This window comes from Coenobita brevimanus, chromosome 13 (assembly GCF_032717465.1).
Source record: "Coenobita brevimanus isolate Jiangsu-jjx chromosome 13, ASM3271746v2, whole genome shotgun sequence".
NCBI classification, from domain to species: Eukaryota; Metazoa; Arthropoda; class Malacostraca; order Decapoda; family Coenobitidae; genus Coenobita; species Coenobita brevimanus.
In genome coordinates, this window is record NC_136966.1 from 48,572,008 (window position 1) to 48,687,007 (window position 115,000).

The 115,000-nt window shown below is 41.2% G+C and overlaps 1 protein-coding gene across 1 annotated transcript; it reads left to right on the forward strand.

The window, feature by feature from the left end:
• Window positions 1-27,614: 27,614 nt before the first annotated feature.
• Window positions 27,615-107,970, forward strand: LOC145415668 (uncharacterized). Its single transcript, XM_080284887.1, has 13 exons — window positions 27,615-28,121; window positions 30,399-30,452; window positions 34,871-34,924; window positions 35,367-35,423; window positions 37,983-38,027; window positions 44,117-44,173; window positions 45,523-45,576; window positions 46,403-46,456; window positions 48,033-48,101; window positions 50,593-50,640; window positions 52,022-52,078; window positions 60,451-60,504; window positions 107,797-107,970. The coding sequence occupies exons 1-13, from the start codon at window positions 27,615-27,617 to the stop codon at window positions 107,968-107,970; spliced, it is 1,284 nt and encodes a 427-aa protein (XP_080141013.1).
• The last annotated feature ends 7,030 nt before the right edge of the window (window positions 107,971-115,000 follow it).

Consider the following 115,000-nt stretch of genomic DNA (forward strand, 5'->3'; position numbering starts at 1 on the left):
TAATTTTTGATATTTCCCGAAATTATGTTCAGCTTAGCGTAGATTTTCCAAAATGGCAGAATTAGACATTGCCATCAATAACCCTTCACTATCAGGGGGCTCTCCAGAATTGAACCATATTGGTAGCAGCACAAAACTACAACAAAGATCTCATCATACTGTACGGTTGATGACCAAGATGGCGGGACTGAGTAATAGCGACACAACACATCCATTTCATTCATTTATTTTGTTAAGCCTTTTCTCCCCCCTCCCCTTATTTTTACGGAACCCGGATTCACAAATGTACAATTAAATCAGGGCCCTACTGTACGATTTTTCAGTGTCCTCGAAAATTGATTGGTTTTAATTTATGTACGCGAGGTTCCGAGTTGTTTCCTGGGAATTTGAAAAGGTCACGACTCACGATTGAATGCTGTTGTGATAAGAGGTTGGAATTGCCGTACTTACACTCACTTGGGGCTTTGAGATGAGGTTAGAGACGGTGAGATGATTATGATATGTTTTATTGCTTTCAGTCATTTGATACTTTGAAATTGGGTGAGATAATATTAGGTGAGATGAAAAGTCTTTTACTTGATGCATTTTACTGACACTGAGATGAGGTGACGTGAGATGAAATTATGTGAAATGGAGTAAGATGAGTTGAGATAAAGTGAGATAAAAGATGAAAGGGTGGGGTAAGGTGAGATGACACAGGGTGAGATGAGATGAGATGAGATGTGGTCAGGTGTGGTATGCTGTTTTTGTGTGTGTGTGTGTGTGTGTGTGTGTGTGTGTGTGTGTGTGTGTGTGTGTGTGTGTGTGTGTGTGTGTGTGTGTGTGTGTGTGTGTGTGTAAGGAAGAAGGAACTTAAGGCCAGGAGCCCGCAAACCGTTCCTTCCAAGAAAAAACTAAAACAATACAAAAGAGAGCCAAATACAAGATCCGTTCGTTTCGAGATGCCTGGACACAGCGTTTGAAAGACCGGAGATCATAGAAAGTAGGAAATACAGACAGAGGGAGATAGTTCCAGAGTTGACCTGTTGCATGAATGAAGGACTGGGAGTAACGGTTAACTCTTTCATTAGAGAGTTGGACAGAAAAGGGATGAGAGTTTGTTGCTAGGCGTACTTTGAGGTGGAGGGATGCAAGCAGACAATTCAGAGAAGTGACCACTGAAGTAGCTAGAAAAGAGGTAAAGATGCAACAGTGCGACGAAGAGACGGAGGTTGAAGGGAGCCGGTAAGGGGAGGAGATTAATGAGGCGAAAAGCCTTTGACTCCACCCTATTGAGAAGAGCTGTATGTGGGGAGCCTCCCCATACATGAGAGTTGTCCCTTTTCTGACTTAACACTTTGAGGTATGGGTAATATGGGATGATTTTTTACATGGGCTCACTGGCGTACTGAACTCGCGATTGTGAATGATACGAGAAATGACGTATACAGTGACATCACAGTGAGTGAAAAATATTCGATTTCGTCGACTGCCAAGTTAATGTGGGGATGCTACCGTTGTCATGTGCATGCATATCCACATATACTCGTAATTTATCCATACATGTGTATCATTAAATAAAATGAATAAATGTAACGAAGCAGACGAGTTGAAATTTTCTGTTAAATTTTTTGCTTCCTCAGTTGCATTTCTCACTTACGTTCACTTGTCATAAACAACGAAGAAAAAAAATCACGAGGAAGTCGGAGAGAGTAGCCACAGACAAACTGCCTCCATTTCACCCAGCCCTCTACCATCAGACTACTCTCGTCCAATTCACATTACCCTCATTCATTTACCTCACCACACAGTCTCTCTGTCCTATCCTCGATCGTCCCCTCCCTGTCTGCCCTTCCACTTCACACAAGATCAAGTGTAACGGTGCTATTGTCAGTCTGCCGGACACACCACACCACACAACACCGTCACCTTCACTCAGTCACCCTGATTATGGGATGAACTGGTAATCCGGCTGCTGGCTACTCCACTCTGGCGTCACCGCCACCACTTCCGTCTCTCTCAACCACGCCACTACTCCTTCTGCCTCCCTTAGCCACCCCTCTCCAGTCTCATCTAAAACATTCCTGCCTCTGTCACCCATGCTTGCAGGTTAAGATAATATATAAGTTTTCCACACAACCTTTCCTTAAAATTTTCAGTGAAGGTTTTTATTATTAACATGTAATAGGCGCCCACACTGTAAGTGTGGAACGTGTTTGAGCGAGCAAGTCCGGCAGTGTTGAACATTGTCTCATGTGGCTCCTCCTCCTCCTCTAATTTCCTGACCTGAAAATACTAAAAAGAACTCATTAGATTACACCAAAACTATTCCCTCACACTTCCTAAAATCAATACACCACTTGTATTAATTTTATGTCTAGGGCTTGGAACCTAGAAGGTTAATAATGACTGCATTTTGCTTACTAAACCATTTAATATTTGCAGATGGCATTGTCCTAATCTCAGAAACAGCAGAGACACTGCAGGAAATGTTAAATGACTTTAACTGAGAAAGTATCAAAATAGGGCTAAAGATGAACCGGAGTAAAACTAATATTTAATTCAGATGCAACAAAGAGCATCATCAGAATAAGCGAAGAAATTCTTCAAGAAGTCGAGGAGTACAATCACTAAAACCAACGAAAGACCATGATAACGAAATAAAAAGACGCATTATAATTGGATGAAAAACTTTCAATAAACATAGAGACATCATGAAAAATAGCTTGTCAGTATGTATGAAAGGAAAAGTATACAATGAATGCTTAATCCCAGCTATGACCTACGGTTGTGAGACCTGGAAACTGACAAAATCTATGTCAGATCAACTAATCCGTTCTCAAAGAACGATGGAAAGATCAATGTTGGGAATGTCTTTATGAGACAGGAAAAGATCAACTTGGGTGAGAGAAAATTAGTACTAAAGTCAAAGACATTATAGAAGTTATAAGAACAGAAATGGAGGTGGGCAGGTCTTGTAGGGATAACCAATGGAGCAAGACGCTGACTGACTGGACTGCAAGAGATTGTAAGCGGAGCAGAAAAAGGCCAGACAGGAGATGGAGAGATGAGATAAAGAAGTTTGGAGGCAACGTGGCAGATATGGCTCAGCCAAGGAATTCGCGGAAATGGCTGGGGGAGGCCTTATTTAAGCAGTGGCCTTATAGTGGCTGCTGTTGCTGCTGCTGCTGATGATATATATATATATATATATATATATATATATATATATATATATATATATATATATGAAGATTTTTACAAACACATGATTAAGTGTGTATGTTGGTGATTTTATATACGTTAATACTGTTTATATATGTATATGCAAGCGTCATCTTTATAGGGAAAACCTTGTACAAAAAGGGACATTGCATGCTGTCAGGTTACACTCTGTGATCGCCACATGTCAAACACCAGCTTCCAACGCGGGACTCACGTTTCTCAGATTTCATTTTTTCCTCGACTGCTGCCCCACACGTCACCACATTTCCCTCATGCACTGTCACAACACAGTTCTTCACTGCAGCTTCTGCAGATCATAGAGCCGTAGATAACGACCGTCTTTTATATGGGTCATTTTCTCATTTAGCATCATGTTAATGTAAGCTAAGGAAAACAGTAAGGAAATTCTTGAAAAGATGACTTTCTTGTAGCTTAAGATGTCGTCATTTTAGAACAGGTTGCACATGGTTGACAAATTATTAGCTGTGGCTGTCATAACAATAATGTATACAGAATGTATGTATGAACGCATTGACATGATCGCACTGCACATTAAATTTTACTGGTTGTAGGTGATAGTATTTACCCATTGAATCCGAGTGACATCGTCTGTAGTTTATTCCTGTTGCTGTCAGATGGTTGCAGTCAACATATAGGAAAGGCCTTAAGTATTGTACGGTTCTGTTATGACTACATCTAACCCCATCAATTCGAATAGTTCATACTAAACTGATAAATGTCATTAGGAGACGACAAGAATAATATAAGAGACGCCTCCTGCCCCAGTAGGTTTATGGTGTTTGTAACTGTACCAGATGTGTAGGTTTGTTGTACTGTACAAGTATGAGTAATTCTGTGGGTAATATTAAGTATTTTAACCGCTTTCCTCTGGTGACATATTTCTTCATCCAGTATTGCTACATCGGAAGAGCTTATTTAGGTTTGGAGAGACTGTTCGAACTGGAGGAGTTAGATATAGCCTTCATTAATTCCCTTCACAAATAAGGCGCCGTCCAGCGGCAGCAAGAACGTATAGAGTACGTCCTCGGGATGAGGAATATAATAATGACGCATTGTGCCTCCACGAAAAGTGAATGTAGGAAATAGATAAAAAGAACGGCACAGTATAATTTTTTCCAGTACTGTGGGTTTGCCAAACCGGATTATATTATTTAAAAACGGTAAACATACCAAATGTAGAGAATTAAAACTTTACCAGTGACAGTATTTGCATGAATGCAAGGAACTATGAGCATTGACATACCAGTTTGTCTCATTCTTTGACCGTATGAGTCTCTCTCTCTCTCTCTCTCTCTCTCTCTCTCTCTCTCTTTTAACAGGGGTACACTTAAACCCATTTTGCACACACACACACACACACACACACACACACACACACACACACACACACACACACACACACACACACACACACACACACACACAGCCCATCTCTAAGGCTGAGGAACACACTGCCCATCTGTTAATGATAAACACAGTTCTTTATTTTAGGTAGCGAGTATCCCATTTTTAGGTGAGATATGCAGACTGTGATGATGATGATGATGATGATGATTGTGATGACGTACAGCGGCTTTCTGTGTCTTAAAGCTACCTTCTCGACCTCCGTAGCTTTCCTTCCGAGTGGCAACAAGAAGGCGGGGTAGGTAGGGTGAGGGTCGGGCAGGGTGGCAGGTTACAGCACAGGGGCACGTAATGTTCAGGAATATCCAGCGTGGGAGGGAAACACTTTTACCTGACGCTTGCCGGGTTTACGCGACCACCACCACCAGCTGGCGCAGACGCCTGGCGGGGTAACCTACCAACCAGCATGCCCAGGTTTAGTGCATGACTGAATGTGCATGTCATTGGTATATTTAGACTATACATGTGTTATCCACCACTGCCGCACGAGTGTGTATATACTGTATGTATATATATATATATATATATATATATATATATATATATATATATATATATATATATATATATATCATCATAGTGAGAGAGAGAGAGAGAGAGAGAGAGAGAGAGAGAGAGAGAGAGAGAGAAGATCTGTGTATCTATTACCGTATGATTGACTGGGTGATTATTTTATGTCACTGGTATATTTAGACTATATGTTATCTGTTGCTGGTGCTTGACGTCCATGCATCCTTAACATCATTGAGTTCCATTGCATACATAATAGCATGAATGCGTTCATGCAGTTATACATGCATATATATATGAACCCATAATACATGAGTTATTGTCGGAAGTGGAATAAGAGGTGGAATGGTCGTCAAATTTCATAGTATTAGCTAAGTCAAGAAGATGAAGTTGCTCTTCCAAGTTGCTTGTCGTTTTACTCTCATGTTTTTTACGCAAAATGCTAAGCTGTAGATTTTACATTTTCACTACATCGGCTTTCCAACAGTATAAGAAAATTTCTTAGAGATTAAATCAACTTGTGCAGTAGTTAGTGTGTAGTTAGTGAAGTTCTTAGTCATGGTTCATCTTCAGAGGAATATGAGAATGAACGAATGTGGAACAGAGGAGTCAGTGAGGGGCTGGCAAGATGACAAACGAAGGATGGAATTATTAGGAAGAACGAAAATTAACGAGTGCTTATGTATGAGGGAAATATGTAGTGAACACATATGGTCCTGCCCTTGCCAGGTGCTGTGGTGGTAGAGGCAACAGGTGTGGTGATCAAAGAGCTTGTCACCACACACACCCCTGTATTCTCGTCCACTTACCTGCCTTTCTACCAAGCTTTTCATTTCTTATCGGCTTATGTTTTCACACTTCACATTATTATGCTCCTGTATATTAAATTTATGTTTAAAATATCGGCATTGCTTTCGTACATAAAATAAAGGAGAATATTGCGGTGCCACGTGCAGAATTAAACTGGTAAAGAAGAGGTGGTAGAAAGCTTCCTAAGCAAACGAGGATACGGGAGAGAGATTTAAAGTAGAACTAAAACTAAAATTAAGCGCATTGTTCCCTAACTAGTTCTGTCGTGTCAGGAGAGTCGGCAAGAGCTTGATGTTGACTCTGTGTGAATGTAAAGTTTTCAGTGTATGCAACGGCTAGAAAAGATCGGATATGTACAGTATGTTTACTCTATTTTTCGTTGTTTAACCTTTAACAAGTGTGCTTATTTAATGAGTTCCTTTCACAATATGAATATAGTTTTTTTGGTGGGTGGGGGGGGTGGGGGAAGAAGATCAGTTGTAAAAATATTCTGGCTCCGACGGGGTGTTGTGTAAGGACAGTCGCTCTGGACCACTACTGTCACATTTTTTTTTTTTTTTTTTTTTAAGGGACGGGCAAGGGTAGGGGTGAGAGAGGGAAGAGCGACACAGGAGTGCGGATGGCGATGGGAAGTAACATGGCAGCATTAGGAACAGCTTCAGTTACAGACGCCTGGCCTTTGGGTCCTTCTTACTTGCAAAAGAAAAGAAAAAAAAAGAAAAGAAAGACACGCTTTCTTTGGCCATGTTATATATATATTTATTTTTGGTGTATCCAGATGAGTTCATTTTACCTAAGAGGGGCGCTTTGAGCTATAGGAAATTGATATTACCTTCATTTAACCCTTGATAATGAACGGTTTAGGAAATCATTCTAGCGAAAAAGTTTATTCTTTCATTTCAGTGTTATTTTTGCTTCTACCACATGATTTTATTCAGTTTAAGAGAGTTTCCTGCAAGTGAGGGAATTAATGAGGGCTGTATCAAAGCCCTTTAGTTTGAAAAGTCTTACTCAGGCTAAGTAAAATATTTGCTGGTAGCAAGAATAGAATGAAAAAAATTACGCGCACTAGTAGTCTCCCCAAGTTGAAGTAGTAAGATTATATTAAAATAGGCGTCATTGTTGTGAAGTGCATTGTTGTGGTGCATTGTTGAGATCCTATATATATAGAGGTAGAGACACAAGTACAGTATCTTCTCAAAGTTAGACGAATACATAGCGAAAAATCGAAGCATCTGAAACACTCCTTAGTACAGATAGATCTTTCCATAGTTTTTCGCCAGCTGTAAATATTCTGCAGAAGGAACTGGGAAGGTGGTTGTTTCTTTGACTTTAGTGTTACTCCACTCTCACGTCGAATAATTTGAAACTTTTACCTAGTGTTCAGAAAACTTGGCTAGAATCCGAAGATGGCATCACTGAGTTTCCAAAGTTACTGCTCACTGTCTCATTCTGTATCGTGATGGAATGCATTGAGTTTCGAAAGTTACTGCTCACTGTCTCATTATGTTTCGTGATGAAATGTATCGATATTTATGTCCGCTTCTGTACATATAATAAATTCGACTATATTGATGACTCTATAACAGTGGCCATCTACATTTGTACGACCAGAAAGGAAGCTAGAGGACTGATGGCTGCTCTCTCGCTCAGTCTGTTTAATAAGCGTTATGAAGTCTGTCCATACACATGCTTGAAGAAATACACACGTCAAATTCGAATCAGTAAAGATGATGGCTTCCCTCCTGCCCAGCCGCCCACACTGAGGGCGTGAGGCCAGAGACGAGACAAGGTTGCTGCTAAAAGTATCCAGGGGTGCTTGAACTGCTTGGAATGTGCTGCTTGTTGCTTCCTTGCACCCACCACCCTAATTCGTATCTCCGGAATGTCCCACCACTAACAATACTTTCTTGGAGGCGCGGATTTAGGATACGGGAGTGTTTGTCACCTTTCCCCGGAGGCGTGAGTGACGTGCGAGATTGTGTGCTCCGTTTCGTTGTGCATACTGTTGCAAGTTGTCATATTCTGTTTCCGTGCCTCTGGAAGAAAAAAAAAAAAAGTGATGATGGTGATGATGATGATGATGGCTGATTGATTGAGTGATTAATTATTTTTTAACATTTATGGCAATGATAGGAGAGCGTTGGCGTGGAGCCGCGAAAAAAACTGGCCTTGATGATGTTGATGATGATGACGATGATTATGATGATGATGATGATGATGATGAGGAGGAGGAGGACGGTGATGATGATGATGACGACGATGATAATGATGGTCGACATTTTGCCTTTTAAGTCAGCGAGTGGAAGATTTGGCTAGGCAGGCCCTGTCCCTTGACGCCAAAACTGAGTCTCACAGCAACAAGCATCCAGGCAGGGTAGACGCGGTGGCCATTTATGTCAGTTTGGGAGTTACTGGCGAGTATTTATATGGCCAAGGAGGGTGTGGGAGTAGACTGAGGAGAGGGGGGAAAGAGGGGAAAGGGGAAAAAGAGGAGAAGAAGAGAGGGGAGGGGAAACAGGAGGGATAGAGGAGGAAGAGGATGAAATTTCCAAGGTCAGGAAATGTGATGGTATAGTCTGAGAGAGAAAGAGAGAGAGAGAGAGAGAGAGAGAGAGAGAGAGAGAGAGAGAGAGAGATGAAATGAAAGGAGGAGCGTAGGGTAGACGAGAGGTAGAGAGAATGGGAGGCAAAAGAAGGGGAGAGAGAGAGGGGAGTCAAATGAAACGGAGTGAGAGGAGAGGCACGGCAACGGGAGAGAAGTTCAAGGCTTGGAAGAGGAAAAGGAAGTAGAGGAGGTCGAGTAGTTCCTGTATAGGGAATGGAATGAGAGAAAGGAGAGAGAGATATGCAGGGAGACTGAAGAAAGAGGAGTCGGAGGAGAAAAACGAAGAGAGTGATGTGCTAAAAAAGGAGAGACAGAGATCCATGAAGAAAGGCAGAGAAAAAGAGTGGTGTGTGAGGATGAATAAAAAACCAGGTTTGGAGAAACAAGATACTGAGAGAGAGAGAGAGAGAGAGAGAGAGACTGGCAGAGAGAGAGGTGAGAGAAGACAACACAGAGTACTGGGAGAGAAGAGAAGAGAGAAAGGCGAAAGAACTCTGGCAGTGTTTGTCAAGTAAATTAGATAAAGTAGTCTTGTAGCATTGACTTTATAATGGTCTTGTTTTCCTGTCACAAAGCCCCCTAGAGTGCATATCAGCATTAGACACTGCCAACAGAGCCATTGCAGGTGTTGCACAGACTCGGACTATTTACAGTAATATTGATTTAAGCAGAAACAACATAGCTAGTAAATTTACACCAATAAGATTGGATACTTTAGGGTCAGGAGAAACGAATATAAGAATAGCATCTCCATGGGTTGGAGAAGATCCTGTGTTTACGTACTACTGTTCGAATCCAAGAGGTGGCCAGATGTTTTTCAATCTTATAAATGTTGCCAGGGATCATTGGGTGTTCTCGTACAGCTTAATTGATCTGGACTGCGAGAGACAAGCACCAGACTCTGCTGTGCCCAGGGTCCTGCTGTGTTTCAAAGGAGATATATAATAAGGATTGTCTGGTACCTTCTTGTTTTGACAGGAAAGATAAAGAGAAGGATGAAGAAGAACTGCTTAGGGAGGGTGGCGTTTAACTGGTGGGAGGGTATGAAATTTAACCCTCTCAGTCTGATGAGATATTTTTCATTTTTGCTATATTCAGACCATTTTCTTTTACCTATACTGACACTTTTCGAACTAGAGAGGTTAGATATGGCCATCACTAACTCCTTCAGTATCAAGGGCTATTAAGTTGAATACAATAATCCGGAAGTAGGAAGAACTAAAAAAAAGTACATCGCTGGACAGAGGTGGTTAAAAGTGTCAGAAGTGCTTAAGAGGCACCCTGGTCTGCCCAACTAAACTTATGTAATCGGAAATGCACTGACTCGACTCCTCCTCAGTGATGCCGCCAGATGGTCAGCCTTCATTAGCAGTCTCACGCTCCTGTGGGTCACTCTGTGTTGAATAAAATCATCAGACGTTAGCTTGAATAGAATAGCAGAGTTGTCCAGAGCATAAAAGGGTTAACGGTGACTGTAACAACACTCAGTCTCCTATAGTCACAGCTGAATAAAATCGTCTGCCGTTACCCGGGATAGAATAGCTACTAGAGTTATTCCGATTATGAAAGGGTTAACTGTGGCAGTAATGACATTCAGTTTCTTGTGCTCGCTTTTAGCTGAATAAAATCGTCTTGCATTAAACTGGAATAGAACAAGTTGTCTTGGCCATGTGAGTGTTCATAAGGCACGTGATGTAACCCACTTCCCGCTCAACCAAGCTCCTGTTTTTGGAATCGCACCATCACAGTCAGTTGGTCATGCTTAGCTGACAGGTTCACCACTGCCGCTGCTGTTGCTGCTGCTGCTGCCGAATTATTTTACTTAGCTTAGGAAAGTCCTAGTCGTAGTGAAAGAGTTACTGAAAGATATATCCAACTTTTCAATTCGAAAAACCTCCTTTATGCAGAATGAAACTGTTTGGATGTGGCAAGAACTAAATAAGTAACACGTCATTGCAGTGAAGGGGGTTTAATCCTCACATATCCTGGTGTTTCATTTCCTGCTGATTACTCAAGTCTGCGTTTGTACGTACAACTGAAGTGGGAACTTGGTTTGTACATTCGACGGTTGCGTGTCTAATGCCCTTATTCTCGTCGGTTAAGGAAACTCCCTAACACCTCATCCTTTGTGATTTATTTTTGGATGTAATCATTTAATATCATTTTATATGTTATGTATGCAGAGTTTGGGGATAATAGAAGTAACGGTATTTATGTAACACAGAAGCGAGCAGTCAGGTTTAATAAACAAAGTAAATCACTCAGGATAAGGTGTTAGGAGCTTTTCCAACCAGCGAGAATTCGGGCCTTAGTTTGGAGGCAAATTCTTAGCAGGAATTAAGTATCTTCCTGAATGACTTTCGTGTAGTCGATAGGCATTAATTTAAATCTTCTCCCTAGCGCCCGTTCCTTACCGATTTATTTTGTATACTACACATATTTTCCCATACTTTATTTATATCTTTTCAGTATCGATATAAATTGCACTGCTCACACACAGGAAAATAATAACACGCCAAATGCAGAAGGAAACTGGTAAGAAATAAATGCTGTATAAATATATATTTTTTCACGACCTAAATTTACCATATCGCCATCTTGAATGCTGAGTCGTAACTATATTAACATCAGAAATTGATATTAACCACGAAGAAATGCTATGGGAAGGATGTAGGGTCGAAGTATTGTCATTTTCTGCCATTGAACCACGTGAAATAAGCTGCAAGAGAACGATCATCTCCGACTAGCAAAAAATGAATGATTTATAGTAACCAAGGAGGCTCGTTCCAACCTCATGACAAAGGCTCATCAAATATTATGCAGCCATGATTTAGTGTCCAGTTTATCAGATTCTCCCAGTTCCGTCAGATAAAAGCAAACCGACCATAATAAGCCTCCTAAATTATGTGGAATACGAGGCTGGGACCGCACCAACTCATCCCCTCTTCAGTGTTGGCATTGGTGTTGTCATTTGGTCACGCTAAATTGACAGGCCCACTCTGACGTCTGTGAGCACCTAAGTAAGATGTCTTGGTGAACCTGTGTGAATGTGCGTCCCCTCATGCAGCGCCGTATTGACTCCATTATCATCAAAGGCCCACGTGGTTGCCGCTTTGTCAGATGATCCTTCGCTTGTGTTGATTCCCCCCTCCCCCACTTCCCTCTCTCTCTCCTCACACACACACACACACACACACACACACACACACACACACACACACACACACACACACACACACACACACACACACACACACACACACACACACACACACACACACACACACACACAAAGTCCCTGCGTGTAGGCAGAGATCAAAGTGCTTAGAGAGTTTGTGAGGATACAGTTTTTAGGGTGAAGATCCACCCACCTCTCTCTACATGTTATATATATATATATATATATATATATATATATATATATATATATATATATATATATATATATATATATATATATATATATATATTTTATTTGTGATACGCCACTGTCCAGCTAGAGCTAAAAAGCATAATTATTGCACTGTATTGCAGGTTTCTGTCATTCTTAATTCTCCCTTACACGAGTCTCCATCAGCAACAGCAGCAACAACCACAAAGTTAATTGACGAGATAATTAAGATGCGGAGGTGAAAATGTGAGAGGATGAGCGGGGAGAAACTTGAGTGGAGCTTGAGGAGGGAGGGAGGGGAAAGGACAGGGCAGAAAGTGGGTGTTGGTGGCGATAATTCCCTTCCAGACACTTTAAACTCTAGCTCTTAGTTTGTTGTTCGCCACCTGCTGTCAAATACAGCTGATTTAGTGCGCCACCTGCTTTGAAAATTTAACAATTCTTAGTTCTCATATTTTGAATTATAACTTAAGTTCGAGTTTTTGAAATATAACTAGTTCCTTTCTCGACTCCTGTCTCGAAATATTGTGACAAGATCGTCAATCGTTTCTTTGAGAGTTTGAATATTTGTTCGTTGTGCGCCACCTATGTTGAAATATAACATCTTTCCGTCGTCAGAAATATATCCAATTCGCCGCTCTTCTCTCGCAACTCTCTTCATTTGAAATACAGGGTGGCCACAAAGTCTTGGCGAGGTAACATATATTCAGTAAATATAAGCACGCTGGCATACTGATATTCTTTTCCTCGTATAAAACTGGAAAAAAAAGTTTATATGGAAGAGTGAAACTTGCATCTCGTTATGTTAAAACATTTACACGCAATACTGTTTTGTAAACCATGCAGGAATTCGTAGGTACCCTGTAGATTATGTAACATAGGTTCGAAGTCTGTGCCTGCCGTCTTGACTTCCGTGTTGCTGCCGTTTATCAAAATATTGTGACAGACTCTTTCCTTGCCGTCTCATGATGGCGACGGGTGGAGGCAGAGGTTGACGAGGTGTCTCATCACTCATGGTTGGGGGGGATGGACTTTGGTGAGAGAGAGAGAGAGAGAGATTCATTAAACAACTTCCATAGCCTACAGCAGCCCCAGTGTAGAGATAGCTTGTTGAATAATTAAAAGGGTGAAAAGGGAGACTCTTATAAACTCTACAAATTAAAAAGAGAAAAGAAGAGGCCATCATATAGTTTACACGTGAATCCAGTGCGGCAGTGAAAGCAACTAACACATGAAAGTCACAGTACAATACGCCTCGGTGAAAATGTGAGCTTACATTGAAGGGATTGATGTCACCCTTTATACTCGCTTTCCTAGGTCTGTTTACGTTTTGCCTGTGTGTGTGTGTGTGTGTGTGTGTGTGTGTGTGTGTGAGAGAGAGAGAGAGAGAGAGAGAGAGAGAGAGAGAGAGAGACAGACAGACAGACAGACAGAGACAGACACGAGACAGAGATAGACAGACAGACAGACAAACAGAGAGAGAGAATGTGGTGAGCCATTATGTTTCGGATGTGGCATCTCATTACTATTTCTTTCGTCCCAGATTTTCAAAAGAAAATGGTCTTATTGATTGTGAAGGCATTTAACTTTTGAAGTTATTTTGCAGGATTGCCTAATGTCAGGCGAGATTATCTTATCAGTATAAAATACATGTTGTAACTTAGGGTAAAAGTAAAGTGCTGAGGAAGGGGTGCCAGGGAAAAAGAATATTAATTCCCTGAATCAGGTGTCTGCCCTCATCTCTTCTTACTTCTCCCATTCCTTCCTCTCACTTTATTACTATTCGTTGCACTTCAGGTGGCTCTGCACTGAGTGACAAGCTTAATGGTTTCCTCTAACCTCGGAAACCATTTACAACTCTAGGGGTATCCATATAACTAATGTAACGGGTGACGTGGAGCCTGCTATGGTGCCCCCGTTAACTTGGCGAAGAAACTCAAATACGGCGTCCATCCAGAGACCAAACCTCCACACTGTTCCCAAGGAACATCGGTTCACTGCACGGGACAACCTTGCAGGGGCGGCTGCTTGCCTGAGTTTGATGGGTCTACTCGGCCAGACAGACTGGAATTGATCAACAACAACATGGTTACATTCACTGCAGCATCTCTCACACAGGTTATAGTGTGTCCTGTAATTAACTCGCTAAGCCTGCAGAAACCTCGGCGCTCAACGATCCTTCATAGTCAGTCATAAATTTGAACGATCTTTGCAGTTTTCCTGCCATCTTCACCAATACTTTCAAACCCACATCACTAACGCATCATTCTGTCCTCATTCTGTTCTTGTACGGCAACCCCATTCCCTACCTTTATTTATTAACTTCATTCACAAACATTACCCATTACACAGGACTCAACACTGTACTCTACATTAACAAATGCTTGTGGTGCAGATTAAGCATTATTTCTAGACAAGTTTGGGTTAGATTTGGGTGGTTAGGGTAGACTGACTCTGTTATCAGTTTACAGAATAAATGAAAACCCTTTGCATGATTTTCTGCTGAAGAAAATAATATTGACAAGCGCCAATCAAATTTTGTATTTGCTGATTTGTATAGATAAGTGACGGATTCAGCACAAGTATAGTATTAACACAAGTTCCTGTGATTCATCTGAAGTGAATAAAAATCGTCAGGTGTTACCAAAGTCAGTACTGGAGATGACATAACCATATGAGGATTAATAGGCAATACTGATACATTCTGGCTCATATAACCTCCTAAAACTGAATAAAATCATCCAAAATCATTCAGTAATAACATGATAAATACACTTGGGCCCTAATTCTGGTCAACTTCCTTACCGTCTTTCAGCATATGGCACTTCAATAATCATGCCTATTATTCTGTATTGCTTATTCTCATTATGTCTAGGCGAGAAATATACAACATCCTACGAGAGACCATGCGATATAAATAACTAGAGAGGAGGTGTTAGATATGAGGAATATAAACGCAGCATACGGAAGAGCACACGATATAACTAGGGAGGAAGAGTTAGAGAGTTTCAAGACTGCGGCTGTTAAAGCAGTGCGAGAGTAGGTCAGGGTGGGTACAAAGGTTATACAGTATAAAAGCCTCCTTTGGCAACCCCTGCAGTAGTAAGGTAGACAATAAATGGCAGGTGCCCGGGAAGTGTACGTCTGTGTTGTGTACCCAAACGCAGTAGTACCGAATCAGACGTCACCTACAGGAATAGTTTGAATCGAAAGGGAGGGGTCTGAGCAAACACAGTTGAGATAGCCTAGTGTTTATCTTTTCGATATCGACAGAGACTGCATAATTAACACTTGAATATTAAACATGCGATTTGTCCTTCACTTGCAAAATTAGACTTAATCGAAAGAAAGGGGTCTAAGGAAAGAAAGCTGAGATAATATTTTTGGACACAGGCAGTAGTAGCAAGCGTCACACACAAAAATAGTTGAAAGTAAAGGCGGGAGACCTGAGTAAAGAAAGTTAAGTTTGTGTTTATGTACACAGAAGCATTAGTATCAAACATTACATTGTGGAAATAGTTTGAAATGAAGACAAGGGACCTCACAAAAGAAAGTTGGGATTATATTTGTCTACAGAGAAGCAGTAGTATCAGACTTCATCCACAGAAACAGATGAAATTACAAGGCGAGAGGCCTCGGAAAAGATTGTTGAGATAATAATTGTTTTTCTCAATGGCAGTTGTATCAAACACAGTAAAAAATAAGAAAATACAAATAAATAAACAAAAAATTGAAGCCGAAGGGTCAAAGCAAAGAAAGTGTTCCCTAAGTTAATGATTTTAAACGTTGCCTAAAAAATAAAAAATGCAGTAAAGGCAACGGTTTTTAAATGGAGAGAAAGTCAAGATACTGCTGTTTAATAACCACACAGGTATTTTAAGTATGTTCTAAAAATCAATAGGTCAGTCGCTTGCTGAACCCAAACCCTTCCACCAAATTTGTCCCAAATCGGATCGAAACAGTTTTAGGTATATTTTGTCTACACATAGACACATGAATCGAACTTAATTAAGACTTCGTGACCCTGGCCTTTGAATATTTGAAAAAAAAGGACCACTTGGTTGACCCTCAACACTTCCTTCAAGTTTGTGTTGCAATGGATAAAAACTGTTCAAGTTATTTGTTCACACATACAGACATACACACGCGCACACGCCGCGAGCAGAACAGAACACCAACATAGCTACTGTGAGTGCGGGTATTAAAAAAGAATAGTCCTAATGAAGAAGTAATGTAACACTTCTTGATCGTCACTGCATCAGAAGTTGTTTCAAATATCATACTGTATAATCATCGTTGTACAAGCCGTACTGACCATGTAACATGTTCAGTACGGTTTGTACGTATAACAGCCTATTTTGTAATCATTATAGTGTGTACAAGAATCTCATGCCATAGCCCCTGTCATTCTCGTACTGAAGCCATAATAATGTAAACTGAGAATATAAAGCATTAACGAGAAAACTTAATGTATGAGAAAATTATTCGTTTAGCAGTATGAATATTCTTGCAGATGGTATAGAGCATAACTTGTAGAGTATGTATAATCTTGATAGCCAAGTATTTGCATAAAGTGCAAATAAATTTTACTTTAAATCTGGTGCAACAAATATGTTTTGTTGCATTGTGGGTTATTTGTCAGTTAGACCTATTTGTGGTTTTAAATCTGACTGATGAAATCATGCATTATCGGGGTTCATGTGACGGTCCACGACACTCAGATCCACCTCAAACCTGCACATGAGGCCCTTGTTTAGGAGCCTCGGCGTGGCATGTGAGAGGTTTAAGCCTTGTTTTAGCATATGTTTTTGCCGGGTTCGTTTAAAGTCCAGCTTAAGTCCCAAGTCCTGCCCAAGCCTCCTTATTGCATTTTGACATTCTTTCTTTGCGTATTTCCTTGACCTTAACCCCATGTATCCGAGGACTTTTTTTTTTTTTTTTTTTAAGCTACTTGCTGACTCCAGGATATTGCATTCAACGTACAGTACGAAAGACTTCTCGCACTAAAGATAGGAAAATCCGTATTGTCTCCCCCAGTTCCAACTGTCCCTAAAAGAAATAGAAAATACGTCATGAGATTGAAGGGGTTAAGAGGCTTTGTACCACCTCTTCCTCGGCGATTACCTTGCAGATAACACCTTATTATTTATGTCTTATTTATGTTCTTCTGTTAATCCATCAATACCACAAAGCAACGTGCCATAAGGCATAACTATTGTGCTGAGAGAGAGATGCTAGAGAACATGCTAAGCTGGCGAGATATGGTCTCATGTCTGCGGGTATAAATCTACTATTTCAGTACACTTCTCCGGCTTAAGCAGTCTGTTTTCCTGTATAATATTAGTGCTATTTCCCAAGACGCAGAAAGTATACTTCATTCTTTAGCATACACTAATTAAATCTGAATCTGCGAAGCGCCGAACAAGGAATGGATAAGTCTGACGTTAAAGTGGAGATTAAATGCTGGAAATGATACAGGAAGTTAATTTTCGTGTTGTTGCCGGCTAAGATTTTCGCTCTGCACAGTTAACATGAAGGGTATTACTATTTCATACAAGTTCCTCGAGTTTTCAGAAGGTATTTGCGACATCCAATATTTCGACTAGTGTTACGGCTGTGCGGATTACTGATGTAAGTATTGTAGAGATAATCTGTAGAAAGTGTGTACCTACTGCGTGAATACAGTATCATTGACGCGGCCTTGGTGGAGAATCTCACAAAGCAACGGTAGTGAAGTTCTAAATTTGCGCATATTAAATCCATTTTGCCAGTGCTTACGTGAATGTTTGCTGCTTCTTGATAACTCTCTAACCAACTCCTAGATCAGATTATATATATATATATATATATATATATATATATATATATATATATATATATATATATATATATATATACCGGTATATGCATACATACATACAATCATATATATGCATTTTTCTGTGTCTGTTAATTTTCGTGTGTTCTACAGCTATATTTGATTGTGGTTGGTACATCTTTTCTTAAAAAAAAAAAAAAAAAAAAACGCAGGAAGGCTCAAGATCAGAAGAGCCGGTTCAGATTTAAATATTAAATAAGGTATAAATGATTTTTTTTTTTCACTGTCCTCGAACACCCGATTTTTTTTTATGAAGAGATAGTATGAAGTTCCAGCTTTACTCTGTTTACAGTCAAAGAACAGTCTGCTGTAAGGAGTACTATAGTATCTGATAGTCTCTCTCTCTCTCTCTCTCTAACAACCCAAAATCGTTCTTCACCACTCTCCTTACTAACGATTCACACAAAAATTACCCGCATGCTCCTTTCTATCCCATTTATCTTCACAGTATGACGATGATGATGATGATGATGATATGCAAAGAACTAATAGCCCTCCCTCCCTTAAGAATGGCAACAGCGCACGGTTTCGTATTTCTGCGCATTCTTTTCCCGGATTCTTTCGTATTTACAGGCTCGTTTCAGATCGCTGCACTTGGTCTCCCCTCTTCTCTAAAATTCAGCGCTCTCTCTCTCTCTCTCTATCTATCTCTCTCTCAAGATTCTATGCCTTCTCTGTCAAATTTCTGTGCTTCTCTCTTTTTCTCCCTCCTCTCTCTAGCTTCCAAGTATTCACACCATTTTTACTTCCTCTTAAGTTCCAGTTCCTCCTGTTTCTTCTCTTTGAAATTTCTGTACCTTGTAATTTCAACTTTTTTCCTGTCCTTGTTTCCAACCTTACGTGTCTACCCTGTTCTTTTTTATATATATTTTCTGTCTGCTATCCCCTCCCATCGAATTATCTCTGCCTCTTCCGCCTCTCAACCTTATCAGTCGAAGAAAATCGTTTAGCATTAACAGAAATATAACAAATAAAACATGTTTGAGCTGAAGGGGTCCTAGGAGTCTGTCGAAAGTTGCATAGTATCATCTGGCATTATTATAAAAGTAAATAAGAAAACAGATAGATAAGTAAATAAATAAAATATATCCTTAGACTGAATAAGTTGTCTCCCACTCCTCATAATTGAACCTGTACTCATTCCATTGTCATACAGAATACTATATAGATGCAGTATCTGATTTCATTTCTATTATATATATATATATATATATATATATATATATATATATATTTGTCCGCTTGGTCTTTTCTGGTCACCTCTTTTTTCCCACTCCCCCTCCCCCTCTAATCTCACGTGTCCCCTTCCCGGGCATTTCCCCTCGAAGGCTCACCGTGCAGGAGGGGTGTTCTTCGTAGAGCTCCTCTTGGCCCGCCACCAAACGCGTTCCGGGAGTGCCGCAAATACCTTACTCCTTCCCTACACTTCCGATTTACTGCATATTGGTTACGGCATAACAACCTTGGCCCTTGTTTATTGTAGCCTTGTATTGTGGCGACTTGAGGCCATTTGGCTTTTTTTTTTTTTTTCTGGCTATCTTACTGTATCTATGTATTGCATGAGGTCATGTGTTTTAGATTGTTTTGTTGTACCCTTGTATTACGTTTTTGCCGATTAGCTTATGATATCCCTGTATTGCATATTTGCAGGTTAGTTTATGGTATCCTTGGATTGAGTTGCAATAGGTTATCTTAGGTACTGCAACGAGAGGACTCACATTTTCTGGCAAGGCTTTATTTCTCTGCCATCATTGCGTCTTTGTATCCTCCTATTCCTTCCACAGGTTAGTTTAGGGTGTCTTTGTATAATGCGGCGACATGGGAGGGGGGGGGGGGAGTTATATGATGCCTATGTGAATAAGGTCGTCTGATATAAACTAGAGTCTAATGCTAGAGTTGCCCCTGCCACGACAGAGTTACTGGTGACATCGTTAAAACCAAGGCTTCTACGCTTTTTGCCAAATCAGTTGTCTTTATCAAGCTGGGAGAGTTGTTTAGAGTTGTCACGATCATGAGGCTAAAGTTTGAAGAGTCATGCAGCTTGTGTCAAATTCCTGGACATGGGAGTCTAACACATAAAACTGACGGATCACTGTGAGATTGTTGAGCCCGACTGTTTTATTCACCATTATAATTGATAAATAAATGACAACACTGTATACCGGTAACCTAATTCTGAAATCCTGGCGTTATTTTGATGTTACAGTCATGAACACAATCCTCCCATGGTTTTTTGGAAAATACATTTAAATATTTCGCTATTTTTTTTAATGAATATTATTATCCATGACGTTTAAAAAAATATTTCTTTGGGTTATTTTTCTTTGAAAGGTGCTATTCGCTACGTTTTAAGTATAATCTAACCTATGATCTTTTCTTTACATAAATGACGGAGTCCCATTTAAGCTTGCCTTCACCCACCATCACTTATTATTACGATATAATATAAATAATTATGCTAAAATGCCCATGAGTTACCACGAGGCATGATGGGCAACTACGAGTAATGGTAATGCTGACAGGGAAAAGACCCCCAGGCATAAACACCTCGGTATAGACTAAACCAAGGGGCCTGGTTCGTTGCATTAGCATCCTGATTCTTAAAACTGATTTGCACTGGGAAAGGCAAAACTCTCTCTTCCTGATTATTGTTTGTGAGACACAGTGTTAAGGGTGAAAGGTGCGTGGCTACCCTGCTGTAGGCAGTTTGTTCATAATTATAGGAACTGGATCTCTCTCTCAACCTGAATGCTATATCGTGGTGGCATCAGAATCGATAAGCGTTAGTTATGAGGTAGGAATGAGTCTTCTTGGTTATTAGTCAGTTGTACCCTCAGATTTGACCACACTTGGCCGTCATCACCATGCTGGATGGAGTTTGGGATCCTTGCCAGGTAAAAGTTAATGCGCTATAGTCTTCAGCAGTGCTCACCAAACAATAGGTTAGTGCATTGTCTACGATTGGCCGTGCTCAAACCTCAGAGGTAATTTCTCTGTGAATCTGTGCTTTCCCACAACCATGGACCTTTGATATATCTTTAGTTAGTCGATATACATCACACCGACTTTAATTCTCTCTGACAGGGATTCTCAGTCTGCGTCTACCCACAACCCTCTCAGTCGGAGGTACTGTACGTTTTTCCCCCGCGGCCCTTCATGGCTTTACGATATATTTAAACTATGTCCACAGTTCGTCTTTCTCAAATACTTGCTCAGCTGGAACCCATTATCATGTAAAAATCAAATATTCCTGTGTACCCATTGCAAAGCTATTTATCGTCGTTTTTAAAACCGAATGAGTAAAAAACAATCAGCTTTACGAAGTTACGACTAATTTATGTTATTCTCTCTCTCTCTCTCTCTCTCTCTCTCTCTCTCTCTCTCTCTCTCTCTCTCTCTCTCTCTCTCTCTCTCTCTCTCAAAAAAAAAAAAAAAAAAAAAAAAAAAAAAAAGGATTTTTCCGGAATACACTCATTACAAGTCTAATAATTGCCGGTTATTAACGCGTTAAAAGGATTGATTATGTTTCAGAGTCTGAAAATGTAAATTAACAGTCTTCTTAAACTTACAAGCTTAATATTTGCGAAACAGGACTCTCCTCCATTCCTTGTCCTACAGACAAGCCTCTAGGGGTTCTTAGTTTTCACTCCAGTTGTTTATGGGATTACTTGTTAAGGCCACTGTATAGACAGAATTTTTGTTGAGCAAAGGATTCTTGACTCTCGCTGTACCCTCGTGCTGGGTACAGTACACTGGCTTATTACTATCGTCTAATCTCTGTGTTGCCAGACCTCTAATCCCAGAGTTAATCAAGGGTGGCAGCGACCAAAGTGTCTCTAAGTTCCCGTATCACCGTTCATCTCCATCCCCTTCTCATAAAGCAAGTTTCCCACGCGTATTCTTTCACTTCCTTACATCTACTTGGTCTTCCTCTGCCCGTTGTTACACTCGCATTTGCCTATGATTCACTCATGACAGAATACTATCGTCTGCCGTGAGCTGAAATAAAACATCAGAGTTGTCCCAACTGTAAGAGGGTAAATGACACCAGTACATACACTCAGGTTCCTATAACTCACTCTCAAAAGAATATAATCATCTGGCATTACCTCGAGTAATGCACTAGAGCTGTCGCGACCACAAGAAGGTAAAAATGCTAAGTGTTTGTCTAATCCATTTCAGCTTCGGTATAAAGCTACACTTCTCTTATCTTCCTAGTCATCATTCGCACCGTCTACTTGCAAAGGCTGTGTGTGGCATGATGGAAATATAAAAAGGAGCTCGTTACAGGTGAAGAAATGGATGTGACACAGAACTTTAATTTTTTCCTTCTTGTGGTGCTAAGCTCATGGTTCTCATTAAGGAGGAGAGGCAGGTGTGTGTGTGTGTGTGTGTGTGTGTGTGTGAGAGAGAGAGAGAGAGAGAGAGAGAGAGAGAAAGGAGGGGTAGGTGGAGCAAGGGGCGAGCGAGGTAGCGAGAAAGGAGCAAGTTGCCGGTAAGGAGAGAGAGAGAAAGAGAGAGAGGGTGGGGGTTAAAGACCAGGACTGGCGAGAAGAGGAAAGGGGGGAGAAAGAGACGTAGATGAAACAAAGAGGAAGAGAGAAAAAATGCAACAAAGTTGATTGGAGAGAGGGAGAAAGAAAGATTACTGGAAGAAAGGAGGGAGATGCAGGGTTGGAGGAAAGGAGGGAAGAAGAAGCGTTGGTGGTAAGGGGGGAGAGAGGAACACGGTTAAAGGAAAGAACAGGGGGAAGGAGGAGTAGGGTAGTAAGTAAAAAGGGAGGGGGAGGAAGAGGGAGGAACTTGTTAAATGAAATGAGTTAGTGAGGAAAAAGTGGAGGTTAAAAGGAACGAATAGAGGGGAAAAAACAGAGCTAAGGAATGAAGGGAGGTGGGAGGATCAGGGTTAGAGGAAAGAACGATATGTGTGGGTTGGAGGAAAGGAATGAGGGAGGGGGGAAGAGTTACAGAAAAGGGAGGGGGGGGAGGGAGAGGGAATTAAGAATGAGTTGGTAGGAGAGGGAGGATGAGAGCAAAAGAAATATCCCAGCAGAAGCAAGCGCTGGCAAGAGGGGGGCCCTTCGGCGTTAACGCATCTCTATAAATACCGTACATGAAACACGATCATTATCACCGTTGACTCAGGTTGTGCCAAACGATCCCATCTGACACCGTGTGGGCGAGAGGTAAAGTGTGGTTGAAGTATGGCCTGGGATGGGAGGCAGAGGGAGGCATGGTAGGAGGGAAATGGGTTGTGATAGAGGTGGAATGAGGTGAGGTATGCAAGGGAAGGGAGGTATGATATGGAGATGGGCAAGGCAGGGTTTGTAGCTGGAGGGGAGGTGGGACGGCATGATGATGGCGTATTCTGGGATGGAAGGGAGGTGGGAGTACATTAAGGGAAGGTGGCAGGAGTTAAGTGTGGTAGGAGTGTGTTGGAGTGGAAGGCGGGGTGAGTTGCAGTAAGAAGGTGGGGAATAGTATGATAGGGGAGTAGGGTGGCATGCAAGCGGTGTAGTAGGAGTGTAGTGAGGTGAATGGCTGATTACAGGTTTAGGAAAGTAATATAGTAGTGGAATGGTGGTAGCAGAAGTGAGGTGGCAGTAACATGATGGGGTGCAACATAGTAGGCAGTGCGAGACAATTATATTTTGCTGGGAAATGTTAGTGTTGCGTGAGCAGCTAACGACGCGCTCAAGTTGCTAGTAAGACACGGGTGATGTTGTGGTGCACTGGAGATGGCTCGTATCCAAACCTACAAAAAGGTAAAGTACGGAAGTCACTCTGTCAAGATCAGTTAGCATCACCGCAGCAGGTTCACTGCTCTTTGAGATGCCCAGAAAAAGGAACTACTACTACTACGTCTTTTATTATGAAAAATTCAAACTGTTTTATTCTATTCTAGTTCCCACCCGATTATCTTATTCAGGAGACGAAAGCATCACAACTATGGCCCCGTCCTAAAACTGTTTAACAACTAATATATTAAATTTATACCTTAATGTAGTGTTCTTAGTTTTTAGGCTATAATTATGTCAGGACGTACTGTACCTTATACTTGAATAGTTTATTTGTTAAAAGTAAAACTGTATATTTCTTTAATGAATCCTATGGTCATAATGAATAGATGGAAAAACAAAGAATATATATATCTGCTTGAAGGTATGTTGGGTTAGAGAGAGAAACTCGGAACTCGGTTGCATTGGGACCTATTGCCACAGCTTCTTCGAATGAGAAAAGCCATGTGCTGGGTCAGGGAATAAACTGGGTTGCATGAAGACGTTAATGGCTACTGCCGCACAGATATTTTATTTTACCGAAGTGATCCCACCTTAAAACGTATAGAAAACTTATCCTCTAGTTACAGAAGCAAGAGTAAAAGACAGTCATACAGAAAGCTTTTCCCAACGGCTTCAGAAATGCCGAGCAGGAACAACAGTGTGAAGCAGTGCCTTGTAGGATTACTCAAATTGCCCGTGCAATGAAAGGCGAGACCTGGCGTCTGGCAACAAATGTAGAGGTATATGGAGTGCAGTTAAATTCACCGAAACATTCTCGTATGCCTGGGAGGTTTCATAGTCGCTCAGCGATTTATTTTGCACATTACGCTCTAATTATATTCATATATGAACGTTATTTATGGTTTTTTTAAAGTAGACAGATTACATAAATAACATGCGAGATTTTATTAACGTGCCACATTATAAATGCTGACAAACTGTCAAGGAAAAAGTACTGAAAGCCTCCGTATCCGACGCTAAAACGGGCCTTTGTCATGGCCACTCAAGATGGACAACAAATATGGTATCAGGAGTAATATGAATGACAGAGGCAGATTTTCTTGGAAGCTTTTATCATGGTCGCTCCGGAAGGGCAGACTGGTGTGGTGTCAGGGATAAACAAGAAGATAAATGGGAAGAATATTGTGGAAAGTTTTGTCGCTGCCTGTAAGGATGGGCATAGTTTAATTATGGCTTCAGAGAGTGATACCGGTAGCTCTGGATAGATGCAGATTCAGGGAGACAGAGTTTCGTGGAGGTTTTTGCTAAGGCCACTCTGGATGAGGAAAGTGTTATGGCATGGAGAATGAAGTAACAAATAACTAGAGAAGAGCATAGCTTTGTGGAAGCATTTGCCACAGCCACCCAGACGAAAAAAGTTGTTTGTGTCGGGAATAGATCATTGATAGATATAGAGATATGGAGTTTAGTGGAAATCTTTATCACAAACATTTCAGTGGGCAGAATAATGACGTCAAGAAAAAATACACAGACAGAAAGATGGACCGAAATCTGTGGGAGCCTCTTTCATAGTCTTTTTAGGTGAGCAAAGTGATGTGTCGTCGGGAACAGACAGAGGGACAGAAAGAGGCGTAGTTGTGTGGAGGCATTTGCCACTGCCACGCGGAAAAACAAAGTAATGTAGTGTCTGTATTAGGCCGATCGGCTTAGTGAGCGACGGAGTGTTTTGTGGAAATCATCGTCACGGACACCCAGGAGGAACAAAATGATAATACCGTTGGACACAGATCAACAGATGTCGGCAGAGTAGCCTGTCCAAAGCCTTGTGATGTCGAATATAGACAGACAGAAAAACAGTGGGTTTCATGGAAGCCTTGGTTACGGCAACTGTACTGACAGTTATAGGAAGTGCAGGATACACACACACACACACACACACACACACACACACACACACACACACACACACACACACACACACACACACACACATCGAAAATTTAGGATACTTTTCTGGGACTAAGTTTGTGTAAAAATTATATATCAGCGTGGGTCCAGTTGTCACTCGTTACGGACCTACAATTACCTTATTGGAGAAAATAATCACCCTCATAACTAACAAAGTTCATCAGCATTTGTAGCTCTGTAACGGTTGAGAATGGAACCCATGATTATATGGTGTTTTTGTCTTAGAATAACCTCGTGAAGTTTCTCAAATGTCTCTCGGGACATCCTATAATTATATACTGACACCTGTGGTCCTCGCCATTACTCTTCCCACACCACAACCTCCAGCCAGCGCTTCACATGTCAGCACTTCCTAACATTCCCTCCTTAGGCCTAATTAGTTTTTATTTTCGCCTTGGTCTTTTCGCGGAGGTCGTTAATGCTGTTGTTGTTGGGGTGTTTTTGCCTGACCTTGAGAGGAGTTGGGGGTCAGCAAACTTGTTGCTAACTCGGGCGGGCCGTGTGCCAGGTGGTTAGGCAGGCCCTTGCCACACCTGCTTCACTCATGTCATGCACACTCATATCACTCTTTGCCCCTGCCTCACTCATGTCATGCACACCCACATCACTCCTTTACCTCTCATTCACTTATCATGCACATATCTTCCATCATGCGCACCTCCTTCATTGATGTCGTACATACTCACTGCTGTTTTAATCCAGCTTTTTTCATGTCATGCACACCGACTGTACTGTTTTATCCCTAATTCATTCATGTCATACACTCTGTTTACTCTTGTCATGCGCACTCATTCTACGGTACTCATTTCACCTAGCATCATTCTTGTCATGAACACACTCCACGGTCTAATGGTCTAACCCCTGCTTCAAGTGGTAGGTGGTGGTGACCATCATCCAGTCACTTGATTTAGTGCTGCCTACTTCATCTTTAACCTTCTATCACTCTATTTCTGTGTCTCCCCTCGGCTATCCCTACGTCTCCCTTTCCTTCCCGTCACTTGTTATTAATCTTCCTTCCGGGTCATGTGGCTTTACACTGAGTGACAGGCCTAATGGTTTCCAGTAACCCAGGAAATCATTTACAACTGTGGGTGGTAACCAGATAACCAGATAACCCGGTAATGTGGAGCCCACTATAGTGTCCTTGTTAACTGGATGGAGAGTTGCAAATGCAGCGTTGCGGGGTCCATCCAGGAACCAAACCTCCTTACCTTTCCCTGTGAGCCTCAGTGGAACGTCGATTCACTGCATGGGACAGCCCTGCAGGAGCGGTTGCTCACCTGCGGTTGATGGGTCTGCTCGGCAAGACAGGCCGGGTTTGTCTAACAGCAACCCCCCGTTCACCTATGTTATGCGCAGTTACTTCACTCATGTTACGGACACTTACTCCACTCCTCAACTTCACTTGTTATGCACTCTGTGCACCCACTTCACTTACGGACATTCACCGAATTTCCATACCCCTACTTCACAAACTTCAGTCACTCACTTTATTAGTGTCATGCACATTCATTCAGTTCTTTTGCCTTTGCTTTACTTATTTCACGCACTCATTTTACTCATGTCATGCACACTCACTCTGCTCATTTACCTAGTTTTACTCATTTCACACCTACTGTTCACCCTTTACATTCACGTCATGCACAGTAATTCCACACCTTTACTCGTATTTTAATCGTGTATACAAACTTATTCCACTCACTCCACTCAGTGACCAATACGTTACTTATTCCTCATGGAACTCTGTACAGCCTGTCTCGTTAATTTCCTCTCTCTCTCTCTCTCTCTCTCTCTCTCTCTCTCTGCCTGTGATGGAATGAATTCTATTCTTACTACTTCCTGGTATATTTCTTATTATACGCGAGAAAGGACTGTTGTTAGCATTTCAGACTAAAGATAAGCTCTTCTCGTCTTCGAAACTGTTATTTGAATGAGGTACCCATTCTACCTTTCACTGTACTGTACTTTTAAATGGAATATATGTAGCTTTATAGGTTAAGACTCAGTAAACTTTGAATTAAGATGTGTTGTTGTGTTGCATTGCAGGTGGTGTGATGGGGTAGCGGCGCCGCTGCAGCCATGTCACAACGGGGAACAAGGCCCCGATCCTGGTGCCCGCGGGGTGACTCCCCGCTGCGGCTGCCAGATGGGTCGCCTAACCTGCCCTCCCCAGTGGCGGCCCCAGGGGTACAGGGGCTCCCACCAGCAGTTGCTTCGCCCCGCTCCACTCCTACGCCCTTCAAACTGCGGCGCTTCAGCATGGGTGGTGAGCGGGCGGGATCTCCGTGTACCTCCTCGCCCTCACCTGCCACCGTGCTGCCCGCCCTGCACAAGGCCGCCGCGCAGTTGGAACAGCAGCAACAGCGACAGGCAGCACAGCAAGCGGTGGCTCAGGCGGCACAGCAGGCCGCCTCACAAGCTGCCACACAGATTGAACAGATTACGACACAACTCTCACAACAGTCAACAACGCAGATGATGCACCAGCAACAAACGATGACTCACAAGACCCAGGAAATGACGCAGCAGTCGGGTGTGTTCTACCCAGTTCCACAACACCCCGGCTCACCACCGCCCGGCATGCAGGTCAGTCACTTACATTACATGTCACCCTCCTTTCCTGGTTTGTACAGTATAAATATATTTTATACTATCCTATGATCCGTGATAATCAAAGCAGTATTAACCTGCTGGTGTCTTTTTTTTTTCTTACTTGCATGTGAAAAATCCCCCTTTTAAACCGGCTTCACAAAGCTTCATCCTGAACGTTTCATGGATACGTCATTGCGTGCATCACATTATACACCAATACAACTCAAGTTACCACACAGAATGAAACCTGCGTTTATCACACAAGGCAAGAGAGGGGGTGGGTTATAATCTTTATATTTATTCCGGGAAACTGGGTAATATTCTCGGTTTATATTTATTTTTTCTTTTCTTACATTGACAAGGTAAGTTATAAGTTCCTTTTCCGCCCCCTTTTTGATAAGTTTTTATTTTCTCTCTGTTTAAAGTTACATATATGCATACATATATACATTACGTGTGCGTGTATATACATATACAGTACAGTATATATACATATACATGCGTATATATATATATATATATATATATATATATATATATATATATATATATATATATATATATATATATAAACAGACATTAGCTTCTTCCTACTGATTATAATGTACTCGTATGTTTATTCTCAACTCTGCTTCATTAAATTGGACTGGTGTCATTACAGTCATCCACAGATACATCCAACTTGCACATCACTAACTAAAATAACATTTTGTTATTCCTGAATCTAGGGAAGCCTAACACCAAGAGTTTTAAGCAGTTTTGCTGTAAGTTTTTGTATTTTGGTGATAAATATATTTTATGTAGCTAAAATTTTAAGCACTGATAGCCTTGCATTAAACCTTTTTTTTACTGTAAATTTCGTTTAGATTCTTAGCACAGTATGTCGTCTCTATAACGGATCTCTGAATAAGGGAGTTGCTAGTTACGTAAAGGAAAGAATATTTTCTGTTAATACTAATCGATAGGAGGAGAAAGGTTTCCTGTAATTTTTCTAATTTGATTTTATACATGGATATGACTAACAGCATTGGAGGAAAATTACAGAACCCGGATTCTTAATCAGATCTACTCCTCTTTTCTTTCTGCATAAGCAAATAATAGTTACGGCAGAGGATTGTCGTAAGTTTGCTTGTGAATCTGACCCTTGAAGTGCAATTTTTTCTGATGCAGAGAGAAAAATGTGCAATTGAAAACAGACCTGGATTAACTCTTTCACCTTCTGTGAACACGTGAAGTAATCTTAATAGATAATTGCGAGACAACTTTGTTCAGCTGAGAAAAATTCTTGTAGTCATATAATTGAAACTATATTAACCCTCGGGCCACTGGAAATTCCCTCAGCTGAATCAAATGGTCTGGAATCAGTGTCGATTTCAGTAAGGCATAGGAAGTTTCGTAGCATTTTCCCCCCCTCCCTTTTTTTTTTCATGTTTCAGCACCCCATAAAATTCTTTTATATTATTAACAGTATTTCATCTGCGGCGAAGCCGACAGGTCTATAAGTGGTACACCTGGGGATCTTTGTTTTTTTCACTCCTTCAATGTAGGTTCGAATATCTGCTCTTGGAGAGCTCTGAGCGATTTTCATATGAAATACAAAGGTGCTTAGCTCGAAATTTTGAGTTGATTTAACATGTCAGCTGTGGCGTCATCAACTATTAGGCGATCTTCAATTTCTCCCATAAGGAGGCATTTTAGCGTCTCTTCTGAAACACAAAGTTGCCCAGCTTGAAAGTTTGGGGTGATCTGGCATGTCAGCTGCTGCATCAGTTGATACATCAGCTGATTATTTAGCAATTTTCAAATTTGGCCATAAGGAGGCATTTTAGAGACTTACTTATGAAATACAAAGCTGCTCTGATTGAAATTTTGAGTTGATTCGAGATATTATAAAACAATTTCACATATTTTCAGGGTTTCAAAGAGAGAAACTTTTAAAAATTGGCCGCAGTAATTCGCCGTTTGTCTGTGAAGATTATCTCTTCTTGTTAATATTGGTATTGGTTGTATCAGTGACGTACAAGAGGGTGATGAGGTTACATTGTTCACAATATTTTGCTAAGGAGATGGTGTTACGAAATCTGCAAGCTACTTAGAATATGACCCTTGTCCCGAATATAATGCCCAAGTGCATCGAAAGAGTTAGTCTAAACTTTCATAAATGGTAGGAGAGTGTACCCATTGTTCCGTTATAGAGTGGATGTACTGTTATAATGCTATCAGCTGCAGTGCCTTGCTAACCACATGTATATTGCCTCACTGCCTTGACAGGACATGTATCGCCCATATCGCCATTCACCTTTACTGCTCCACAACATGCAAGGGGTAAGTGTCAACACCAACCCTCTCTCCAAGTCCTCTCTCCAGACGTATACTGTGTCTGCTTTAACTTAACTTCAGCTCCCTTTCCCAGTCCTCTCCTCTGTGTGTACAGTAACTTGGCGCAAAAATATCACCTCACCATCTTGGGTGAGGGATGAATGGGTTGAGGGTTTGATCCCACCAAAGGCCGCTGGTTGACGTCAGAAATGGCATCCTGTTGCAGAATAATACTCGCTTCAGTAAAAGTCCTCTAAATAGGGGCAAAGTCTTAGTCTCTTGCTAAGAGGAGAGTGCATGACGTAAAAACTGCATCGCTACATCTTAACAGCTGTCCCCAGCGTATAAATTTCGCATAGTGCACCTTGGTATTCTCTTGTGTGTTATGTATATCTTTTGTTATATCGATACAGTTTGCATTGGTGATATAATTAGATGTCAAAATGTACCTTGTAGAGTAATCAACTAAGGAAGAAGTGTTAGTAGGCCCAACTAGAAAACCGGCCATATTATTAAAACTAAACGGGCGAAATGCCAGGAAACTTAACATTAGCAGTTATTTATGGAATTTCTGTAATTGTTATTTGTGATTAGCCTGTATTCCACCTTACATAATGTAATTAGCAATGACATAGAAAGGTTAGCCATGTTCCATCATTACTTGCGTCAGAAATTGTCGTAAAAATCTGTGGCTTATTCACACATTTGCACTCATTTACATTATTGCGATCCTACGCCTTGGGTTTCATTGTGCTCATTGTTATGGTTGTTTGTTTTAGGCTTGTAATGTGCACTCATTATCCTTAACTGTTTTGTTGAACAGAACACTTCTGTAAGTATTAGCAGTATCAAACGTAAAATATGAGAGTAGTGTCTGTTTCTTTTTTTTTTTTTTTATTTATTTATTTATTTATTTATCTATTTATTTAGAAACTTTTTTTTCTTTCGGAAGGTGTGTGTTCCTGAGTTGTATAAAATAATCTGTAGTCAGCCAGTACGAATCGCAAAGCCCGTAACTAGCATCTTAAACCCTACACATTCTTTAACACTTTTGCAGCGAAGAGTTTTACTGAGTCAAATATTATCCTCTGGGACAGTAACAATATCAAAACGTCCATACATTACAGGAAAAATAATTACATCTTGCCACTGCCAACACTGCCCACGTTACAACACCCATCTTCACAGGATCTGCTCCCCTCCAGCCTCTTTCTACCATCCCTTCCCACTCACAGTCCTCCTACATCACCCACCACTATTCCAGTCCCCTCTCCGAGCCATACCGCACCTCCCTAACCCACCCTCCCATCCCTGCCTCACCTCCATCCCAACCACTCCCTCACCCCTACCTCACCACCATCCCAACTACTCCCTCATCCCTGCCTCATCTCCGTCCAAACTCATATGTCACCTCTGCCTCGCCACCATCCCAACCCCCCCCCCCACCACCACCACCCATCATCATACAACCTACTCCCCTGCCCTTCTCCCACCACCCCACTAAGTGACTGGTGGCTGGTACGGAGTTTATTCTAATTACAAAAAAATACCGTTTTTGGAAGTGTTCCTTCGTGTCCACGACTTCTAAATCCATTTGGAGATTGTAATGTGCACTACTCAAGTAATATTCAGAACTGTAATCTGTGCAACAATACTATAATTGCTAGCCTGATATGAGGCAAGATAAGTTCATTACTCGCATAATTTGACTGATCGATTGTGAGGGCTTGAAGGATTCATGGCTTTGTTTATGTTTCGTCCTGTGATGATTAATGTGGGCTCCTGTTCAGAAAGAGAATCAATCCTCACCTCAGGATCATCCTAGGTGGTCTGGCTATGGTGGTTTCTGATTACTAGAGATGTGTATATTTATTTTTAACCTTATTACGGTGACGCGTTTAATATATAATTCTTAGTAACAGATATGCTGTTGTTGTCAGATATGTCATTCACTTTAGGAGTTTCTCCCAGTAGTGAGGGGTCAAACAGAAGCTGCTCTTCAGAGATTGTCATTATTTCTCGATCATTAGCAGCAATATATCTACTTAAGCCACCTTCCTTTGATGGCCCCTCTTCTACCGCGCTCTGAACTCTCGGAAATATTTATGAGAGTACTATGCCTGTCTCATAAATCTGAGATCTGCATAAATTATACTGAACTGTTTGACGATATATAGGCGCATAAAGATGTTAGCACTATCACGCTAGCAAAAATATCTTCATGTTCGCTAATTTACCCATTTTCTTGTGGGTAAGGGAACACTGAAATATGTTTGCTTCGTAATAATTACTGTAGTCTCACGCATGGGTTCCTACAGTTTGTGAATTTTTGTGATAAAACATTATTTTAGACAGCTCAGTTAAACACTTTTCGTGCATTACATATACACATGTTAAATTTTATAACTATAGTATTAAGGTTAAGATTACCCTGGAAGCTAGTAGAGATATTCCTTTGGTAAGATCACCAGCAGAAAAACCACAGAAAATAATGTGGTAGCAGCAAGAATAAAATACGAATGACATCTTCGTACTGAAAGGCTAAATCCGTGTAGGTCGATGACCTCTTTTGTATTTAGTTTCTGCACTGTCCAGTTGATTTTGTTGAACTTAAGAGAGATCTGTAGTAAGGACGGGTTAGTGAAGGCTATAGCAGATACCTCCAGTTTGAAAATCTCTCCAAAGCTCAGCAAAAATCATTTGAAGACAGCAAGAATTAAGATATGAAATACGTCAACTTAGTGAAAGGGTGAAATTGAGAAAAAAAAAAAAAAAAAGAAGGAAAGAAAGAAAAAGAACAATGCGGAATTGTTATAGTTACTATACTGCATATCAACTAATCGTTTAATGGCAGGAAGAATAAGTTATAAAATACGCTATCCTAGTCAAGACGACAAATACAAAGAAACCATAATGTGGAATATGCCATCATAAAATTACTCCATGTACCGCAGCTGCTGGCAACTCATACTGCCGCCTCGCTTATCTGTCTTAGGGTAAAAAAGTAGTGGAGTAAAAAAAGTTACCATCTCTTCACGGCGTTATGAATGAGCTCGTTTATTTCCCTGCCAAGTTAGTGGGTCGCGGAAGTGCATGACTCCACCAGACCCTGTGTGTGTGTATCATGACATTGGAGTACCCTAGCCATCTCTAACAGGCTTGATTGTGAGGCGCTACACTGGCTGACTCAGGTATAATATATATTTATAAAGTTAAGGAGACAGGATGGTGCTTTTTTTTTTTTTTACTCCTCTCTCTCTCTCTCTCTCTCTCTCTCTCTCTCTCTCTCTCTCTCTCTCTCTCTCTGTCCTACTTACGGTGCTCAGTGTCTTTCATATTAGAGCAATATCTATTCCAGCATTACTTCTTTGTTATATTTATTGGCTTTCCATGTGTCTTGGGTATGGGAGAAGTATTTCCTGTGCATTCCCTGTATATCGTATTGACATAAGGATAAAACAAACTCAGCGTCATCACTTGTGTTGTTAGCAGTCTTGTGCCTCCTGCAGACGACGGATAGAAGTTACGCTCTTGATTCTTGGCCCCAAAGAGTCTTGCTGAAGGCCTTCCAACCCCGTGTGAACGTGGAAAAGTTGGTTGGGATAATGATACTAATGATGACGCTTCATACAGCCGTTTGGTTGCGAAGTACGAAATTTTTATTAATTTATTTATTTTTTATTCCGACGAATGTCAGACAGTTTTATTATGATCAGAGGAACCCAGAGGCGCAAAATTGTTAAGTTGGGTGCTGGTAGTGATGGAACCTTGAAATAAATAGTTTTTGTGTAAACTATGGACTTCATAATGAGAGCAAAATAAAATGATATTATGTTCTCCCCTACACTACTTTCCCTCCTGCCTATTTGTTTTCCTAAAGTCTTCTTCATTACTGATCAATGTTCTTCCGGTCCTTCTCTTGAATTAACCAACCTCTTTTTTCGCTTCTCTCAGCATCAGATATACAATATAGGATACGATTTGTCATAGGAATAAATAAATGCTCAGATAATCTTGTTTTCCAGCTGTTATTTTTCGTATGTTTGTATATACAGTCGATATATATGTACCCAGACCCCTGTTAATTGTAATTTAGTATAGCAAGAGTGAGGTGTGGTAGCAAGACTGAAGTATGGTGGAACAGACTTAGGTGTGGTAGATCAGAGTGAGGTGTGGTAGAGTTAGATGTGACAAAATAAAATGACGAATGATAAAATGAAGTGTGGCGGAATAGAATGACGTGCGATGCTGAAGAGTGAGGTGTGGTAAAGTAACGAGTGGTAGAACTGAGTTTGGTGGAGCAGAATGAGATGCGGTGGAGAAGAGTGAGGTGTAGTAATGTAAGGTATATAGAATGAGGTGCAGTAGAGCAGAGTGAGGTGTTGCCGGACAAATAACTAACCTCATTCTGTATTGTTTTTCAGGAAACTCGCTCACCTCCTGCATCTCGGCCCTCTTCAGTCGTCTTCAAGGACAGGGTCAGTATTGCTGTTTGTGTTGATGTGTGTTTGTACCAATACACACACACACACACACACACACACACACACACACACACACACACACACACACACACACACACACACACGTGTGATTGTGTTTTTGTAACAGTATCTATGCTCTCTCCAAGTATGTATGATGTTTGTTTTAGTATATATACTAGTATGTGCCGGTATATACTGCATGAATATGTTTGTACCAATTTGTATGAAGGTGTGCGTTTGTTCCTCGTGGTATTCATGTGTTTGTGTTTGTCTTAAAATTCATGTTTGTGTATTAGCGGGTAAGGATGTGTCTGTAGTAGTTTATATGCCTACGCCTGAATGAGTTTTTATCAGAATTTATACTTGTGAGAGTATGCACAATAAAAATAATAATGAGACTAAAGTTAACTTGCTCTTCCTTTCTTATGCACTACAGGATACTTGGTCCCCCGCCTCTGGTTCCCGAGCCCCCTCAGTGGTGCCTCGCGACCAGGTGAGTCTGCTTACTTGTTGATATGCTCTCCCTAGTGCTTTCTTATTCTCTCTCTCTCTCTCTCTCTCTCTCTCTCTCTCTCTCTCTCTCTCTCTCTCTCTCTCTCTCTCTCTCTGCTAATGGAGAGTGCTTGTGCCGCTCTGTTCCAGGATTTTTTTTATATGCCAAAAAAAGGTATAATGATCAAATACCAGATAATTATGCACTATAAACCAAATTATTACTATATATTCACTCATTGGTTTAATGAAATAGGACCTGGCAAATATTTGGCCCAAATGTTTCTGCAAGTTCTGTTAATCGGTATACGCAAATAATTAATATACCTCTCAATACAGAGTTTCGAAACTCGTTGTTCTGTGTTTAATGTAGAGGACAGCAAGGGTAGTAATATATATATATATATATATATATATATATATATATATATATATATATATATATATATATATATATATATATATATATATATATATATTAATAAGTTATATATGTACTGTACATTGTTGAGATGCTAATAACTCAAGATGTATGAAGTGTTGCGATGGTTATATTTATCATCATTTAAGCTTTCATTGCTATTCTCCTAGCTTGGTCGTTTTTCAGTGTTATACAAGCATATAATATGACCTGACTGTCGACTGTCTAGTTTGTCAGTGTCTGGGTGTCAGACAATTTATTGCCAAGTAATGACCCTGTCGACAGGGAGAAGATATTGGCACGTGAGCTGCAACTGTGTTGACTGATGTTCACACACTATTTTTTTTATGTTCGATTCTAAGCATAGCTATAAATAATCCGTTTCCTGAGGCCTAATAGTCCTCCCACCTGTCACATATCTTTACATATCTCCACTTCGACGCAAATACCCACTGTCCGTATTGAATCCATGCTAAAACTGCCTCTTTCATGACTGATGTGATAATATTAGCAGAGGTGTTTGTATGACATTTCGGTGAGTCTTGGGTAAGATCAGTAAAATCTTTTAACCAAACTCAAATAATCAGATTTCTCCCCACAGCCTGGGACTGAACTCGCGCCCGTTCAGGCAGAAGATCACTTATTTCACTACAATGAACTAAGATGTACATATAAACTTTGGGCCAATTGGCTTTCATTTCTTAACCAAGATTTATTTTTTTCCTGAAGAACAAAGGACCCTGAAAGTTTCTGCACTTGCAATGCATTGTACTCTCTGAGAAAAGCACATGATACCTTTTCTCTTGGGAACATTTTTTTTTTTTTTTCGGAAAGAACAAGAGTGAAATCTACATTGTGCATGTCTTTCCTGTTAAAATAAGGTTAGGAGACACCGTTGATCGTTAGGCTGCTACATACTACCAATGAATATCATTGGTTAAAAGAGAGTGGTACGTGACGAAAGCCCAAACGTGCAGTCCGCCAGCTCCCAGTATCCGGCTGTTTTGTGACTGACCCTGGCTGTAAGACTCAACATTTCAGACATTACTGATTTTCTCATTCACACTTAAATGGTTCCCCAACTAATAAAGGGAAGGAGCTCCTCTAGACAAAAATAAGTTATGACAGAAAGAAATGTATAGATCTCCATGTGGGCATTCACACTGTAGCCTCATCAGCCAGACAACGATTTCTTTATTATTATCTTGTAGCCACCATACAAAAATTCAGCTTAAGAATGACTTCTCAGATATCTGCAAGCTCTCAGTCTAGAGTTCTTCTTTGTTGCATAAAGAATTTTGCCTTCGTTAAGCCCTTACAGTACGAGATTTCTTGGCTGATTCAAACCACTAGGAGACAAGATGTCCTAATGACGGGGCTAGCTGCAGTGAATGGAAGAAATTTTTTCATGCAAGGAAAAAAAAAAAAGAGCAAAACAGTAGACTGAAGCCGTTATCATTCTGTTCGACCTTGAGAGACATGGACATACTGTTTGAAAAATTGGAGTATGTCGACAAGAATACGAAAAGTCTATGGGAAACATACAAGTTTGGTCTATAGCTTATATTAAGGATTAAAAGTACCCATTAAACCATGGTGAACAGAAGAAGGAAAGTAGTGTGTAGACAGTTGGCCGCTAATGCTTTCCTTAGAGAGAAACATACTTTGAAAAATCGATTTCGACGAAGAATGAAAAATTACTGATAGGAATACGGTTGATGAGAAGAAACAACTTTTGATTCTGTTTTGTTATAACATATTCCTAAATGGCTATATTCACTAAATGGCTTGAGAAATCACCATTCTGTCTTGACGTATGGAACTGCTAAGAGAGGTTGCAGGTACTGTTTAACGCGCTATTAACATTTTATTTTGTAATTTTAGTTGGTGAAGCGAACCACTGAGCGTACTTCTGTGTCAGTGTTAACGACTGAAAACAGACTAACCCATATTGGCCAGCATTTACGACTGGAGATGAAGCACAGTGCTTTGCACATAGGATGTATACTAGGCCAAATGTATCAGTAAAAATACATCCAAGACCCACATTATACCGCCTCTTGGCAGAATTACTTGAACTTTAAAAAACTTTCGTGGCATATAACAAGGGATAACTACAACAACTATTTTTTATTGTAGAGTCGCAGGTCCTCCACACCCTCATCCTTCCCACTGCGTGAGCGGGTGAGTACCTCGATAAATTCATTGTTGGTCCTTTGCCGCACCCTACCACCAGGGACGCTGTTGTCTTATGCTTTCACTCATCACTAACACTGCCATAACACCTTGCTTACAGCTCATTTATTTTCTCATGTCTAAAATTCAGGGAACATTTAATAAAATATCGGTGATGATATGCTTTGCATTCTTTTTAAAAAAAGAGATAAAGCTCAGCAGCTAACTTAATGATTAACTGCTTACTTGCTGTGTCTCGATCCTTTTTGTCCCTGACAGTAATGCGTGTTGCTTTAGTGTACCTGCTTCTTGCTGTCACTGTGCTTCTCATTTTACTAGTACTTCTTTGTCACTGCCACTTTCTGTTCAGTTGTGGTCTTGTACCTCTGTGGTGACAGCTTGTCATATACATGGGTGTTGTGTACCATAGTGGGGGCTGCTTGCCTTTCACCCGAAGTTATTTTGCAAGTGTTAATTCCTCATCTTGGTCTGTGGCACTCAGAGCGAGGCTGTAACCACATTACGTGGCGTGTGTCTGTACAGTGTAGATGTTTCAGTGCAACTCTATCGTCGTCAATAACTGGTAACGTGAAAGTGTTTGGTTAAAACACATGATAAATACAGAAGACCGAACACCGGAACATCTGTATTCATTGGGTATATGTAAAGCGATTGCCCATCAAACATAGTGAACAGAACACACCCACACACATCATAACCACTTCTTGCAGGCGAGCACATTCACACTTGCAAACTGTTGTTAACAACCTCATGGTGCTGGTAAGCAATGTTTTCGCGTGGTAACGCTGGTTATACAAATGTTCTTCAACTTTCCATCCTTCGAAAGGAGGAAAGTGCACTATTGGAGTTCACTGGGTTCACATCCGGATGAGCCTGGGACTACAACAGCTGCAGCCTTAACTGCTTAACGCACCGTCCCCACCAAGATTGGTTTATTTTCTTTTTTTTTTTTCTTTTTTTACCACTTGTGTATTTGCATACTGTGGCCTAGTTATAGTCGGTCTTGGCGAAAGAAACGGAGAGAAAATGTGAATATATCCGAACTATAAAGAATTACCTCCAGCCCAATGACGTCTTTTTTTTTTTTTTTTCAGGGTGACCCCAGATGAATATACAGTATTCAGTTTAGATAAGATCTCCACGGGCTTTAAGGTTAGAAACAATCTTAGTACAAGGACGCTTTTTTTTTTTTTTCTTACTATGGCTCAGTTTTACTAAGTCTGCAAGGTTTCAGTGGTACCCTGAAGCCCTAGAGCTCCAGGGCAAAATGCGTAGTTGGTAGACTGCAGCCTCAATTGCCCAAGCACGCAGACACTACGGCGGCACCTGCAGATACGCGGAAATAAGGACAGGCGGTCTGGCAATGCGGGAGGCACTGGTATCAGGGGTGGGGTGCGGCGGGGGCAGCGACCCGCATCAGGGACGCGGTATGTAGGCCACTGAAACACGTCTGGGGCCGCAAAACAGGGCACACACCTCCTAACCCACCGCAGCGTGTTACCCACCACACATCCTGCCGTCGACTCGCTTTAGTTTAACAGCTTTTATCCTGTTTATTTATATATTTTTAACTTCCGAGGCCTACTTTCTAGTCTGTTACGCCTGGCTCGTTTACTTTAATTATTCGTTTAAATATCGCCAATTATTTTTATTTATTTATTGCTTTCCTTCTGCAGACTTTCGACCACTTGCTTTAACTATTTGTTAATTCATATTTGCCATTTTTATGTGATGTTTAATTGCCATCTTATTCAGTTACTCAGTATAGTTATTTTATTATTATTATTATTATGTTGTTGTTGTTTTCTTCATATATATATATATATATATATATATATATATATATATATATATATATATATATATATATATATATATATATATACAGTATATATATACAGTATATATATATTGCTCACTTCTGTTCCACGGCCCGGATATTTGGTCGGGATATGAAGTTTTTGCCTGGTGCGACGGGAAGTGGGTCAGACAGTGCGTATAAAGGGAGACGGCACGGTTGTCTCGGAGGAAAGGGATATTCACATTATTATTTACAGACGCATCTCAAATCGTCTATAAAACACACACACACACACACACACACACACACACACACACACACACACACACACACACACACACACACACACACACACACACACTCCCTCCTTTCCCCTTCCCCCACACACGACATGTATAAATCCGGTACTCCAGAACGACAAATAAAAGACAATCGGATGGGCATGCACATGCATAAAAATCCTCTTCCCTAACACACACACACACACACACACACACACACACACACACACACACACACACACACTCTGGTGCAGTGGTAACGTTCTCGCTTGCCAACTGGTGGACGGGAGTTCGCGCCTCGCTCAGGTTGCGAAAAGTTTCACTGACGAAGTGGGTGGTTACTGTCCCCCTTGAGCAAGGGGACGGGGGGGTGCGTGTGTGAAGGTCACAGCCTTGCCCTTAGATCGGACTATATGAGCTTTCAGCTCCCTTCCGGGAGGGTAAAAGCTGACGATCACGACCATCAAGTGATCCTGACCGACCCGGTGAATTACACACACACACACACACACACACACACACACACACACACACACACACACAACACACACACAATTTTTATTTCTCTCCGACCATAAAACCTTGGAGGTTTGCTTTCATCTGCCTACGGATTTTTAACCCCTTCCCTGCTATGGTGTATTTTGTATTTAATTTTTGCTGCCTCCTGACGATTTCATTCAGTTTAGGAAAGACCCCTCATAATGACAAGGTTAATGAGGGATATATATAATTCCCATGTTTCGAAAAATCCATCCTAAGTACATGCGTATTTAGATGGAAAAATAAATAGTTCACCATCGTAGTGGGGGGTTCAGGTAGCGTGGAAATTTGTCGGCGTCAGTGGCTCATGACGTTAACTCTCTTCATGTTGGTGAAAGAGTCGGTTAGAATGATAGTTATTGTTCAGCGGGACGTAGAGTATTGTGGTCCCTTCCCTCAGGCTCAAACGTCCTCACACACCATCAACACGCGTTGGAAATTAGGTATATATTAAAATTCATTAGGTATTTTTTGAGTAACATTGGTAATTTTGTAGAGGCATATTTCGGCTTGTTTAAGTAGAATTTTAAATCGGTTCGGACTGTCTACCACTCAGAAAACTCAAGCAACTCTTATGATATACCAGAGCAATGGTTTTCAACCTGGGGTCTGCGACAAGAGATCCACAAAAAGTTGAACGGTTTTAAAGACTGGAAATAATACTTTGAAAACAAAACGACTCAGTAAATGAGTAATATGCCAGTAACCATTACCACTGGATAATTCCAGTGGCAATACCAACCCCAATTAGCAGTGGGAGCAAGAAACTTGGGTTTTCTAAGCCTGACTCAGGCGCCATTGTATGGAAGGGGTTAGATAATTGTTTAGCTTAACTCTGTATCCAGGGTAGCGTGAACGAGTAAGTTATACTGTAAATCTCCCATCCCCATTAGTCCATTTTAATCTCGCAAACAACTGTAGCTCGCAATACAGCCACCCAACAGAAATAGCGGATTTGCATTCATCTACCACATGCAGCCTGATAATGCACAGCTTCCAAGAAATGGCCGATTAATATTCTAGGAAGAGTGTAGTGAGGCGTGAAAGGCGATGGAGAGCAGACAGGTTTTTGCCCTGTTGTAAAGGCGTGTCGCGTGTCTGGGGCTCCCGCTGTCGCCTTCAGTGCCCCCAACCCTTACCGAGCAGTTACTTTTATGTATTTCATCCTGTCTGTCTTTCATGTTATAGTCATTCTCTTCTTCTTCCTCCTTTTCTCCCATTCCATATGCTATACATGTATTGTGTAATATATTTAGTACAATAATTTACGATGTCTGTCTGTTCGTTTGTCCGCTATGCATGGCCACTGTTTTCAAGCTGCAGTGTGAATATTTGTATGGGTATAGGTATGCCATAGAAGAAAGTAACGAGCACCATATGGACAGCTAGTGAACCGCTACCAAAAAATTATCCACCCTTTTAAAAGATGAAATAACGAAGTTTTGTGTGGCAATAAACAAAGGCAAACGTAATTAACTGGTACCCCAGAAACTATGCTTGGAGGTTCGTGGGAGGAGGCAAAGTTCCAGATCCCCAGTCTTAACCCAACTAGAAAAATCCAGCTTTCAAGATAAAGAATGGGATTGTGTTTGGGTATACTTGTAGGCTCCATATGGTTGTAGGCAGCACAGGAATGCACTTGAATGTTCGGGGGAAGGGGCCGCAACCCAAATTCTCGACCCCTTAGCATAATATCCACACTCTTCGGGATAAAAGAATGACATTTTATATGTGAATAATATATATACAGACCCAAATTTGGCATGGGCACCGTAGGATCTAAATGTGAATGTTGGTGAGGGGGCACAGTCCCCGACCCAAACACTCTTCCCCCACCCAAGAAAATGTGCATTGAGTTTTCAAAGATGAATGGGTGTATCAGTAGATGTTATGTATATGTGGGTGTAAGCTCTGGGTATTAATATGGTGCAGTGAGTGGATGAGCATGGCGAGATCCTGATTGGTACATGGTCCATCCAAGAAATGATCCAGTTTTAGATTTCAAAATTTTAAAGATGCATATTTAACATTTTGAAGATATGGTTATCAGACATTATTTATCGTATAAATGTGTTGTCCATGGTGTTCTGATTACGCCACTTGTCAACAGCATACTTAAAATTTCCATAACTTTTTTTTTTTTTCCTGCATGGTGGTCCGTCCATTTTTCCTACTAGCTTCGGCTAGAAAAAGGGTGGGTGGGTGAGTACGGGTAACCTTCTTGCACTGCTATCCTCATCTTTGATTCACAGAATAGATATGTAATATTTATGCTGTGTTTCCAAGCTACTTGTGGACGAATGAACCAGTAGTAAACGTCTCTGACAGATGATGTACAAAGTCTTTGCAATTTCCTTAGTTTGTAAGTTTGTAATTTATGAGCTTATAATTTGACCTGTCCAGTGCGATGGCGCCTTTTTCGTCTTTTGCTACCGCCAGACGATTTTATTCAGGTTGGTGAGGCCTCGGTCAGTGAAGGGAATATAAACATCCATTAACCTAGTGACTGATGTAACCCCTTCACAGAACATAGTAAAAATCGTCTGGAAGTAGCAAAAATAAAGTGAAAAAGACGTCATAGCTTTAAAAGGTTAGAATTCTTACCTACAATTATATGTAGGCAGCCTCTGTTTTAGGCATACTTAACCCCTTGAATCCGATGACGTACTCTTTATTTTACTCATGCCTACTCCAAACGATTTTATTCAACGTAGGATGGACTTGTGGAACTGGAAGGGATAGCTACTTCTTACATTAACCCTCTTCGGTACCAATTTGCTCTTTTAAGTCGAGAAAAATCGTCTGGCAGCAGCAAAAACTAAAAAAAAAAAAAAATAATAATGACTTCGTCAGGGTGAAAGGGCTAAGGCAGGCTTTGCAGGAAGTGACGTAATTCTCTTTGGCACAGGAGACTTCTCAGCACCTCTTCCTTAGCGATTTATGCATCTAACCCGTTAACCCATTCATTCCGAGGACACCATTTATAATTTAATTTGTTCTTCCCATCTCCTGACACTTTTATTCATTTCCAGACTGAAGAGATTAGATGTCTGCTTCATTAACCTCTTCACCACTAGAGGTTTTCCTTAGTATATTTAAATCGTTTGATGGTAGCATGGTTGGAAGAGGTAACCGTAAATATCGACGTAGTTTAAATTAGTGACATCCAGAAGGCTGTTATAATGTTCAGGGCAAAATAAATCGCTGAGAAAGAGATGATACGTAATATAAGCCAACAAGAAAACAGCCGGGTATCATAGTGCCGGAAATTGTTCAGAGGGAATAATGATACCCACACCTAGAAAGTGTATACGTGTGTGTGTGTGTGTGTGTGTGTGTGTGTGTGTGTGTGTGTGTGTGTGTGTGTGTGCACAACCTTCCCATATGTGGGTGTAATTCTTCCCATTCGTTGTGTTCCCTATCTCATATGACAATTGTTTCCCTTGACTTTGTAGGACCCACGATCGCCGTCTTCAGTCAAACAGCCTTTGCCACTACTGCAGTCCGAGAGGGTAAGTACACGACAGAAAGTAAACAGCAACACAAGTAAAGGAAATCAAACTTCTCTTAAGTAGGGGAATGTGCATAAAATTGTTTAGACCCTTCGTCTTCAATATATTTATGAGAATTTACTAGTGTAGATTTTCTCTTTACTTATATATAGCGTGATAATAAGTATACCATAGTTTAGACTTTTCACTCTTAGGTATGAGAGTGAGTACGAAATAGACCTGACTTTTTCTTCTTTAGGTATTTATAGGAAACAGCACAAAATAGACCAAACTTTGTATTTTCCTTAAGTATGTTTAGGAAGCAGCACAAAATAGACCAGACCTTTCTTTCTTAAGTATAGGAAGAAACATAAACTAGACTTTACCTTATGTTACCCAACTGTGAAAATAAGTAAAGTACTGTATAATTTAAGCTTTTCATCCTTAAGTATGAGAATGAACATAATTTGCTTGAGACTTTTCTTCCATGTGAACCATTCCCGTGAGAGGCCTTTTTTTTTTTTTTTTTTCCCCACGGAGAAGACGATTTCATACAGATTATGGAAGACCTTTTATAGTGAAGGGGAAATGAGAGCAATATTTACCTCTCCAATATGAGGTTCTGAGCTGAGTAAAATCGTCCGGAGATACCAAGAATATAATAAATAATTCCTCATGGAACTGCGAGGGTTAAGTATGGGAATATAAAACAATCATTTTTTGTTCCTAATATATGAAAAGGAATCATTAAGTTTGTACTGTAAAACTGCATAATGTGAAAACTTCCCATTTAAAACAGTCTTATTCTTGCTTCTACTAGGCGATTTTACTCAATTAAGGAGAGCCTCCTGATAGTGAAGGGATTAATGGAGACTTTATTTGACCACTCAGCATTCGAAAACATCTCCCATTAAGTTAATAGAAATCCGTGGTTGTTGCGAGAATTGAAATATACGCCATGTTAGTGAAGCGGTTTGCCCCTTGAATGAAATGACGTATTTTTAGTTTCGTTCTTGCCACCTTCAGACAATTTTATGAAGCATAGAAAAATCAAGTTGTGAAGGGATGATTGGAGACTGTTTCGAGCCCTGCAACTACAAATGGTTTATCAAAAATTTAGCAAAATCTCTTGGAGTAATTTGGAATAGAGGCAAAAATACGTCATCCATTGGAAGGGGTTACCATATCCGTAGAAGATAGCCTCCCTAGGGTTTTGAGAGGGTAGTGAGGATTTACCTGCGCAACTCCTTCAGTATGATCACGTCTTCTTTATTGTTACTGTTCTTAGATGATGTTATTCAGCCAAGAAGAGTCCCTAGTAATGAGGGGGTTGGGAAGAGTTGTTATCATTCTTTTTTCTTTTTTTCCAGGACTTTCGATCTCCAACACCCTCCAGACCTTTCCCGTTCAGACAGAAGGAGCGGGTAAGTAGTGTTCTGGGAGTCACCTTGGTCCCTGCAATAGGTGATACAGGAGACAACGTAACGCCTCGTCCTTAGCAATTTATTTTATATATTACACCTCAGCGTTCTGTTGTTTGCTAGATACGGGGTGATCCATATATAGCGCTTCTCTTCCACACCGCGGACGATTTCTTGTGTGTTGCGGGACAGGCCCAGTCAGCGTCGTCGAAATCTATCCTGCATCCTTTATTTCTTACTCCCACTGCCACACCCACGCCTACACCAGCAGACTGAGCCGTCCCTGCAACACACAATATACCTCTAGTGTAGCGCTGTTTACGGATCATCCTGTATATCGTTTAAATATTGACACAGTTTGCATCAGAGGGTGCGGAGGTGTAATGTGTAGAATAAATCGCTAAGGAATAGGTGTTGCGAAATCTTTAGAGCCAGTTAGTATACGACCCTCTGAATAACTGGGCCAGGACACCACGTTAGCATGATCTCTCCCATTTTCATATGTTATCCGTTTATGCCAAAGATGGTGCAGGGTTTTACTAGTGATGAATACCACTCCACATATTTTTCATACCTGTGCATCTAGACACATTGTAGCTCGATATATATGTACTTTCTTTAGTATTAGCTCATCCTTTTTGTACCTTTGCACTTGGTATTACACTAAGAAACAGTATAGAATGAAGTTTGAACCTGATGTTAGTAGTGATGAATACCACCCCATGCATTTATACACCTCTGTTAGCACTGCATCTTGACACATTTTAGCTGGAAATGTGAACCTTTTGTCTTGAACCTTCTGTCATAAACCTTAATTTTTCTGTTATAGGACAGTAGCTCACCCCACGTTTCTCGCGTCCATCCCCTCGCTCAGAGACAGAGGGTAAGTTAATGTCACAGAATCCCTTAAAAACTCTCTAAACAAACCGTTCTAAAATACTTAAAAGTCATGGATCCCCTCCCCATATCCCTTCCCATAGTGACGACGGCATATAGTACAAAATGAATATATTTTAATTTTCTTTAAGGGTGTGGCAAGCTCAAAGAACCCATGTCGTTTGCTTGTCGACCATTCCCTCCGCTTAAAATTGAGTGTAAAATGCTGCCCTTAGACTGGTGTTTGTGAATGCAGATAAGCCATGATCTCACTCTGTAATGATGACCTTGGTATCAGAATTTTATCCCCTTGGATGCATACACTTGTAGAGGCGTGTCGTCGTGTAGAGACAGCACCACATAGGAAAAAAGTAATAACTAAAACCTTGGTCTGCACACATAATCGAGATATATCGTGAACACAAAACACATTCTGAGTATTTTCGTGTTGTAATATGATGACGAAAGACAGCGGTCGAGTTTAGTCATTTTTAATTAGCATAGCAAGCAATAAAAAAAAAAAAAATGCTTTTGTCAGTATGTTATTTTGTCACAGTTTTGATTCACTGCTTAATAGTTCAATCCTTTTTTATGTTTTCGCTTCAACATTTCGGAGCGAACTGTTATTGTATAAATGTTTGATGATCAGACAGTGACACGAGAGCGACTCACTGACGACTTGCACCATCTCAGTATGCTCATCCTTGGCCTCTGTATAGACCCTTTTAGGACGTAAGAAACGTTAATTCATATTGAGGCCAACCCCAAACGATTTTATTCAGCTTAGGAATGCCATCGTATTCAGAGGGTTAAAAGTCTCCAACAGCTAAATTATTCTGGTCAGCTCCAAGCGATTTTATTCTGCTTTGGGGTTGCTTTACGTCCTAAAAGAATTGACATCATTACTTCTGTTACTTAATTTTTACCTCATTCTTACCACCAAACGGGTTGATTCAGCATCGGGAAGACCTTATGTAGTGAAGGGATGAATGGAGTGTGTTTTTATCCCTTTCACTACATCACTTCTCTCCTAATCAGAGTATTATCGTTTGGTTGGTAGGGAGGAGAAAATAAAATACATCATCTGGTTGAAGGTGGTAAGAAGACTCACAGTTACAGGTGGCAGTAAGAGACAGGAAGAGCTTGATGGTAAAGACAGGTGACTGGCTAACTGGTGGGAGGGAGTGTTGTAGAGACTCTTGGGCCAGTGTTCTATTTGGGAGGCTTACAAGCACCTCTTCCTTACCGGCATGTTTCTCCATTTGACATGTTTATATTCTTGTTTTTTAACATTTAAACAAAGTCTGCATTAAAGCAGATAAAGGTAACATACCGTACATAGCAACAACCTAGGTGGAGTATGGAGGTCGAGAGGTATCTTAATTATAAAATGATATAAATAATATGATATATGCCGAAGCGAAATATTGAAAATAATAACGAAGGTATTAAAGTATTAAAAAGACCTAAGATGAAAAGACATTCCAAGGTGCAGTAGGGAAGAGACATTAGAAAGCCTCCTAAGCTAACGAGAATGCAGCTCTTGAGAACGCTAACCCTGAATCTAGCTTCGCCTCCCATAGAGTTCAGCGTCGCCAGCCTCGAAAGAGTCCAGGCCCAGACCCAGGTCACTCCATCTGCCGGGCACGAGAGTGAGTCCCTCATTTAAGTCAACTCACCCATTACTCTGCCCACTCACCAACCACTCACAGTTTACTCACAGCTCTTACGCCTCATTTGCTCATCACTCACTTACAACTGAACTTGTTCACCATGTATGCGCCTCATTTACTCCACTCACTCACAGCCTTATTCGCTCACCACTCACAGTTGAACTTTCTCAACACTCAAGCACAATGGGACTGACCATCACACATGCATAACTACATTCGCTCTCCACATACACACACTTGCACTCACACTCGTACACCACTCACCTCTCCCACAGTGTTGCACTACTCATCAGCCTTGGCACGTCCACCCAAGCCAAGCCATTCACTTTTCTGACAGCCTCATTACCAGACACTCACACTGATAACTGACCGACACTGACAGTCACTTCAAGGGTATACAAGACTCTTAGCGTTGTTGTGTCGTAGCCATAATATGGTAAAGTTTGTTTAACAGCAGTTATTCTTAGTTCATACGATAGGTGGTCTGTTGTTGAGTCGGATAATGTCACTTAATTGTTTATAGCAGAGGTGAGTCTGATATGTGGGACCTGAGACTTCTTTATGTATTGTATGGTTACACGACTTGAACGTGTACATTAGAAATGCCTGCTAATGCTAGGCGTGTGCAAGCCGGCCGTTACAGTACATACATACATATTCCGTTGGTTGCTGGTTCTTTGTGTGGCCTTCCTATAGATGACTTGATTTACACACATGAGGTTGACGACTGCATACCTTAGAACCAAAGAAGATATAGAGAACTTGGTTTGAATACAGACTTGACATAGTCGCCCTGACCCGCTCTATGACGCGGCACTCTCGGCCCGTAGTGTGATAGACGGCCGCAATAAGGGTCTCGTCACGCTGTTATGGGGGTCGGACATCGGACCATAATCAAGGTGACAGAGGTGGCTTGGTAGCACTTCTTGTAATTTCTTACTGTAACATATGTTCTCGCTATCGTTAAAGAGCTACATAGCATTATTAACATACAAAAGAATATTGAATAATGAGCAAATTCAATCACAAATGAAGAGGTGTTACGAAATCATAGCCTCCTAGAATACGAGCCTTCTGTATATCTGCTTCCGAGCTCAGTAAGACGAGACCCTTACTCTGAAACGTGTTTGAAGTGAAAATTATTTTAAAATATTTTACTGACAATAGCACTAACGTGTTGAATGAAGTAAACAAAAAGCCCTAACAGAAACAGTTATTTATAGAAGGTATTGTACGAAATAGCTTAGCACATTCGTCACTTGATGGTGTTCTGGTGTTCTTATTACAAAGATGTGTGTTCCTGACTAAATTCATTAATTCTTTAAGCTCATCTTAAGGCATGAAGAGAGATTATGTAACCTTACCTCTCTGACGATTGAGTTCCGAGAAGCTTATAGAGTAGATAAGCCGGGGAGTGAAAAGTGGTACGCCATGGAATCAAGACTTATCCCTTAATCAATTTGTATTTACATCAAGATTATCTCGGGCCTCATCAGTATAAAGTGCTGAACTACTAGAAAACATCAGCCGAGAATGATTAAAACGACAACTTTAGTCCTCTTCACATTAGAGGTGATTTAAACTGTTTTATGGTGCAGTATACGAGGCAAATGAGACAGGTTGTTAGGTGTGTACCAGAAAAAGCTACGAGTGTGGAGTTAACTCTCCTCGCCCCCTCCTCACTCCACCCACTCTCCTCCCTCACCCCACCATTTAATAATAACCTTTGACTAAACCGTATAATATGTGAATAATTGCCTGATTTTACTTATTGCTGATTATAGAATATTTTTAATTGTTAATAAAGCTAGCAGCACAAGAGAGTAATGTTGATGCTGAAAGACGTCGGCTTTTCACTCAATTAGCTAGAGTATGTTAAAATCTGATGTACTTTATGTTCACACTTTATAGGAAAAGATCTTTTTTTTTTTAATGTCCGACGATATTTGCCTTTCACAATAACCAGTACTAGATCGCCCATTTGCACTTTATTTTTTAATATTACTTCATAACTGGTTTTCTCTTTCCCTTCCACCCTGCTGTGGCCCCTCAACATCCTTTACCTTTCCTTGCCCTGTCGCACTCTCCTCCCTCTACCTGACTCGTACTTTCTGCGTCATCTCTATTTTTTTTTTTTCCCCTATATTTCCTTGTTCTGGCTACGCATCGTTTCATTTTTGTTGTTCACTTTTTTATGCTTTGCTCTGTCCTACCTTGATATATCCCGATTTTCCCTGCGTGACTGTTTCCTGCCCTGCTCTGCCTTGCCCTGTCCCGCCGTGGTCTGCTGTGCCTTGTCCTGCCCTGCATTGCTATGGCGTTGCCCTGCCCTGCCCTGTCGTGATTTTATCGTGCCGTGCCTGCCATGGTCTACCGTGCCGTGCCCTGCCCTATCGTGCCCTGCTCCACTCTTCCCTGGTTTGATGGGCCCTACCCTGCCCTGCCCTGGATCACCGTGTTGTCTTCTTAGGAACCATGGTCACCGACACGTCCGTCTCCACTTGCCCAGAGAGACAGGGTAAGTCTGCATCTTGTTCTTATCTACACCGGCACCTATTGTCATATTTCTCATTCATATTCCTCATTATATCCATCAGTTTTATAGTTCTCGATGTTATGGTTCTCATCATGTTTCCCAGTTTCATAGTTTTCATTACCATAGCTTTCATCATTTTTACTAATTAGTAAGAAGGACGATTTGCTTATTCACTGAGATCAACATTTAGGATCCCCATCCGTTTATATCAGTCATCTGCTTGGTACAGCACAGTAAGTCCTCATCTTATGCCACCTTGCTGATATTAATTTTTGCCATTACGTCCACATTTAATTACAGAAACTTGCATATTTAAGTGTCATTGCTACCTGTAAGGCTTATTTAGCAGTTTCTTCAAAAATAAAATATCAGTTGTATGTAGAAAGTTGCTATACCTAAAAAAAATCTTACTTATAATGAGGAGTTTGTCCATAACCTAGGTAACGTAATCCCCTGCCCCACCTAGGTCTGTCCTCCACCTTTCACCTACAGCAACTGAGGCCCGTATTGTAAGCAGCATTGGAGACTTCGTAGCATCTCATCCATAACGAATTATTTTGCCTATTACACCTCATTTATGCAGTTTAGACCAATATAATATCGACACACTTTACATCACTAATATTCAAGAAGATGCTGCTGTGTAATGTGCAGATAAAGTCGCTGAGGAAGAATTGTTACGAAATATCCGAAGCCTCTTAGAATGCGAGCCATAATGTGGGCTGTGGTGGCGTGGTAGGAGTAGAGGGGGAATCTTTTACATTGGTGCCCCCCCCCTCCCTCCCCTGTCTTTAGTGGCACAGCTCTTTCAAGCCGATGACGTCTTTTAAATTTAATACTGCTGCTGCCTGATATTACTGTTTATTATGTTTAGGAGGTATTTTTCAATTTGCAGGGGTTAGAGGCAGCCTTCATTAACCCTCCCTATACAAACAGCCTTTCATAAGGTTAATAAAATCATTTCGAAGTAGCATGACTATTAAAGTAAGGCACATGATTCAAGGCATTAATTTCTTAGGTTTGTTTTTCGAAAGGCTAATCCGGAGTCGTATATAATCTTCCGGAGATAGCGAGAATATAAAAGACGTCACCGGATTCAAAGAGTTAATTAAAAGATACTGACAAGAAGAAGCCATAACAGTGCTGTAGTATACGTTTTTTAGTAAATAATACAAGGGTCAAATTGTCCTCTTCTTATAGTACGGAAATCTTTGGCAGTGTAGACCAAAGCTTACTTTAAATAAATTCTTTTGGCAACCATGTAATTTTAATTCTCTCTCTCTCTCTCTCTCTCTCTCTCTCTCTCTCTCTCTCTCTCTCTCTCTCTCTTTCTTTCTTTCTTTCTTTCTTTCTTTCTTTTCAGGACCCGCTGTCACCGCCTGTCGCCCGGCCCTCGCCCCTGGCACAGCAGAGAGACCGAGTAAGTACCCCGTCCCCCAGGCACCCTGTTGCCGGGAAGGACACGTACATACATACCAGAACATACAGAGATGCATACATTCATATACATACATACACACATGCCTGTATATATATGTAGCCTATATGCGCATATATACTGTATACATATATTCTATATATAGATAGATATAGATGTAAATATATGTATAGCCTATACACACGAATACGCACTCTGTCTCTTACACACACACACACACACACTTTTTTTCCTCAACTGTTTGGCACTCATTTCAGAGATTTTTCAGCCATTTTGATATAAATGAGCAGACTAAGTAAATTTAACCAAAATAAAAATTCACCCCGTTGTTTCTGAAGAGCGTGCCATTGCCAAAACTGAGTTTAATCTGTGGCTAGCTTATATATGTATTTTCTGTGTATATGTAAGACAGATTTTTGTGTTGATTATGTACACCTAGAGGGACACATACTGTACATAAATAATTCATTCTTATCGTGTTTATTCCTTTTTTTAATCTTTAAAGGCAGGGACTGTTATCAGTTAAATAAATCCGTATTGCAGTAGGACAAATAGAAATAACTCAGTGGAGTTTTTGCCCTGTTTAAGTTAGAAATTCTTTATTCTGAATTTGATGGAAGTGCGTCACTGCTAAAGCAATGAAACTATACGCCGCGCCAGCCACTTTGGTAACAGATCTAAACCCCCCTTGCTACAGTCGCCTTGAATTGACTAAGGTCGTTTTTGTCCTATGGCGCTGGGTTCATATTTACCAGTATATTTCACACTGACCTTCCCTGAGTCTCGGATGGTGACAGAGGGCGTGGCTTTACTGCCCAGTTGGTTGGCGCGGAGTGTTGTAGTATACAGTATAATACAGAAGACATTTGGAGCTATATTCTCGAGAGGCTTGGAGGCTTTCTTGCACCTGTTTCCTGACGAATTACTTGACATGATACGTCTCTTATGTGTTACTTTTCGTTTTAATATCGACACACTATGCATCAAGGCCATGCAGAAAACTAGCATCCATCCCCATACAAAAATATGCAAATAATTAAGAGGTGCGCGGGAGCCCCCTTATTGGACAAGAACACGGTCGTTGATCCTGGCCTACTCTTGCACACTCAAAGAACTGCATTTTCGTTGGCTTAGATTTTGTAACACCCCATCCGATTTGTTTTGCTTATACCATTGAGTGTCCCTTGTATAAGATTAATACAAGCCTTTTTGCTGCTAACTCCGATCCGATGTCAATTTCTGTTTCATTCTTGCTATCCCCAGACGATTTCACCCAATTTAGGATAGACTTTTCGACCTGGAGGAGTTCAGTATAGCCTTCATTAACCCTATCACTTCTAGAGTTCTCTGTAGTTAAATAATATCGTATGTTTGAAGGAAGAATAAACAAAAAAAAAAGTCATACTGAAGGGGTTATAAATTACAGAAATAGCACACAAGAAAATTTGGTTGTTATATGCAAGAGAAGCAGTTAAGGAAGAGGCGTTATGCAGGCCAATATACCAGTGAAAATACGATCCAGGACTCGAATTCACAAACAAACTAGATATTAATTGCCTGTTTCATTTGTTGTAATAAGAGAGACAGGGAAGTGAGGCTGCTGAACCTTTCCATATCTCTTGTTTTTTCTAGCAAAAAAGAAAAGAAAAATTGAGCTAAATTTTTTGCGTAACTAAGACAAGTTATTTCCAGGAAGGGCAATGAAAGGAGGATGCATAGTTTCTTATTACAACAAGTAAAGAAATCTGAGTTACGAGAGGGAATGGGTTATAAGTTTGTGAGTCCGGGCCCAGTATGTCTTCCTTGCTAATATCACCCTGTGGTTATTCAGTTTACCGTTCTTTTTTTCTTCATACCATATCTGATCGCCTCGGAGAAGCCGTTTTTCTTATTTCCTAAACGCTAGAACTGTTTGTACATCTATGCATTTTCGAAGACATTGTATACTTTTTTCACGCGTTCTGAAGTATGCCTCTTTATTATTTGGTTGAAAGTTTGCCAGTTATTGCAGTATGGTTTGATGTGTGCATATTATTAGTACAAACGGTAACATCCAGTCCCATAAATACTTCCTTCAGGGCATCCGACACGGTATTACTGTAGTCTAGTACATGTAAAATTACTTCCCTGGCAACATTTTACATGGTAGATAAAACTCCACTCACCTCTAGGATTCGATGTTTTCCACGTAAGGCGCGATCGTCTCCGACCCTGTAGTACTCTGCCACTAAAGAATCAGGCATTGTAGTAAATTCTTCGTCTAATAAAGTAATATTCAACACCATAGATCGGGGGGAGTTTTTCGGTAACCAAGTAATTTTAACTTCTCTGCATGCGGAGATATTGTGCGTTTAAATTATCAGGATTTGTTAGGTTTATTTCTTTACCCAGATTATTATTATTATTATTATTATTATTATATTTCAACTGCTACAACAACAACAACAACAACAACATCAACTACTACTACTACTACTACTACTACTATACTACTTCTGCTACAACTACTACTACTACTACAACCATTACCACTACTACTGCTACTACTACAACTAATGTTGTTATGCACTGCGAATTACCGTTACCCCACTTGGACTGTAAGAGCCTTAGATGATCTCTTGATAAATCCATGAAAATCCTCAGACCTGACAAAAAGAACAGATTTGGGTCTTCATCTAAGCTAGTGTTGATGTGACGCTTTCACACTCGTACGTTTGACGACCTGTGTAGCCACGACCATAAAGCATAATACTTTGATGCAGAAAAGCCGCCGCGTCCCCCAACCACTTTATGCCACGCTACAAATCATGCAGCTGTACAGAAGAGATTTGTGTTGCACCATTTTATTTCTCCCCCACATCTTCTAAATCCTGTGATATCGAGGCATAAAGATATTTCAAGTTTAGTCTTTGTTCTTCTAAAAAAATAATAATTACTTCTGTACCGTGTATTGAGTTTATACCAGCTACAGTGAACAGGCTTATTTTACATACGAGTACAAGAATAGTGCAGATAACTATTCCTGTGCCTTCAGAAGAAAAGAGAACCTGTTATACATGACTTACTTGAGAGATTAGGTTGTGTCACATAATGCCTAATAATTATGTTGCCGTCAGTGCCTTAACTTTTCGACCCATGATAAAGCAGCAGTACTTGTCAGGCCCTCCACCTCTTCCCATCCATCATATAATTTTATTCATGGGATTCTTTAAACTGTCTTGTGTAAAAGGCTGCGCTATGCCCCAAATTAAGCATGTAACTGATGTTCCGTCTCCACTAGGACCCATGCTCGCCAACGCCTGCACACTTGTTTTTGCAACGGGTAAGTGTGAGGAACCGGCCCGCCTCTCTGTCTGGCGGAGCGCTGCGTCTGTTTCTTTCTTGTGATGGTTGGGATGTTGCATGTTGACGCCTTCATGCACCTAGTCTGAACCACCTTCCACGCGTCTCTCTTCACGTGTCTCTTATATATAGTTTCACTGTGCTCAGCGTCTGTCTGTTCTTGTGCTGGTGGGGATGCTGCATGTTGATACCTTTATGCACTGACTCTGAGCCCTTCCTCACGTGTCTCTCTTATCTCTCCTCGCGTATGTTTTATGTATCCTTTCATGGTTTCGCTTGCTCAGCTGTGGTAGAGGTGTTGCATGTTGACGCTTACATGCACCGAGTCTGAGCCATTCCGCACGTGTCTTTTACGTATCTGTCTTCACGTGTCTTTCCTATCTGTTTTCGCGTGTCTCCTCTCTCTTCACGTTTTGTCTCCCCAGCGTCTGCCTCCCGTTGTTCTGGTAGGACTGTTCCATGTTGACACCTTTATGCTCCGATTCTGAGCCTCTCCGGACGTGTCTGTTCTGCCCATCTTCACGTGTCTCTTTCTTCAAGTGCCTTGACTATCTCTCTTCACGTATCTCTTATGCGTCTCTTCACGGTGTCGCATGCTTAGTTATTCTTTGAGTAAAGGGTTAGGAATACTGTACCTCTCACACACGGTTTCGACTTAGTATGAGGTTTATGACTTATATCTCTGATAATTACACCCACCTTTCACGTTTCCTTAGGTGAAGCAACAACATTATACAAGATGCGATTGTGTAGCATAATTTATTGTATATCCTTGAACTGTACATAAAATCTGGCTATGTCCATTCACCAGCATCTCCCCGGAAATCTTATGCGGATTGCGGCAAATGCATTTTAGCTTCCTCACTACGATGACATATCTTTGCATTATACAGTATTCTTGCTACCACCAGACGATTTTATTAAGTAGGATTTTTTTTTTTAATACATTAATAAAGGCTACCTCAAATATCTCGTGTCTGAAGTCCCTCTAAATCTATATAAATTCTTCCAGAGGTAGTATGGATAAATAAAAAAAATACGTCATCCGAGTGTAAGGTTTGATCGTAAGACGAGTAAATGCACCATGGTCTTAGGATTTGCACCTCCCTGTGAATAAGGTTATTAAAGCGTCCTCAAGTTTTTTCAGCGAGGTTAACTGCTGAGCTGTGCATGTTGTTCATTTACTTGCTGAGGTGTGTATGCCCTTTAGTTATTGTTCTTGCATGTATCAGTTAGCATTTTTTATGTAACTAAAGATAGTGAACCGATGTCATATTAAACAAGTAGAAAATAAAAGTTATCTAATATCGTCATGCACTGAAGCTGGCTGCACATTAAGAAGGCTTACTGGACAAATGTGAATAAAGATACAAAGAGTAAAATGAAAAGAGATTAATGGAAAGAGATACTGTTCAGAATTATAATTTATACATTGTTGCTGGCAGTCATCTTCCCTTACATCAGAGGTGTTAACCAGTGGGCCGAGGGCTTGGTGAAGCTCTCCAGCTGTCTCTGTCTTCCCTCTTTCATAACTTAAGTGAATTAAGTTTACTTCATTTCGTTTTGTTTTGTAGACATTGGTGTCCTAATCTTAGCCAGCAATATTAGGTGATTTGCGTCAATTTATAATAACAGTAATATAATACTGCCGTGTTTAACCTTTGTTGTTCATTTTGTTGCATGAGCTGTGCTGCTGTTTTGTGTAGAAGGTTTGCATGTTTTTCTTTCTGTTTGAATTTACGCTCCGGAACTTATGATCTTTCATAAAACCGCTTTGTAATTATATATTTTATTTCGTTTGCTTTGAACATTTTATGATAGTGAATAATTATGCTTTAATTATGCTTTTTCAGATGTACAGCAGTATCTGACTAGTGTGGTTGATAGAGCATTTTTCATTTGCCTTTTTCTTGTAACTAGAAGACTTAGACCATCTAGGTAGACCTCATCCACTAGCACCTTTAAAAAGCTGCAATCACACACACGTCAGGGCGCAGTTTGCTTAGTGCGTCCCCTTGACAGCATCAGTATTTCCTTAACATTCCTTCAGGCACTGCATAAAGTTCAAGTGAGACACATGATTCCATTGTTAAGGTTCAGGAAGGTTGAGGTCTCGCGCAGGTAATCAGTATTTGAGGAACGTGAATGACACACTGACACGCTGAGGCGTGCGCTCGTAAGACATATATTCAGTACGTAAAAGATTAACAGTATAGTATATTGTTTGCATTTTATGTAGTTCAATAGTATACATAACTGTCTTCCACACAGAAATACTTTGAAAATATCATCAGTGTCATATGACTATTTCCATTTGAATAACAACATTATAATATATAACTGAAGGTGAATGTAGGGAAGAGTAAAGTGATGGTCTTTGAGAGAGGTGAAGTCAGTGAATGTACAGCGAGGTTGGATGGTGAGGAATTGGAAAATGTGAGTACGTTTAAGTACTTGGGTAGTGTGATGAGTAAGGATGGAGGTTTGGAGGGTGAAGTGCTTGAAAGGGTACAGCAGGGAAGAAAGGTTGCTGGTTCTTTGAAAGCAGTGATAAGAAACAGGGAAGTGAGCATGGAAGTGAAAAAGTTACTACATGACAGTATTGTGATACCAACTCTAACGTACGGAAGTGAAGCTTGGACGTTGTTGGAAGGACACAAGTCAAGAGTGAGAGCAGTGGAAATGAGTTATTTAAGAGGAGCCTGTGGAGTCACATGGAGAGATAGGCTGACGAATGAGGATATAAAGGAACGTTGTGGTGTTGATGTGGATGTGATAGGAAGCGTTATGAGGAACACACTGAGGTGGTTTGGCCATGTGGAGAGGATGGAGGGTGAAAGACTGACGAAGAGAGTGTATGTGAGTGAGGTGGAGGGGGGAAGAGGAAGGGGGAGGCCGAGGATGAGATGGAGGGATAGGGTGGAGAGGTATATGAGAGAGGGGGGTGTGAGTTGGGAGCAGGGCAGTGAAATGGCGGGGGACAGGGCGACTTGGAGGCGATTTGTTTGTGGCCACCCCAAACGGGATTGAGGCGTCTGGCAATAGATAGATAGATAATTTATAACAGCAGTAGGGTACCTGTGGACGTCATACTATGGCTAGATTAGATTAACAGTTTGTTTTTATCTTTTATTTGTGTGAATATAAGCAGGCACATAACTAACAAAACTTGAAAGTAGCTCTGTAACATGCAAAAGTAGTTACCACACAACCTAATAATAACCTAGGTCATGACAAGGTCTGATGCGTGATAGCATACAGAACCATACACCTCGCTGGTCTCAGAGTCTGTAAACAGGCTTGGTATAAACATGCTGGCTTCCTTGGTCTCTTGTAGGACGTTCGCTCTCCCTGCAACGTGAGGCCGTCCCAGGTTCTGAGGCTAGAGCGCGGGGTGAGTGGGGGCCTGACCAGAACCCGCAGAAGGGGCTGCAGAAGTGGTTTTGTGCATGATGCACTCCTTACACCTTGATTTATCCCTTCAGCACCAGGACCATTTTGTACTTTAATCATACTACCTCCAGACTATTTAATTTAGTTTTCAAAAGGCAAGTTCATTATTATTATTATTATTATTATTATTATTATTATTATTATTGTTATTGATGTTGTTGTTATTATTACTTGAAGACGTTTTTATTATTTAGCTCAGAAAATGTATCCGGTGCAGAAAGGGTTAAACGTAATCGGCGGCAACCCTTTCAGTGCGATGATATCTTATTGTTAGATTAATTTTGCAACATTCAGACGGTGACACTAGCTCAGAAAAGGTCTCTCGTGCTGAAGGGGTACATAATTAACTGTCACGATGTTTACAGCGAATGGTTGTTCATCAGATATCCTCCTTGTTGACTGCATTTTTTTAGTGCTCGCATTTATTGCAGTTATTCATAACCTCATTATTGTTTTTCCATACATCCCTCTTGTCATTTGATGTTCTTGATTCTTGAGCTGGCATTTCTCCCTATCGTAAATTGCTGCCACATCGAGAAAGTTTGTTGTGTTCCCTTCCTGTGCATTGGTTTGTTGTCCTTCCCTCAGAGTGCATCCTTTTCTCTTGGCGCCGTTGTTATAATATTTTAGGACATTTGTAAAGTCAGTCCCCCACCGACATATTTCCACCTTACACCTTAATGCCGGCATGTCTGTTACTGATGCAAATCATGTTGGTATAAATCTTATACAAGAGCAGCAAAACGATTCACTTAGGAAATGGTGCTCCTAAGCCTTGTGCCAACGAGATTTCGTCTCGTATCCTCAGGAGACTTTTCAGTGCAGCGTTCTAGGTTGTACTTTGTATTTTCGTAGAATCCGTTTTTCCGTGTTATGTCCAAATTTCTTTTGACATTCAATGGTTAAAGGCTGACTGATACAGAGTACTTGCTGAAAAACATCAACATAATTGACTTGGGATATATCACAGAGGCACTGTACTCAATGATGTTCATATTTAATTTTCTTCTTTGTTTTATGGTCCTTAAATAACTATTTTTTTCAAGGTTTCCATGTACAGAATTACAGATTCTCCACGTTTTTGTAAATTGTTTTTGCTTTTTGCATTGGTAATGGCTAGAACTCTCCATACCTTCCTTCGAGTTTTTTTTTATGTTTTGCACCGCCCCAGAATATTTTGTTTTGTTTTTTATATGGTGTATTTCATACAGCATCCACTATGAACCTCACCTCTTGCATTATGATTGCACTTTTGACAAGTAAAATTATGTTTCCCAGTAATTTTTCTAAGCTGCTTTTCTCGTATCTGAAATGTGCTTGAGTATGCGTGTACCCACAGTAGTTTGACATTTTATCTTCTAGAGTTCTGTAATGTTCTCAATATCTCTGCCTCATATCCTTCAATGTATGGACTGTATATAAGCCACAGTGTTCCCCTTGCTGTATGTATTAGCTTCCTTGTACTAGAGCTGTGAAGTCTCTGAGTGACCCTGCTCTCTGTTTCTTTCCCTTTCTCTGTCTCTCTGCCCCTGCCGTGTGCCTCACCTCGCCTACAGCAGGACCCTCGCTCGCCGCCTTCGTCTCGGCCCACGTCTCTCATCCTCACTGGCAAGGTAGGTGGTCACGGCCTTTTATTTTCCCTTGCTGCTTCCGATACTCTTGTTCCTTTTCCCATTGTCCAATCATCACCTCCCTTCTCCTTTCCCGTTCCTTGTACTTCTTTCGGTTCCTTTTTCCCATCCTCCATTTTCATCACCTTCTCTCTCCTTTTCCATTCCATGTGCTCTTTTCCGATCCTTTTTCCATTCCTTACGTCATTCCTACCTCTTTCCTTTCCTTACGTCGTCTCCCCACTTCTTTTCTTTATCTAATCCCCCCCGCTCTTTTCTTGTTCGTTATCCTCCGTCGTTGGTCCTATCCTTCCTCGCTCTCCACCCCGCACCCACCACAGACTCACATTAACCATCTCCCTCTTTCCATTTCGTGCATCATCCCTCCCTCTCCTTTCCAGCTTGTTCCCTCCCATTCCTGGTGTCTCCTCCTGCCCTCTGTCTGCGTAACCACCGGCCTCCTATCCCAGCAGAAACAAATTCAGGCAACCCGACCTTTCTACTCCATGCATTATCCGCCCTTCTCTCCATGTTCATTCTGTTTCATAGCTGGTCCCTTCCCTTCCTCGCACTCAGTCCCTCTCCTCTCCTTGTTCGTTTCCTTCCATCTGTGGTTCCTTCCCATCTCGCTATCCCCTTCCCCCCCTGAACCTACTCACAAACACTCTCAGCCAGCTCTTTCCTGCCCAACTTCACGCTTACAGCGAGAAGTGGCAAGACTTGGGTGAGTGTATCTAAGCTTTATATAGGTGTTAAAGTCCCAGAGTGACCTACGGATGTGGCATCATGATATGACCTAAGACCGAGACGTCGGAATGGGCACCAATTGTCTGTATGGTAGGATGTGTTGTTCTGTAAATAGACACAGTATTATAGGGACGTATTAGTCCATTTCACTGGACATTCTGTTGATAATTCTCCCCCTTTCGTGCTTTGCCATTCCCCATCCGTAGGTGGATTAAAAGGTCAGGGTGGATGATGATGATGATGATGATGACCCCCTACATTTTTTGTAATCCAGGTATTCCCTTGTTTGCTTTTTCGCTTTGCAGCTGCACGAAACTCTTGAGCTTTACCTTTCGTCTGATATACCTGTAGTTAACTGTAAATTTAGATTATGGAATGCTTGTAAAGGGTCTGGGTACTCTGTGAATACTAGTCTTCATGATAAATTGAGTTGTTATATTAAATTCAGTGTATGTTGAAGGCTTATAAACTTCAAAGGGAAATGGACATTTTGTTACTCGGAAACTTCTGCAAAAGTATCTCCTTCATTATATTAAATCTTATTTTTCGTAATTCATTGGGTAACTGGACAGTCCATTTAATTATCAAATTTCCATTTAGCGATAGATTTTTCATTTTAGAGCCACTGAAATGTAATAAATAAGACTGAATAATGCATGTGTTTTAATGGTAAAGCCACTGGCCCTGAATGCCTGGAGTATATGAACTTAGTACGAGTAACTGGCATATAATTGATTTTTATTTTTATTTTTTTTTTTTGCCAGCCTTGTGATTTTTAAAAAGTAGTTTTTTAAGGAGTGCTAGTCAGGAATGAATCTTAATTACACTGTCATGCCCACATTGAGTCCTGAGACACTGTGATCTGCCCATTAGTGTTGTGATAGTGTTTGTGATAGTGGTAGTGGTTGCTGCTTTAAGTAACTGGAAAAAGAGACGTCGATGCACCACTGGAGAAAGAGTTCAGTAATTCATAATGTTAATAAATTTATCTGTCATCAACTGAATTGTGCACAGAAGAAAGATGATAAGGCTTACGGCTACACGCAATAAACCCCCATTTAAAAGCTCTGGTAGAAGGGCAACTTATAAGCTGAGTGTATAGCACTCTACGTATATATGTAAATGTGTTATTATTACTGAAGTAACGAACAAATATATCCCTAATAGATATACCGACCAATACCAAATTTTTTACTTTTCACAATATTCATAAGCAGGGACACATCGTAAAAGAAGCAGAGTTGCTGTTAGCCTATATGGAGATGGGCATTGATTCTGAATACTCATTACTAAAATCATTGCATTATTGTTATCATTTCTACATTCTCCAGAACTGAACCTGTCAGTAAGTGGTTGTCATGTGACCAGGACAAGGTATCGACGTACTAGTTTCATTTTCCATTACCCTTGAACTGGGCACTGCTTGCGGCACCATCCACCGCTTGAACCAGAACTTGTGCTTGGCTTCTAACGCTTGTGTGTTTCTCCCTCTCAACAGCAGGGCGCCCAGTCACCCAAGTCACCCATGTCGCCCAGAACCATCATACGAGGGGTGAGTACTATGCATCCTGCTTCTCTCTTACAAATACTCGCTCGTACTGCATCTTGAGCTTAGACCTTTTATCCTCTTCAATCAGTTATCGTCTTTAGTTTGTTCTTGATGTTTCCTGATTATTTTATTCAGTATAGAAGCTTCTTGAACTGAAGCGGTAAACTAAGGCCACAGGTAACTTCGCCCGTTTCTCAAGTTGAGTAAAAGCATTTGAGGGTTGTGAGAAATTAAGACGTCATCGGAGTGAAGTGGTAAACCTATTCAACCCGAGGATGTCTTGTTTGTTTTATTCTTGCTGTTTCCAGACAATTCTGTTCAGTCTTGGAGATTTCTGAATCAGACGGGTCAGATAAAGCCTTCATTGCCCTCAGTACTAGCCTTTCAGGGGACTCCTAAGCTGATATCAGTGTGGGAACAGCAAGAATAATCGACAAAAAGACGTCATTGTAGTGAAGAGATTAAGTTGGTTATTTCCTCTGTCTGATAATGTCTGAAATGATGCCTAGCTGCTTAACTGGTGACCTTTACATTGTATCAGTGATTTTGTTCTTGTTCATACTTTTGCTTTTTTTCCTTAATGTTTGTTTGGGCAACTGTTGTTCTTGTTTATTCCATATCTGGGGTAGAAAGCAAAACCAATTAGTGTCAGTATTTAGGCATAGTAAGCTGAACACATAAACCTCACATAAAGGGCAGTTCATCCTTTCACCCAGAGAATATCATTTCTATTTTGTCCTTGCAACTATCAGACGATTTAATTAAGCTTAGCTAGTAAGAGGCTAATGTCAGCTGTATCAACTCAACCTGTTCAGTTCAAAGCGTCTCTTCTGAGCCAAATATAATCATCCAGAGATGGCAAGAATTATTTTTAAAAGACGTCATCATAGTTAAGGTGTTAAAGCCTCGAGATAGGTAGCTACTGACAAAACACGATCCCGCTCATTAACTCCAGTTGAAATTTTGAGGTATAAGAGTCTGGCAAAAAAAAAAAAAAAAAAGCTCATGTTGACTTTATACTTTCACTCTGTATATTATTCTGATCACTATACATCCTGTGAGTATTATCCTCTATTCCCGAGTTTGGCTTCAGACCTCGTGACCGTTTGTATCGAGCTAGATCTAATAAGCTACAGTACATGGTGGAGCCTCATGCCTTACAGAGGAGAAGGTAAGAGTTAGAAGCCTGTCTATGGGAACTGTTCGGTATTGAATCAGTACCTGTTCAAGCTTTTACCTGGCAAATAGACAAGAGCTGTGCGTGCATAATTTCTTCCGCTTGTTATTCTGATTATTCTTCAGTTCGAGGTTTCAGACTTACCTAGCTGAAAAATGCATTTATTAAATTGGCATACGTTAAATACTTCCACAGGCAGTTTCAGAAATATCTGGGGGGAAAAACACAAAATTATACTGCGTTTGATCTATGACTGGTTTGTCGTACACCTCCACTTATGCCTTTTATAATGACCATGAGGGTGCGTGCATCTATGGAAGTCACCTTTTATCGAGACATACACCACTTTAGGACCGTGTGTGTGTGTGTGTGTGTGTGTGTGTGTGTGTGTGTGTGTGTGTGTGTGTGTGTGTGTGTGTGTGTTTGCCCAATGACAGTGAAGTTTCATTTATCCCATTCAGTACGATGACATCCTTTTTTTCACTTTATTCTTACTACAGCTAAACATTTTCATTCGACTCAACCTCTTGAAATGGAAGAGTTGATAAAGACTGCTTCCAGCGCCTTTATAAAGGAACGGTCACTTTTAAACCGAATAAAGTTGTTTGGAATAAGCAGAATGAGAAAATACAAGAGACGTAATCGTTCAGAAGGTTTTAATAATTTCATTGATAACTTTTCCTCATAGTTAAAAGCAAATTATTAGGCCAAAAATTACCCCAAAATTATATATGAACCATGTACTTCAAGTATTAGAAAGCATTATTTTAGTACTGAGTTCCCCGGATTAAAATTATTGCCATCATTTCAAGGAGTCACTTTCATGACCCACTCTTATTTAGACACAGAGATCGCCTAATGTGGTAGAGCTCCCGTTGTTTGAGTCTGGTGAGCGTGTGGTAAGGATTCGACTTTCCTATAGTGGAGAGTTGGGGTCCTCTTCTCTTCAGTGTGATGTTAACTCGTGATTAAGTATGGCAATCCCTTCCTCAGTGATGCCTCGTTCATCCAAATACGGTAATAGCACTTTTGTTATGTAGAAAGTTATGAAGAATACAGTAACTCGAAAATCACAAGTTGGGTTAAGCACAACTGTACTATATAGGCTAACCAGGCGCCCCAGTTCATCTCTCTCTCTCTCTCTCTCTCTCTCTCTCTCTCTCACACACACACACACACACACACACACACACACACACACACACACACACACACACACACACACACACCTGAACACTGTCCCTCCTACGCCAGCCGTCCTCAAAGCTAGCACCTTCATTCACCTCCACCCACACCTACCCACTCCCATCGCAAACACACTTATTTCACATCCAAAGCTCGTCTGAAGCCATAAACCAGGACCCACTGCCACTCCCTCCCACCTGTTAATAACCCCCCTCGTCCCTAACCTTCCCACACTTCCTGATTCTGGCGGGTTTTCCTCGTACCTTGCCTGTACCCTTTTTGGCAGTCACCTTTATTCCGTTTGCTTGCTTTGTATTTCTCTCTCTCTCTCTCTCTTTCTCTCTCTCTCTCTCTCTCTCTCTCTCTCTCTCTCTCTCTCTCTCGTTCTCATCATGTTTGTTGCTTTTCACACAGGATTATGCATTACCTTCTAGTGCTTTTCAATTGTACCTTCATCTTCACTATCATCATTCTCCTTTTTCCAGTAATTCATTCTTTTTTTCATTAGTTTTCAAGATACTCTTTTTCTCGTTTTTCCCAACGTCCTTCTTTCTAAATAGTCTCCCCTGGCTTTCAGCACCTTAAGTGTTCTCTTAATTGCCGAACCCTTTCAAGAGTCGGCCTATAAACGCCAGTATCTCTGAGTTACCTACTGCCATACTTACTGCGGAACCTATTTAAAACTAACACTTTACATCCCCGTAGAGCCTTCAGGACAGTTACAATTGCCGTTCTAGGATCCTGTAGGTCTTCCCCAGCAGCAGCCATGTTAAGAGTCCTTAGCGGGCCACTTTTTTTTTTTTTTTTTTATTTTTTATTTTATTTTAAAACCAAGAGCCCCATGAGACGTAGGCAACTTTCTCGCAGTTTCATTATAAGTTTTGCTCCCATGAGTTGTCTTTTTGGTTAATTTAGGCTTTAGTCAGTCTTTAGTTGGAGGGTCCGGCAGCAGATAGCCCAGCTTTACTGTTGTTAATACATATTTCTCGTTTTTGTTAATACTTATTTCTCTTTTCTCAGTTTCTGTTCACTTTTGACAGTTGCAGTATCATGGCGTATCTTTCATTTTATTCTTATTGTTTACAGACATATTTATTCTGCTTCGGAGAGACCTTACAAAATTGTTGTGGTTAGATTCAGCCTTCATTAATGTCTTCACTGCGAGAAGCCCTTTATGAGCAGAATGAAGTCGTCTAATGGCGGCAAAAAAAGTTAAAATATGATAACAGAGAAGACATCGAACCAATAGGCTAAATTCTTCCCCTTTATAGATCGTCCCGTGATATCAGTGACGTGAATTGTCCAAAAGTAAGAAAGAAACCCACACGTGAGATAAGTTGCTGTTGTTCCAGGCTTATGTGAAACGTGAACCCGGTGGACTGCAGGATTAAGCTGCTCTTTCTTCTGCTGTCCAGAATCCACCTTTCGGGGATGAGGAAGTAGTCGAAGGAATTTGTATAACGACGCAGTGAAAACGCCTGGTTATATGAGTGCCACCACACGAAGGCGTCCCTTCCCAGAACTTAAGTTGTTTATTCAGAAGATACAAAAGTTTCAGCCCCGATTCACTCTTCCGTATGTGGGCGGCAGTATTCCATCTCTTCACTTCTCTGTGTTCACACCCACTCGTCTCTCCTCACGTCCCACGCTCCCTCTCTTCCCACCCTCCGCCTCCCTCGGTAAGCGTTTGCATCATCACCTTAAACACGCGCGGAAGAGCTCGGCTTGGTTAAAGGATACATGTAAAAAGGAATATCTATATTCAGTGGTGTAGTTCGTTGACCCCTTCCCCGAGCTGGGAGAAAGTCACAGGTGAGGACCAGTACTCAAGATGCAAGTACTTGCCGACGGGACGGGTTGCTTAGGATTCGTGAGGATAAACAAATGTTCATGAACTAAATCAGAGCTTTAAATATACATATATATATATATATATATATATATATATATATATATATATATACATATATATATATATATATATATATATATATATATATATATATATATATCATCATCATCATTCAGTCCCACGATGCCCCATGAGGAGCGTAGGAGCCCGGGGCTAGGCAAGTTAGTCCTGGCATTTAAAATGAGAGTGACCAGCCTCACTCATCCCTGAGTGGCATTATATGAGCAATAAACCCCAGTCACCCCTTGGATATAAACCTACACAGGCTTAATCCGATTGGAGCGCCGTAATTACCCACTAAACTACCAGGCGCTAAAATTTGGTAATATGGTTACCACCCAGCGTAGTAAATGGTTTCCCGGTATACAGGAAACCATTTGGATTGTCACTCAGTGTAGAGTCACCCGCAGGCAGAAGGAAGAGGAAAGAATGAAGGAAAAAAGACAGAAGAGGGAGTGTAAAGTCACCCGTAGGCAGAAGGAAGAGGAAAGAATTAAGGAAAGAAAGACAGAAGAGGATGGATGGAAAGACTGATGGAGGAGAGGAAAGGGCAGACACCCGATAGCCGCGCCACATCGGATGAGTGGATGGTGAGCGCCCCCACCCACCATATATATATATATATATATATATATATATATATATATATATATATATATATATATATATATATATATATATATATATATATATATATATATATATATATATATATATATATATATATATATATATATATATATATATATATATATATATACCTACGTGTCGAGTGGGGTTGGTGGAGGATTAGTGCCCCTCCCTGTAAAACAATTAACTCTAAGCCCTTGGTCACCCCGTTTGGGATACATGGCGTCTGGCAATGAATGAATGAATGAATGAATATATATATAAAACCATTACATACGACACAGGCTGTCGTAGATTTAGCCTGTGGATAAAAATTAATTCGGAAACAGTTCTGGGCAGAGATTTTTTTTTTTTTTGTCATGAAATATGTTGCAGGCTAAAAATTGTAGCTACACTTAGAAACGGATCAAACTCTGTGTGTGTGTGTGTGTGTGTGTGTGTGTGTGTGTGTGTGTGTGTGTGTGTGTGTGTATTATTTACCAAGCATGTGCCATTATCGAGGTTTGACAGTAACTTGGCACGGACCCCTGACTAATGACGTCAAAGCTCACGTGACACTGGTGAAAATATATCCGCCAGGAAATCACCAGATACCTAAGCGTGGTGACCTCGGTTGTTCATCCCATAATGTCCCTATATACTCGGTGCACTACTGCCTTGATGGCCTCTCGCAAGTTTATTGATGTTAGGGTGGGGGGGGAGAGGGGGTAGTGAGGAGGTAGATGCTGTAGGGTTGGGTGGGCGGGAGAGGGTGTTTTGTGGTTTGGTGGTTGTGAGGTTGTGAGGGTGGGAAGTTGGGTGCCATGGGATTGGGCCAGTGTGGGGACGGGGTGCCGTGGGATTGGGCCAGTGTGGGGACGGGGTGCCGTGGGGTTGGGCCGGTGTGGGGACGGGGTGAAGTGGGGTTGGGCCAGTGTGGGAAGGGGGTGCCGTGGGGTTGGGCCAGTGTGGGGAGGGGGTGCCGTGGAGTTGGGCCAGTGTGGGGAGGGGGTGCTGTGGGATTGGGCCAGTGTGGGGAGGGGGTGCCGTGGGGTTGGGCCAGTGTGGGAAGGGGGTGCTGTGGGGTTAGGCCAGTGTGGAGAGGGGATGCTGTGGGGTTGGGTCAGTGTGGGGAGGGGGTGCCGTGGGGTTAGGCCAGTGTGGAGAGGGGATGCTATGGGGTTGGGTCAATGTGGGGAGGGGGTGCCGTGGGGTTAGGCCAGTGTGGAGAGGGGATGCCGTGGGGTTGGGCCAGTGTGGGGAGGGGGTGCCATGGGGTTGGGCCAGTGTGGGGAGGGGGTGCCAGTGGGTTTGGCAGTGTGGGGAGGGGATGCCGTGGGGTTGGGCCAGTGTGAGGAGGGGGTTCTGTGGGGTTGGGCCAGTGTGGGAAGGGAGTGCCGTGGGGTTGGGTCAGTGTGGGGAGGGGGTGCCATGGGGTTTGGCAGTGAGAGGAGGGGGTGCTGTGGGGTTGGGCCAGTGTGGGGAGGGGGTGCTGTGGGGTTGGGCCAGTGTGGGGAGTGGGTGCTGTGGTGTTGGGTCAGTGTGGGGAGGGGGTGCCGTGGGGGGCCAATATGGGGAGGGGGTGCTGTGGGGTTGGGCCAGTGTGGGGAGAGGGTGCTGTGTGGTTGGGTCAGTGTGGGGAGGGGGTGCCGTGGTATTGGGCCAGTGTGGGGAGGGGGTGCCGTGGGGTTGATAGTGTGGTGAGAGGGGTGCTGTGGGGTTGGGTGGGTGGAGAGAGGGGATACTGTGGAATTGGATGGGTAGGGGAGGGGGTTGTGGGGTTAAGTGACAGGAGGAGGAGAGACTGTGAGGTTGGGGAGAGAGATTGGTGTGGCGTTGTGTGGCGTGGGGGGACGGGTGGTGTTGAGGGGAAGGGTGGGTGGTGGGGGAGGGGTGGTGTGGGGTTGAGCGGTGGCCAAGGTAAGCTGGTGTGTAGAGACACGCCGTCTGACGCTTCTCACTGTCGGCCTTTTAAGAGTTTCTCTCTTAGAGTTCTTCCTAAGTTAAATAAAATCGTCCATACTCTTTCTGCTTTAATAACTTGGCCTAACACTTCCTAAGTTGAATGCGATCACTCTGTCCACTTTAACTTGGCCTATGATTTCCTAAGTTGAATAAGATTGTGTATACTCTGTTCACTGTAGCCTGGCGTAAGATGTCCATCTTTCCATCCTGAATACTGAGCTGTAACAAGCGAATAGAACTAATATGTGATGCAAGCCACGAAGAATCGCCATAGAATTGATGTAGTACCGCAGTATTGTCATACTCTGCCATGAGCTGCTAGAAATAATCTACAAAGGGAAGAAAATTTCCGTCAAGTGTAAGAGGGACTAACTGTAGCGATTGCAAGATTAAAAATAGAAAAACCATCATGATACAGAAGAGGTTTTTTTTATTTGTATATATGTCTCCTGTTATCCGGTCCAAGGGTGTGACGCCTGAAAACAGGACAAAAACACTCACATTCATCCACATTTAGTCTCACTTTTCATATAGTATGCGACACAATAAAGCAATGTAAACCTTCAACAACCCACTTCGCATTTTGCCCGCTATAGATCATTGACAGAGCGCCGCCTTTGAGCTAATTAAATCGTGTGACGGTAGCGAAGATAAAATATGCAAAAACGCAGTCGAAACCAAGGGATTCGCTCCTTCTGTGTGAGAAGTTCTTCCCAAGCTGAACGAAATCGTGCAGTGGTGGCACGAATGAATTTTTATTATCGTCATTATGCTTCACGGGTTAGTGAAGGTTGTTTCTCTTCCCTTCAGTTACATGGGCCCTAAGATACATGAAATCATCTGGCTGTAGCATGGACTATGAAAAATGAGTATCGTTTTATACGGCGTAATGATCTGTGATGATGAAGATTCTTTGGATTTGTGGAATAATGTCATACATGGGAACTGATAACAAAAAAGGAATCATGGACATGAAAGACTCATTGATTTATGATGATTTAATATTCTTTCGACTTGTGTGAAGGTGTCAGACATGATATATGATGACGCTACATGGCAGCCGATACATGGATAATTCACTGAAAAGATTTGCTAAAGTAATTAATTCATGCTGCTTAATCCGTCAGTCGTGTAAGAACATTTTCATTTACATAACCATATTTCTTTACACATCATCATAGTGAAGGGATTAACAGTCTGTTCTGAGTTACGTTTTTCTAGTCTGACTTGGTTTGCTCAAGTAACATGTATATATATATATATATATATATATATATATATATATATACACACACACACACACACACAGAGGGAGAGAGAGAGAGAGAGAATTATCGTGCCGTGTTCAGAAAATAACTAGTAAGGAATATGTATGAGGGAGCCACATAAAACAGCTTGAAAACGAAGCCCTCATCAGCATAGCCGTGCCTTTCTGCCGTTGCCAGCGTCACGCCCGTGTGGAGGAAGTGATGAGCCGGGCATTGACAAACAGGTTTTTGAAGTCGTCTTTGTTGATATGCATAGGTATTGAAGTGAAGCATATTGACGATTTATAGCTACAGCGAGTGTAGGGAGCGATATGGTTTCATATATTTACTTCCTCAGGCTTAGCGCTAGGGGTTTGTGTGCTTCGTTCGGTTTATTTATCTCTTTGCCTGTTCTCCTGTCAGTTTGTCTGTTATCAAGGTTAGGGAAATACTATTGAACAGAATTGCGCCAAATTTAGAATCACAGTTGAGAACCATGAGACGAACAAATGATTAAATTTATTTCGAGAAAGGCAGTAGAAGAAAGTCAACTCTGGCAGTTTCGATCCACGTTAAACCAAACTTCGTGGAATGGTTGAGAGTCAGGAAAGGAAGGACCGATTCAGATTTGAGACCTTTAGGTCAGAGGCAAAGGTCATATGGCAAGGACAAAAGTTCGGTCCTTTCACTCAGATAGTTTTTTTCGATTTGAACCAAACCTGGTGGGAGGGTTTAGGCTCAGCCATAGATGAAGTGACTATTTTGAGAACAGTAGGTCGGAGGTCAAGTCACAGAGCAAGGTCAGCTTAAATATTTTTGATCCAGTTTAGATCAAACATGGTGGAAAGGTTAAGCGTCAGACAGAGATGGAGTAATTCGAGTTTAAGAACAGTCAAAGTTCTAGGTCTCAAACCAGGGCCCGGGGTTCGGTCTTAAAGCGATTGTAGGGCTCGGATGTTTCAGTTTCTAAGTGCTTTTTTTTTTTTTTTTTTTCCATATATACGATTCTGCGCTGAAACTTGTCACTCCGCTCACTGAGACCCAGCAGTATAGCGTACCACACACCATATATCATCACCGTGGCGCTAATACCTACCCTGCATAATGAATACATGCTAGTGCTGTTTGTTCACGTTTGGTGTGATGGTACTAGCTGTGGTGTGTTACTGTGTGACATGTTAATAGGTCTTACAGGACATCAATAAAGTCTATTTTAACAAAATTCTGTTTAGCAAACTGTTCTTCGTCCCTGTTTGGGATCGAACTCGTGTTCTTACGGACAAAAGACTATTTCTCTAAACATAATTATTAATGTCTTTTATTGGCACTAAGTTAACCCGATTGGTAATCAGAATGATATATATTTTATTATCGTATGCCTTGTTTAGATCATCTGACAAAATAAGAGTCAACAAATGATAGGACTGAACTGATTAAGTTTTCAAAAATGTGAATACCACCAATACTGCACGCCATTTGAACCTGACAGTCGACGACATGGTTCTTCCGCACAGGTGGGATAGACTTTTTTTATTGCGAAGAATTATCCTGTGGGAAGGAGCCAAAACTGTTGAAGGCTTCATTAGAAAGGAGGCAAAGTGTGGCATACTTCATTGGCGTTTTTGTTGATAGGTCCATTTGTCTGCCCAGTTTTTCTTCCTGGTTTCTGCTATATACCCTTGCAATGGTACGTAGCGGGAAGGTGGATTGTATGAACCCGAGGCTCATGATAAAATGTTCAGCAAATTTAAAACTACTTACTCGTTTGTTGGCCCTGCGTTGTATAGTAGTCTGGTATATTCAGCCGTTCCCCATACTTTTATAAGGTGTGACTTGTACCTTGAACAGTCACATCGTTACTACTCAAGGGGTCTCCCAGAGAGAGAGAGAGAGAGAGAGAGAGAGAGAGAGAGAGAGAGAGCAATTCGCTGGTCACGATATTAAGGTAGTTTATCGATAATAGCAATTTATGGATTAACACTGATTGCAATAATTACAAAGCTGTACTACAAATGAAGCAATGTATGTAGAGGGGTAAAAGAGTAATTAAGACCCTTTGTAAGGTTTGGTGCATAAAGAATGTGAACCGTACGAGAGTTGTATTAGTTCATTCAAGACTTTGGTTATGCTTCTTCAGTTTAAGTAATCCCCAAACAAAACTATAATAGTAAGACAGTTGATTTTCATGTTATTCACCAGTAGACAATCGTAGGAAACAGTGCGGTGGCTCAAGTAAGTCACTTATAAGTAATATACAGGAAAGAATTGATTGCCTAAGCATGACTGTTTTGAGAGAAATTATGAAAGTTTTGGGACAGTTTTAAATGACATTTTTAAAACTATGCAGACTGAATAAATGCGATTTTTTTTTTTTTTTTTGTACATGTGAGAGTGTATCTATGCATGCTAAGGGCAGGAAGAGAGTGCAAGTAAGGAGGTTATTTGGGTGCAAGACTGTTTGGCAGGTGAGGTATGAGAGAGCTTCTGGCCGGAGATAGCGAGAGTGGTGTGGGGGGAAATATCAAGCCAGAGTGTTGAATTAGGCGATGAAAAAGTGGCTGAGAGCAGGATGGCCGTCTGAAAGCAGTCTGAGATTATTGAGATTATATTTGTGGGGACATGAGAAGTCAGGGTGAGGGAGTGACAATGATGTGAGAATAATGGGATACTCGTTTTTGTCTTGAGCATGATATGGCGTCACTGGGCAAGGAGAATTATAGTATCTAGGGTCGTATTCTCTCTCTCTCTCTCTCTCTCTCACACACACACACACACACACACACACACACACACACACACACACACACACACACACACACACACACACACACACACACACACACACACACACACACACACACACCAGTAACTCTTTTTCACTCTTCTCACTAAGTGTCCTTCTATCTAAGTTAAAACTTCACTCCTGTACACTAATGTGGAGATGGCATCGCTGTTGTATAACGACTTTGGGATAGTCAGTATACAGGAAAACTGCTGTATAGAGTTGCAACAAGGGTATGTGGTTGTTGGGAGTACAAAAAAAAAAAAAAAGAGCCAGAGACCAGATAATGAAAGGGGGAGGTCAGGTTATGATTTAGTGTGCACGAAAAGAGCACAGGAAAACACGATACGAAGATAAATACTCTTTAGTAGGAAAGGAAATCGATTACAGGCAGATGATCACATTCAACTTTCGGTTTCGGAACAGTAAATTGTTAGATTTTTTTTTTAAATAGATTGCATCAGTGTCATTAAGAGCGAAGCCGTTACTCAAGGTAGTTGTGAATTATTAGACCACCAATCTTTCTCTCAGATAAATAGTATAATCTGACTTTATCCTAAATATAATACCATAATGTCACAAACTTGCCTACCTGGCTTTCTTTAAGAAAAACGAAGCAGTCAGGTATTAGTGTTAATATTCCCAGGCTCCACAAGGATTAAATAAACACCACCTCCCTGGCAGATCCTGGTGTACCGTAGGTAAACATAGCTCTCGGCGGGAACACCTCACGCAGAGTAAGGGTAGTGGTCTCTGGAGCTTAGGAGATTTCTGTTGTCCTTAGCCGTTTACATTCTAATGTATACCTTACTACGGTATGTATTTATATGAACCTATTTTATCTCTGACAGTGGTATCACCAATCTGTAATAAATGCCCAGTTATGTGCGCTGTTGCTTATTACACACGAGTCACTCATCTAGTTACACGTATTATCCGAGAACACGAGTAGGCTACCACGCGCCAGTGCACGGTATCAGAGGCATTAATAAGACTATGTGTTCCTCATTTGTCAGTTTTTTTAACCAAGTTTTTTCAGCCTACCCATAGACGACCAGCAGGAGCATGGTGTTATTTCTTTCTCCAGCTTGAGTAATTTATATGCATCTTGTCCAACGCTTTTATCCAGGGTTAAAACAGTTAATGAAACTTGGGATTACTCCAGAGATCATAGGACAGAGCTTTCAATGGAAGTCATCGAGATCCACAAAAGTTCCTCACTCATAATCGCAAGCGTACTTTATGGTATGGATATTATTATTATTATTATTATTATTATTATTATTATTATTATTATTTCTTTTTTGACATGGATGGAATTGTGCACAAATAATTCTCACCAGATGTACAACAATGCATTCAACTTCCTACCTGGAAATTCTGAAACATTTACGTGAGACAGTGAGACGCAGCCAGCACAAGAAATCGAATGGTAGGTGGCCGCTTCACTACGACAACGCGCCGGTACGCAGCAGTTTTTAGCCGAGAGAAAAATTGTTTTGTTTTATATCCACCATTTCCACGTGACTCAGCACTAAGGTTTCTGGTTGTGTCCCAGACCGAAGCTCTTGCTGAAAGGAAATCGTTTTGACACGCTGATGACATCCAGTCTGAAACGACGAGTGTTCTGAAAAAAAAAGGAAAAAAAACATCGAGAGTGACGAGCTCCAGCTATGCCTTCATTAACGAGCTGAACATTGGAACAGGTATGTGGTTGCGGTATGAGAGTACTTTAAATGGGATAACTGAAATTTGTTGATACTCAACGAGTTACCAGTCATTATCAGAACGTTTTATGACACATCGTAGCTGTCTGTATCTCGGCATCAGTTTGCATGAATAACAAACGCGAGAGTATTAACATATATTCAGAATTTAACCGATAAGAAAGAGGCACTAGAGACCCTCCCAGCCTCTCGAAAACACATCCCCAAACCTCAACCAGACGCGAAGTGTTTCACAAGAACACTCACAAGAACATTCTCAGGAGCAAGGAACATCATCATTAGCATTCACAGGTGCAGTGGTAAAAAAAGCAGTATCGGGAGCATTCGCCAGAACGTTCCCAAAACCATTCACAGGAGCATTCACGAGAGCAAGAACTGATGGATTCACGGGAACATTCACACAAGAGTTCACAAAAAGAACATTGTCAGGAACATTCTTAAGAGCATTCACAGGACGAGCATTGCTAGAAGCATTCACAAGACCCTTCACAAAAGCATTCACAGGAGCATTAACAAGAAGAGTATTCACAGGAACATCAACAAGAAGAGTATTCACAGGAGCATTAACAAGAAGAGTATTCACAGGAACATCAACAAGAAGAGTATTCACGGGAGAATTAACAAGAAGAGTATTCACGGGAGAATTAACAAGAAGAGTATTCACAGGAGCATTAACAAGAAGAGTATTCACAGGAGCATTAACAAGAAGAGTATTCACGGGAACATCAACAAGAAGAGTATTCACAGGAGCATTAACAAGAAGAGTATTCACAGGAGCATTAACACGAAGAGTATTCACAGGAGCATTAACAAGAAGAGTATTCACAGGAGCATTAACAAGAAGAGTATTCACAGGAGCATTAACAAGAAGAGTATTCACAGGAGCATTAACAAGAAGAGTATTCACAGGAGCATTAACAAGAAGAGTATGCACAGGAGCGTTCACAGGTTAAGAGGGGCGTTCACAGGTGAGAATTATCAGCACGTCGCTTTATTTTCCGACACCGGAGCTTCAGCCGCGACACCTGACTATCTATAACTGTCTCCTCGGTTATTTTAGCGGCCGGGAACGCGACCCATTAATTTACTTGCCTCATTTCAAGCCACTCCTTTGACTCGTGTTGCGCTGGCGTTATGACCATGATGTGTACTTTTATTATGTGACAAGAATGAAAAGGGTGTGAGATCAGATTCATTAAACCACTTCAACCTGACTACCTTATGTTAATTCACTCGACTAATTTAAGCTCCTTGTGTTGTAGTTACGTTAGCCCTTTCAGATCGAGTACATCTCATTAATTTTTGCCACCTCTAGACGGTTTATTTCAGTCTAAGAAAGGACATTCGAACTGGAAGGGTTAGATACAGCTTTCACTAATCCCACTCCTGAGCTGAATTAGTGGGGTTAAATATTGCTTTCATTAATACCTCCCCTAAGCTAAATCAGATGTGTAATACATAGCTTTCATTAATCCCTCTCCTAAGCTAAATTAGAGAGTTAGTTATAGTTTTCATTAAATCCCTCTCCCAAATGTGAATAAAATCGTCCATTAGCAGCAAGCGTACAATAAACCGACGTCAGTAAATTAAAGGGGTACCTTATACTGTATTTATTTGCCCCCTGTAAAGCTACTTCCTTTATTCTTGTTGCAGTGTTCCCTTTATTCTTGTTGCAGTGGCGGTACGAAGGGGAAGGCAAGTACTGGTATTATGTGGCACGGGATTGGGCGCGAAGTTCATTAAAGCGCTGGAGATAGATGATTACTCTTAACTGCTTCTGGGAACGTGCTGTGTGTGTGTGTGTGTGTGTGTGTGTGTGTGTGTGTGTGTGTGTGTGTATGTGTGTATGTGTGTGTGTGTGTGTGTATATGTGCGTATGTGTGTGTATGTGTGTGTGTGTGTGTGTGTAATTCACCGGGTCGGTCAGAATCACTTGATGGTCGTGATAGTCAGCTTTTTACCCTCCCGGAAGGGAGCTGAGAGCTCATATAGTCCTATCTGAGGGCAAGGCTGTGACCTTCACACACGCACACACCCATTCCCTTGCTCAAGGGGGACAGTAACCACCCACTTCGTCAGTGAAACTTTTCGCAGCCTGAGCGAGGCGCGAACTCCCGTCTACCAGATGGCAAACGAGAACGTTACCACAGAACCAGCGAGCGGTGTGTGTGTGTGTGTGTGTGTGTGTGTGTGTGTGTGTGTGTGTGTGTGTGTGTGTGTGTGTGTGTGTGTGTGTGTGTGTGTGTGTGTGTGTGTGTGTGCTCAGGAAGGGTAGGTTAACCTTGGTACATCTCACCTGCATATCCCCATACCGACTACCCCGGTCACTAACCCCCAGTAGTGTCCGGATTCAGCCACGCCACCAGACGCCCCTCTGGGTATCCACCACACTACCATGCACAGTTTAACCACGCATCCTGTCACTACCCACAACTTTCACTCCGATAATCACTGTTTTTATCTGACGACCCTGGGGAACTCCCACACGTAGAGTACTCAGCCATGTTTTCATGAAATTTTATTAGCCTTAGTTATGAGATAGGAATGGATCTCTTTGTTTGCTCTTCAAAGCGACCTTCCATTCTAACTACATTTGTCCACAAACTGAATTTATAGGAGTTAAGCATCTTTGCCAGGTTAGGTCAAACCTGCTATAGTGTCCGGATCCAGCCAGACCACCAGACACTCCACATGACTCTCCAGGACCCTCGCAGTCACAGTTTGATTCGCTTTCTTGTATTCCCATTGGCTCGTTTTCTCGTTGGCAGAAGAGGCTCCCTAGTACTCTTGTTTACCGGATTATTTCTGAGTGTGGTAGGTTACTTAATTCGTATGTGTTATTGGTGCAGTCTGTGTGCATATAAAGAAGAAAAATACCATGCTAGGCAGTAGTTAGGTGTAGTATGCAAAATAAATCGTTAAGGAAGAGGTGGTGGAAAGCCCTCTAAGCTGACAATAAAACGACTCTTTGGTTGCTGGGATATCATTCGGCTGAACAAAATAGTCTGTTGTTATTGAGATGAATTTCTTTGATGTCCCTTTTCAAAATAAGGTACGCGAGATAGTCTGGGGAGCCATTAACTGTTGGTATGCCTCTCAGTTGAACAAAATCATCAGTGTTAGCCTAAATTAATCCCAAATGTACCAGCAACAAGGAAAAAGTTTAACCAGTCACTCTTTCACTACCTCTGACTCTTCTTAGGGTAAGGGGGTCTCTTAAGCTGACTTTGGCCTTCTGGCGGTGGGTAGAATGGATCAAATTCAGTCGTACTTCAGCGGGCAATGCAGACTTGTATTACCAATTCGTGCGTTTGGGAATATGGAGGAAGATAATCATATTTTATAATCTGTCAGTGATAATGTGTCCAGTATCCAAAAGTGAAAGGTGACCATTGTGTATCAATTTCCTTGTCATTAATCATCTTGTTTCCGTTTCAAATACTCCAGTGAGAGAAGGGCATTTATATACCGGGTACTCTGGGGTTATACTGTAGTTAAGGAGTTATGCATGCCATATAGAAGACAGAGAGAGACATTTTTTTCACTGGGTAACTTTCTCATCACTCAAGGACTCAGGTATATAAAATGGCCTGGTGTTTCCTGAAAAAGAATTTGACCTGATCATAAGTGCATGCATGATGACAGCATTAACACTCTCAGGCTTCCATGATTCGCTTTCTGCGGAATAAAGTCGTCTGGCGTTTGATGGAAAAAAATACAACCTTTATCCAGACCATGATAAGGCTTACTCCCACAATACGTTGACTTGATAATTATTGGCCTATTCTAGCAACCTTATGCTGATTTTATTCATTGTATGGGAGACTGGGGTAACCGAATGCTATATCTGACGCCTGTATTACGAAAAGCCTCCCCTGAAGTAAATACACTCCCCGGAGATAGCAAGAACAAAACAAAGTATGCCATCCGATTGAGGACATTAAGCTGGGTACTCAACAACTGAAACATGGCAGCCACATACCGCAGAGTTAATTGTCTGTGTGTGTGTGTGTGTGTGTGTGTGTGTGTGTGTGTGTGTGTGTGTGTGTGTGTGTGTGTGTGTGTGTGTGTGTGTGTGTGTGTGTGTGTGTGTGTGTGTCAGCAAAAAGATTAACCATTTCACGTTTTCTCTGTTAATCTTGCTGTCTCCTTTCGATTTATTTCAGTTTAAATGGGCCGTGGTCGCCTGGCAGCAGAAAGAAAATTTTAAAGATATAATCAGTGCCAAAGGGTTAACCTCTCCAGCACTACTGTCACGTGTTTTCTGTTTGTTTATTCTTGCCAGCTTAGGAATAACCTCTAGTAGTGAAGGAGTCAGTGGAGATTAAGCCTAAATCCTCAAGCTTGATAATTTACCCTAAGCTGAATAAAATCGTTAAGCGGTAGCAGGAATATAAAATGGCACCGTACGGAAGGGGCTGATTTCTTCACCTCGATGACGTCTTGCGTGTTATGTTCTTAATGCCTGTAGACCATTCTCTCTCTCTCTCTCTCTCTCTCTCTCTCTCTCTCTCTCTCTCTCTCTCTCTCTCTCTCTCTCTCTCTCTCTCTAAGCTACAGCCTTCCATAAACACCTCACTACCTGAATATTTTCCCATTCACAACAAAACCATCTGGTATTAGCCAGAATAAAATGTTAGAGAAGTAATGAGAGATGAAGGGTTAAATAGGTACTAGTTTCTTGGCAGTTCCCGTCGTACCCAGTGTAAACAAAGGTCTCGGTGGGGCCATTGTTCAGGAAGCACTTTCGATCCTTCAGTACAATTGCCTATTTAAGTACAGTTTAACACCTTCATTATGGCAAGTGATAGCCTCTTCGGTTCGAAAAGTCTTCTGAGTAAAATCGCGTGAGAGTAATAGTAGTAATATGTAAAAGGTGCGAGCTTAGTGAAAGGGTTCATGCAGCAGTGTCTTTATAGAAAATAGTTAATCTCCTGAGGTAAACATTATACACTCCGTGCTTGAATCTTTGCTTTCTTAAGCAAACAAAGCGTACACATGCAGAATTACTGTACTGCCAGGTAGACTGGAACCATTAACTGGAGAATGGAAGAAATGTAGAACCGACGCGAAGTTAAAGTAGTAATAGTAGTAGTAGTAGTTGCAGCCCCAGGTTTATTGGAAGTGCGAACCCAGTGAACTGCAGACTGAAGCTGCACCTCTTCTGCTATCCATTATCCTTCTTTCGAGGGACAGGGAGAGAGATTAGGGACGTTTGTATTGCCAGGCAGCGAAGCCACCCATTACATCGGTGCCACCACATGAAGGCATCTCTCTCCAGTAAATGTAACATACTGCCTCTTGATCTCCCTTGCCTCTTAGTCTTGTCCATTTGTTCTCTGTCATTCACCCGCTTATCCAGCACACCTGACTTCCCTTTTGCCACACGCTTCCTCTCGTAAACGAATGATAAACACATACGACCCGAATTCGACTGTCTTTAGGTATATGGTATGAAATAACGAAGACTTTGTCAATATGTGTGTATAATTTAAGGCACCGAAATTAGTACTTTCTTTCTCTGTGTACCACCTACTAACAACTTTACCAGCGATTTTGTTTATCAGCACTTACACACTTTTACCATCACTCTTTCCCATCTACTTCTATGTCATGCACGTGCCCTTTGTAGTAATCTTTACCTCTCCCTGCCAAGCCTTTATCCTTGGCACCACCACCTCTTCCTTTGCCCCCACTCGCTATCTCTGCACAGAGTGATACTCCTACCTCTTCTCTACAACCAGTGTAAATATTATGATGATCCCGGAAGTAACGCACAGTGCCAAGGGGTTATACAGTAAACTGTATATAGTGAACTTCTAACACCTAACCAACCCGCACGCCACACTCTTCCCCCTCCTACACCCATGCTAACGTTACACCCATTCTCACACCACATCCTTCTGGCATCACATCTCCCAACATCAGATCCATCCTCACATTACACCTTGCCACAACCACCTTACAATCCTTTGTCCTCACTCTCAGCACCTACCCTACTCAGCCCTCTGACCCCTCATTATCGTACACCACACTTTACTCTTCTCGATTCCGACTTATATCAGCTGCAGTAACTGGACTCATCGCTAGCGTATGTTACCGAGGCGTCCTTTACTACGGTGGCATATTATTACTACTTGGTCTTTCTTCTTCAGGTTGATTTTATTCAACTTAGGAAGGATTTCCCATACTGAAGGGGTTAATGAAGAGTGTACACAAATTGTATCAGTGTAACAAGAATGGAAGATAAAACGGGTCATAATTATATTTTAACAAGTTAAAGATTAGGAGGTGATTGTGTAACGGTCGCAGACTCAGATAAACCTATCGATTGCTGTTTGTTTTAATGAGCCGATTAAAATGTCTGGCTTTATTTAGAATAAAATAAAAATCCTTTATTCTAGACCACCACGTTATTGAGTTGTATTAAGCTGAAATAAACCGTCTGACGTTAGCCGGAATAAAATACAAGGTTCGTATTTTGCCGCCAGAGGGTTAGCGAGCCTGAACGAAGGCTAATTAGCAGGCGTTGGCGGGTTCGAGGACATGTGCGTTATCTGAGAGAGGAAATTATGTCACCGATACCAACGTCAAAAGTCGACATCAGTTAAAGATGACGTACTGCTGAGGATAAAAGTTAGTCTTATATTTCACATCCTTCTCCATTTGTCTGTATTTCCTGCTAGCTATGATCTCCAGTCTTTCAAACGCAGTGTGCCCAGGCATCTCGAAATGATCGGATCTTGAATTTGGCTCTCTCTTGTATTTTGTTTTTCTCTTGGAAGGAACAGTTATTGCGGGTTTGTGTCCTTTGGTTCCTCCTTCCTAGCATGAAAAAAAAAATCTCCATTAGTTAATGTCCTCTAAGTTGAGAGCAGCTCGGTAAGTACATCTGGCTATATATGATTGTTTTTGGTATGGTGCGTCAGGGAGGAAACTGACGGACATAACTTTAATGGAGGTGCGCCTGTATTCCTGACTACCGGTATATAAAGTTCTCTCAGAAACATATGATTTTGGAATAATTTGTTTCATACTCATTTTTGTGTTTGATGTCTCTAGAGCAGGACTCACCATGACAGTTGTGGTCAAATAAAGCTTATGTATGCTATGCTGTATAATCTATGTTTATATTATACTTCGCGGAAAGTGTTATTTTTTCCTTTTGCAAGGTATGCATGTCTGCAGAGTTTTGACTAGGTAAAAAATATTGAGAGAGAAGAACTGGTTTTTCGCAGTAGACATGAATGGTGATGTGAAAGCATTATATACATTTCCTTTGACTCCTGTTTGCTGGTGATTGTTGCATCGTCGTAATTAGGTTTCTGTGGTTAAATTAAATGTTTAATGGTTTATGAAAATGAAATTTTCTCCTTTGAGATTAAGCAGTTCTTTGTGTCTGTTCCTAATTCCTTCAGCATGATTCTGTTAAAAAATATGAACAGTAAAAGCCAGTCCTATGTTGCTCGTTGGTAGGCTACCGATGTTTACGGCATTTAAGTGTAGCAGGTGGTATGTATTAAATCATTAGTTTTAAACGCAATAGAAATTAAAGATAGGCTCAAACACGCGAGACACAACCACACGTTAATGTCCCTCGCTGAGTAGGAAGTTTAAAGACGGCCAGATGTTGCTGCTTGTTATGGCTGGTCGTGTGGATTTATGATACGATCTGTCTTAAAACATGTTTATCGGATCAGTAGGCTATTTTCCACGACCTTTTAGTATTAGCTAGACGCAACATAAAACGTGCATGTGACATTCCAATCTCTGAAAGGAAAAAAGTGATGGGATTAAAGGCACATTCAACATCGTAAGTATGATTATCCGAATGATCAGAGACTCCTGCTGCCACAGTAGGTCGGCCATCACCAGCCAACACTTGCATATTCTCTATTAAGAGTTCGGGATGCACCACTTTCCTCTTTACTTTTACTTGCAAATGTTCAAGTCGACATCAGTTTAAGTCCAACTGTTACTAATTTTTTAAAAATGATTGAAGGGCGCCTGTAATCTTGTGTGTGTGTGTTTTTTTTAATGTGTCTTCCCTTCATCTGTTAAAAAAAAAAAAAAAAAAAACTTCACGTCCACTGCTTGTTCTCACTACATAATTGGTTGAGCTGTTGAGTTTGTCTAAGAGGTCGCAGGCCGTTTACCCCCCTGGTTTGTAGATATCAAATAATTCAGATTAAGTATAGCAAGCGTCTTAATAGTTGGCCTTGCAGCATGGTGGGCCAGGTGGCGGGATGTGGCTGGCCGATCTCTCGCCCCCACCACTATGTTACTGACGCCTGGAATGTTGGCTCTCATCGCCTCTTCCTTTGGCATTCCCCACGCACAAATTTGCCATATTTCGGCCCTACTTCCGGGTGGGGCATTTGACTTTTGGTTGATGATGGAGAGGGTCGCGACTACTCAGAGAGGCAGTTGGTGATCATTCGACTGTCCTTATTTAGCATGGCTGTGTGTGTGTGTGTGTGTGTGTGTGTGTGTGTGTGTGTGTGTGTGTGTGTGTTCTTAATATTTTACCATCCTCCTGAATCCGATGACGTTTTATTTATTTATTTATTTTCGTTTATTCTTCCCGCCTCCATACGATATAATAGCTTTGCAGAATGTGTTTGTATTGACGGTCTTCAGAAACGGCCGCAATTAACCAGTTCACACTCTGATTCTGTCCGTAAGTGTAGTGAAATCGTGAAAGGCATTACGACCGAAATTTAAAACACAGTACGTCATCGGAGTGAAGGGCTTGAACACTTTTCCTGTATTCACTTCATTGTCACTGCTTTGTCACAAACCTCTCGACTACTGTGTATTAAAAAGTAAGGCTTCTTTTTGGCTCCAGTTTTTCCATCTCTCATGGGTTCTTTATTTATTTATTTATTTCTTTTCCTTCCTCCGTTCTGATGCTTAAAAAAAAAAAATCAGGGGTACTATTCTATCCAGATCACAAGCACTCAAATTTGCATCCTTGAAAATCTACACAGCTTCCTAGTCCAGTCTGTCACGGCATCCCCTCGCCAAACCAACACGTCTGCACTAATAGCAGTCTTATTCTTTTTGTAACAGAGGAGCAGGGAAATTCAGTCGGCTTTTAATCTCACCAAAGCCTTAAAATAAGTGCTGAGACTCACTGCTACCGTTCTTATGGTGAGAATTCCGTAAAAGCTTAACGTAATTCACTAAAATTTTGCGTCTCAGTGATTGACAGTGATATCTTACTGGAAGCTGATTTTAGCTCCTTAAATCCAATGGCTTTATTCGTTTTATTTATTTATTTATTTTACTTTAGTCTTGTAACCATCCAACAATTTTGTTTACCATGGAGAGACCTTTTGAGGGGAAGAGGTTAGAATTTTCGTTCTTTGTGTGTGTGTGTGTGTGTGTGTGTGTGTGTGTGTGTGTGTGTGTGTGTGTGTGTGTGTGTGTGTGTGTGTGTAATCTGAATGTATAATCGTTTGCAGGCAGTAGCAAGAAAAAAAATCCTGTGATTGAAAGGGTTATCGTTTCACAAGTAGCGATACCATAATAATGTACAGTCTACTTCTAATTCTACTACTACTACTACTACTACTACTACACACACACACACACACACACACACACACACACACACACACACACACACACACACACACACACACACACACACACACACACACACACACACACACACACACACACACACACACACACACACACACACACACACACACACACACACACACACACACACACACACAAGAAAGAAAAGCAGTATTAGAAACTATGACCTAACTTTTTACTTGTCTGAAAATTAAGTCGGCCGTATTGGTAGCTACTAAAAGAAATATTTTTAGCAAACTTAGTGGAATTTCTGTGGGTAATTCTAAAGTAAAGAATTAACAGAAAGTAACCAACGATATAATATTTTGATAGAAAGTATTGACTATGTACACAAGAATTTGTAGGTTATAGTCAGCTTCTGTGAAAATAAGAATACCCATCTTATGAACCATCTACACTAAATCATATATATATACGGTAAGATCAGTGTGCTAGCGCGATCCACTAGCCAAGGTAGGGCACAGTCACTGACTGACTAATAACTGACAGGCACCTGGATGACAGAGAAGAGCCATCTAAATATGCGAATATGGTACAATATGTGCCATTAAGACTGCTGCAGAAGTCAGTGCCTTAATACGAACTCGTACCAAGTTCAGCTGCATTGTGCTCGTGCTTTTGGAATAGTAGGATGCACATGGCAGTTCACTGAATGAAATTAATCAACATAAATCATCCCGTTGTGTACGCCTCATTTCTTAAAATCCTTCAGCACGTGTAAAAGTTTTTAAGCAAGTACAGATTAATTTGGTAGTGGCTGAAACCAGGAACTTTACGTCTTAAGTAATAATTTTATTCTGATTAAAGTAATATGTCACCGCAATATCAACCGTGCAGCAGCTTACACAGACTAGAGGAGACACGAATACGTTTGGTTTAAGCTGACTTACAGAAGCAATATTGAATTTGTCGCCTCTAAGCTTAATGTTTAATGGGGTAAGCAAATAGTAACTAGACTTTGTCCACTTTAACTTGACTTAAAATTACCATCTCCCCATTTTCATTGCTGAAATGTGATAAGAGATTAACTCTATCAAGCTGGTATGAAGCTGGTCGCGAAGATGTGCTATGGAAAGGATGTAAACCCTTCGTATTTCATGTTCTGCACTGAGCTACGGGATATGGACTGCAAAATGACGAAAATCTCTGTTCAAAACTAAAGTGAACGAACTGCAAGCTCCCTCTTCATATTACATACCTGGAGAATGGGCAAAGACACTAAAAAAGGTTGGCATTTGTGGACTAGATTTCCAGTGGAAACTTTGGTATATTTCACTTCCATATATGTTCTTGACAGAGGGACGGAATATACTTTGGACATGGATCGCGTTTGTTCAGACTCTAAAACCAGCTCATTTGTCGCCATCAGAACATTTGTGATAAGAGATGCAGTTGTTATATTTTCCTTTATTATGTGGACTGACTGTCTCGCAGGTCAGTGTGAAACGCATGTATAAATAAAAATAAAAATATAATTATAAGAAGATGCTTAGGTATATGAATGGATCCAAGTTTCCGGGTGCTTGATTGAATTGTGGTTGACTGTGTGGCCCGTTTCAATTGGCATGTTTTCGATAATCCTCCCAATCTTTACTTGTTTCGGGATCCTTCATGACCCCATCTGTAGGTGGGAAAGATGGTCAGGATAATGGTAAGGTCCTTATGAATAAGTAAATCATTAGGTGTCCAGTTGTTGGCTATATGATACTATCGAAAGAGGTAATTGCATTCTTGGAATACAGTAATCCATCTTACTTGTCCATCAGCACTAGCTGAGGTGAGCAGATGGCATCAGTCACCGAAAAAGAGATAAAAAACAACACAGTAAAAAATGTAATAACGCAACCTAAGATGTTTTATTTCTTGCATCGTTACATAAACGCTGATTAATTATAGAGGACCTAACATAGTAAATTTCTCGAGTACTTGGTAAGATATGCCAGGTGTCTCCTTTGCTAATGCTTGTGGTAAGGTAAGGGTCAGAAATGCTGTGGTGATGGTGGTTGGCAGGCCCCTACCTCACTTCACCCGCTCATTTCTCCTCACCCTCTTACCTCACCTTATCTGCTTACTTCACTTCACTGTCACCTTCCGTCTTTACCTCCGCATTGCAATGGCCGTAGTTGTGGTGAGTTCATGTCCAGATGGTAAAAGGAAAGAGCTGATCTGTTTTTCAGTAATCTGAATGCTTGACATTAGCTTCTTTGTAGCTTGTGGATTATAATGATCATCCGTCTTACAATAAGGTGAATGAGTAACATCAGCTGCCCATCTGGATACGAAATTTTTTTTTTCATCCCTGCCGGAGATCAAGAAAGTAAAAATCTGCCTATCAGATGTGGTAAAGCCAGATAACCTTGTGCAACATTTGTTGCAGGATTCTTGGAATCTTTCAAGACAATGTAGTTTAGTAGAATAGGAATGATGTGTCACATGAAAGGTGTATGAATGGCATAAATGGAGAAACTCTTCTTACCTTATGTTGTGCATATTAAGTAAGATTTGATCGAATGTCTGTGAAGTAATTATCTTTCTTTTCATGATTAGTGGTACGACCTTACTCCTTCCATACCCCGTGGAAGTAACCCTCGCACTCCAACCTACTACTGTATACGTGTAATAGATACTGTATCATGGCACGTGTGCGTACATGCATGTGTGTGTGTGTGTGTGTGTGTGTGTGTGTGTGTGTGTGTGTGTGTGTGTGTGTGTGTGTGTGTGTGTGTGTGTGTGTGCGTAAAATTGTGGTTGTTGAGTGGGTGCTGGTGTTGGGTATTTTTGTACTGTGTGTGGGAAGGTGTAGTCCCTAGAGCGGGGTTGTCTAAATTTAAGTGTGCCGTGTGTGTGTGTGTGTGTGTGTGTGTGTGTGTGTGTGTGTGTGTGTGTGTGTGTGTGTGTATTTTTGCAGGTAGTAGAATCTGGTAGGCAGGTGGGTTCATGATGTGTGTGGGTGTATGGTGAATAGATGTGGTGTAGGATTTGAGACGCATGATATGTGTATGACGCTTAGTACAAGAAACTGGTGAGGTGCAATTCGTCCTTTATATTTCTACGGCAACAGATAAACGTTTGAACCTTGGTTTATGACTCCTTATTTAACTCTTTGGCTGCACATTACCTCGTTTATATTTCATTTCGACTAACGTATCATAATTCTGCTGTGCAGAAAAAAATAAATTTAAAAACAACAGCTCGAAACGGTCACAAATAACGTTGTGGTCGAGGGGAAAAAAAAGAAGAAGCTCGCTCTATATTCTAGCTTATGGCGTTGATTTTGTTTAGGTTATATCAGCTTGCCGCAGCCAAAGAGTTATTCAGAGTTTTCGTTACCAATACTTGAAAAAGAGGGACCTGGACGTAAAGCTACGGTTGCGTATCTCATTCTGGATAATGTTTGAGTGGTTTCCTGTTCGAAAAATCTGTAATGCCTTCACTACAATGACGTATTTCTTGCTGCCTGCAGCCGATTATATTGAGCTTAAGATCCTCTGGTAGTGAAGGTGATAAGTATGTCTATCTCTTCCTGTTGCAATAGTGTCTCATTGGCAGAATAAAAGTGTCTGGAGATAAGAATTTACCAAAAAAAAAAAAAAAGGCCGCTAGTTTGAAGGGATTAAGCTGCCTTCATCTCAGGCTATATTTATTTTTTTTTCTGTTTACCTGTATTGGAGTTTAGTACTTTTCACTAGAATTTTGGATAATATATACCTTTAACTACTTCAGCCTGAGGACGTCATGTATATCGTAGTAATGCTGCTACCAAATGATTTATTCAGTTTAGGAGAGCATCCTGATGGTGAAGGGGTTAGTGAAGACTTACCTACTCCCCCATTCAGAAAAGTATCTCATGAGCTTATATTATCGACTGGAGGCAGCAGGAGAAGGATGGATAAATGTCATCGTAGTGAACCTCTTGGAGCGTAGGACATGATTTGTAGTGCGTTCTGGCGATATTTTTTTTCATGTTGGAGGGCACCCTAGTAGTGGATCTAATGAAGACTGTTTATAATCCCTCCAGTCTGAAAAAGTCTACCTTGAGCTGAATAAAACCGTCTGGATATAGCAAGAGTAACATAGAAACGACTTCAAGGTAATGAAATGAACCGACCATTCCTATCACGCACAGCATTTCGTATTTTATCCGTGCTATCCTCAGACGATTTTGTTCAGAATAGGACAGACTTTTCGGGCTGGATGGGTTATCTGTAGCCTTGATTATTATTTTCAGTAGCAGAGGTCTTTCTTAGGTTGGATGAAATCGTTTGCGCAATAGCTAAACTGAAAATAGAAAATACTTCGTCGGAGGGAAGGGATCAAAGCTTTTTCCTGGAGGTTTCGAATCACTGCATAACATTTTCAGAACGTTATTCACTTCACTATGAGAGATCTTTCTCAGGTTGAATAAAATCTCTTGGAAATACCTAACATAATAATTATAAAAAAAAAAAAAATGCGTCATGGTATTGGAAGCGAATAAATAGTCAAAATAAATCTTTCTGAGATAGCAAGAGGTATACATTTAAAAGTCACGATATCGAAAAGGGTTGAATATATAGTCATGTACCAGTGTGTCCCGGTGGAGTGACACTTGGCATGTTACTGGTGGTGATCCATGTGGCCCCGATACCGGCAGGACACACGGCAACATGACTTGGTACCTAAGGATGACATCTTGCCAAGCCTTCGCGAGGCAAAAAACGGGAACACTGACCGCATTTATAAACTCTGCTAAGCTGAAGTTATTTAAGATTGTTTATGTTTACGTTTTTCCTTGCTCACACAGCTACCAAACACTTCAGCATGAAATTATCACTTTTAAAATGACCAAAGAAAAACAAGCGATTCGTGATAATATTTAACTTCTGTGGAGATTTATCATCAGAGTGGGTTGGAATCTTATATCAATACGATCTGAAATTCTGTGTGTAATGTAAATGAAGCATGTTGGGAAAATCCGACGGCAGTAAGAACGAGACGTTTCGGGAGGATTTAGGACCGTATACACAGTGGCATGGGAGACTTTGTAATACCTCATAGTGATATGTCGTGCATTTGTTACCTCATTATTATTGTGTCTTTTTGTTGGTCATAATATTTCATATCGACAGAGTCTGCATCAGCAGCACAGTAGTGTAAATTATATGAAAGTGAAATATGCAAGACATATCGGCGAGAAACAGACCTTGCGAAGTCTCTTTCGAGTAAGCCAAGATTATGGCTTATAGATCCACTCTGTCTTCAGCAGCAGGGAGGAGGAAATTAAATAACAAAACTACATTATGAGAGAGCATAGTTCCAGCCAGTCACATGTAGCAGAGACAGAGCTGCAGATGAGAGAGCTTGTTGCAGTTTACAGTGCTTCTGTAGATTTCAAACCCTTTCGTTTTCCCCGGCCTTAGTGTAAACACCCACATAAAGTCTTACAAAAACAACAAAGACACAGTTTTATAGGGCATTGTTCTACTCAGCCGCCTGTAGTACGGACAGAGTTGCAGATGAAACAGCCCATTGCAGATTATGGTACTCGGACACTTTCAGTTTTTCAGCCTTGAGTGTAAACACCTGCATAAAGTCGCACAGCAATAACAAAGAGACATGTCGTGAGGGCTGAGTTTAAATAAAGACAGAGCCACAGATGAAATTGCTTATTGCAATTCAAAACACTTCTTTAATTTCACGTCACATTTATTTTTCCTTTCCTTAATGTACACACCCAAGTAAATTTCAACAGCAGTAAGAAAAAAGACATTTCGAGAGGGCAAAGTTTCACGCTATCAATTGTAGTGGGGATAGAGCTATAGATGAGGCTACTATTTATAGTTTAAGATAGACCATTATATTTCCGAACCATGGAGGTGTCCTTAGGGTAAACGCTTAAATATATATTCATAAAAAGTTGTAGGTGCTGTTACAGTTGCTTGGATAAATGCGTATGTGACGACAGGCAAGAGCTGTGACTGCACATTTATTCTGCCATTACTGTCAGCTAGAATAAAATGGCGATGTGAAGGCGAGTGTAGTACGCCGTATATTACCTCCGCCAAGGAGGTTATGTTTTTGCTGGCGTTGATTTGTTTGTTTGTCTGTCTGTTAGCATCTTTACTCAAAAAGTTATGAACGGACTTTGATTAAATTTTGTGGAAGGATAGGCCACGGGCCAAGGAAGAAATGATTAACATTTGGGGCGGATCCGGATCCGTTTCCAGAGTATCCCGCACAATATTTTAAAAAGTTCTCAGTGAATTTCAATGAATTTTTGTGGAAAGATGGGCCATGGACCAAGAAAGAATTGATTAAATTGGTGGGTGGATCCGGATCTGGATCCTTTTTAATGGCAATGACATTGGCGGATGTGGATGTGATAGAAAGTGCTAGGAGAAACACACTGAGGTGGTTTGGCCCTGTGGAGAGGATGGAAAGTGAGAGACTGACGAAGAGAGTGTATGTGAGTGAGGTGGAGGGTGAGAGGGGGAGGGGAAGGCCAAGGATGAGATGGAGGGATGGAGTGGAGAGGTATATGAGAGAGGGGTGTGTGAATTGGGAGCAGGGCAGTGGAATGGCGGGGGACAGGGCGACGTGGAGGAGATTTGTTTGTGGCCACCCCGTAACGGATTAAGGCGTCTGGCAATAGATAGATAGATAGATAGATAGCATTGGCGGAGATATGCGCTTTCTGATTGCTTTCTAGTTCATTATGTATTTGCTAAACTTTAAGAAATCGTTCAAAAGTGGCGGAACTAAAATAGAAGTGTGATCATCTTAGTCAAGGAGTTAACGTGTCACATGCAGAAATAACCCGATAAGGAGGAGGTGTGGGAAGCTCTTGAGCTCATAAAAATACGGCCCAAGTGTAAGGTGATATGGGTATGAGGTATGGGGCAAATATAAGGTTATGCTAAGGTTTAATGATGCGAATATGAGGTATAAGGCGAGTGTGAGGTTTAGGGTGTATTATGGGGCGAGTGGAAGTATAAGGTAGGATAGTGTGGGGTATGAGGCGGGTGTAATGTGAAGGTAACGTATTATGAAGCAAGTGGAAGAATAAAGCAGGATGTGAATGTGAGGTATGAGACGAGTATAAGGATCAGGTGAGGTATTATGAAGCGAGTGGAAGTAAAAGGTAGGATGCGAATATGAAGTATGAGGCTAGTGTAAGGTTAAGGGTGTATTATAAGGCCAGTGGAAGTACAAGGCATGATATGAAGTATGAGGTAAGAAAAGCAACATGATTTGAGTTGATTGTAAGATGTGTAAGGTAAGTGTAGGTGTACAAAGACAGGTGCACTAACAGGTGTATGAGAGGTGCAAGGCTAGGTATTAGGCGAATGAGGTATGAGGCAAGTATAGGTGTGTAAATCTATGTATAAGGTTGTAGTGACAGTTCTGTGAAGTGAAAGATGTATACTGTAAGGCAGAACAAAATATGGGGGATGAGAAGAGAAGAAGTATAAGGCATGATGCGAGTCGATAATTAATATAAGGTATGAGGTGAGAAAAGACATGATGAGAGGGGAGAAGTATAAGGTATGAGAGAGTAAGATGTAAAGTGTGAGAGGAGAATTAGGAATAATAGGGGGATATAAAGTATGAAGGAAGTATAAGGTATAAGATTGGAGACTATAAGGGTGATAAGGTATGAAAGAGGTCAACGTATAAGGTATTAGAGAAGTATAAGGTTTGAGGGGTATGAGGTATGAGTGGAGTATAAGGTATGAGGGACATAAAAGGTGTGAGTAGAGTATGAGGTATAAAGGCAGTATAAAGTATGAGCAGAGTATAAGGTATAAGGACAGTATAAAGTATGAGTAGAGTATAAGGTATAAGGAGAGTAAAAGGTATAAGGGCAGTATAAGGTATAAGTAAAGTATAAGGTATAAGAGGAGTATGAGGAGTATAAGGTATGAGTAAAGTGTATGATATAAGAGCGGTACAAGGTATGAATGGAGTATAAGGTATAAGGGGAGTGTAAGGTATGAGTAAAGTACAAGGTAAAGAGAGTATAAGGTAGGAGGGAAGTATAAGGTATGAGCAGAGTATAAGGTATAAGGGGAGTATGAGGTATAAGGGAAGTATAAGGTATGAACATAGTATAAGGTATAAGGAGAGTATGAGGTATAAAGTATGAGTGTGGTGTAAGGTGAGGAGTCTAGTGTACTTCCTGCTGAGTATAAGGTATAAGGAGAGTATAAGGTGTAAGGTATGAGTGGGTGTAAGGTGAGGAGTGTAGTGTACTTCCTGCCACCTCGGGCCGGCGCCAACCTCACCCTTGTTTTTGTTTATCTCAGGAGTGCGAGGGTTTATTTGCACGCCCACCAGATCACCCACCTGCACGGCCCCATCACACACACACACACACACACACACACACACGTTCATTTATATACCTGTGATTCTCTCTCTCTCTCTCTCTCTCTCTCTCTCTCTCTCTCTCTCTCTCTCTGGGGGAAAACCAAGACAGCGAGAATTATCAGCATAAATAGCATCATAATTTCACTCTAAGTCTTTACGGGAGCGTCTGAGCATGGGAACCCAGTATCGTTATTGTGTTTTACGGCAGGACATAAAAGCCTCAGAGCTGACTGAGTGTGTGGACTGAATTTTGATGTGGTTGTATTGACTGAGTGTTGATGTGGTTGTGATGAATGTGGTGTGGTTGTGTTGACTGAGTGTTGATGTGGTTGTGGTGACTGAACGCTGAATGAGAGTGTTGACTACATTTGTTTGGATGAGTGTTAACTGTGTGTGTTGGTGAGGCTGACTGAGTGTTGATTGCTGGTGTCCGTGAATAACTGCTGAATTCTTGTTTATCTAACTGAGTGTTGAAGGAGAGTATTAATATGTTGGTATTTTTTATTGAATTTTGACCGAAGTTGTTGATGAGACTGACTGAGAGTTGATTGTGTTGATGTGGGTGTGTTGACTGAGTGCGTTGGTGTGATTGTGTTTACTGTGTTGGTGTGGTTGTATTAGCTGAGTGTGTTGGTGTGGTTGTGTTAGTTGTGTGTGTTGGTGTGGGTGTGTTGACTGTGTTGATGTGGGTGTGTTGCCGAGCGTGTTGGTGTGGTTGTGCTTACTGAGGTTGTTGGTGCGGTTGTGTTGACTGAGTGTTTCGATATGGTTGTGTTGACTGTGTTGTGGTTGTGCATACTGAGGTTGTTGGAGTAAGTGTGTTGACTGAGTGTGCTGGTGTGGTTGGAATCACTGAAGGTTTACGACAACACTTTGACTCTGATAACGCATTTTTTTGTTTTGTTCTTGCTACCTTCGGTCGATTTTATTTAGCTAAGGAGGTCGTGCTGAAGTGGATAATGAAAACTGTATTTTACTCCTCCTCTTTAGAAAAATTTTTCTTAGTGAATAAAGTTTCTCTCTCTCTCTCTCTCTCTCTCTCTCTCTCTCTCTCTCTCTCTCTCTCTCTCTCTCTCTCTCTCTCTCTCTCTCTCTCTCTCTCTCTCTCTCTCTCTCTCTCTTATATGTTTGGCTGGCTAACTGTTAACAGATGCGTCATCGAAAAAGTTATATCCTTGAACGACATGAGGTTTTCCTGTGGCCAGTAAATGCTTATAGCGGTAGCAGAGTAAAAGTCTTCAGCTGTCGTACTGCGATTATTCCCAATGATCATTTAATGTGGCAGTGATAAACAGTCTTCCAGGCTCCTGCATCACCCCTTATCTCCACTCCCTCTTATTATTAGGAAAAATCGCCATTATTTTTCAATCGGGGCAAGTTTTCTTCTCAAAACTGTGTTCTAATCACTCACAATATTTTTGTTCCCTATGCTTTCCTGTGTATTCATCACTTTAATTAATACATGCAGCATCTACCTTCCTATCATTATATATATATATATATATATATATATATATATATATATATATATATATATATATATATATATAGTGACAAGTTGATATATCATCATGCTCACATTGAAGCTTATGTCTGCCGTTTTTTTTTTTTTTTTTTAAGTAGGAAGTTCGCAAAACAACCATTATTTTTTGTTTATATATTTTGAGGGATTTTTATTTGCTTATGTTTGTTGATGACCTTGGTGGCGCAGTTATCACTTACGTCAGGCAGAAAGTGCTCCAAACAGGTGGCGGCTCCTTTGATGGGCTATTTTTATAAGCCAGCCTCTTAGTGCGAGCCTTGGTCTGGGCCGTCGCTGCTCGGGTTTACCGAAGATGCTAAAAATGTGGAGGAAGGGAAGGGAGAGTGTGTGGGGGAGGTATGGGGAAGACCGAAAAGAGTGAGTGACGCTCCGGCGTGTGGGAGGCTGGGGAAGGACGGGGAAATTTGGGGTGAGGGGTAAGTGTGATGGGAGAATTAGGATGAGGGAAAGGTCTGGGACGGGGGAAGTATGGGGCCGACCACAGGACGGGTGAGGTATGGGGAGGAAGAGGAGTAAGGGGGAGACTGAGCAAAGGTTTAAGTATGGGGGAAGCATCAGGAAGACTGAAGAATAGGGAAAATTATATGGAAGGGTTAATTTGGGGGAGGAGAGGGATGTAAAAGGGAGACTGGGGAATAGGAGAATATGAAGGAGGTGGGAAGGAGAGGGAAATATTAGGGAGAAGGGGAATTGTGTGTGAGTAGGGGGAGGTATAGGGGTGACTGAGGAAGAGGATGAGAACCAGGGTGGTGCTGAAGAAGGAGGGAGTGTGAGGAAGGACTAAAAACTAGGCGTGTTTAGGAAGCTCTTAGTTTTAGTTGATCCGTAAGGTTTAGATTTCACGAGCGGAGAGATAAGAACCGTCTCTGCACCTATATTCGGCTTTAGCGAAAACGTCGAGTAGTTCCGTTGCGTGGTCAAGTGTAACTTACAAGTGATCGTTACTTAATTAAATATAGTTTTGTAGATTATAAGAGAAAACTGTCACACATAAAAACATAGGATAAGTAACTTGCCTTTATCATGTTTATCTTTTCTTGGTATGTATGAGAGCAATAAGGAAGTAGACTTCAGCCCTGGTTCTAGTGGCACATGTCCAGCTGGAGCTTCTGTTTCCAAGTGCTCTAGAAATATATGAGGTAGCGACTATTTCGGTGTGCATGATGGGTGTTGTGTGACTATTTCTGTGTGGTGCATGTCTATGATGGAGGGCTGGGAGGCCGGGGCTGCGGAGGTGTTTTGGCGCCAATATGGCGGGAAGTTACGCAAGTGCCAGACCTTGAGTCAAGGTTGTCTTGTCGAGCCATGTCCTCGGGCTTCTTGTGGCAGACGCGTGTCCCTTCTGACACCCAGGCTACAACTCCACAAATCACGCAATGACCCGTATTCTCGTTGGATTTCGAGAATTTTCAACACTCCTTTCTCAGAGAATTATCATGTCTAATATCCCCTAGTCCCCTCTTCAGTGTTACAGATGCAAGCTGTGTCGAAATATTAAAGGATATAAATACAAGATAGCATACAAGAAAGTGAAAATCGCTTAGGAAGAAGTGTTACGAAGTTTCCCATGTCAGCGAGAATACGACTAGACTCTGTGGCATGTATCCTGTCTCTTGCGTCTCAACTGTCAGTGATTTACGTAGGATAGGAACTGGCAAATGACATTATATCGCACCGGTATATTGTAAGTGATTTACATTTGATAATAACCGGTAGAAACTTCATAGTGCACCAGGATACTGTGAATTATTTCCATATCACAATACACGGTTAGCAACTTTTATGGACAGGTATATTGTCAGTGGTTTCCATAAGATAGAAATTGTCAGATAAATTTTAAATATTTAACTTAGGAATAATAAATATACCATTTTTAACTTGGCCTAAAATCACCGTCATTCCGTCTTGAATACTGAGCTGTAACAAGAGATTAATGATAAAGTATAATGCTTGTCACGAAGAAGCGATATGGAAAGGATGTAGTAATAGTATTGGCTTCTTGTCACCGAGCTCTGTGAAATGTTCTGCATAAGGACACAAATTTGAACTAGGTTTGTGCCGAAGGACTACAACTGAAGCACACCAGTGAAAACGACAGCACTTGTCTGTTGTAGTGTAATTGGCTCAGATCTAAATCAGGGGATGTGTTTTGCCGGTGCAGCTGTGGTAACGCTCACATCCCACACCTCCCCCCTGCCATCACTTTTCCGGGGGGGGGGGGTTCCCAGAAGGCGACGAGAACCATAATTAGCTGCATCCAAGGTGTAGTTGTGTTCCAGTCCGTTTCTGTGTATGTGTGTGTGTATGTATGTTGGATGGTTGGGTGGGTGGATGGGTATTAGCAGAATATCTCACTAATGTCTGATGTGATTTGGCTGAAAGCTGCCAAGTACATTGCGTGTGGATCTGGGAAGAAATGATATGGTTCTGTGCTGAGTGATTGTGGGTGAGGGTCAGAGTTTAGGGCGCGGTGTTATCTCCTGAAGTGATTTTTAGGTTCATACGAGTACGTTGCGTGTGGGGATGGGATAATGTAATTCGATTTTGGTGCAGATTGATCAAAGGTCAGGGTCACGGGACAGGGTCAGAGATGGAATGAGGTGTCGCTGTGCTCTCTGAATACTTTTGATCTGCTTATCTTCTGTGGGGTGGGGGGGAGCACGTGGATAGTAGCTGGTGAATCCTGAAATACAAAACGCCTTTCTGTGATACATCTCGTCTACTTGTAATTGTGGATGTCGTAAGTTCAGGGGCCAATGTGTGGAATATGACGAAATACGCACATTCGTATGTGTGTATGTAGGAAGTAATACAAGCCTGCACATACGTCAGATTAACTCGACTCGAGACATGCATTCTTTGTTGCTTGGAAACGACACACTGACATATACGGTACAATTCTTAGCGTAACGTACAGAAAACGGGATGCAACTTTTAAGCCGAATAAAATAGTCTGACGTTAGACTAACACAGATCAGATGTCTCGTGTCCTGAAAGGGTCAAGTTACGAAAGTACTTGGTCCAGATTACAAACCGTAGCGTACAAAAGATAAACGAGTATTTTGCTTTTTATTTGCAGAAATGGAACGATAGTATTTCTTCTCTATACTCGTATGCAGTGTATGGCTATAACAGATCACCATCAAAAATGTACTCTTAACTTTCACTACGATGGCGTAATATTTATTTTACCCAAGCTACCACCAGACTATTTACACTCGATTTAAGAAGAATCTTTGTAAGGGAGGGGATTAATGAAATTTTTATATAACCCCGTAGTTTTAAAATATCTACTAAAATTAATGGAATCGTCTGGAGATAGCAAGAATAACATAAAAAGAAGGGAGGAGCATTCAGAGAGCACAACACTCGCGACCACCAGATGGTCTAAGGGTTGAATATTTGACTTTGCCCGGTGTCCTTGGTCTTTGACAGATTACTTTCAAAATTCGAATTACTTCATTCTTGCCCAACCCTTAACCCTTCCACCAACTTTAACTCAAATCAGATCAGAATTGTTTGAGTTGTCTTTGTCCAGTGTCCTTGACCTTTGACCCTACCCTGTGATTGTAACCTTGGATTGCTTGTTCTCCAAACAGAATCTCGGTAGCCTTGTTTTGACCAGAACTCTTCCGTAAAGTTCAGTCTAAACCTGATAAAAAATATTGATCTTGCCCTGTGACCTTGATCCTGACCTCTTGTTCTGAAAAGTGAAGGTTACTCCTTTCCTGACGGTCAACACTTCCAAATCATAATCAAAACTCACACACACTGGGCGAAATTTGACCTTGCCCTCTAACCTTGACCTTTGACCTATTGCTTTTAAAAACTGCTGCTGCTGCTGCTGCTGCTGCTGTGGTGGCGGTGGTAGCACTTAGCGGATGGCAGACCATTCTACAACAGGTACTGAGATATCAAAGCAATATCACCCTCCTTCCCCAGTTTTGTATCTGTTTTATCCTTTGGAGTGGGAATGCCCCCCCCCCCAAGTTGTAAAAAAAAAAAAAAGCTGTATAGTGCAATACATTGTTAAGGAACCACACGAACTGAACTGAGAAGTCGCTGAGTTCCGTGTGCTCATTTTTCCGTATTTCTTCTAGTTATTATTTTTGGGAGGGAGGCTGACCCCACCATGAATCATTTGTGGGGGGGGAGGTGTAACGTTCCCTAAACATCGCATAAAAGTCCATTGTACAGTTCAACATGTACTAAGATATAGCCGTTTCTGCCATCTCACGGTTTCTGATTTGTGTGTGTGTGTGTGTGTGTGTGTGTGTGAAAGGTGGATGACCCCCTGTATATGGCCGAAGGGTTTGAAGTAACCAAACGAACTCACCTGGGAAGTTTAACTGAATTTCTTCAAATAGCCAAGGAGAAATTAAGGCACAGACACACAGACACAGACTGAAACACACAGGCTGACTGAATCTCGCACAACGGTAAAGGGCGGGTTGCCGGAAATTATACCATCCTGCTTCGTCCGACTGATAAACTAGAGAAGCAACATTTACAAGCAAATGCATGACATTTTCCGAATTTTGTAAATTAGGTAACTATATATATTATACGTGTATTTGTAACTCATGAAACGAACAAATCAGAACAAACAGGCTAAAGGGCGTGCTTGAATCAGACTTATCCTGGATCATAACCGCGTTCAAAGCCGAATAGAACAAGTGCCTCTATTGGAATTATTATTTTGGTTGGGATTATTATTTTGGTGTCTCATGGTTTTTGCCCGTATTTTGGTGGTTATTCGCCCATCTTTTCAATTTTGGGGCCATAAAATTCATTCAAAGACCTTAATCGAAATTTTGAGGCAGAAGGTTCAAGGTAGCAGGCCCAGCTACTTATTCAGTAATTTTGAGACCAGTCGACCCAGAAGGCGTGAGGCAGAGGAAATGAGCTTTGTTAAGGAAAAATATAGGTTAGTATAAAAACATATAAGAAACTGTGAAGGCGCAAAATGTAAAATCAGTTTCAAAGATAAAAATACAACAGAGCCTCCTGTGCCACCTAGAATACGACTGAAGTGCGAAGCTGCATACAACATTAATGCTGGGCGCTGAGTTAGCCACATCCCTTCATTAGCAGAATGGGGAAAGATTGTGGTTAGATTTGTTTTACGCAGGAGGAACGGACACAGAACAGTGCTCGTATTTCTCATGCCTCTTGTTCTTCCTGCAAACATTAATTTGAGTTACAAGAGGGAGCCTTCATGATCTTCTAACCTTCATCTCATAGAATCAGATACCGTAGTCGCAGTCCCGAAAGAACCATTAGGTCTGTTACTATTTGCAGTCCTTTGTACACCTTTGTAAGTTGTTTGTGAATCCGGCTCCCAAAACTACTTCTCACAGTAATCTCCCCATCCCTCATCCTCTGTAACTGACAAAGTTTGAGTAATGCTTTACTGTAAGCAATTTCAGTCGCAGTGCAGTATAATATGTTCATATACACCGTGGTTGCCCTTTGAAGACCTTTTTTCTCAGTTGACGTCTTTCAAGTAGTATGAAATATGACACTTCAGTCTCAACTGCCTTTCCGTGTGTGTGTGTGTGTGTGTGTGTGTGTGTGTGTGTGTGTGTGTGTGTGTGTGTGTGTGCGGAGGTCTATTTTCCGTTAAGTTAAAGCGTAGATCCCCGTGCACAGGGTGAGGGGGAGGGAGTGGGGTCGTTGATCGGTGAAGGGACGTGGCTGGAGAGAAGATGGGGGACAGCAGTGGTGGGGTGTGAGTTGAAGTGGAGTAAGGAGCGGGCCCAGGTTGTCCCCCTCCCCTCCTCTTCCTCCTGCCCCAATCATTCATCAGACCAGTGTCACTTCACGTTTTCTAATTACTGACAGAAAGGTATATATGTATGTATATGTATGTATGTACGTTGTATATGTATGTTTTACTCGTATATAAAACGTCAGCCCAGAACAGGGATTTCTGAACTTTCATTTTGAAGTAGGCCTTTTTATGCGCTAATGTATGTTTTTCGCATACTGAGGCTACCTTCAAATGATTTTCTTTCTCTCAGGGGAGACCATTTGAAGTGATGCCTCTCCTAAGCTGGGCAAAAATCGTTCGACAGCTGCAAAAATGAAATGCAAAAGACGTCACCCGCAGTGAGAGGGTTAATACACTTTAACTTGTTTCGAGTTGCTCCCATTATGCGCTTTATGGGAGGCAGGATTGGCGGGGGGGGGGGGGAGGGTAAGTGCATATGGAGAGCGGGAGAAGGTGAGAGGCAGGTGTGATGCTGGGTGAGGGCGTGAGGGAGGGTGGGTGAGGGCGTGATGGTGGCCCAGTTTCCAATGAGCCTCAGTGGAGGGCAGGGCCGTTCAAAGTTCTCCTCTCTCACCACACTGATAGGCAGATTATTGAATGCAAGGCCTTTTGTAACTAACCTGTGGGATGTTCATCAGCTGGATCCTTTCATTATAGCATGCTCTAAGGATTCTGAACTTAGAATCCTGAATGGAATAATAATGAGTGACAAACCATATAATATGTCTTCATCTTTGTAGCAAGTTCAATGACTGGCAACAGTAATGATCTTGAATCCCTAAGTGGACTCCTAGTGACTGCACATCACAATCGAATTTGATGTTAGCACGTGAGCAAAGTCAATGGCTGGCTATACCAAGAATTCTAAACGACAAACAGCAACCAATTTTTTTATCTAACTGTAGCAGGTTTATTGACTGACTGATAACGGAATCCAGAACGAATGACATACCATTTATTTCTCTTCAGCAGAGCAGGGTCAGTGGAATACAAAGCCAAGAGCCTTGAAAAGATTTATAATGAATGACAAACAAAACCTGTTTTGATCCTCATAATGTAGGAAGTTCAATGATCGGCTGCCTGAGCTCAGAATCCTGACTGGACTGGGAGTGAGTGACAAACCAAAGCCAATTTTGATCCTCACACCAGAGCTCGTTCAGTGACTTGCTGAAATAAGAATCCTGAAAGGACTACTAAAGAACCAGAACGACTTTTGAACCACAAAGCTGATGTTTGCTGGAAATCATTCTTTAATACCCACGATAATGGCACGTCGGTTTCCATACATATATATACTCATGTACTTAAGCCACATCAAATTGCCCTAATTTTTGGAGCCACCGAATGTCATGCAATCTGTCCATTATGATCCAGTTTAGGGAAGTGTTGAAATAGGCACCATGTCGCGCCGCCTGAGTATATGCACCTGCTTCAGCTGTCTCAAGGTATACCCAAACCCACTGGTTCCTTTATTCCACTACCTTTGAGTTACTGTCTCTCATCCTCACGGTTGTCACACAGTATTCTGTCCACTTTAGCTTGGCTTAAAATACACATTCATCTTGACTGCCGCAAGTGTCTCCAGGTATAGCCAAACTCACTGACTTGTCTGTCCTAATTCTTTTAAATTGTTATACAGTGCTTCTCTTTCCCTCACGATTACAGCTTTGTACTCTACCCACTTTTACTTGGTGTTTGAATGGTGAGCATTACAAAGATGTTAACGCTAGGATTTGGTGCTAGTCACAAAGAAGTGCTATGTGAAGGAAGTAGAGGCATTGTATTTTCTAATTCTGCCATTAAACCGCTGGGAGAAGCTCCAAAGCGACAAAAATCTCCGCTAGATCAAAATTACTGTAATTCCAGTTACCATCATTTTTAACTCAACGTGTGTGTGTGTGTGTGTGTGTGTGTGTGTGTGTGTGTGTGTGTGTGTGTGTGTGTGTGTGTGTGTGTGTGTGTGTGTGTGTGTGTGTGTCCTTCCCATGTGGGCTACTTCTCGGTGCCGGGAAGGTTGTGCCACTATTCGATCTAAAATTTACCTCTTCAACCAGAGGATGTCTTGTTTCATCTTACTCGTGAAATTTTCAGATAGTTTTATTTAACACAAGTGAGATTTCTTGTAATGAAAGGGTCAGTAAGGGCCATATTAGATCCATTCAGTTCGAAAAATCTCACTCAAGCTGAATAAACTTGTGAGAACGAAGAACTGAGCGAAAATAATAGTCTTCCTGTTGAAATGGTAAGGGGACTTTGTTGGTTGGAGAACTATATACCTTTTTTTTTTTTTTTCCCCTGGCACATAAGTAAATATCTGGCCTAACAATCTGCAGTGGACCAATGAAACGCATGAAAATTAACTTAGGGCTCAGAATATTTTACTCAGCTAAAGAACATCAGTTGTTGACTTCCTAAATGTATTCAGCAAGTATCTCAACCATCTTCAAGAATTTTGATTAAACGGATTTTCGACGTCTGCAGTTGCCAAATTATCCCTCACAAATTCGTCTGGTTGTAGCCAGAATAGAATCTTAAATTGTCATGGGTGTCAGAGGGCTAATCGAATTAGGAAATCACAGTATAGTACAGTACTGTACTATGAACCACAAGTACGGTATAATGACAGCCGTGCAGTAACTGTTGTTGTGGCCCTAGGCTCAAATTACCCTTCTCCTGCAGTCCACCATCCTCCTTTTGGATGAAAAGGAAGTAGTTAAGGGATTTTTGTATAACCAGGCAGTTGAGCCACCTGGTTAAATCGATGCCACCACAGGAAGGCTTCGCTCTCCAGCGCATAATACGTATAGTAATTGAACAGTCTGATGCAGGTCTGTTTTGGAGATCGTACCGCTCACGTGTCCCTACATTCGCTTTCCTGTCATGTAATTGCAAAAAACATTGCTGTTCTATTTTATCCACCTTAACTTATTGGAGATCTGCTTTCTTTTGCACCTTATTTCGCGTCTTCTCTAACAGATAAAGTCAGTAGTTCGGCTGTACATCCTTCCCATTGCTCTTACTCGCTGCTAGCATTTTGCTCTAGTGTTGGTCTTTTGTCACAGTTTCGTATTCAGACTGGGGAGGTGGTAATTTTATACCAAGTCGAAGAGGGCAGAGTATAGTTTCTGCTTTATTATGCCAGTACAGTAGGTGCTCGACTCGCCCCAAGTCTGACCAACCAGAAGACTCATTAGGCACCACTGTCTTGTATTTTCACTTATATGTATTCAAACTGTGCTGCCATTGCTTTTATCACGTTTGCCACTGTGACGTCCTTCTTGTATTGATTTTATATCTGCAGATGAATTTGTTATGCTTGGAAGAGACTTTTCGAACTGGAGGGATAAGGTACAGTCTCCATTAACTCCTTCAGTGCCTCAGGTCTCCCTTCAAGCCAAATATAGTTGTCTGGTATTAGCAAGATTGTAATAAAAATACGTCATCTTGGAGGAGTGATTCATCTGTGATTCATCTGGTGTTCTTTACAGTGTGTGTGTGTGTGTGTGTGTGTGTGTGTGTGTGTGTGTGTGTGTGTGTGTGTGTGTGTGTGTGTGTGTGCCTGCCTTTGTAAACAGAATAAAATATAACAAAGAGTGCCAGTGCGATTAACTCTCATGTATATTATTCTGTCAAGCTTTGGAGGGAGTGTTCGAACAGGAAAGGTTAGATACAGTCTTCATTAACCACTTTGAGAGGTAGTCCCAAAGCTGAGTGCAATTATCTGAGGGTAATACAAGATCATTTATATTAGATGTTGCCGTAATGAATTTTTTATAACTGATCCAAAAGGGCTCGTGGATAGCTGATTTTTTTTTTTTTTTCCGAAGACCAAATTAAAGGATATTTATTTATCATTAATTTTTATTACATTTTTTTTTTTTTAACGATTATGGGCATACGCTACAAGATCCGTTCCCGTGGCAAGCAGTTCTCCTACGAGCAACAGATGGGGTCACACACCTTAATTTTTCTGTACTTGGGCACTAATACTCATGGCCCATGCCCACCATTTGTTTTGGACTGATGTGACGGTACTAACGAGGGTGTTCTTATGGAATACAAGTGAAAATTGATGAGTATTTCCCGTAGAATTGCACTGTGTGTGTGTGTGTGTGTGTGTGTGTGTGTGTGTGTGTGTGTGTGTGTGTGTGTGTGTGTGTGTGTGTGTGTGTGTGTGTGTGTGTGTGTCGAAATCTACACAATGCAGTAACACTGAAATTTTAGGTTTTATGCTTTGTATTTACTTAGTGCTGTTGTGACACGTATGTCAATAATGTCACCTCTCACCCAGTGTGCGAGAGAGAGAGAGAGAGAGAGAGAGAGAGAGAGATGGACGCCCCTTTGGTCTTGCTGTCGAGAAAAGAACTGTGTCTTGAACAGGAACGGATTTATCATAATACGCAACAGTGACAGTCAGGCTGAGTGCAAAGTATGTTTCTCTTGACTGTCACATTAAAGCAGTATTATTTGGAGAACTTCAGGAGATTATTATTTATTAAGCAACGGACAGATCAAAATTGCATTTAATGTTTTATTATTGCCACACATTTTCTTATGGCTTAATCTTCAACCCGTTCATCTTTTTTTTTTTTTTCTGTCTTCAGACGATTATCTTTGAGCTGAAGGGGTTAGACTGAGCCTTCATTAACCATCTTAATGCGAGAGCTCTTACAAAAAGTTGGTTATATTGTCAGAATGTAGTAAGAATAAACTTAAGACATCGTATTTAAGGGGCTAACCATCTAGTGGACCTGACATCCACTCTGGTCCATTGTGTTACTGCTATTTTTGTAAGTATTTGCGTATAATGATATAAATGCAGGAATGAATTTTTAAGTCATCATAATTAAATCAGCATCGCAAAATGTGTTTCAAGACCGACCAACCACAAGAAATATGACGTAGTTAATTTGACGTGTAAGGCCTGAGGCTAATTACACCCGTCTCCTACTTTACTTTTTTTTTTTTTTTTTATAATTATTTGCCGTCGTTAGAAAAAGTGCATGGAGCAACAGAGCTGCCAAGAAATATATCGTTACTCTTGCTCTCTTCTTAATTTGAAACATTTGAAGCGTTTGCATACATTCATCAGCAATTTCAGGTATATTTATGTATGCTTTTTAAACCCTCTTGCTCGGGACAACTCTAGTATCTTAGTCCAGCTAACGCCAGACGATTTTATTCAGCTGGGAGGGAGTCATAGGAGCCTGAGAGATATCGTTGCCATTAACCCTCATATGACGGGGAACTAGTGCTGTATTCTACTTAATGTCTAATGATTTTATTCAGCTGAGAGTGAGTAATGGAACCTCAGAGTGTTAATTGTGCAGCATAAAGAGGGAACTATTTACAGCATATGAAATACAGTGTATATTAAAAAATGTTTGCCTTAGGAAGTAAATATATAGATACTTATTAGACTGAGTGTACAGTTGAAATCTAGAGCTCTCTTCGAGTGCCTCGAAACTGTGTCAGATTATAATGAGATATTGTTCAGAATACCATTGACCCCTTCAGGCCGGGCACGTCATTTAAACCTTACTTCCTCTAAATAATTTTACTTAAGTTTAGGAATACCTCTCTTGTTGAAGAGCTTAACGAAGAATGGATCTAACCCTTCCAAGTTGAAGTCTCTCCTAAGCTGAAGAAATTCGTCTGGAGGTGCCAAGAAAAATACAAAAACAGATCTTTGAATTAGAGGGGTTAATATGAAAGTCGGCTGAAATGGCTGCAATCTCCCTTCATTGATTCAAAGCCTTAAAGGTGTTGTTGTTGTGGCTCCGGGTTCATGTGGACTTAACCCGATGGACTGCAGGTTTAGGATACCATTGTGCAGTCCATCATCATCCTTGTGGTGGATAGGGAAGTAGTTAAGAAACGTTTGTATAACCAGGTAGGTATAGTTGATCCGTCCGGTCATACGATACTACCACAGAAAGGCGTCCTTCACCAGCGCCCTCCAGATATATGAAAGGATTATTAACCGCAACACTACCTTCATATATTCCTCTTCTCGTGCCATGAAGGGGGCGCAGCTTTTGGTCCTTATATTCATGAGACACTTAGAATTCTAAGTGTTATAATATTTTGATGATAGCGTGAGCAGTCTGCTTGGTGCCTGGGTGGTCTAGGTAATAAATTTGGTGTGAAGTCTGTGTGTGTGTGTGTGTGTGTGTGTGTGTGTGTGTGTGTGTGTGTGTGTGTGTGTGTGTGTGTGTGTGTGTGTGTGTCTGTGTGTGTGTGTGTGTGTGTCTGTGTGTCTGTGTGTGTGTCTGTGTGTGTGTGTCTGTGTGTGCGCAAAAGTAGCTGGTTTTCACCCAACAAATAGATTTGACTTGGAGTTTTTCATGCTATTATTCTAACGTCATCTCTCACAGTTGTGCTAAGTCTCATTCATTACAATAAGTTTGTAATATTTAGAATACTACCATCAGACATATTTTGAGACCCTAAAGTCATAATGAAGCCAAAACGAGGATGGTAAAAACAGGAGGCAGATGATCAGTCTTACTTAACAACCCACATCGTCGGGAGTGTGACAGTATAAGCACAGCCTCTTCTTACAAAACGGTGCAACCTTGAGTGCACAGGGAGCAAGTAGTCACATTATGTTGGTTTTAATTGTGGACTGTGGTGATACTCTGCCGTGTGGGTAAACAGAGGAGGGGTTTTGGTGTTGTGTTGGCGAGGTATCACACGTTTACGTCATGGTGGGGTCTGGTTGGGTGCCTCGGCATTATCCTATATATTTTTCATTTATGTTGTTGCCTTTGTTGTTATATTTACTGATCAAGAGACATGTCAGCTTGCAAGTGTTCACGTGTTGTTTTCAGGTCAGGGTTTTTATAACTTTCAGTGCTGGAGGATGTCTTCTCTCTCGTTAGATACGTAGCTAGACAGATCATACATAGATGGATGTAATATATATTTGTGTATTATGCCCGTCTACCTATCTGTCTGTCTGTTTGTCTGTGTGTGTGTGTGTCTGTCAATCTATCTATCTATCTATCTATATCTGTCTGTCTATCTGTCCGTCCGTCCGTCTGTTTGTCTGTCTTTCATCCATCCACCAGTTCAGTCAAGCACCATCAGACTAACTGTTTCTCCCTCATCCTCTCCAGGCCTCGGGGACGCCACTCTCGATGTTCAGCTTCCCCGGCCCCGACATGGAGTACCAGCCCTCCACCCAAGAGCTTATCGAACGCCAGAGCCAAGACTTCATCGACGAACGACTTGCCGAATTTCAGGCTCAGATTCACCAGCTGCAAGGTAAGTACGGGCTTATACTTTGTTAGGGGGACTCTTACGGCTCCTGAGTTTGATTACAGCCCCGTATCATTCGATATCGTCATATTTAACATCGTCATCATCATCATCATCATCATCATCATCATCATTATCATCATCATGACTTCTTTCGCACCTTGAATCCGGTTACTTTTTTTTTCTAACCACAGATGATTTTGTTAAGCTCTGGAGAGACTTTTCGAACTGGGAAGGAGTTATATATAGCCATCAACAGCCCTTTCTGTAAAAAGAGGCGTTTTCAAAAGTTGATTTACAGTATACCGCCTGTAAATACCAAGATTATACTGTGGAGGACGTTGCGGGTTCATAACATTGTTATAATCCTTCCTGTATTTAGACGATTTTATTTGGCTTAGAGGAGATTTATTGAACTAGAAAACGTTAATTACATTCTTCAATAACCCATTTACTACTAGAATTCATGTCTGGTTGAAATCTGACGAATAAAAAAGATGTTATTGTACTGAAAAGGTTAATACGAAGACATCTTTTCTTTTCGTTATAATCTTTCCAACGCCAGATGATTTTGCTCAGATTAGGATGGACTCACTGAACTGGAAGGGCTAGAGTCAACCTTCTTTTACACATCAAGTAATATAATGCTGTCCTAAAATTAATACAGTCTCTGGGTGGTATGAAGGAGAGTATGAAAATGTCCTTATCATAGTGAAGGAATAAGAGCAGTCGTGTGTAATCGTGTATTGTATTATTATGTCCCCTTTACTCTTTCAGCTCGATTATTTCTTTTATGTTTTAATACCCGATTGGACTAAGGAAGGGTCTCTTGAAGTGAATGGGTTAATTAAGGCTATATCTAACGCCCCCAATTTCTAAAGTCTTGCGTACGCTTAATAAAACCCTTTGTTAAATATAAATTAATGAGACGTTATCGAATGGAAAGCGAGAGTCACAGAAGTGTTGTGAATATTTTGTAAACCCCTGCAGCCGTAATGGATACCCTGTTCAGTTTTCTTTCTCTTTCGATATAGTTTACTCTTGTTTGTATTATATAGCTTTATGTACCATGATGAAAATTAACTTCTCGATATTCAGGGGAGATTTCATGAGGTAAGTACAGTGTGTTGTTATGGAAATCATCTTTTACTGGTGTTTTAATGTATTTTACTTTATATTTGGCGCATAATTTTTAGAACCATTAATACATGTCCACTGTTTTTGTTATTATGATAGCTGTTGACAACGAAATAACAGAACAGATACGTACATCACTCTAGGCCGTATGTGGGTAACTACCTGGCCACCAACAGTATTTATATGTGAGGTGTGTGTGTGTGTGTGTGTGTGTGTGTGTGTGTGTGTGTGTGTGTGTGTGTGTGTGTGTGTGTGTGTGTGTGTGCAGAGAGTGTGTGCGTAATGGTTCTATTCCTGCGCGTGAGGGAGGCTGCCGAAAGAAGAGAGGTGAGGAGGGGGCATGAAGTATGAAAGACGTCATTGTGTAATTCGGGTTCACCATATTGTCACCAGTCACTAGGGAGAGAGAGAGAGAGAGATATGAAATGGGGTGAAAGAAGAGGATGGGAGAGGAAAAGGGGAGATGGACGAGAGGAGGAAAGAGGGGAGAGAGGTAGAGTCTGATTCCCCTTCCAGATTTGGGTCACCTTTCCTGCGTCATGTAAACACCCACCTTTTTGTAACGAGGAGGGGAGGAGGGTGGTTGGTTAGGCAGGGCGACACGGAGGTAACCTGGTTTTCCTTCATCCACAGTTTAAATTCATACTTCCTTGCCTAACTCTCACCTTGACTACGGTGACGGCTTGCCTTTTACATTCTTGCTGGCACTAGACGATATTATTCAACTTAGATTAGACTTCGAAATGGAGGAGTTAGATGCAGCTTTCAGTAACTTCATTAAGGTGGGTTTCTGGTACAGGGAATGAAACCCTTTAGCAATAGACAGACTTTAAAAACATTCATAGTGAAAAGATAAAATTGATTTTATAACTCGGCAACTTTGGCTTGAAGCATTAAGGATCCTAGATTCCCACCAAAAATTTGAATGTCCGACCCCTTTTATGTATATACAATATCTAAATGATTTATACGCAGCCGCATTCTTAACCCTTTCGATCCGGTGACGTATTGGAGGGGTTTGGTACAGTCTTCATATATGCCTTCAGTAAAAGCTGTCCCTCCTAATATGAATAGTATTATCTGGTGACAAAAAGAATATAATATATACGTCATTAAGCTGAAAAGCTTAGAACTGAGGAGGATGAAGGTGGAGCCGGAGGCAAATTGGCAATGTGCTGACAATCATTTGGAAGGCCTGTTCCAAGAGCAAAGCCCATCTCACACCAAAAGCTGCTCAAGTTGAACTGTGTACTCGTATGTTTACTTCATGTGTCTGAACTGCAGCTGAGCTTTTTCAGTTAGGTAACACTCATCAGAAGCTACACTACGTGTCGTAACCTACTAAGCGTTGCTTCAGACGGGAGTTGCTTCATTGGTTTGCTGTAGCTCAGCTGCATTCCCAAGACATGTTGTACACACACTTAGCACAGTTCATGTAATATATGGTGCGAGACGGATTAAAGTACGTCTGGGTTCTCAGTCTTGCTTCCGAAAGCTGTATCTAACATGCAGGCTTCTATGTAGTGCTCACAGATTCTCGGTGTTAACTCATTCAATACGATGATGCCTGTTTTATTATGCGCCTCTAATCTCTGGATGGTTTCATTCTGTTCAGAAGAGATTTTTTAAATGGAGGCCCCAGATACATTTTTCATGAACTCATTCGCTATTAGAGCACTTTCACAATCGAAGTAATTTGTATAATTTTAACAAGTATGATGGATGAAAAGATCTCACCATGTCGAAGAAGTTAGGAAGACAGTTCTCTCTGTCTAGAGAATTACATTCATTCTTCTTTAAATATGTCTGATATACATATACGTGTATTTTCTGCACTATACATTAAGTTAGTAAATCGTGGTCTTGGCGAGAAGACAGGAGAGGTGAATATGGCTCATAATCACTAAATTCACGTCACGGTAAATTACTCTTAGCACACATTTTTGCCATTGGTTGTAGTTATTGGAAAGTTACGGGTTTCTGCTTTTAACTTGAGGGTCTGCGAATAGGAATGATTGGAAGAAAATATATGAAATGACGAGGCCTTGAGTGGCGTGTTCGATGGTTTAGAAAATCGAAGTGTGATATCCTGCGGAATGCGAGACTGCTAATGACTTTGCTGTCGAGAGGGGAAGCAGGCCCCCAATTATCGATGATACCTTCTGAGGCACATGATGGAGATTGAACGTATCTCGCCTTCGTATATGGTTGCTGACTGCGCTCTGTAATGCGGGATGCAAGGCTGATCACATCTATTAACAATATGTGTTCCATAATAATGTCCGTCAGATATTACAACCATGCCAACCCCTTCGCGATTTAAACCTTAAGCATACGGCCACAGGTACGGTTTATACCCAATCGTGAAAAATTATCCAACGTAGTTTGACCGGTGTAATGATTGTCACAGTTTTTGTCATCGCCATTTTCATAGCCCTATTTTCCAGCATTATATGTGGGATGGATAGAATTAAAAAAAAAAAAATGCAGCAAAAGGAAAGCACAGATGTAAGACAACTGCCAAATGTTTTCCTTGCCCCATCAGTGCGATGACTTTTTCATTTCGTTCTTGCTACCTCCATACGATTCTGTTAATCTTAGGTCAGACTTGTCGAACACAAAAAGTTAGTATAGGTTTCGTTAACTTCCTCTCTACTAAGGGAATCCCCCCAAGTTGAATACAAACGTTTAGTGATCGTAAGAATAAAGCGAATTTACGTCATCAGATCGAAGTAGTCTGTGCTGTGGATCATATTTCCTTTCAATCATCATTCAGGCCGTCGAAACTGTTGGCTTTGTCCGACAGGCAAAAGCAAGCGTCAGCTGATTAGTTGTTTTTGCATCACCTGTGGGTTAGAACCTTTTCGTCGACTGCCAGGTTAAACAGGGTCTGCAACCCTTCTTCACTACATCCCTCTAAATAATTCGTCCATCCACATTTGTTATTCGTCTGCATTTTTGTTTTCTCGGCTTGCACATAGTTACTTAAATATTATCAGGCAGCGAGTGATGAATTAGTCATCCTGCATATTGAGTATTATAGGCCATGGTTAAGATAGAGACTAGGTCGTTTGATTGCTCTTTCGTTTACCATATCTTCTTCAGTGGAATTGACAGACATATTTACGATTATTTCTCTGTAGCATCTTAGATTTGTATTTGCAGGAAGAACTAGAGTCGTAAGAAGATAATGCGCACTCGTTCCCTTGTCCTTCCTGCTAAATAAAAGAACTTCATGAAGTTTTTTCTCGTAGGTTGAACAAAAGAAACCTGAAAAAAATCTGCACTTTCCTTGTCCTACCTGGGATAAGAAATTACGGTTACGAGAGGAAACTAACCGTAAGTTTGCTCGTGAGTCCTGACCCTGATCTGGGTTTGTGCCTGCGTCTACTAATCTTGATCAGGGTTTGCGCATGCGTTTACCAGTCCTGATGTGGGTTTTGTGCATACGTCTACCAGTCATTTTGATCTGGGTTTGCGTGTGCGTCTATGAGTCTTGTTATGGAGTCAGTCTTAAGGGCAGACATGCAAGAGATTGCAGAAATGTTCTCTTAAATTTTTTCACATGTTCGCATCCTCCTGAGATCCCTTGCTGGCATATAGCCTACAGAATGTCACTCAAACACATCTACCCCCACGCAATGGACGTTCCCTAAAATAATGTCCCAAACTCTCCAACCTGGTCGCGAAGTGCCAGATGTTTCCAGGATTTCCACTTCACCCGGGATCATGTAAGAATGGCAGAATCGAACATGATATGTAGCTCATCCAACAAGATAATAACGAAAACATTTATCAGTAGCCGTATATTATTATTGTACTGATTTTTTACATGAATTGTAGTCTAATAGCATGGCAAGGAACAATTCATTTTATTGATGTAATAAGAATTATGTTAACTGCTTGATTAGAGCTACGCTAGCTTTTGCGTTGCAAGAAAAGGCTACCGTGTTAATTATTATGCTATTGCTTCGTTAATAAATATGTAGAAGTAGTAGTGATCTTGCGTCGCAAGACCGTATCCAGTATTATGTCATCCTCTCATGGTCAGGAAAACTCAGATACTCTGTTTCAGCAGCTGTCAAACTGTCTTATTCAGCTGATAGTTGGTCATATTAGCCTGAGTTTTAAAAAGTGGTTGATAAATGTTTCTCACTTGATGTTTCCAGAAGTGAACCTAAGCAAATGATACAGTGGGATACGGCTTTAGAGTTATTTCAACTATTGTGTTTAAATTTAGTTCACATAACATTGTTTCGAAAACAGTGAGAGAAAAATAAAATATCCCCAGTCAGAAGCAGCTCTCTTGTATACGATTAACTCCCTTCCGTCCTGACATATTTGACATTCTACCCAGCTTCAGGCCTTTTCTGACCCCTTTATAATGCAGAATAAAATCATTTGGCATTAGCAAAAACGAGTTTAAAATGCGCCATCGTAGTTAACGAGGCATCGGTCTTGGTCAGTAATGGAAAATTATAACAGGTAGAAATCCATTGTTTCATGCTTTATTGCCCCGTTAGGAACGTGGCGGCCCAGGCCTTGCCTACTCAGTCGAGAACTTTAGGCAAGAGCGATAGTCGTTCGTCCCTGAGGGGCACTATCTGAGCAGTAGGCCACAAGCATCCCTCAGGTTTGAACCATTTAGGGCCCCATTAGTTTGAGTACCTTAACCCAATAGACCATCAGGCGTGCATTTGTTGGCTGTATGACTACCACCCAACGTATTAAATGGTTTCCTTAGGTACAGAAAACTATTTGTCTTGTCACCAAGTGTAGAGAACCTTTAAGAAATACTTCATCGACAGTGGATAGTGGGAGCCCCCTCACCCCACTACCAAGTGTAGAATTACCCTTTGGTATTCGGTCACTTCCTTGCACCCGGATAGACTTCACCCCCGACTCTAAACCCTCCCCACCACCGCCCACACACATCACCCCCACAGCCACTAGAGCCACAAGTGCCCTCACCTCGCCAGCCGTGAAGAGTTTATTGTTAGTATCGGCATTATGAGTATTCCATTTTCGTACTGACTCATTATTTTATCAAAATTTTACCTCACAGCAATTGAACCCTGGGTTGTCAGGGAGATATGACTGATTGAAATTTTTACCATGCTTTGAATTGCGATGTCCTAGCTGACGTTCCTCATCACCATCATCATCATCATCACTATCACTGACGCCTGCATGCTCCTGGGAATCCCATGATATGGGATGGCCATGACGAAACCATTGCCAGACGTCTTTGACATCACATGTTTCTCTCATTCTCTAAGACACTTTTTTCGTGTTCTTTCTGTGTCAGTATTACATAGCTTATGTTTCTTCTCCATTGTCTTCCACTTAAAGTATTACCTTCACTGTCTTACACTCAAGGATTTTTTTTTGGCACTGCATTGATGTTCGCCAGTGAAACTTGGGTCTGTGTTATAATTAATGAAGTCTCAAATCCTTCCCTTCGCTGGTCATTGGTGATAATATACCTTAAGCTCTTCAGTGTGGGGACGTCTCTTTCCCGTTAATCACCTTATCACCAGGAGATTCTGTTTAACTTCGGAAAGAGCGTTAGTAGCGGAAAGGATTCATGACGCTTCAGTCTAACCTTTCCAGTTCAATGAGTCTCCTTTAAGCTGAATATTATCGTCTTGAAATAACATGAATAAGCTATGAATTATGTCCTCGGGTTGAACAGGCCAATTTTGTGTACTCTAACTGTGAGTCGTTTGTGCTACATGTACCATGCCTCACCTGAGTAGTTTTATCCGTTCAGTGATACTTCTAGACATATTTCACCTCTTCCACTTACCATCATGTTTTTTGCATCTCGGAAGGACAGCTGGTCAGTCACCGTGATGTACTAAACTTATCTACAAACTACCTCGAAGATCACACACACACACACACACACACACACACACACAC

Bases quoted from the DNA above. Each gene is read 5' to 3' on its own strand.
- LOC145415668 (XM_080284887.1), top strand. From the start codon at position 27,615: ATGTCACAACGGGGAACAAGGCCCCGATCCTGGTGCCCGCGGGGTGAC. The intron at 30,453-34,870 runs GTAAGTGTCAAC...ATTGTTTTTCAG, and splicing joins TGCTCCACAACATGCAAGGG to GAAACTCGCTCACCTCCTGC. The intron at 60,505-107,796 runs GTAGGTGGTCAC...CATCCTCTCCAG, and splicing joins CTCTCATCCTCACTGGCAAG to GCCTCGGGGACGCCACTCTC.